We start from the raw sequence: 119,184 nt of genomic DNA, 5'->3' as shown, positions 1-119,184 counted from the left end.
ATGAGGAATTTGCTCACAGGATTATGGAGGCTGCGAAGTCCTGTGATTTGCTGATCTGCCACCTGCAAGCTGGAGACCTGGTGTAGTTCCAGCCTGAGTCCAAAGACTTGAGAACAGGAGAGGTGATGATGTAAGTCCCAGCCTGGGGGCAGAAGAAAACCAATGTCCCAACCCAAACAGGCAGAGAGATAATTTCACCTTCTTTGGCCCTTTGGTTCTACTCAGATCCTCAATAGATTGGATGACACGTGACCATGTTGGGGAGGACAATCAGGTTTGCCTAGTCTACCCGTTCAAATGTTAATCTGTTTTGCAAGCTGCCTCACAAATATACCCAGAAATAATGTTTAACAAGATATCTAGGCATTCATTCCAATGGGCAGGCAAGTTGATGCATGAAATTAACCATCACACAGATGTATTCCAACCTCAGAACTGGTCATCAATCAACACAGTGGTGTTTGATTCCAGGTGCTCAATTCCATGGGCTAAAGACCCCAATCATTTAATGGAGGAGGCGGCAAGAACTAGCTTAGTTATTGGTAGCCCAGTCAAAAGGGCTAAGTTTCTATGAAGAGCTTCCATTTTAGCAGAGGACAAGAATGCAAAACTACAAATTAGCTAAAGTGGAAATAGCTGTACAAAACTATCTAAAGTGGAGAAACAGATTGGGAATTCATTCAAGTAGTGTCAAAGAAAGGATGTGATGCAGAGAGCACACAGCTGAAGTTCAGGACTCATACTGGGTATATTTGATCAAAATTGGCAACATGAATTTAGAACTACACTAAATAAAGTCTATTTGGGTCTAGAGTACTAATAGCCTGCCTACTTTGATCTGAAGTTTCGAAGACATTTTCCATGTCTAGAACTGAATCAATCCTGATGGACTCCCCAAGTAGTCCAGGCTATTAACTGCATTGGCCAACAAGATGGAATATTTTAGCACTAATGATTTAAAATTAGTGCCCAACTATAAAAAATAACTATTAGAAAATTATAATGATTTTTCCTCTGACAGAGATTAGAACATAAGAACAATTAGGCTGGGCAGGTAGGTGGCTCATGCCTGTAATCCCAGCATGTTGGGAGGCCGAGGCAGGCGGATTACTTGAGGTCAAGAGTTCAAAGCCAGCATGGCCAACATGGTGAAACCCCATCTCTACTAAAACTACAAAAAATGAGCCAGGCATGGTGGCATACACCTGTAATCCCAGCTACTCAGGAGGCTGAGGCAGGAGAATCGGTTGAGCTTGGGAGGTAGAGGTTGCAGTGAGCCAAGATTGCACCACTGTACTCTAGCCTGGGTGACATAGTGAGACTCTGTCTCTGTCTCTCTCTCAAAAAAAAAAAAGAAGAACAATCAGTCCATGGATATTTTTGTGGAAGTTTATCTCATGTGCCTTATTGGTAGTGGATTTCTTTAATTTGCTAATAATTAAACTCTCATAAAGTATTCAGACAGTGTCTAATATACAGTTGTATTATTTAATAAAGATTTCTAACTTTAAGCATAAGAGTGAATTTGAAAAATACTTTTAAAAAATCCTTTTAGTATATTCCTGGTTTTATAGAAAAACATTTTGAAATACCAGCAGGTACAGTTCTCCACATCGTTCAGGAGACTTGGCAACATTTTCTGTATGAATATTCTTTCTCTAAGAATAAAGCCAAGAATCAGGAAACAAGGGCGTCTGTGTAGCCAAAAGAGAGAGAGAGAGATATATATATATAATCAATACACTGAACTTACATAATTAAATAAGAAGGCCCAACATATTCTCATTCAAAGTCTATTTATTTTTCTAATTTATTTTTTAATTTTTTAATTTTTAGAGACAGTGTCTCACTGTGTTGCTCAGACTGGAGTACAATGTCGTGATTATACCTCACTGAGGTCCTAAACTCCTGGGCTCTAGCAATCCTCCTCCCTTAGCCTCCTGAGTAGTTAAGACTACAGGTGCATGCCACTGTACCTGACTAATTTTTATTTTTATTTTTTTATAGAGATTGGGTCTCACTTCATTGCCTAGGCTGGTCTTAAACTCCTGGCTTCAAGTGACCCTCCAACTTCAGCCTTTCAAAATATTGGGATTGCAGGCGCGAGCCACTGCACCCAGCCAGTTTTTCTAATTTATACATATAAATTACTGCAAAATATTTCAAATGAACTAGAAGAAGATAGAAGAAAGACCATAGAAAGGATCATTGAACTGATTGATATTGAGGAATGACAAATAAATAAAATATAAAGAATAAATATGAGAACTCAAAAAACCAAATATTGGGGTCATTTGGTGATGGTGGCAACAACCGTATGTTTTCCAAAATGCCTGAAGGTCACCACAATATCCACTATATACCCTTAGTAATGTCAGAAAAGTCAGTGGTAAATTTGAGAAAGATTTTTGTAAAAATATAATTGTATTAGTCTGCTCTCACACTGCTATAAAGAACTACATAAGACTGGGTAATGTATGAAGGAAAGAGGTTTTGTTGATTCACAGTTCTGCAGGCTTAATAGGGAGCATGACTGGGAGGCCTCAGGGAACTTACGATCATGGCAGAAGGTGAAGAGGAAGCAAGCACCTTCTTCCCAAGGCGACAGGAGACAAAGAGAACAAAGAGGGATGTCCACACACTTTTAAACCATCAGATCTTGTAAGAACTCACTCACTATCGTGAGAACAGCAAGGGGAAACCACCCCCATGATCCAATGGCCTCCTACCAGGTCCCTCCCCAAACACTGGAGATTACAATTCAACATGATATTTGAGTGGGGACACAGAGCCAAACCATACCAATAATTTTAAAAAGAACTTTTATATTTTTTTAAAAGATAAACTACTCAGAAAATTTGCCAATTTAGAAAATGCTTATTTTCAGAGAATTGTGGGTGGTCAAAGTCTTACACTCTTTGGAATAATTTAAGAAACAGATAATATAACACAGGTTTATAGAACTGAAGATTGGTTCCTGATTAAGAAAGCACACTCTGGGCAATAATATGCTTTAAAAAATGTCCTTTGGAATTCAGCAAATAATGATTCGTTAGTTCAGTTGCTTAAAGCATGATATAAATGAAGCCATGCATTGTCTCAGGATTAAGTTGCATGAAAAAGTGTGCTCGATAACAATCTATACCTCTGTGTAGGCTAGCCACTCACAAATGAGTACAAGGCCAAGCTTCATTTTTCTTGTAGAACTCTTTGTAGTGGGTCAGGGCCATCGTCCTTGTATACTAATGTATTTGCTATTATTTTTTCTATTACTTCTATATAATTCGAATTTTTACTTTAACCAATCATGGTTTTGAGTAAGTATGTTTTTAAAAATGTTTTTCATACCTATTCCATTCATGAGATGGAGTTTGCCAGGATAGACAAGACATTTTTATTTGGAAAATGATGACTATATTTTAAAATAAATGGTAGTCATACCCTTAAGTATGCCTACTAAAGTTCTGAGTAGTCAACTTTATGAGGCATTTCATTAAAAACCCTCACTTTAACGTATAAGGCATTTCTTTGCTTTTTCAAAGACTGATTTGAATTTCCTTCCAGAGCTTTCAGGAGAGATCTACTATGTGGTCATTTTTGCAGTTTTATAGTTGGTTCAGCTAATCTAGTGTTGTGCTCTTTCCTTTAGCTCTTGGGTTGATAGCTTATGGCAGTGATAGTCAAGTGTATCACGCCGTGAAGTCAACTGTTTGGTAAGTGAGATATCACTTGCATTTCTCTACTTGTTCTTTTCTTTCTTTTTTTTTGCATTGAAGTTTGAATTATACAAACATTAAATATCATATGTATATTCTGTTTTGATTGTTAAACTATAGAATAGCCTAATGAGATCGTATAAGAAGTCATAAATTACTTAATAAAAGAAAAATTGTTTTAACTAATTTTAACTATGTAATCATCTCTTTGTTACAGAAATGTGATATTGTTCAAGCATAAATGAATATAAATTTGAGGGCTTGGGGATGCTTAAAATCTTTTCCCATTGAAATCAATAGAATTAGGTCAAGGAATTTACCCTAGGAGAGATTTTTCAGGAAATAATTCTTTCATAGGCAGAGGAAAACTATGCTATCAATGGTTTTTCTAGGTTTTATGCTAAATAGGCAATTTTAAAGTCTTCTGATTTAGAAAGTTTAGAATTGATAGAGAAAACTTTGATCTCTCACTAAATAATATACTCCAGAAATACTGATTTTATTAATTTCTCAGAAAGTAGTAGCATTGCTACTTTTCATGAGATTCAGGAGTAATTGGAAAATAAAATTATACATTATATTTATGGATCTTAATAATTGAAGTACTTTTTACATCCTAAATCTGGGGGTAGCAATGTCTACTAGTAGCACACCTCTGCCATACTTGTCATCATCCCTCCTAAATTGAGATTCTGGAAGAAAATTAAACTCTACTGTCTATGGCAACAATTATATGAAACGAATAAACTTCTCTCTTATGCAACTGGAATGGTATTAACTATGTATCATCTTTGGAAGAACTGAAAACACACTCACCCATGTCATATTTTTAGGGCTTAATTCTTTTGTGTAACATGAGTTGAGAAGGGGTACATATGTTCTCTCTTGCTATCCTGGTTGTTAGTTGCAGCTTTTATATTATGAAATATTAATTCATCCAATAGATATTTACTGCCATGTGTCTGGCCCTGTGCTAGGCTCTGACAATATAATGCTGGGCAAAAATGAACATGGCCTCTGCAAGAGGTTTGAACTATGCGTTTACTAAAGTGATTATTTGACTACTGACTGTATTTCCCATCAAACTATAATCTAACGGTGGGAAAGACAGTAACCTAGAGATTCATATCTACTGTAATCTGGAGATTCATATCTTATACAGAAATCAACTCAAAATTGATAAAAGACTTCAACATAAGACCTGAAACTGTAAAACTACTAGAAGAAAATGTAGAAGAAAAGCTCTAAGACATTGGCCTTGGCAATAATTTTTGGATATGAAACAGCACAGGCAACAGAAAGGAAAATAAACAAATGGGATTACATGAAACTAAAAAGCTCCTGCAGAGTAAAGGAAAAAATCAACAAAATGAAGAGACAACCTATGGAATGGGAGAATATATTTGCAAGACACATGTCTGATAAGGGATTAATATCCAAAATATAAGGAACTCAAACAATAACAAGAGAACAAATAACCCAATTAAAAATGGGGCAAAGGAAAAGCCAAAAGATAACAAGTGTTGGAGAGGGTGTGAAGAAAAGTGAACTCTTGCACACTGTTGATGGGAATGTAAATTAGTGTAGCCATTAAGAAAAACAATATGGATGTTTCTCAAAACACTAAAAACAAAACTACCATATGATCCAGCAATTCCACTGCTGGTATGTATTCAAAGGAAATACAATCAGTATGCTGAAGAGATATCTGCACTCCCATGTTCATTGCATCATTTTTCGTAATAGCCAAGATATGGAAACAACCAAAATGTCCGTCAATGGATGAATGATTAAAAAAAGTGTGCTATGTATCCATAGAGGAATACTATTCTGTCATAAGAAAGAAGGAAGTCCTGTCATTTGAAACAACATGGTTGAACCTGGAGGAAATTATAAGTGAAATAAACCAGGCACAGAAAGACAAATACTGCATAATCTCACATGCCGAAACTAAAAAAGTTGAACTCACAGAAGTAGAGAGTAGAATGGTGGTTACTATGGAATAGAAATTGGGTTGGGGATTTATTGGCCAAAGGATACAAGATTTCAGTCAGATGGAATAAATTCAAAAGCCGTGTTGTATAACATGGTAACTGTAATTAATAACAATGTCTTGTATTCTTGAAAATTGCTAAACGAGTAGATTTTAGAATTTTGACCATGAAAATGATAAATATCTGTGGGTAATACATATGTTAACTAGATTGATTTAGCCATTCTACAATGTGTATGTATTTCAAAGCATCATATTTTACATGATAAATATGTATAATTTTTCCCTGTCAATTAAAATCTATCAATAAATATGAAAAAATAAACCTTGAGAGGAAGTGCTCTGAAAAAAAGAACACCTTCTATAAGAGCTGTCACAAAGGATCTTGGCCCTGGCTGGGACTGTTGGCCAAAATGGTGACAAAGGATGTACAGGCCAGTGGACTGAAAAATATGGGGCTCCGGGCATCTTGTTGACAAGAGTTTTCAACTCTTCTCATTGAGCAGCTTTCAGTCACTGTTGATTTTATCAACTAACCACAGCATTAGGTCCCATCCACACCACACAGCTTGTACTGAACAAGCTTAAAATACATTTGTGAAACGATCATACTAATTGTGCCTTTCATCTCATATACACTAACTCTTTGTTTAAGCTTAAGTGTAAGTAAGCTTTTTGCTGAGAGAGACAATATTCTCTTTGAATTCCCCATAGCACCTAACAAGGCATTGTATAAATACTTCATAATTGTTCATTAAATTTAATATTTTATAATATTTATTTTATCCCCCTCAGCATTTTTTGTTAAGTTTAGATATAGATTTATAGCCTTCCTTCTTTGATGCTAAAACTGAGAACAGAGTTTTAAACATTTAGACTTGGAATGATTGGATTCAAATTTAGAAAAAGAAGGCATAACAGTTTGGGAGGCTGAGGCAGGTGGATCACCTGAGGTCAGGAGTTCAAGACCAGCGTGACCAACATGGTGAAACCCCATCTCTACTAAAAATACAAAAAAATTATCTGGGCATGGTCGTGGGCACCTGTAATCCCAGATACTTGGGAAGCTGAGGCAGGAGAATCACTTGAACCCGGGAGATGGAGGTTTCCTTGAGCTGAGATGACGCCATTCCATTCCAGCCTGGGTGACAGAGCAAGACTCCATGTCCAAAAAAAAAAAAGGCAGATTTTTTTTTCCACTAGGAACTTAAAAACAGATTTTTAGCATAGCCATCAGTTCTAAACTAATTCATAAAAGTAGTGTAGAGAACATACAGACCATAGAGTAAGAATTCACGGTTCAAGTCTTGGGTATGTCCATGATTTGCTTTATGACTTAGGATGAATCACTTTACTTCATTAAATTTCATTTTCTTATCTGTAAATGTGGCAACCAGACTGGGGATTTCTGAGGATTTTTCTATCTGCAAAGTCTTTTAAATGTCTACATTTCCATGCATTTACTTCAAACTAGAAATCAATAACCTATTTTCACTGTTCCTGATGTTGCCGCCACTGATCTAAGATAAATGACTTAACAGGCATTAACAGCTATAGCAAATACAAATGTTAAATAGAAATTATGTAATTATGTGAGATTTTGACGTGTAGGTTTTTTGTTTGTTTGTTTTTTTGTTTGTTTGTTTTTGAGACAGAGTCTCACTGTGTCACCCAGGCTGGAGTGCAGTGGTGCGATCTGTAATCTCGGCTCTTTGTAACCTCTACCTCCTATGTAACCTCTACCTCCTAGGTTCAAGCAATTCTCGTGCCTCAGCCTCCAGAGTAGTTGAGACTACAGGCACCCGCTACCATGCCCAGATAATTTTTGTATTTTTAGTAGAGACGGGGTTTTTCACCATGTTGGTCAGGCTGGTTTCGAACTCTTGACCTCAGATGATCCACCTGCCTTGGCCTCCCAAATTGCTGGGATTATAGGCATGAGCCACCGTGCCTGGCCTGATTTCTAGATTTGATCATCTATGGCAACTTTTTAAAAAATCATCAAAAAAAGCTTTTTATACAGTCATTCCAGTATCATTTGCTATGTTCATAGGAAAAGAAAATAAATTTAATATTAGCATAAACAAATAATTTGTGAACTAGAATTTTATTCCAATTTTGTGGGTCATAGTCAGTGTTCAATCAATGAACCAACAAAATAAATCAATAATAGATGATTAAATTTTTTTCCCTAGCTTGGTTTAGTATTATAACGAATAATTATATCATTTTCCTGGGGTAGGTATTAAGTGCAGATTTTTTTTTTTTTTTGGGACAGGGTTTTGTGCAGTGTTGTGATCATGGCCCACTGCAGCCTCCACCTTCTGGGCTCAAGTGATCCTCCTATCTCAGTCTCCCAAATAGCTGGGACCACAGATGCGTGCCATCATGCCTGACTAATTTTTAAATTTTTTTTTTTTTTTTTGTAGAGATGGGGGTCTCACTATGTTGCCCAGACTGGTTTCAAACCCCTGGTCTCAAGAGATCCACCCACCTTGGCTTCTCAAAGTATTGGGATTACAGGTGTGAGCCACCACACTCAGTCCTTAAATGTTAAGGAACACTTTGCTTGCTTATCTGTTTTTACACCTGTAAAAGCAATAATTTTCATTCCTGATTTACTTCATTCCTGTGGCTTGTAAAACCTTTTTAAATGGGCTTATTGCCTTGCTTTAAATCCATATAGAAAAATCATATATGTATGTTCCCCAAACTCAGTTGGCTCTGTAGTGAACATCCAAGTGTAGTTACTCAGAATACATGCAATGGCTAGGAAAATAGTCCTTTGTAAAGGATATGCTAGATAGATAGATAGATGGATGGATAGATAGATAGATAGATAGATAGATAGATAGATAGATAGATAGATATAAATAGATCTTGGCTAGTATTTATTGAGTACTGATGCTATGACAGGCACTGTCTTAAATACTTTTGATGTATTTCTTCATTTATTCTCAGAAAAAAACACTGTGAAGTGGTTCGATATGGATATGATGTCATAATCTTCTTTTTGAAGATAAAGAAACTAAGACTATATCATAATGTTCTTCTTGAAGATGAAGAAACGAAGACTCTGTGAGATAAAGCGATTTGTTTTTGGTGGGGGCTTGGAGGAGGAGAGGCAGAGTTGTCTCTACTGTACTAGTGCTTTGGGAGGTCATTCTTGCTTAGGAATGTCTCCACTTCCTTTCTCCTCACCCCTAGCACAGCCTGAGTTTGGAGGGAGGGTAGAAGCAGGACTATAAGTAAAAATAATAACCTTATTTACTTATCAATCATCTATCTGTGTGTGTGTGTATATGTATATATGTGTGTGTGTGTGTGTGTGTAAATAGCAGGCATATCTAACTTTTCAGTAAAATTTTATTGAGAAGAGGAATAGGTAAATGATGCTAAGGGTAAACATAGAGTCAAGAGAGAAGGTTTAGGAAAATGATAGTGTGTGAGCTAGTTATTGATATCTCTGAAGAAAAGACCATGAATACTGTAGTGCATTCTAGGAGAGCAATAGTATTATGTTATCTTATATCCTGTAGGAAAGAGCATCCTATGGAAAAGATAGAATAATGTAGTTACTTTTATGCTCAGAATAATTCACATGTTCTTAGGTGAATTCTAGGTCCCAGAGATATTTCTGCTGATTCTGTAAACCTACCGTTTTCTCTATAAGCAGTTAAAAAAATTTCTCCCTCTTAATCCCCCTCTTCTCATTTATGTCTTCTTTTTATTTGTGCAAATATTATTTGAATCATTATTTCTATCCTTTTTCTTGTTTTAGGTTCGTTTTGCCCTTCTTTTACTAGGTTCTTGCAGCAGGAGCTTAAATTACTGATTTAAGATTTTTTTCTCTGTTCTAATGCATGCTTTTGGTGTACAAAATTCCATTTTCAGCACTGTTTTGACTATGCCTTGCAAATTTGATATGTTCTATTTTCTATTTTTATTCAGTTCAATGTATTTTCAAGATTTTCCATAAGAATGACTCCTTGAGCCATGGATTATTTATAAATATGTTGTTTCATTTCTAAGTGTTTTGAGATATGCTAACAAGGATATTGGTCTTTTTAAAATTGATCTCTTGCATGATTTCATTGTGGTTGGAAAATGTACTATGTATGGTTTCAATTCTAAATTTTTTGAGGTTTGTTTTATGGCTCTGGATATAATCTATCTTGGTATATGTTCTATGAGCACTTAAATAGAATGTGTTTGCTGTTGTTGGGTGGGGTTTTCTGTAAATGTTGATTAGATCCTTTTGGTTAATGGTGTTGTTGAATTCTTTCACATTCTTGTTGTTTTTCTGTGTAGTTCCAACAATTATTGAGAAAAGAATGTTGAAATCTACAATTATAATTCTAAATTTTTCTATTTGTCCTTTCAGTTCTATCAAATTTTATTTTACATATTTTGCTGCTCTGTTTTTTGGTTCATACATTTTTGTGATTGGTGTGTCTTCACATGGATTGATCCTTTTATCGTTGTACAATGTGCCTCTCTGTCTCTGGTGATTTTCTTTGCTCTAAAGTCTATTTGATATTAATATAGCTATTCCTGTTTTCTTTTGATTAATGTTACATGATAGGTCTTTTTCTGTTCTTTCACTTTTAACTAACTTATATTATTGTATTTCAAGTGAGTTTTTATAGACAACATATGATTGGTGGTATTTTTTAATCTACTCTGTCAATATCTTTCAATTAGGTATTTAGATTATTTACATTTAGAGTAATTATTGATATTAGGATTCAAGTCTGCTATTTTAATGCCTTAATTAAAGCAGCCTTCAGGTGCTCCAGGGGTCTATTCATCACTACTCACAGATTTATAGGACTGTTATCTGTATTAAGTTCTATGTACAACTTGGAAATAGTAATTGGACAGAGGAAGAGGATAATAATGTTAAACACTTTTAGAATAAATTGTCTGTCATATTATTTATGAATTGGGTGACAACTTTGTCCCAATATATTTATGTTGTAATATTGTTAAATAATGTTTTACTTTGGACTACACAGATTTGGAAGAAATGTCTCTTAAGAAGCTAATTAAATAATTTATTGTACTCACGTTTGTTGAACATTTTCTATGTGCAAACTATTATTCCAGTCAAGGGGCGTACAATGATGAACAAGATTACTAACAAATGTAAAAATGCAAAAACTATAAAAAATTAATTTTGTTTTATATGCTTTATACTATATTGCATTTTATATTAGCTTCCTAGGGCTTCCATAACAAAGTACATGGACTGAGTGGCTTTAACAACAGAAATTTATTTTCTCACAGTTCTAGAGGATAGAAGTCTGAAGTTAAAGTGTTAGCAGGTTTGGTTTTGTTCTAAGGCTTCTCTCCTTGGCTTTTAGATAGTCTTTTCCCTGTATTTTCACATGATCTTTCCTCTGCACATATCTGTGTCCTAGTTTCCTCCTCTTTTAAGGACAACAGTCATATTGGATTATGGCTTACCCTAATAACCATATTTTAACTTACTTCTATTTACTTATCTTCAAATAAAGTTACATTCTGAGGTACTAGGAATTAGGATTTCAATATAAGAATTTGAGAAAACACAATTCAGCCCATAAAAATATTTTTATATTTTATTTATATATTTTATATTAATATAATAAAACACATTTTAATATTTTATATACTAAATACCCATCTGTAATACTTTGTATATGCTTATATGTATGTATGTGTGTGTATGTTTCTAATATATAAAGAAAAATCAACATACATTGAAATGACTGTACTAATTATTAATTTGAGAGACCTATATTAATACCTATATTATTTTTACGTGCAAACAATCAAATATTTATCAGAAAATTTGTTTTTTTAGTTTTCTAGCAGTCAGTGTCTGACCAGATGATATTCTCTGAACAGATAGTATTAACTAGATCTCCAATGCAGGTAAAGTCTTATTTTTTTGGGAAACTTAATTTTACTTAAAAAGCACTCCCAACATTGTAAAGTATTTTGTTCAAATTATGTTTGCACATTGTGTGTAAAAATTAATGTCTCAATATTTCTATGGATATTTATACCCATGAAATGTTTTGTCCATTGAAAAAAACCTAAAAAAATCTCACTATGTAAGAACTTAGAGGAAGGTACTTTTTCAATCTGATCAACTCACTATTGAGTCTAGGATAGCGCTTAAAATTTTTGGAAAAAATATTGACTAAATGATATTGTAAACCTATTAAATCAATTTCTTAGGGGTGGGTATGTGCTGTAAAATGTCCTCCTCTATACTCATTGGTATATGTTTCCATAGTTTCCTCAACGCAGCTTGCCATGGGATAAGCTGCAATGATAGTGTAATAAATAAGTGTGAGATTTTATGTGGCAAGTATTTGGGTTATATTTTTCTATTCTTTTTAACTGTGTCCTTCTACTAGATTGAACTATTTAAAAATTGCTGCTTTTGTAGATGAAAAATTGAATAATGATAAATTTATCATAATTCAATCTATAGATACACAAATATCCTTCATTTATTTTTTCACCTTTGGTTTTGTGTACAAGACAATATAAAAGTGATTCTTGTGTGCAATAATTTGTCTAAGAGAGAGCATCATATGACTTCAAACTCCCATCGAACATAAATGTCCTGGAGTAAGAGACTCATAGCCTTTGAGAGCTGGAAGAAACTATGCTAATCACCCATTCCAGTTTTCTAATTTTAAATAAGGGAAACTGTGGGACCATATTTTCACTTTAGGACATTTCAAATCTAGAGAAGATTAGCATTTAAGGTAGAAATTTCTCCTTTAGTTATTATCAGCATATTTAAAGTTGGGATTAGAGTTGGGATTAAAGTTCTTCTTTCCTGATCTCCAGAAGGAAAATTAAACCATACGGTCATTTTAATTTGCAACTCTCACTTATCTTACAGCCCAAATCTAAGATCACTACAGTGACCTATCTATCTTGACTCGAATATGTGAAATTATAGTTAATGAACAAAAATTAATTTTAAAGGTGGATGAACTAAGTGTTTATTTCTGTCATTTTAGTCTGCATTTCTAAGATTCAGATGTTCTGCCTACTTGCAAAAGGTTTCATTGAGAAAGTAGTTATCCAGCATGTGTACATGTGTGTGTATATATACATAGATTCAATACTTATGTATACACATACACAAAATACATGTACACACAATACAAAATACATATAAAATTTATGTATACACACAGGAAAATTAGACTTTGTCAACATCCAGATTTTGTTTCTTAAAGCATTCTCTAAAAACAATGTAATACAATAAATTCGGTTTTTCCAAAGTATTATTATTATGTGGAATGTTGGTTGAAAAATAGACTACCTATCATTCAACACAAATTGAGTCTTGGGTGGAAGTTAAAGTGAGGAATAAAAATCCTGCTTTGATTTTAGCAACATGCCTTAATTTTCCATATGTGTTTTGTTTATTCACCAAGTATACTCTGAAGCCATTCAGATATAATAATAATAAAGTGCTAATGATATAAAGGATTATTTAGATATTTCAGAAACTGTGAGTTGCTAGTGAGTTGTACTTAAAATATTTATTATTCATTCCTTGAAAGGATGAAACCAGGGTCTGTCTACACACTCTTTCTCATACATAGTTTATGAAGCAGAAGGAGCTGAGCAAGTTGACATGAAAGACGTAGAACATACTACTTAGAAGCCAAGATGAAACATTTTAGCTAGTTTTGTTAATTAAATAAAAAATATTTTAACTTAATTCGATGGGAAATATCTCAAAGTTTCTCTTACAGCTAATTAAGCTAAATATTAATGTGAATGTGTAAAGTGACTGATTTTTAAAGCTATCAGGAAATTACAATCTGCCAAATATTATACTGCAGCTAGAATCTAGATGATGGCAGGATATGAAAACCAAAAAACTGTCTAAAAATTTTATTAAAAATATGAGTCAGTCTCAATAGGTTTATCAAGGCATACATTTTGTTGGAGTGCCAGAAAAGACCATAATGTGTATGTGAACATTTGTCTTTGTGTTAAATTAGTTAGCTTTAGAATAAAAATGTAAAAATTATTTGCCCACCTGTGTGTGCCATAGAACCAGTCAGCAATTTGTTTGACTTTCAGGCCAATTGCGATTTAAGCATTAGGCATTGCTAATGGGAAGGAACTAAATACTCTCTAATTGTTGCTATTCTTGTTTCCAACCACAATGTTAAATCATACCACTAACAATGTATAGAAATGAAGCACTGCAGTGCTCCAATAATTAAAAATTAAGACCTAAATTCTGGCTCACCACTTTCTATAGGTAAAATAGAATAGTGCAAACATATCTATTAGTGTCTCTGTATCAACATACATCATTAGAAATAGATATCTTGTGTCCTCTTGATTTTCATAGTATGATTATCTCTTTAAAAATAAAGGACATGAACAGACACTTTTCAAAAGAAGACATACTTATGACCAACAAGCATATGAAAAAAAGTTCAATGTCACTGATCATCAGATAAATGCAATCAAAACAACAGTGAGATACCATCTCACACTAGTCAGAATGGCTATTATTAAAAAGCAAACAAGTAACAGATGCTGGTGAGGTTGTGAAGAAAAAGGAATGCTTATACACTGTTGGTGGGAGTGTGAATTAGTTCACTCATTGCGGAAAGCAGTGTAGCAATTCTTCAAAGAGCTAAAAGCAGAACTACCATTGGACCCAGCAACCCCATTACTGGGTATATACCTAGAGAAATATAAATCATTCTACCACAAAGACACATGCACGCAAATGTTTATTGCAGCACTCACAATAGCAAAGACATGGAATCAACCTAAATGCTCAGCAATGACAGATTGCATAAAGAAAATGTGGTACATATACACCATGGAATACTATGCAGCCATAAAAAGAATGGCATCATGTCTTTTGCAGGGACATAGATGGAGCTGGAGACCATTATCGTTAGCAAACTAACACAGGAAGAAAAAAACAAATATAACATGGCCTGACTTATAAGTGGAAGCTAAATGATGAGAACTCATGAACACAAAGAAGAGAACAACAGACTCTGGGGTCCACTCAAGGGTGGAGGGTGGGAGGAGGAAGAGGAGCAGATAAGATAACTATTGTGTATTGGGCTTAATACGTGGGTGATGAAATAACATGTACAACAAACCCCGTGACATGAGTTCACCCATGTAACAAACCTTCACATGTATCACTGAACCTAAAATAAAAGCACAAAAATAATAAAAAAGAAATCTCTTAAACATCTTGAAGTTTTAGCAGGTACATACACACTTTACATGAATGCTCTAATTGTGATTGAAAGATTACTCACAAAAATGAATCAGCCAAACAGACACTAATAATTAAAATTTATCTTAATTACTTTTGTTTTTCTTTTATTTAGGATTTATAGTGCTTCTATTTCCACAAAAATATTAAGCAAGCAACTCATTTTCAAGAACTTTAAAACACGAATTAAGTTATTTTTACAAATTTGGTCCTTTTAGAAAATTAACCTGAGAAGTAATGGCAAGCCCTCCTGCTATCACCCCCCTTGAGCCCACCTGTCCTACAGAGGTGTCCATGCCAGCTGACTCCACCAAGACTGACCCTCTGCCATCCTCTCCTGAGTGCTGAGTAAGAAGGTCATTCTCTACTTATTTAGTTTATGAGGTTCTGTGACTTTTATGTTGTTTGTAATAATGACATAATACTTAGCACTTATACAACTTTTCATCTTCAAAGTGTTTTCTGAACATTTACTAATTAATTTTACATTAGTAAAACATGAGCTGTGTATATGTCACTCCATAAATAATAAATAATCATATGACCCAAGTGGAGGTAGAATTTAAAACTCAGTGTGAATGAGGAAACCACAGGGCTACCTGGTTTGAGAAGGACAGTGAGCCTTAACTCAGTTTCACGTTTTTGTGAATTTGGAGACAAACAGCTGCTCTTCTCACTCCCTAGAATCCACTTCCAAAAATCATGGCAATTTTTTTTTGCTCCTGTTTGATGAAACCAATGACTCTCCAAGCTCTAACCCTTCCTTAGCAGCTAAATGTTTTTCAACTTATAATCCTCTTGCCTCCTTTCCTCCTTTTTTTTTTTTTTTTTTTTTTGAGACAGAGTCTTGCTCTGTTGCCCAGCCTGGAATGCAGTGGTGTGATCTCGGCTCACTGCAGCCTCCACCTCCTGGGTTCAAGCAACTCTCCTGCCTCAGCCTCCTGAGTAGCTGGGACTACAGGCGCATGCCATCATGACTGGCTAATTTTTTTTTGTATTTTTGGTAGAGACGGGGTGTTTTTTATTTTAAAAATATGGGTTTAACCAGTAATTTCCCAAAGTTTTGGACGGCATTCTGGTTTTTAGCAGACAATTTTGATACTGCTGTAGAGACTAGATAGGTCATGCCTTAATGTTTAGCTACCTGGAAGGGAAAGAATTTGCTAGACGTCAGAGGCAGCAGTAAAGGAAAATTCAATTATGCTAGGAGAAGAAGATTCTTGGGTAATAGTCTTTGTCAAAGAAACTCAAACTCAGTATATGATCAAGTAGAATCATTGTCCTACCTCCCTCCTTCCAAAAACATTTACAGGGGAAGATAATCAGGGAAGCCATATTTGTATTAGGATGAAAAGAACCATAATGTCAGTTCTTATATCAGTTATTAATAGGATCTTGATCAGATCATCTACATTTGAGAAGTCTACATTAATTGTATATATTTCAGCATTCCAGACACTATCCTTGGCATGTGTGCAAAATTCCAGTATATTATTCCCACTCTCTTTGTCTATGTAAATCCTGCTAATCCTTCGAGGTTAGCTCAATCCTACTTTCTCCATGTGGGCCTCTCAAAACATATTGCTTTATCATCTGAAGCTCATAAACTCATGGTATCTTGCAACAAAATGTACACAGGACTAGGAGTGTATTAGACTAGGGAACAGGTGATAAGCTTCCCTAATTATTGCCCTAGAATGATTTTTGGGGATCAAAGATCTTGCCACAGATTACCTTCTTTCTTCATTGACCAAAAAATATATATTGCACACCTGCTATGGCATTGATACTATGTTAGTTATAGAATTAGAAATAATACTCTAAGGTGATTACAATCTTATGATGAAAGCAATCAAATAAACTAGAAATTGAAACACATCAAAATAAACACTAGACAGAGCATATGTGGAGCACTATATGAACATAGAAGTGAAATCTAATCCCATTGTTCTGGGAGGGAGTGAGGAAAGAATACTCAGAACATGTCATATCTAACCCAACACCTAAAGGGATGCATAGGAATGTAATATTTAGACAGGTGAAGGTAATGAGTCAGCCTGGTAAAAATAAAGGGAGAACTGCAATTTGGGGTGACTGAAAATTACCCCAAGGTAACGAGCAAGTTGTAGAGGGTGCAGGAATTTGTGCATGTGTGTATTTGTGTGTGTGTGTGTATGTGTTTGTGTGTTTAGTGGATGGCAGTGGTGGAAGATGTTGACAGGAGGGAGGGTGACGGAAATCAGAAGTATCCAGATTCTGTAAGGCATGCTAGGCTACTTAGGGAGTTTGGACTTGATTTCAGAGCAATACAGTGCCAGCGAAGAGTATAAATATGATTAGATTGACATTTAATTAAAATAACTCTGGCTTGCTAATTGGAAAGGCGATTGGAAAATGAAAAAACTGGAGTTGAAAGGGAACAGCTAGACAATCATTCAGGTGCTAGTGCTTTTGAACTAAGATAGTGAAATGGAGATATCTGGACTTCATAGGATTTAATGATTAATTGGATATGGGGAATGAGGGAGTGGAGGAATCAAGAGCAACACTGATGAATTATTTCACGAAAATATTGTTTTGACAGAGTTATCTATGGCATCCTGGTGAATGACATAGCAAACAATAAGTTGCATGATAATGCCTTGGTCAGTGACCAGCTTGCTAAACAACTCTATCCAAGTAATGTTGATCAGTAATTGGATATGAGTCCTAGTGAAATTACTTAGTACACACTTTGTTTTGGCTTTGCTTTATTCAATATTTTAATTAAAATTTAGGAAAGATAAAAACATTTAGGTAGGAGTAACTAATATGATAATATACCAGGTTGAGACTAAAAGGAGACATAATACCTGAGATAAAATATTTGAGACACCACTATTTTGACCTATTTTGTGGGGTTTGCCTTTTATAGAAAACAAAGCAAGTGTTCAGAATAACATTTTGAAATGTTCTATGTTGTGTTTTTTTCATTTCTGGTAATTTCTTTTTTTTTTCTTTTTTTTTGGAGATAGGCTCTCACTCTGTTGCCCAGGCTGGAATGTAGTGATGCAGTCTCAGCTCACTGCAACCTGTCTCCCAGGTTCAAGTGATTCTCATGCCTCAGCCTCACAAGTAGCTGGGATTACAGGCATGTGCCACCTTGCTCAGCTAATTTTTGTAGTTTATTTTAATAGAGACCGGGTTTGCCACATTGGCCAGGCTGGTCTCAAACTCCTGGCCTCAAGTGATCCTCCCGTCTCAGCCTCCCAAAATGCTGGGATTACAGGTGTGAGCCACCGTGCCCGGCCATTTCTGGTAATTTCATTTGATCCTATTAGATCCTATTGGTATATTAGATAAGAGACCAGGTGAGAAGCTTCCCTAATTATTGTCCTAAAATGGTTTCTGGAGATCAAAGATCCTGACACAGGTTGTCTTCTTCCTTCATTGACCAAAAAATATATATTGCCACCTGCTATGGCAGTGACACGATGTTAATTATAGAATTAGAAATAATACTCTAAAGGCCAGGCACAGTGGATCATGCCTGTAATCCCAGAAATTTGGGATTTCTGCTGAGGTGGGCAGATCACTTGAGGTCAGGAGTTCGAGACCAGCCTGGCCAACATGGTGAACCCCATTTCTACTAAAAATACAAAAATTAGCTGGGCGTTGTGGTGGGTGCCTGTAATCCCAGCTATTCAGGAGGCCGAGGCAGGAGAATCACTTGAACCCGGGAGGGGGAGGTTGCAGTGAGCTGAGATCACCCCATTGCACTCCAGCCTGGGTGACAAAACGAGACTCTGACTCAAAAAAAAAAAGAAAGAAAGAAAGAAATAATACTCTAAGCTATTAATGGGAACACTTAATACCTTAATACATTACCCTTAATACATTAAAGATAAGAAGGGAACACTCTTCCCCTCACTTCGTGTTGTAGTTATAGCATTGAGTTCATTGCCATGGGGTAAGGCTTGTCATAGCAGACAATTTTAAATAGGCTTTTTAAGCCTATGGCAGAATCAATATCTTAAAAGAAAAATTTGTTTATTTTTAGTCAAAAGAGGCTGCTGTTCTAATTATCAAAAACAGCTTCTACACAGGGGTATTCAAGGCTATTGAAAATGTTCTGTTTCTTATATGCATTTCTGCTGCTTTGAAAAATTTTTCTCTTGTATACATATCAATATAATATGCTTTTCGTATATGCATTATTTCACTACGTATGAAATGTATATACTCTTTTTTTTTTTTTTTTTTTTTTTTTTTGAGACGGAGTCTCGCTCTGTCGCCCAGGCTGGAGTGCAGTGGCGCTATCTCGGCTCACTGCAAGCTCCGCCTCCCGGGTTCACACTATTCTCCTGCCTCAGCCTCCCGAGTAGCTGGGACTACAGGCGCCCGCCACTGCGCCCGGCTAATTTTTTTGTATTTTTAGTAGCGATGGGGTTTCACCGTGGTCTCGATCTCCTGACCTCGTGATCCGCCCACCTCGGCCTCCCAAAGTGCTGGGATTACAGGCGTGAGCCACCGCGCCCGGCCGAAATGTATATACTCTTATTTTAAGCTAAAACCCAACCTATACTATAGTATTGAAAAATACTTTCTTGTTCAGAGCCATTTTTCTCCTCATCTGACCAGACTAGATACATTTTCATGGACTGGAAGAGGGAGTAGAATGTCGGAAAGGAAAGCACTAGAGTGAGAAAAAGTCTATGACCTTTAACCCTTCCCATGCTTCTTCCCTAACTCAGAGTTAGTGCTGGAGAGTAGGGACAATAAAACTCAGATAAACATGAAGGGAAATGAAAGTAGAGAGGGCTTATGTCCCCCTTCACATTTGGAGCTGAAAAGTGACAAACTTGCAGAGTTCCTTGTACACCAATGGTGCTTAAGTCCTTGACTAGAGAGAGCCTCTAAGAGTATTGAGGCAGAGAGACCCCGAAATAGCCTTGTTGAGTTTGATGGTGATTGAGAGTAGTAGGGGTTAGTAGACCATGTGTTATATTCCTCTAAATGAGTTCAAGAGAAAGCTGGCAGACCAGCTGGGAGAATGTGCAGTGGTTAGCAATATGATCTCTGAGTGAGAGACACGATGAGAACTCAGACTTCTGAGAGGATAGGTATGGAGGGTTGATCACGTCTGAAGACCAGACAGCACAATGTACATCTCAGGGGATGACAGTGCGAACAGATGATGACTGAAGATCAGCCCCTCAGCCTAGTGCATTGGCAATGTATAAAGTGGGTCACTTGGAACTTAGAGAAGGATAAGGGATATGGAACTTAACTGAGAAAACCTCATACTGTCTAAGAAAACCCTGAATTGGCAAAATCTACCAAGAATAGAGTGTATATTTGCTGTCCTTAGGCAGAAAGGAGGCTTGAGAGATGTAATTTAAAAAATTACTTTCTGGGGGGCTTGAGTTTACAGCAAGAACATATGCCAGATGGAATAGAAAGTTTGATATAAGCTTAAAAAGAAGCAGCTTTTAAAGATCATATTCATTTTTTGTTTAAAAAAAGGGGCTTTTGGCTGGGCACGGTGGCTCACGCCTGTAAACCTAGCACTTTGGGAGGCCGAGGCGGGTGGATCACGAGGTCAGGAGTTTGAGACCAGCCTGGCCAAAATGGTGAAACCCCATCTCTACTAAAAATACAAAAGAATTAGCCAGGCATGGTGGCATGCGCCTGTAGTCCCAGCTACTCGAGAGGCTGAGGCACAAGAATCCTTTGAACTCGGGAGGTGGAGGTTGCAGTGAGATAATCATGCCACTGCACTCCAGCCTGGGAAACAGAGCGAGACTCTGCCTCAAAAAAAAAAAGAAAGAAAGAAAAAGAAAAGAGGCTTTCATAAAAGTTTTAGTTTTTAAGCAATGAGATGTTTAGAAGTATTAAAAAAAAATAGGAAGGTATCTCTAAGATATTCTATGGAAGAAGAATGCCATAGAAAGTTGTTTAAGGAAGTTATAATTCCCTAATATGTGTTTGAAAGTGTCTTCTCTATATACCTAACATTTGTGATGATGTATCTTAGAACATTTTCAAAAATAAAAATAAAATATATATTTTTGTTGTTCATTTCTTCTTTTCCTTCTTATTACAATTTTTATGTCCACTTTAAAAGCTACCATTAAAGTCAACCAACCAACCACTGGATTGAAATTTAGAAGGTTAAAAACCTATTTTCTATAGTATTATTATTTATTTATGTTTTTGTGAATTGACTGGTACATGTTTATTGAAAGGAAACAGAAGTGGCAAAGTCTTCTGAATTCATTACTGCTACTAAAGAACATTCACAAAGTGACAATGAGCTCTGAACAGACCAACTTTAAAGTTTTATCCAATACACTGGAAAGCATGGACAGGAAGAATACTCATCAATATCCCTTTCTTCAGATATGTTGTCAGGACAACATGAAATAATGAAAAAACTATTTTTAAATGAATATTAACTGATGTATTGACATATAATCTAAAAAAAACATTGTGATAATTATAATGAAGCAGCATGGAATGAATGTGAACATATATGAATATAAAGTGAATAAGGCAGAATGCAAATTTTTTTATGATTATAAACCAAGTAAAATTATGTATGTAGTTAGATGAGAACTGAAAGAGAATATGGAAGAGGAAAATTGCTGTGATTGATTGTTGGCAGTCATCAATTTTTTTTTTAAGTTTTAAATTCCTTTCCATTATTATAAGGTTATTTACCCAACACTATCTTTTGAAATGAAGGAGCATTTTAAAAAATGTTGGCTTATTCATTTATAATCACTTTTGAACATTTCAGGTGAAATTTAAAAATAAATCTCTTAAAAGTAAGTATAAGATACATTTGCTTTCCCATCTAACTTTCAAATAGAAAACTTTTTATAAAGAGAAAATTTGTTAGCAGTGAGGAAGCTACACAGAATAGAACATAAATATATTTCGATTTTAGAAGGCCCTTAGAAAAGAAGAAAATTTATCAGTTTTTAAGCATAAGTAAGCCATTTGAAAAGAAACATGATATGCAAAATTTTAAATTAAAATACCAATAAAGCTAATTTAAGAGTTAATTCTGGAATATATGCAATTCATAATTTGAGAAACAGTACTTTGGGTTTTGTTAACAAGTATATATGTGTATACTCATTGTTGATAGTTCATATTTTAACTATTTTTATAAAAGTTACCTAACACGTAAAAAATAGTATTAGTCCAATTCTCTAGTTATTCCTACCTGAGAGTGCTTTCCTTGATTTTTTTAAGTGAATGTGTGACATTGTTGTGTTTCTACGAATACATATAATTCCTTTAAGTTCCATAATTAAAAGTACTATTGGGGGGCGGGGCCAAGATGGCCCACTAGAAGTAGTGGGGATCGGAGGTTCTTAGCAAAAAGAACCCTAACAGTGTGCGCATCCTGCACCGGCAGCCGAGGAATCCAGGTTCTGTCATCAGAACTGACTAGGAGGCTGGCATGACCTATGGAGAGAAAGGAAGAGCATTGTGGTGTGGTGGCCCACCCGAGAGCCACACACGGGGCAGGGGAGCCCCCACCCTCCAGCCAAAGGAGGTGGTGAGTGAGTGTTCTACCTAGCCTGAGAAACTGTGTTTTTTCCATGGAACTGTGCAACCCACGGATTGGAAGATCCTACTCATAAGCCCACACCCACAGGGGCCTAGGGTCCTAACCACGGAGCCATGCAAATTCTCAACAGCCACTCAGAATCTGCTTAAGCCTGCGGAGCTCTAGAGGGGTGGCCAGCCTCTCAGCTGCTATTGCCTGCTGTCTAAGCCGTTTGAACTCCCTGGGGGAGGGGTGGTAGCCAACACTGGGATTGCTAGCTGCCTATCACACTAAGCTCCCAGGGCAAGGGAAGGGCAGTAACCATCTCTATAGCTCCAGGCTGCACTTTAACCCTGCTGGAGCCAGGGCGGCTGGACGGCTTGGTTCTAAGCGGTATCCTCCACAGCTCAAAACACTGGCTGTGGCAGACTGCAGTCTGCCTCTTCAGGCCTGACACTGACCCATCCTTCTTCACTGGGCGGGGCCTCCCTGCATGAACTCCAACAACTCCAGCCAGAGGCTCGAGCTAGACTCTGATCTCGCTGGACCAGAACCCTTAGGGGTAGGGTGGCTGCAGTCTCTGCAGACCAGCAGACTTAGTCTTTCCTCCTGCTAGTCCTGAGGAATCTGTGTAGCCCAGATGAGCGGGTTTCCACCTAGCAAATCACAACCCCTCCACCAAGGAACAAAGTGCTTCATTAAATGGGTCCTACTACCCATGCCACCCAACTGGGTGAGTCCCTCCAACAGGGGCTGTCAGACATCCTATATAGGAATGTTCTTACTGGCATCAGGTCGGTGCCCCTCAAGGTCAGAGATCCCAGGGGCAGGAGTAAGCACCCATCTTTGCTGTTTTCTAGCCCCCTTGAGTGACATCTCCAGGTGCAGGAGTGAACCAACCAGATGAATAGGGCCTGAAGTGAATCCCCAGCAAACTGCAGCAGCCTTACAGAAGAGGGAACTGACCATTGAGAGAAAAACAAACAAACAGAAAGCAACAACAACATCATCTACAGAAAAGTCCTCACAAAAACCTCATCCAAGGATCAGCAGCCTCAAAGATCAAAACCAGACAAACCCATGAAGATAAGAAAGAATCAACAAAGAAACCCTGAAAACCCAAAAGGCTAAAGTGCCTCTTCTCCTCCAAATGATTGCAATTCAAGGGCACAGAACTGGGCAGAGGATGAGATGGACGAATTGACGGAGGTAGGCTTCAGAAAGTGGGTAATAACAAACTCCACTGAGCTAAAGATGCATGTTCTAACCCAATGCAAAGAAGCTAAGAAACTTGATAAAGGATTACAGGAGCTGCTAACTGGTATAACCAGTTTAAGGAGGAACACAAATGACCTGATGGAGCTGAAAAACACAGCACAAGAGCTTCGTGAAGTATACACAAGTATCAATAGCTGAATTGACCAAGTGGAAGAAAGGATATCAAAGCTTGAAGACCATCCTGGTGAAATAGGGCAATGCAGACAAGATTAGAGGAAAAAGAATGAAAAGGAATAAACAAAACCTCCAGAAATATGGGACTATGTAAGAAGACTGAACCTACAGGCCAAGCACAGTGGCTCACGCCTGTAATCCCAGGACTTTGGGAGGCTGAGGTGGGTGGATCAAGAGGTCAGCAGTTTGAGACCAGCCTGGCCAACATGGTGAAACCCTATCTCTACTAAAAATACAAAAATCAGCTGGGCGCAGTGGCAGGGGCCTGTAATCCCAGCTACTTGGGAGGCTGAGGCAGGAGAATCACTTGCCTAGATTGTGCCACTGCACTCTAGCCTGGGCAACAGAGCAAGGCTCCATCTCAAAAAAAAAAAAAAAAAAAAAAAAAGACAGAACCTATGATTGATTGGAATACCTGAAAGTGATGGGGAGAGAATGGAACCAAGTTGGAAAACACACTTCAGGATACTATCCAGGAGAACTTCCCCAACCTAGCAAAACAGGCCAACATGCAAATTCAGGAACTACAGAGAACACCACTAAGATATTCCATAAGACAATAAACCCCAAGACACATAATCGTCAGATTCTTCAAGGTCAAAATGAAGGAAAAAATGTTAAGAGGAGCCAGAGAGAAAGGCCAGGTCACCTACAAAGGGAAGCCCATTAGACTAATAGCAGACCTCTCAGCAGAAACCCTACAAACCAGAAGAGAGTGGGGGCCAATAGTCAACATTCTTAGAGGAAAGAATTTTCAACCCAGAAATTCATATCCAGCCAAACTAAGCTTCATAAGTGCAGGAGAGACAGAATCCTTTCCAGACAAGCAAATGCTGAGAGATTTCATCACCACCAGGCCTGCCATGCAAGAGCTCCTGAAGGAAGCACTAAATAGGAAAAGGAAAAACTGATACCAGTCACTGCAATAACACACCAAAATATAAAGACTAATGGCACCATGAAGAAACTGTATCTAACAGTGTGGAAAATAACCAGTTAGCATCATGATGACAGGATCAAATTCACACATAATGATATTAAACTTAAATGTAAATGGGCTAATGCCCCAAGTAGACACAGACTGGCAAATTGGATAAACAGTCAAGACCCATCGGTGTGCTGTATACAGGAGACCCATCTCATGTGCAAAGACATACATAGGCTCAAAATAAAGGGGTGGAGGAAAGTTTATTAAGCAAATGCAAAGCAAAAAGAAGCAGGGTTTGCAATCCTAGTCACTGACAAAACAGACTTTAAATCAACAAAGATCTAAAAAGACAAAGAAGAGCATTACATAATGATAAAGGGATCAATGCAACAAGAAGAGCTAACTATCCTAAATATATATGCACCCAATACAGGAGCACCCAGATTCATAAAGCAAGTTCTTAGACACCTACAAAGAGACTTAGACTCCCACATAATAATAGTGGGAGACTTTAACACCCCACTGTGAATATTAGCCAGATCAACAAGACAGAAAATTAACAAAGATATTCAGGATTTGAACTCAGCTCTGGATCAAGTAGACCTAATAGACATCTGCAGAACTCTCCACCCCCCAAATCAACAGCATATACATTCCTCTCAGTGCCACATGGCACTTATTCTAAAATCAACCAAATATTTGGAAGGAAAACACTCCTCAGCAAATGCAGAAGAGATGAAATCATAACAGTTCTCAGACCACAGTGCAATCAAATTAGAATTCAAGATTAAGAAACACACTCAAAACCATACAACTACACGGGAATTGAACAAACTGCTCCTGAATGACTCCTGGGTAAATAATGAAATTAAGACAGAAATCAAGAAGTTCTTTGAAACCAATGAAAACAAAAAGACAATGTACCAGAATCTCTGGGACACAGCTAAGGCAGTGTTAAGAGGGAAATTTATAGCACAAATGCCCACATCAGAAAGCTAGAAAGATCTCAAATCAATGCCCTAACATCACAATTAAAAGAGCTAGAGAAGCAAGAGCAAACAAATCCAAAACTAGTAGAAGATAAGAAATATCTAAGGTCAGAGCAGAACTGAAGGAGATAGAAACATGAAAAACCCTTCAAAAAATCAATGAATCCAGGAGGTGGTTTTTTGAAAAAATTAACAAAATAAATAAATAGACTACTAGCTAAACTAATAAAGAAGAAAAGACAGAAGAATCAAATAAACCCAATAAAAAATGATAAAGGGGATATCACCACTGACCATACAGAAATACAAACTATCATCAGAGACTATCATAAACACCTCGATGTAAATCAACTAGAAAATCTAGAATAAATAGATAAATTCCTGGACACATATACCCTCCCAAGACTAAGCCAGGAAGAAGTCAAATACCTGAATAGACCAATAACATGTTCTGAAATTGAGGCAGTTATTAATAGCCTACCAACCAACCAAAAAAAAAAAAAAAAAAAAAAAGCCCAGGACCAGGCGGATTTATAGCCAAATTCTATCAGAGGTACAAAGAGGAGCTGGTACCATTCCTTCTGAAGTTCCTTCAAACAATTGGAAAGGAAGGACTCCTCCCGAACTCATTTTATGAGGGCAGCATCATGCTGATACCAAAACCTGGCAGAGACACAATAAAAAAAGAAAACATCAGGCCAATATTCCTGATGAACATCAATGTGAAAATTCTCAATAAAATACTGGTAAACTGAATCCAGCAGCACATTAAAAAGCCTATCCACCACAATCAAGTCAGCTTCATCCCTGGGATGCAAGGCTGGTTCAACATATGCAAATCAATAAACATAATCCATCACATAAACAGAACCAATGACAAAAACCACATGATTATCTCAATAGATGCAGAAAAGGCCTTTGATAAAATTCAACATCCCTTCATGTTAGAAACTCACAATAAGCTAGATATTGATGGAAAATATCGAAAAATAATAAGAGCTATTTATGACAAACCCGTAGTCAATATCATACTGAATGGGCAAAAGCTGAAAGCATTCTCTTTGAAAACCGGCACAAGACAAGGATGCCCTCTCTCACCACTCCTATTCAACGTAGTATTGGAAGCTCTGGCCAGGGCAATCAGGCAAGAGAAAGACATAAGCAGTATTCAAACAGGAAGAGAAAGTCAAATTGTCTCTGTTTCAGATGACATGATTCTATAGTTAGAAAATCCCATTGTCTCAGTCCCAAAACTCCTTAAGCTGATAAGCAACTTCAGCAAAGCCTCGGGATACAAAATCAATGTGCAAAAATCACAAGCATTACTATACACCAACAATAGGCATGCAGAGAGCCAAATCATGAGTGAACTCCCATTCACAATTGCTACAAAGAGAATAAAATACCTAGGAATACAGCTAAGAAGGGATGTGAAGGACCTCTTCAAGGAGAACTACAAACCACTCTTCAAGGAAATCAGAGAGGACACAAACAAATGAAAAAACATTCCATCCTCATATTGATTCTCAGGAAGAATCCATATTGTGAAAATAGCCCTACTGCCCAGAGTAATTTATATATTTAATGCTATTCCCATCAAACTACCATTGATATTCTTCACAAATTTGAAAAAAAAAACACTTTAAATTTCATATGGAACCAAAAAAGAGTCCGTATAGCCCAGACAGTCCTAAGCAAAAAGAGGCTGGAGGCATCATGCTACCTGACTTCAAACTATACTACAAGGCTACAGTAACCAAAACAGCATGGTACTGGTACCAAAACAGACATACAGACCAAAGAAACAGAACAGAGAACTCAGAAATAACACCACACATCTACAACCATCTGATTTTTGACAAACCTGACAAAAACAAGCCATGGGGAAAGGATTCCCTGTTTAATAAATGGTGCTGGTAAAACCGCTAGCCATAGACAGAAAACTGAAACTGGGCCCCTTCCTTACACCTAAACAAAAATTAACTCAAGATTGATTAAACACTTAAATGTAAATCCCCAAACCATAAAAACCCTAGAAGAAAACCTAGGCAATACCATTCAGGACATAGGCATGGGCAAAGACTTCATAATGAAAACACCAAAACCAATCACAACAAAAGCCAAAATTTACAAATGGGATCTAATTAAAGAGCTTCTGCACAGCAAACAAAACAAAACAGAACAAACAAACAAAAAACTATCACCAGAGTGAACAGGCAACCTACAGAATGGGAGAAAATTTTTTAAAAAATATTTTATTTTAAATTATTATAGGTATGTATTTATAGGGTACATGTGATATTTTGATACAAGTATACAATGTATAATGATCAAATCTGGGTAACTGAAATAAGAATGGGAGAAAATTTTTTGCAACCTGTCCATCTGACAAAGGTCTAATATCCAGAATCTATGAGGAACTTAACCAAATTTACAAGAAAAAAAAAACAACCTCATTAAAAAGTGGGCAAAGGATATTAACAGGCATTTCTTAAAAGAAGACATCCATGTGGCCAATAAACATGAAAAAAGCTCAACATCACTGATCGTTAGAGAAATGAAAATCAAAATCACAATGAGATACCATCTCATGCCAATCAGAATGGCAATTATTAAAAAGTCAAGAAACATAGATGCTGATGAAGGTGTGGAGAAATAGGAACACTTTTACACTGTTGGTGGCCATGTGAGTTAGTTCAACTATTATGGAAGACAGTGTGGTGATTCCTCAAGGATCTAGAACCCGAAATACCATTTGATGCAGGAATCCCATTACTGGATATATACCCAAAGTAATATAAATTATTCTACTATAAAGACACATGCACACAAGGTTATTGCAGCACTATTTACAATAGCAAAGACATGGAACCAACCCAAATGCCCATCAATGATAGACTGCATAAAGAAGATGTGGTACATATACACCATGGAATACTATGCAGCCGTAAAAAGGAATGAGATCATGTTTTCTACAGGGACATGGATGAAGCTGGAAGCCATCATCCTCAGGAAACTAACACAGGAACAGAAAACCAAACACTTTATGTTAGCCACCGTGCCTGGCCAGACTTCTTTTGCTTAATTTTATGATTTTCATTTTTGTTGTAGGGTGATATTCTATTGTATGACTATAACAAAATCTATCCATTCTACTGATGATGGATATTTGGTTGTTTCCACTGTTTGGCTATGATTAATAATGCTTCTTTGAATATTCCTGCACATGTACATACATTTATATCGTATTTACTTTAGCATGGAATTCCTAGGTCATAAGATATGTATATGATATCCTTTTTTAGATAGTACCATTCTGCAATTTTATTAAAGCAATTTACACTCCCCCATTCTTGCCAGTTCTTCATATTGGCAACTTTTAATTTTTACCCATTCTGATACATGTGTAGTGGTGATATATTACAATGGCTTTAATTTTCATCTCTCTTATTTCCAATAATGTTGAGCCTTTTTTTTTTACATTTATTGGCCACTTCTTTTTTTCTGATGTGCCTGATCCAACTCTTTGCTCATTTTCTATTATGTTATTGGTCTTTCAAAAATTTATTTGTAGTCGTTTTTCATGCATTCTAGATACAACATATTTTTTAATTTATATATATTGTATAGAAATTAAAAATATGCTATTCTGGCATATCGACTATTTTTAGTTAAAGCCATTTGAAAACAGCAGGTACAAGATCACTCTGACCTTTGTGCTGTTTCTTAAAAGCAGATTACATTCCCATGTGAAAGATGTACTCCCTCAACCAAAAGGAAAGAACCATTTTATAATCAAGGATGGCATGCTGAGGCTGAGAACATTCTGCACAGATCTTAAAATATCTTGTACTGTAATCTCAGCTCTTTGGTAGGCTGAAGCAGGCTGATCACTTGAGGACAGGAGTTTAAGACCAGCCTGGCCAACATGGCGAAATCCCGTCTTTACTAAAAATACAAGAATTAACCAGGCATAATGGTGGGCACCTGTGATCCCAGCTACTTGGGAGGCTGAGGCAGGAGAATTGCTTGAATCCGGGAGGCGGAGGTTGCAGTGAGCTGAGATTGCGCCACCGCATTCTAGCCTGGGGTATGGAGTGAGATTCTGTCTATAATAAAACAAAACAACAAAATAAAATATCTTCTAGCCTTCTCTTATAATTTACTTTTTTTAAAAAAAAAAAAACCTTAGTGCTCTTCAATTCAGTATGTGTTCAACTCTTTTTTTGGCCGGGGGAGGGGAGGGGACGGAGTCTCGCTTTATCGCCCAGGCTGGAGTGCAGCGGCGCGATCTCTGCTCACTGCAAACTCCGTCTCCCGGGTTCACGCCATTCTCCTGCCTCAGCCTCCTGAGTAGCTGGGACTACAGGCGCCCGCCACCGCACCCGGCTAATTTTTGTATTTTTAGTAGAGACGGGGTTTCACCGTGTTAGCCAAGATGGTCTCGATCTCCTGACCTCGTGATCCGCCCGCCTCGGCCTTCCAAAGTGCTGGGATTACAGGTGTGAGCCACCGCGCCTGGCCGTGTTCAACTCTTAACTGTATTTTGGGGTCTTCATTTTCTTATGAAGGCTCCTGTGCCATGTAGAACTTCTATTAACTTTGTATGATTTTCTCTTCTTGATCTGTCTTATGTCAACTTAATTCTCAGGTCTAGCTGAAAAAAAACCTAAGACGGTAAAAGTAAAATTTTCCCACCCCTACAATTGCAAATATCTTTTCTCACTGTGTTATTTCGCCTTTTAATCTTACAATAGTGTCTTTTGAATAACAAAAAGTTTCTAATTAAGAAAAATTTAGCATTATTTCCTTTAAGTCCCTTTTATTTGTGATACTAAAATCTGTTTTTAAATCATCTTTAAAACTTCTTTCTTTACCTTGAAGTCATCAAGATATCATCTTATATTATTTTCCAAAAGCTGTATTTCCCATTCTCTCTTCTCGTCATTCCAACATGACTTTTTCCTTTACTTCCCTGAAACTGTTCTTGTAAATGCCACAAAATTTATATTTCCTATCTCAATCCCTCCTCTGAGCTACGGATATATATTCGCAACTTTTTACCTGTTCTCATAGCTTGTACATTTCAAATGTATCAGATTCAGAAAGAAACTCTTGATTCTCTACTCTTCAAACTTGGTTCTCCTCCCAGATTTTTCTCAGTTATTTTGTATCTCAGGACCAAAACTTAAGTCAACTTTGATTTCTCTCTTTTCTTCAGCACCTAAATCTAATCAATCAGAAATTATTTTTTCCTATAGATATTTCCTAAATTTCAATATTTTCTACCCTCGTTACTGCTAGCTCCTTAACCAAAGTCAAGCTCACCCTTTTCCTAGATGACTGCAATGGTCTATTGATTAGTTTCACTTTTACTCTTGTCCTCTGGTAGTTCTCTGTAGAGTAGCCAGATTCATCTTTAGAAAATGGAAAATTGATCATATGATTTCCCTCCATACTCATGTCCTCACATTTAGAGTAAAACAGAAACTTATCTGTGTGGCCCACATGTCTATTTCTTCAGCCTCACCTAATACCAGTCTCCCCTTCATTAATTTTGTTCCAGCCACACTGGCTTCTTACTGTTTTCCAAACCCACCAACTTTGTAGTTACCTCAGGAACTTTATACTTGCTTTTTCTTTTGCCTGTCTTGTTCTTTCCCGGAATTCAGTTTGACTGGCCTAGGATAGTATCTGGCACATGGCAAGTGAGCAAAAACTATTGATAAATAAATAAATGGATGGTTAAAAAATGAATGAATGGATAGATGAATAAACTTTGCAGAAAAATCTCTTTCTGAACATGTCAACCATCTTAAAAACAATCTTAATTGATTCAGGTGGTAAAAGTATAGTTTTATTGTATAGATAATATTGAGCAGTGGTAAAGTCTTGACTTGTCGTGCACCCATCACCTGAATTGTGAACATTGTAACCAACAGGTACTTTTTCAATTCTCACCCACCTCTCCCTTTTGAATCCCAGTGTCTATTATTTATTCCTCACTATATGTCCATGTGTACCCATTGTTTAGCTCTCACTTGTAAGCAAGAACGTGTCAACAGAATTTTTTTTTTTTTTGCATTTCTTGGAATGTCTTCCCATTGTTTTTTTTTTATTTTATTTTATTTTACTTTAAGTTTTAGGGTACATATGCACATTGTGCATGTTAGTTACATATGTATGCATGTGCCATGCTGGTGCACTGCACCCACTAACTCATCATCTAGCATTACGTATATCTCCCAGTGCTATCCCTTCCCCCTCCCCCAACCCCACAATAGTCCCCAGAGTGTGATGTTCCCCTTCCTGTGTCCATGTGATCTCATTGTTCAATTCCCACCTATGAGTGAGAATATGCGGTGTTTGGTTTTTTGTTCTTGCGATAGTTTACTGAGAATGATGATTTCCAATTTCATCCATGTCCCTACAAAGGACATGAACTCATCATTTTTGATGGCTGCATAGTATTCCATGGTGTATATGTGCCACAGATTTTTATTGCACTAGTAATTTCAGTATAACTTGTATGGTTGGAGGTAGGTTAAATGTAATGGCATTCGTGGAAAATGCCCTGTTTGTTTTCTGAATCATCTCATCAATTTCATTTGGTTGCCTTTTTCTCCAAAATGGATTGTTACTTAATTCACATTGTGATTGGTTTGATTTCTTTAGGTGACTTGTTTCATAGTTGAGTACCAGATTAAACAAACTAACAAATCGATATCCAAACTCTGAAATTCCTCTTTCTCTCAGAGATCTTATGATCCTCAGAACTGCTTATTATGCGTAGCATCTTAGACTGTGTAGCAGCCTTGGGAATAATCTGATTTTAAGCCCAACTCATTACAGAAATTTTTCAAAACATTTCCGCAAAATATCACCACAGGTGATTATCCAGCTTCTGCTTAAAAATCTCCCATGATTTAAAAAACGCTCCCATGGAAAGGAATCTCTTTCTTCAAATGACAACTGCTTCCTTTATAAATAACCCACCAAGCCTGATGCTGTGGTGCATGCCTGTAGTCCCAGCTACTTGGGAGACTGAGGCAGGAGGATCACCTGAGCCCTAGAATTTGAGGCTGTAGTGTGCTATAACTGCACCTGTGAATAGCCACTGTACTCCAGCCTGGGTAATATAGTGAGATCCTGTATCTAAATTAAAAAAAAAAGACTTGCAATGAAACACCAGAAATAGAGAAGGAGATAACCTGTTTCCCCTATAGAAGATTAATAAAACTGACTGTTTTGAAATGAAAAGGACTAGGTTTGATATCTGGATTATGTAGACATGTAATAAATATAAAGAGAAAAATCTATTTTTGGTCTCATTGAACCATTTCATATTTAGCAAGTTGGAAAGAAAAGGAAGTGAGTTGTGTAAACTAGAGCCTGTGAAGGATTTAGATTCATAATCTGAGAAGTTCTTAGTCTCCTTTTCCCTAACCACAGGAAAATTATCATGGTTTGTGGCAAATTGCTGCTCTGAAAGACTGTTTTGATTTTATTATAAATTAAATATATTTTTATTAGTCTTCTATGACCTTCCCATTCTTTTGTTATCTTGTCAGAAATGTTGTACTCTGTCATTTCATCCTTTTTGTTATATTGCATAATGTGTTTGTCAACATCACTATTCTCTGCATGTCTTAAGGGCAAGTATTATGTCTTATTTATCTTCGTTTCATTGGTTAGCACAGAACCTCAAACATAGCAGGACTCAATACATTTATTAAAGGAACAGTTTACACTCTGTAATTAAGATGTTCAATTAGTGCAATAAGTAGTAAACTGTTTGCTCTAAACTTTCTTGGATAATTCTCTTTTCATTAGTTCTGTTCACTATTTTAAACTCGGGAGGATTCAGTTTTAGTGCCAAATATTCACTTTGTTTGACACATTTTTTAATTGATTAGTATGTGTGCTTTTAAAAATCAATTAGTATGTATGCTGAACAGGATTTTCCTTGTTCAATCTTTCTACAACTGAATTAGGGTGCTAGAAAGTTTCTTCCAGAGCTCCCAGAATGATTTTTTAAGGACTGAAAGCATTTATAAATCGCCACTCCTCCATAACTACTCAAAATTACTTTCATGAAGCCATACATAGGTGTCAGGAAAAGTGAATTTATCAGTACATAAAAAAAGAAGCTCTTAAAATAAATGCTCCCCTAGTTTTCAATATCTTTTCACAAATATGCATATTTTGCTAAATAATTTTTTGTTTTCAATAAATAATTGAATCTGCTCTATTTTCTGCTAAATAATTATCTTCTTTTATATAGCTTTCAATACATAAGAATAAACACAAATATATCTGCTATTATATGAGGGTAGCTGCACACACAAACACACAAACACACTCAAGCACAAAGTCTCCCTCCCCTTGAGGCTTACCCTAAATTACCAGTTCAATGTTGTCTTCACAGGGTGCAACTGAGGAGTGTCAAGCTGGATGCTTGCCTCAATTATAGCACTTGATTAAAAGGCAGCAGAAAGTGCCAAGCCTTTAGTAGAGTATATGAGGCGGTTCTTTCATTGCAGAACCGATTAAATAAATGGTTTTGAATTGTCCCTCAAAAGTCATAACTTCCATAAATAATTAGGCAGAGAAATTATTTTAAAAAGAATTTATTTGAAATAAAGTATAGCAAAGATTTGTTTGTACAATTCGCCAAGAGTTGGTTGCATTTTCAACTCCCTTTCCCTAAAAGTAGATGGCTTTAATGTAGGTATTTTCACAATTTTACATCAGGAAATACAAGGAGTTTTCAGCAAATGTAGGGAGCAGTCCTGATGCCCAGATGCAGGGAGTTAGCTTGTAGAAGGAGGAAGCTCTGACGCATAGATGATCTTGCATAGGCAAACTTTAGCTGTACTAGGAGCTCATAAAAACTCAGGAATATTAGTGATTCAGACTACATAGATTTTCATGCCATTACATTTTAGTGGATTTAATTTACATTATATTCTTTGGTGGGGGAGGCATGTGTATAAGAAGGGGAGAGAGAGAGAAAGAGAAAATGAGAGAGGAAGAGTGACAAAGTTTTTTCTGTCTTCAAGATCATTCTATTGATATTAAGCTATTTAAACTTTTCCTTTGCAAACCAACTCTTCCCCCTCTTTAAACTTTCAATTCATTACTTAGATTTAGCGTTTGAAGACACTTTTACGCTCAAAAATGTAACTGCCAGTGATAGGAAGTCTGTAGTGGGACATTCTTCCCGATGATTAAATTTTTCATTCGTAAAATTATTATTATTTTGTTGTTAAAAAGTACTATGTAGTTGTAAAGCACCTGACAAGTTTGTGTAGGTATATTTCTTAGCTTCTCTATAAAATAGATATAGTCTCTCCTTTATGTAGATGAGGGATATTTTTCATGGGTCATCATGAAAAATATCTATAATTCTTTGGGTCTCAGTTGAGGAGTGAACAATTTTAGCTTTTGCCTTAAATAGCTGAAAATTATCCACTATTTCCTATGGAAGCATGTTCTTACAGAATAATTAAGGTTAGGTTATACATATAGTACAACAGTTTCACATTTTTAATTTTAGGACTCATACTAACTATAAGATATTGAGTAACCAAAAATTTTAAATACATATTATTTCTCTTGCCTCATACTGTTCTTTTTGTCTTGAATATTATTCTATCACTTTTTCCTTTGCATGTTTCCACACTTTGCTTACTTCTCATCCTCAGTGAAACCCAGAGAAGACCCCTCTGACCCATCAGACCTGTGCAGGTTCCTCTACTATACATGCTCAAGGTTCCTGTTCTTCTCACTACGGGCATTTAGCACAACTGTAATGAAATTGTTAACTTTGTAATTAGTTTAGTGTGTTTCTTCTGTTACACAGCCACAGTACTATGCCACATTCATATAGTTCTCTGGAGAAAATAGAAAACCTTTAATAATAAAGAAAGGTTAAACAGTGTTTGTTAAACCATATTTATGTAACAAGATGTTAAATTAGGACATTTCTAGTTTCTTTTTCAGTTGAAATGTAAAGCTTTGGAATTTAAGACAGGCACACCTGCATACAGACTTTGCAACAGGGATGCACTTGTTGCACTAGATCCCAGTTTGTTGCCTAATCCAGTCAAGGTAGGCTGTCACTCGAGTATACACTCCTGGCTTATCCGGCAGGCCACACTGATCTCCCCAGCTTACTATCCCCACAATAAACCAAAGCCGCCGTGAGTCTTCTTGTACTAGTGGGCCACCAGAGTCACCCTGTAAAAAAAAACGGAATGACTGATTACTTAAGTGCAAAGACAAACCCAAAATATTAAGGAGTTTATTTCTATGGCAGTCGAGGAAGGAGTCACATTCATTATGCAAATAAAGTCAGCCTATTTCCTTTTGAAATATTATACCAAGTCGTGGAAAAATTACTGAAATCCTCAAAGTACCCAAGTCATTCCTTCAGCAAGTCTGAGAAGATGACAAATACATTTTTCAGATTTCCCTCAGTCACCGAGTGGTTGCCTCCTAATCATCCAGGCTTTCTCTCCTTCAGGAAAACTTCTCTGATCAACCTTTTTCCTTCACACTGTCACTCTTTCCAGCTTTGGGCTCAATTGTTCTTCATTGTGTCTTTATATCTTGTGTGTGTCTCTGTCACAGCTTCACTATTTTATAAAAGCATATTTGTGCATTTGTGTACCTAGTTACACTTAATCCCACTGGTCAGTTTTTTGTTTGTTTGTTTGTTTTGTTCTGTTTTGTTTTGATGTAGCAGCTGCATGTCTCTGAAACACTCACTTGCATTTATGATATTTATTCAATGTCTGTTTTCCCAGATATACTATAAGGTCCAACAGGAAAGAGAACATACCTATTTTGTTCACTGCTGAAACCTAAGCTTCTAGCCCTTAGGAGATATTTGTTGAATGAATGAGTTTCTAGAAGTCTCACTTATCTTCCTAACCTTAGCACCCTGCATGGTGTCTGATGCATAGTATATCATCAAAAAGTCTTCTTTTGGTGAAGAAATTTATATAGTCATAAGCAAAACACTCCTAATGACATACTTACCACCCAGTCATAATAATGAACCAACCAACCAATAAATATTTGTGCACATAATAACCTAGTTGGGGAGACAGATGGAGTATGTCTTACGTTCTGCACGATGGATTGTCTGTGGGTTCTGAAACTAGATAGTCTGGGTTTAAGTCCTCCACTTACCAGCTATGTGACCTTTGGTAAGCTGGTGAATAGCTCTCTGTACCTCCGTTTCCTCATATAATGTTTGTATGAGTTTAAAACTCAAAGCACTTTGAGTACAGCTTAGCATATAGTATAGTCCGTACTAATAAAAGTCAGCTATTATTACCAAGTGTGCTTCTAAATTAGTCAGCTATTCATTTGGCTGCTCTTAGTAGCTTGCTCGTCCATACCTGTTTAATTACTGGTCTAGATGGGGAGAAGGGTCAGTGTGTGAAGTGCCAATATGCATGGCAAATACTTCATGAAGCTGGTCGTCACCTGCTTCTTTTAGATGACATATGCATGCTTCAGTTAACCAGTTCTCCGTTCTTTATATTATTGTTTTTGTAGTGTTTTTTTTTCTATAGTGAGAAATTATTTTGCACGATGTCTGACCAAATGTGGGCAAGCAAATGTTAAAGCAAGAGGGACTTGTAATTTTTCCATATCTAGCCAGCTTCACTGCTTGACTACAGACATTTGAATTTGTGTCCTCTCTTATAGACCATAGACTTGCTGAATGCAGGGATAGTATTGTTGTGCTAACACAATGTCTAGTGCATAGAAAGTAATTAATATAATTCCTTTGAATTAATGATTGTAAAAATGAACAAAAGAATGGATAAAACAAATAGGATCCTGTAAGCTCTTATGTAAAGTGCTGTGTGTTTTTTTTTTTTTTGAAGTGTGAACTATGCATTATAGTATTTCAGTTAAAAATCAGTGAGGCCTAGAGTGGAATATACATGGAAGGTATCATGGTGAGGTACGGCTTGAACTGGGCTTGAAGGAAGAGAATAATTTGTATGCACTGAAGGACAGAAGGTAAGGGACGTTATAAATGGGAAAATAATGAATAACACCCTTTTAAAACTCATGTTTATTTTTAAGTCTTAATTAATGCTCTTAGTAGGTCTGGAATTGTCAGTGTTGAGGTGTGTTGCTTATTTGATTGATGGATTCTTTGGAAAGCTGTCATGAAACTTGAGAATTTGTTGTTTCAGGGCCAGTAGTAAAAGAGAAACAGGAAGGAGAGCAAGAAGGGTTTCCTAGCACAGAGACATCTCCACCAAAAGGAGATAAAGGACTGGGTAATTAACAGTATCTTGACAATTGAAAAACAAATCTCCACCTACACACAACTTGCAGTTGATAAAAATGTTTCATTTTGGGAAAAGTGCTCATGGATTGGGGGCTTTCCATAAAATGTGAGAACTACTTTTTATCCACTTTTTAAACACCATAAGCACTAAATATGAAAGTGACCTTTTGATGCGAAGAATAATTCTTATCCTTCTGTATACAATTCACCCATGAAAACAGCAACAAATTACTCAAGTAAACAGATAGATTTTTTAAAACTCCAGACTAAAAGAATATTTAATTTCTGACACCAGCTGTTCCTGTTACTATGTGGAGTTGGATTTCAGATATGTGAACAAAACCTATTAAAACATATAACCGCATCAATTATGTTTAGATAATTTAATTTAAAACTTTAGAATTCAAATTTGATTTTAATCACTTTACAGTGAGAATTTGATATTTGTTGTTTGTTTTTGTGCATTTGGTTAAAAATTATGGGCTAGATCCAAATATAATAGTTATTTCTTTTCTTTTTCATTTGTACCGTTTCATTATTGTAGGAGCTTTTGTGACTCAAATTACTAGAATTTTGTATAAATTTTCTATCTTCAAGGAGTCCATGAATTATTACATATCTCTTAAAATTCATTTATTATATATTGATTAATTTTTATAATATAGTGATTAATTTTTTATTTAATCCTTCATAGCAGTTAAAAGGTTGAGGTTAAAGTTATTAACACCAGTGACCATGGTCTACATTAACAATAGGGGAATAGATGAGATTTCTTTGTTGTTTAACATGTGCCTGATATATTTAGTCTTCATTTAATTTTTCTTAGTACCCAAAAAGTTAGGTGCTATTATGATTATCCCCAGCTTTTAGTTAAAGAGACTTGGTAATAGAGGTTAAGGAATTCAAATCGAGGTCTTTCTGATTCTTGCGCTTTGGATGGTTAACTACTCTGTAATTTGGCCTCTCAGAGTTAATGCTTTCATGACAGATAAACTTCATTCATAAAAAAATTTATTTCTAAAATCTAGATTATAAATTTTAGAGGAACAGGGCTGTGTATTGTAACTGTTACACTTATGTCTATCACATTATCACATACTAGGAAGTGCTTATACACTTCTTGGATGATGACATGGATGAGATTGTCTTGAGCTTACCTGACATGCGTCCACTCCACCTTGAGGTACTCCAGCACACAGCATTCCAGACAAGATGGCTCCATTATAACTATATGGTGCATTACATACATCATTACTTATTATTCTGACCTGTCCTTGCCTTAGCTCTGGAACTGTGTGGCCTGTTTGGTATAAAAGCAGGAAATAAATGGACTTCAAGATGTGTACATTATTGACCCTATAATAAATTTGAGAAGAAATAAATGTACTCCAAACATTATTTCATATTTAACAATGAAGGCTTCTAAAGATTTACTTTGGAGTTTCTTCGCAGCAAAAATTCCCCAAGTAGATGAGGATAACCCCTTTCACAGATCAGTTTTTTTTTTCTTTTTTTCTTTAGCTTTGTGACACAGTGCCCCTTAAAACTTTGAGAAAACAAATATCTTAAAATTGACTAAAAGCTTTTAAATTATCCACTGACAGATTTTGGATTGGAAGATTACATATTGAATAACCTTTAACCTAGCAGCAAAAGAGAAACCAGTCTAGTTTCAAGGCTAAAGAACTAGTCTATTTTATATTGATATACTCTCAGAATGACACCAATAGTTTTTCATGACTGGTGCAAATGTTATCTACTACACCAATTTACTTTGGGCCATAAGAACACAATAGAATGTGTTCTAGGACTATTAAGGCTTTGTATTATTCCTTGGAGAGACAATCTAAAACATGGGTAAAAGCCCAGGGAAATTGTCAATGCTACCCTTCCACTCCTTCGCTGATACTCTTACTGATTCTAGTAGCTCTTGTGCATTGTCCTCATTTTAGTTTCCATTTTATTCATTCAATAAACAAATATGACCAATGTTTATATACACATCGAGTTTTTGCCATATCCCAGAATACTTTAAAGGGCAGTTAATACCTTAAGGATTATTAAGCCCTCATACAATGTCTAATCTAAATCCTCCCATTGCTTTGGGAGGCCAACAAGGCAGGAGGATGGCTTGAGGGCAGGAATTCCAGACCAGCCTGGGCAACAGAGCAAGAACCTGTCTGTAGAAAAAAAAAAAAAAAGCTGGGTATGGTGGTACACACTTATTTATAATCCTAGCTACTTGGGAGGCTGAAGCAAGAGGATTTCTTAAGACCAGAGTTTGAGGCTGCAGTAAGCCATGATTGCACCACTGCACTCCAGTCTGAGAAACAGTCTTTGTCTCTAAAAAACAAGCAAACAAACAAACAAACAAAATCTTTTTTATTGTTTATAGGGAAGCTATTTGAATCTTATAGAATCTCTGGATTATTACAGAACTCATGTGTCTTCATAACTTTCTTTTACATTTTCCTATTACTATATTTGATAATTCCCATAGTTTCTGGAGCATTGCTTTGCTTTGCTAAGGAGACTCAGGGGTAGCCAGAGCTTGGGCTGAGCAGAATATAGAATGGTTCTGTCTGTAGAAGAATAGAAACACCTATTCCAGATGTTTCCTAATATAAAAAATTACCTAGTAGCAAATATAAGACATTTCTATTGTTAATTTTTTTTTCCGAGACACTTACCAGCATATTCTTGAGCACCCCATCCTGTTACATAAGCAGTAGAGCCAGGTGGAATATTCTGGGTAGCAGCTGGGAGACACACACTATGGATATCTTTGGTAAAGGTGACACTGTTCTCAAGTCTCACAAGTGCAATGTCATTTTCATGAGTTGCAGATTTATAATTGTTATGAATTAAAATATTTCTTACTCTCATTCTTAGTTTAGGAAATGTTGTGGAAATACCAGACGTGGCAATCCAGTCACGAGGATTAGAGTTGCTAAAACATTATGAAAACATGCTATATGAGTAGGGAATTTGTGAACATTTCAGATATATAAATTCATCTTAGCCATCCTGTACCACTATCTAGAAACTATTGGATCCACATCTCTTTGCTATATTTTCCTGCATTATAAGCTGGCAAGTGAGTTTAATTCTTCACTGGCCGAATACATGGTCACTTGTCTAAAGAAATGGAGAAGATTTTAGAAAACATATCGTAGGGTGATCTTGGTGTTTTTCTATTCCAATGAAGTTATTCTGATACTTTAATGATAAGTAGCATAACACAAATATCTTTGATTTCTCTTTTGTCCATACCTCCCTTCCCATTTAAGCAACTAAGAAACCTGAAATAATAAACATTTTAGATTTAACTAATTTTTTTCAATCCATGTCTTTTCCTTTAGCCAGGAGCTCCATTTAAACAGTAGTGATGATAAGGGGCATTCTTATCTTGTTAATGGATAATTTTTCTGCACTAAGTCTGATAATGGTTGAAGATTTTGGTATATGTGTGTGTGTGTGTGTGTGTGCATATATATACATATGTATGTATGGGGTCTTCAAAAGTTCATGGAAAATGTATATTATAAACAAACTATGCATGGATTTCAAAAATTTTTGCATGCAGATAAACTCATACTAACTTGTTATACTGAACAAGATCTAGTTTGAGGCACTAAGAGGAATAAGACATGAATTTGAAAAGAGCTCTTATCAAAGCAACATGAATGCTGCTAAAATTGAAGCAAAAACATCAAATTTATGGTGAAACTGGAAGAATGGTGAAATTATTTATGCCTTACAAAAAGTTTATGGGGACAGCATCTCCCCCAATCATCAGTTTACTAATGGATAATTTGTTTCAAGAAAGAAAGAGATGTTGTTGAGGGTGAAGCCTGCAGCAACAGATCATCCACATCAATTTGCTAGGAAAAATTTCATCTTGTTCATGTCTCAAAGAGGACCAACAATTAACTGTGAGAAACAATAGACAACACCATAGACATCTCAACTGGTTCAGCTTATACAATTCTGACTGAAAAACTAAAGTTGAGCAAACTTTCTACTTGATGGATGCCAAAACTGTTTCGCCCAGATCAGCTGCACCCAAGGTCAGAGCTTCCAATAGAAATTTTAAACATGTCAGATCAAGATTCTGAAGTATTTCTTTGAAGAATTATAACAGAAGATGAAATATGGCTTTACTAATACAATCTTGAAGACAAAGCACCATCAAAGCAATGGCTATAAAGAGGTAGAAGTGGTCCAGTCAAAGCAAAACCAGACTAGTCAAGAACAAAAGTCATGACAACAGATATTTGGGATGCTGAAGGCATTTTGCTTGTTGACCTTCTGAAGGGTCAGTGAAAAATAACATCTTCTTCTTATGAGAGTAAGAAAGTTAGCCAAAGCTTTAGTGGAAAAAGTGTCCAGGAAAGCTCCACCAGAGTTCTTCTCCATCACAACCATGCTCATGCTCATTCCTCTCATCAAATAAGGGTAGTTTTATGAAAGTTTCAGCAAATCACTAGGCATCCACCTTTCAGTCCTGATTTGACTTCCTCTGACTTATTTTTGTTTCCTAATCTTAAAGCAATCTTTAAAAGGCACCCATTTTTCGTCAATAAGTACTGTAAAAAAGTAATGTAAAAAAGACTGCATTGACATAGTTAAATTCTCAGGACCCTCAGTTCTTTAGGGATGGATGATATGGCTGGTATTATTGCTTACAAAAGTGTCTTGAACTTGAAGGAGCTTATGTTGAGAAATAAAGTTTATAATTTTTTATTTTATCTTTTAATTTTATTTTCCATAAACTTATCGAACTCCCCTCATATATAGGTATATGTATGTGTGTACAAGTATATGTGCACCTATATACATAGGGGGAGACAGAGAGAGAACAGTAGCGTAAAAAAAAAAAAGGACATTACCTTTATGACCTAGGAATGGGGACTTTTTGGCTAAACAACAAAAGCACAAACTAAAAGGTAAAAATAGAATGAATTCTATTAAATCAAAATTAGATATACCATAGACAAGTTTACCAGATGGATGAGGAACCATGGGAAAATATTGGTAATGTTTAATATCTAAAATTTTTGTAGAATATATTTTAAAAGTCTGTAAACCAGTAATAAATAAGCAGAAAAACCATTGTAAAATAGGCAAAGAATATTAGTGGCAGTTCATGGTAGGGGAGATCAAAACAGCTCTTAGATATATGAAAAGATACTGAAACTAGTAATCTGAGAAATTAAAATTATAAAAATGAGCATCTTGTGTACATTTAAAAGATTGATAAAACTTAAACAAAAGAATAATACTAAATGTTGATGTGGAGGGAAATGGGGCCTCTTCTGCAATACTGGTAAAGATTTAAGTGGCTGGAAAGTATTCTGGTATATTTAGCAGCCTGCATGTGTGCTTCTGAAATTCCTGAAGGTTTACAGAAAGATAAGTACAAATATTTTGTGTGTACTCTTTGTGGCAATGGGAAGGTAGGTCATGCAACCTAATTGGATGAAGGAAATATGGTGGCTGCATACCATGGGGTGCTATGCAGCAGTGCATCAGATGAAAATTCCAAGGATTGAGTGAAAACAGTAAGAAACAATATTAGACTTTTACACAATGCTACTTATTTAAATTAAAGACATATACATACAAAAAAAACACTATAGGTTTTGTAGGTGCGTGCATGTACCTTTAAGACATGTATATTTCGAATATATTAGTATGAGGCATATGGGTGGAAGGAGGGCAGTGAAAGTGAAATCCAGGGATGACAGGAGGGAAAAAAAATTAAAATGAGAGAAATGCCTTGTACAGACTGATGAAAATAAGGATCTGTGATGTGGAGGGCTGATTAACTTAACACTGTTCCTAAGGGTTGAGTAAAAACAAAATGTTACCGATAATACCAATTTAGGAGTTTTATGGAGATTAGATAGTGGAGTTAATACAGAAAATAAAAATTCTATGACCGGAAATACTTTTATAAGACACAGTAGTTTGTGTAAGAGTGAACCTGAGTTAAAAATTTTGAAGAAAAAATATTAGAAAACAAACAAACCTATGTTGTTTTTATATTCAACTTCTTTTGCTCGGAGTCTTTACAGTGAAGGTTCTGAAGAGACTCTTTTTTCTTTCCTTCCTTTTCTCTCTTCCCTCCCTCTCTTCCTTCCACTTGTTTATTTTCTTCCTTTCCTTCTTTCCAGCAAGTGAATTAGAGCATCATTTTGGAACCAGTAACATTTATATTTAAATCTTGGCTATGCCACATATGAAAAGTGTTATTTATGACAAGTTAATTAATAGCTCTGGGGTTTATTTACATATAAAATGTGATTGGTGATACCTTCTCACACAATTGTTAAGTATTAATGAGACAAATGTATTATGTCAACTATAGTGTTTGGCACAAAGTGAACTTTCATGAAGGTAGCTATTATTTTCATTAATTATAGTTCAACAAGCCATTGTTAAGTGTCTACTTTGTATAAGGAATAGTATGAGTCTCCAGGAATAAAAATATAAGTAATTATGGTCTCTTTCCTTGAGGAACTCTACACTAGTGAAGGAAACTGACAAGAGGTAAGTCAAATATCACAAATCATGAGGACAACTGTTAAAGGCAGATAAAAAAATTTCTGTGGAACTCAATGGAGAGGAAAGAGAGTATCAGGGAAAGCTACATAGAAGAGGTGATAATTTAATAATCCTTTTTGATAAGACCTCATCACTTCTATGTACTTTGATGTAAGGCTGGTCATGCCCCAAACAAATCCTCACTGATGGTTCTCAGTGACAATCAGGTCTTTAGGGAGGGGTCCAATACAAGGTTCACAGAGTCTGTTAGCTTTAGTGGATCAATCATGGTAATGAATAGAAGGATGTGGGGTGGCAAAATTCAAAGTTCCATGGATTCCTTTGGTAATCATTGTTGATATTTATAACTGTGGCTTTCATTATAGTGATATCATTTACTTGGTTTTTGGTGATTGGGCCTGAATAGGGCTTAGAATCCAGGGAGGTTTCTATTCCGTTCTTGGTTATGCTAAGTGCCTGATAAGTCCAGGTATTTTAATTCCTGGTTGCCACACTCAGGAGTATGATTGAAATCAATGCGTGCCATTTCTGCTTTTTGGCCTTTCAAGTGGCAATGAAAATTGAAATGTTTTTGTGAATTTTGTCTCTTGGGTTATTTGGGATATAGCAATAAATTTGCCAATCTACATCAGAAAACTGATAATTCTGGAAGTATCTTTTAAAATTTCAAATTTGTTCACTGCATATAAAAATATTAAGTCATAAAATTACCATAAGTAAAATTTGAAATAATTTGGGATTTCCTAAAACTTTAGTTCAGTAACTACCCTAGTCTTTTAAATCTTTATTTCTTCTAAATTTAACAAATACGTTTGTAACAGTCACTGTACCATGAAGTAGTGCCTATAAATCTGAAAAAGACTACTTAGAAATTATCAAAAATTTCATAAAATTCAAATAGAGATGTGGTAAATATATTAACATTTCAAGGATAAGCAGATTGATCAGATACTCATAGGTAGGGAAATGTAGGAAGAGTCCAGGGGAAGAGAACAATGCTGTTTATCTGAAGCTCAAGGTACATGCTTTGAGAAATAAGACTGGATTGATCTGCCCATGGAAGGCTTTGTGTGTGTGATAAGGAGGTCCAGTTTAGAGTAAGAGTCTGAGAAGAAAATTGATATGGTCAGGGGCACACGAGTTCAAATCTCCATTATTTTTCTGGGTGAACTTTTTGAGTTAAGTTCCCAACAACTGTTGTGGTCTATGATGCCCCAGTAACAAGGCAGGTTTGAAACAGATTTTAGTTATGCTGAAATCTAAAATCCTTCTTTTATGAGCAATGTGAACTTTTCTTTTTACCAATAAGGTAAGTTTATGCAACCTACTCGCCACTGGTAGCATATCACCCTAGTGTTGGCAATAGTTTAGTCACCTCAATTAAGAATTCTTGTAAGTTGCCTACATTAATTTTATTTATGCTACTCATTGTAATTGATCATTATTTTTGTGCATTCTGATTCCAACATTCGAGTGTAAGCTCTTTGAAGGCAGAGGCAATACTTTGTTTATACTAGTAGCTTCTACAATATATAACACTGTGCTCATACTAGATACTCAATAATCTTTATGAATGAATAAATTAATGGCATGGGGCAGTCTCTAGGTTAGCCATCAGCTCCCATGATATAATGTGCAAATCTTCCACAACAATTCGTTTTGCTAACATTTAACATACGTTTACATTAGTGTACTCAATGCTACCAGTAACACTAAGTCACAGATAACAGTGTTGTCCCTTAATTTGGAAAAAAAAAAAAAGCTTATGGAGATTTAGTAAATTTCTTAAGCTTTTATAGCTAGGATTTAAAAAACATTCTCAAATATAAATCTTTGTTCTTTACTGTGCTAATATATTATTACCTGAAACAGAGAAATAGCACTAAATTAGTATGCTAAAGGAGAAAAATCCTTTTCCTTTCATGAATAGGAAGAAAATTCTTACCGATTTTTTTGCATTGAATTATTTCTGGCTCAATTCAATCCTAGGGTAGAGGGTGCAGTCTTCATGACCTGTCTATTCTAATTGTTCCCAGATGGGTAGGTAGTGGTGGCCTCACCTTCTGAAGCAGTGAGCTGCTGTCAGGATCCACATGTTATTGATCAGGCTGCCTCCACAGTGGTGGGCATTACTGAGCCGCAGACTGACTTGCCACGGCCAGCTTCCCTCCTCAGCCTCAGTGCCTCCAAGGATTCTCTGCTCAGACAATGTTATTAGGTCTGGACCGGCCCCACATTCTAATGAGAAAAGGGCATTAATGTGCTGGGAAGATCATGATTCCTTTACATTTGGAAGAAGCTGAAGAGTCTTTCCATAATTTATGACTTTTATGTCTCATACATTCTTCCTCAGGACATGCTGGATTTTCCAAAAAGCATGATCGATATATTTTTACAATGCATTTGTGACTACTGTTGCTTATAGATAGCATTTTGGAGAACATTTCTGAATTTAGTTGGCATATAGGCTTCAAATTTTGAGCAGCTTCAGAGTTCCCTGGAATTCCTCATGAGTTGAGGTTAAGATAGGTCATTATTGGATGTGCCAGCTCAGGCCACAGACTCCTGGGAAATTTCCTTTTTCTCAATAGTCTTGCTATGCTCAGTGTGGTTTGTGGGCCTGCAGCATGGGCATCCCCTGGAAACTTATTAGAAGTGCTGATTCTCGGAACCACATCATGGGACAAATCTAAAGCTACATTTTGATGTGAGGTTCATGCACACATTGAAGTTGGAGGAAAACTGGTCTCATCCAAAAGACTCCTTAGTGACTGCAGTTCACCTTGTAGAATCCAGTCCACCTCCAAGACTGATGCTGTATTACCAAACATGCCCTCATAAAGGAGTCGCTATACCACAGAATATTCTTGAGGGTGACAGAGGGTTTCTAGTATCTAAATAAGGTTTATTTAAATGTTTTCAAAGAGCTCGTGAATAGTCTACTGGCCAGAGCTGAAACGGGCTGGGGTAGGCTGATCACCCAATTCCTCTCAACTCGCATTCCCATAATTTTCTTCTTTTGTGTGGTCTATTACTAAGAAATTAACGGTAAATCACACAACTATTGCTGGGCTGGCTTTTAAGTAGTGCCCTGGTTTAATAGCACAACCACCTAAAGGCTTTTTTTTTCCTAGCAAATTTCCTGGATAAAGGAGGACCAGGCTTCCATTAAGAGATACATGTGTTCCTTTGTGGCATCTCCCAAACAAATGCCCTAGTAAATTGCTTATCACAGTTTCATTAACAATAAGCATGAATTAAATACGTAGTGAAGCTGAAAAACACCCATAGGACTACCATCACTTTTTAAAATCACTGAAGTACCTAAGATAGGCCAGCTACCAGGTACATTGAACTAATTTTTAACTGCATTTTTTTGGTCAGAGAAGTAAGTTGCTGTTTTCTAGGGATTGCATTTCTGCTATCCTAGCCTGAGAGTACATATGATGATGTTGAAGAGTAGTGACTTTTCCTTCAGGTTATAGACCCAAAGCTGAGAAGACTTCTGATAATTCTTTTTTATTATACTTTGTGATTAACCTGAATTCACAACAAAGCAAGCTACTCTGGTGGTTAGGAGAAGCTACATGAATGGTGTCATCAAACATAATTTGTAAGTCTACAGAAATGCCACCTTAGAACCAGGGCAGTAAAAGGTTCTCAAAGCTGCCAAAGAAATTTTCATGAGGGCAATTTTGAGTGCAGAGTGGTAGTCCTCCACTACAACTTCTTCCTTTTTCTAAAAGGAAAGGGGAAACCTAAAGTCCACTCCATGGGACACTTGGGATCAGCACTGTCTTGTTTCAACACCACCTGAGCAAACTAAGAACAAAGACATCAACTTAATAGATACTGCCTTGGCCAAAAGTACACAAAAGACTTGCACTTTTACTCTTTATGATTTGGCAAATTATAGTTACAAAATAATATTAAAACTTACCATTAATAAGCCAATTTGCTGCAGCCTGGTCAGTAAGTGCTAGTATTAAAAAATGAGAATAAGATAAATACAATAAAGGCTGTATATCATTTCACCATAATTTCTTAAAGTACGGTACTCAGACAACAAGAAGCAGAATTACTTGTTGGGGTTGGGGTGGGGGGGTCCTCTAAAATGCAGATTCCTAGGCTTCCTTTCAGACCTGCTGAAACGATCTCTAACTCATGGGCCCTACAAATCTCTTTGTTTACAACCTTTTCCCAATTTGTTGTTATGCATACTAAAGTTTGTACTTTAATTTCTCATTAAATACTTAATAGATATCTCTTTTTTCAAGTTACTCAGTTTAAATGGGAAAACAGAAACATAAGCAAGTCATTGAGATGCAATGTGATAAATACTATAGGGGAAGTTAATTTATCATGTACTCAAATATATGTATATTACTCGATACCATTCTATAATAAGTGCTGCAGATTTAACTGTGAGCAAAATATAGAGGACCTGCCCTCACATAATTTACAGGTAGAAATTAGTCAAGCAATCATTCAAATAAATGTGAGTGCAAAGTAGAGAAAAGAAAAAAGAGAGTAAGTAATTAAATTATATGGAGGAGATAATATTTGAGCTAGAAGAAATAGCATCTGCACTGTATTTTGAAGATCTGAAAGGAATTTTTCAGGCACACAAGAGGACAAAAGAGATTCCAGATGGAAGGTATAGTGGGCACAAATGCTTGGAGGTGTAAGATGTTTGTGGAGCAATAAAGTAAGGAGAGCTAGTGCATGTGTTGTGTTTAGGGAAATGGAGGGTGAGCCTGGAAAGGAAAATATGTCAGTATCAGAGGGTAAAGGTCTGTCTATTTCAATTTAAGAACGGCATACAAGACAGTTTTCTCTGCATGTCCAACAGCCATCTCAAACTCAGTGGGACCCAACTTTATCCAAAATTTGCTACTTATTATATCCTTTTAGTAAAATGACACCACTTCCAAAATCCGAAATTTTCTCAGACTCCTCCTTTCACATCTTATAATCTCCAGGTTCTACACATCTGTCCTCTATCTTTTGAATTATTCCATCCTCCTCACTCCTTTTGGTACTACTTTAATTCAGGTTTCATCATTTGACATCAGTACAGTTACAATAATTTTCTAACTGAATTCCACCACTTTTGCTCCTTTTCAGTTTATGCACCTCTACCTTACCAGACTGATCTTTTTAAAAAAATGTTATGTTAGATCATATCCTTCCTTGATTGAAATTTTTAATTCAGAAACCCATCATTCTTATTTCCTGCAAGATAAATTAAAACTTTTCAAGACAGGTTTCCATGCTCTCTCAAACCGACTTATACAAAGTTATTTCCCACTAAAAGTTTCACAAGGTTTGGGTATCACATTTGTTTTGCAAACTTCAGTGGAGCCAAATCATACTTCTGGAGACAGAAAATTTTAAAAAGCTGGCCATTCTTAATTTTTTGAACAAACAGACTTAGTTTGAATCCTGACTGCCTCATATACTGACTGTGTCAGCCTAGGCAATTTATCTTTTCTAAGGGGGACAATAAAACTATCTATGGGATATGGTTGTTGTAAGGATTAATCAAGAAAAAAATTCATATAAGGCATTAAAGCCATGCCTAAAAAACAGTAAGTTCTCATTAAATAAGTGTTTTGATGACGATGGTGTGAATGATGAACACTGATCAATCATTCCAGCAGGTCCCTTTCTTCATTATTCTGTCAAAGCATCGCGTTCAGTACAGACTATTTGCCTTTTCATGCTTTCCTTCTCTGGGAACTTTCTTTTTCTCATCTCAAAATATGTAAATCCTACCCATATTTCAAAGTCAAAGTCCATTCTCCTTCATGAAACTTTTGCTAGATATCCCAAGCACGCTGGTCTCTTTCTTCCCCGGATTCCTGCGGTGGTCATTGCCTGGGCCTCACACTGGGCCCTTCATCATATTCTATCTTGATTGTCAACACTCTTGTGTTGGAATATCTTTCCCTTCAACTAGATTATGGGCTCTGGAGGTGGAAACCGCTATTCTGTTACCATTGTATCACCATATTGTCTAGTATAATGATAAATAAATAAACACTCGGGAAGTGCGTTCGGGAGCATTCCTTAATGTGTGGAAGCAGAGGTAATATTCAACTACCTAACAAACTGCAGTGCGTGAGCATCGGCCAGTCATAAAAGATGCAATCAGGCCATGGAGTTGGAGCAGTGTCTTAGAGTGCTTTGCTTTGCTAAGCATAACTCTTTAGCTGCAGGGGCAGTGGATTTGAAACATCTCGGAAGACAACTTTGTGGGCCTGATGCAGTAATTGTTTACCAACAAACAGGAAAGCATTTCAATATTTAACAGTTAGTACATCTGTAACTGGTACCTACCAGTCTAGTGTGGGAATCATCAAAATCCTTTTAATCTTGAGCTCATTGAGAAGAAATAATGGCTTATTAAACTAGCAGAATGTAACCAACTTGGAGGAATGTCCTTAAATTCTATGCATATATTATTTCTTTTCTTTCAGTCATGCAAGAATTATTTATTGAATATGTGTTGTATGATGGAGACTGGGTGGTAGGAGGGTAGTAGGATGAAGAAGATTGACTGGTTCTTTCTTTTAGGATGATTACAGTGTAGGATGAAGCCAAACAATACAAAAATTACACAAATAACTTCGTAATTTCAATTGTGATAAATGTTACAAAGAAAAATGAAGAAGCCTCTGAGGTGGATCATTAATTAAATAGTTCTCTGACCTTGAGCATCTATGTACCCCTCCTATGGCATATCCACAAATGACATCTGACATCATTTGTGGATCACTCATAAGGAATGTTGCAGGGATAATTAATGAGAATTTTTAGCAAATAAAATTTACTATATAAATGCCAAACGATTCTTTAAGTCTTAGAATGCTTTACGTTAGGGAGCTATATGGTATATTTAGCTTTTTAATGGATTGTTTTCACAGTTTAGTTTCAAAGAAACAAAAGTCAGCCTCTCAATTAAAATGTGAATTTGAATTGGTAAACTTGAGGGATATATTGAAATAAAATTGCTTATGAAAAATTATACTTACATGTTATCTCAGTTGAAGGGTTTATTTCCAGGGTTCCAGAGTTATTCAGCATTTGTTGTAAAACAGACTCAATTCTGCTTTTCATTGATGCTCCATTGTTATTTCTAGTGAATCGAAATTTCATGACAACATCCGCTCTCACACCACTACCATCTTGCCTGTAAATCATAAAGATATTTTAAAAAACAAATAATATGACAATTTTTCACCATCCTGTTTATATTCTTCTTGATTAAACCCTTTTAAAGAATTCATTTGTGTAATTTAACTTTAGACAGATCTCTGTAACACTGTTTGCATACGTAATACTATATCACGATGCTATCTCACTTATTTGATTTCAGTGCACAGAACACTGTACTCACGTAGGATAGCTGATTTTGAAGTTATAATGCCCGAGTTTTACTGTGTAACTTTGGATAAGTTATGTAAGTTTCTTAACTATATCTAAGTTTCTTCACATGTAAAATGGGTTATGAAGATTAGATGAATCACTATATTCAAAACTTCAAAGAAGAGTCAATAGCACACAGTAAGTGTACTATAAATATTAGCTATTCTTAGACTTCACCAATGTTATTAAAAATAATCTCCTAAACAAATTCATAAAGTGGTAGGGTTGTAAATTTGTGTGAGTTAGAGACTCAACTTAATTTTTTGATACCTAGACCATTCATCTGCCTACAAAAGCAAATTTTAACTTTTGTCGTATATTAAGATTTCATCACTCATTTTAATTAATAATAAAAATTCCTCACAATAAACCTTGGTGACTTGATTAAATATTCGGATTATCTAAAACCTCAGTAATTTCTATTTTCCTCTATGAAAGTTACCTCATAAACCAGTTCCTCCACCTGACATTGGCTATCTTCTTTTCTGAAAAAGTACATTAAAGATATTTGGCTTTGAGGCTCTCATATTCTCTCTTGGCTTCCTCCTCTCACCTCAATGACCAGCTCTAACTTAATATTCATTCCAGATATTAATTTAATATTTATTTTTAAAAATGTTAGATAAACAACTTCTTGTGCTAGGCACTATTCTAAGCTTCAGAAATTAGCTGGGACTAAGATTCACAGTTGCCATATGGGTCTTGCAGTTTAGATGTAGAAACAGGCACTGAACAAATAATTACAACTTCCATGTCTAGCAACATGGAAGCCTAAATAATTTTAGAAAACACTTTCTGTATAAAACAAATAGAAATGATAGATAATATATAATAAATTCCATTTCAAATGCAAGACTGGGCTCATAGAAAAGTAAGGAAAATCCTGGAAGACCAAAAACAAAGAAGAATGTGAATAGTATGTGGTAAGACTAGAATATTCCACAGGCTTATGTTTAGCATTTACATAGAGACTGGAGATGGGACCTTGGGCTAGTGCAAAATAGGAAGTTGAACTTGAGGTTTTAGAAAAAGGCCAGGAGTCTCAAAGAACTAAACACCCAATAACAGCATGAACTAGAATGAAAAAAATGCTCGTCAAGTCATAAAAAAAATAAATTTATCTGTTTCCGAGATGCAGCTTTAAATTAAGAAAAAAGAAAAAGAAGTATCACCTGAAAATTCATAAGCATGGGCCTGGCTGCATGATGTCTGAATCTTCATTAATACTACCTGAATACTCCCAGAACCTTTTTTTTTTTTAATTTTATTATTATTATACTTTAAGTTTTAGGGTACATGCGCACAACGTGCAGGTTTGTTACATATGTATACATGTGCCATGTTGGTGTGCTGCACCCATTAACTCGTCATTTAGCATTAGGTGTATCTCCTAATGCTATCCCTCCCCCCTCCCCCGACAACAAATTAACAACAACAAAGTCCATGTGCTGCTGATTCCTCTAGAATGTCTGACAGATGTAACTGCTCTGGAGGTAGATATGTTAAGTCTAGGTTGTACAGGGTCCCAAGTGAGATTAAATTTAAGCATACAATTTCAGTGGTAAACAATACATCATGAGGTGTGTATTAGTTTTTTCTCACGGAGCTATAAAGAACTGCCCGAGACTGGGTAATTTATAAAGAAAAGAGGTCCGCATGGCTGGGGAGGCCTCAGGAAATTTACAATCATGGCAGAAGGGGAAGCAAACACATCTTTCTTACATGGTGGCAGGAAAAAGAACAGAGCAAAGGGGGGAAAAGTCCCTATAATCTAATCACCTCCCACAAGGTCCCTCCCACAACATGTGGGTATTATGGGAACCAGAGTTCAAGATGAGATTTTGGTGGGGGCACAGCCAAACCATACCAAGGTGGAATCAAAGTAACAAAAAGATTATCCTCAAAAACTTCACATAATAGAATCAACAGACAGGTGACTGTATTTGAAATGACAAATGATGTAAAAGAGGGAATCATAAAAATGAGATTAAGTAGAAAACATTATTTTTAAAAGATCACCTAGTATCTGATAGCACAACAGAATGACTATGGTCAATAATAATTTAATTGTACATTTAAAAATAACTAAAAGAATATAATTGGATTGTTTGTAACACAAAGGATAAATGCTTGAGGGGATGGATACCCCATTTTACACAATGTGATTATTATGCATTGTTTGCTTGTATCAAAATGTCTCATGTACCCCAAAAATACATACAACTACTAGGTACCCCCAAAAATTAAAATAAGAAATGTGTTTAAAAGACCAGGCAGATTCTCAAAAGAAACAAATAGAACTTGCAGATAGGAAAACATACTCATTGAAATTGAAAACGCAATAAATGGGTTACACAGAATACAAGTCAAAGCTGAAGAGATATTAGTTATCTAAAAGAGATGAAGAAATTACACAGACTCTACATACATAGATAAAAGATAAAATAGAGGTTGAGAGACATGATAAAGTTCCATGTAAAGCAGTGCTAAAAAAGAGCCCAGAAAAAAATAAAGAAGCAGTCATACTGGAAGAGATCATGAGAATTATCCATGTGATAGTACCAAGTAGATGGCTGCATATATTCATGTCTGGAGGCAAAAGAGGACTGGCCTAGAGATACAACTTTGAGAGCACTCAGCATATGGGTGGCAGTGAAGGCCAATGAAAGGAGAGAGTGTGACCTGAGAAGATGAGAGGCCTAGAGCACAGCCTGATGTTCAGCAACATTTAAGGAATATACAAATAAGTAAGACCTAGTAAAGGAAACTAAGAAGGAATAGCTAGGGAGGTAAGGGGAAAATCAGGGTATACAAGGCCATGCAAACCAAGGGATAGTCCTATTTCAAGGAGTGACAGGCCAACAGGACCAAATACTGTTGAGAGGTCCAAGAATAGGACTGGTGTGGTTTCTTTGGATTTTGTTATTTGGATGTCATTGTTGAATCGGCAAGAGCAGTTGATATTTTGTGGTGGTATTGAAGCCAGGTTGCAGAGGATTGAGTGATAAGTGGGAAGTGAACAAAAGGAGAGAAAAGGCAGAAGGCTCATGTAGTCCTACAGGTTTTCAGGGCTTACTCACTTTTGAACATTAGTGGCTGATACAGATACTGACAGGAAAGTACTAAGTGAATGTGCACTGAATTGACCAAAAGGTGTTTTGGAAAATACCCTTCTCATGGACTCTTCTTATCCCTTTAACTCCTCATCAAAACTTACCTGACCAGACATCTGTGCTCTAGATACTTACTAGGTGACTCTCCAGAGAACAAGAATTAATTTTCTTGTGATGCTACTATTTGAGAAAGAATTAGTATAATTCCTCTTCTACCAAAGAACTATTGCATATTATTTAAAGACTAGAGCAATGTGGTCATTTGAGACATTTGCGGGAGAGTCAGTAAAGGTGACTATTTCAGTTGGAAAGGTCGGTTTTATCACATCATATTTAACTAAGGCAGGAATGGCAAATAACTAGCATGCATGCTGCTACTCCTCCTATTATTAATTCATGATAGACATGCCTTGGATTTGGCCGTAATACCCTTTTATTATAGCACATCAGGCAGATAAAACCAAAAAGCCACTTTTGATGTTGGTCATAGTGTCTTGATCTTGGATGGATACACCCAAACCACAGCATTGTACAACTGCAGGAGGGACTGTTTACATAGGCTGCACTGTGAATGATATCCACTGGAGTTTTACAATAGGATGGCCTTGTTACTGTACCTTCACCCCAACTCTCTCTCCACCCCTTCTTCCTCTTCCCAATAAGAATAGATGTAATATGGTTATTTACATTAGTAGCTAATAGATCATATGTTTGGCTTTTTTGGCATTGGTTTTTAAGCTGACTAAAATACTATTTTCATAATATTACAACGACTTATCTGAACATGTCATTTACTATTCATTCTGTGACAAAAAGTCAAGTATGCCACATTATATCTATACTTAAATATTTTTTCTACAGTTCCACTCACCTCAGTTTGACAACATGAGCTCTGATGAACTGATTTCTTAAATTTGATTCTTTGAATGTTTTAGTAATCTGTAGAAAGAAAGAGAGGGGGAAACTCTCTGTAAATACAGTTCTTCTTCTCCTTCCTCTCAACCTTGCAACATGAGACATGTTAATGAGGAATAGAAAACTGAATTTTCACTTTAGTTCAACCTAATTCCATTGCAAAACACATGGGATTGATTTGGGCAGGTTCTATAACCTTTTGATGCAGTACCTATTCCTTTATCTGTTATACAGAGATGATGCTGGACAGGCTGGGTTTTTGCTAGAAGTCATTCTAAACACATCAGATGTTTTACTCAATGAGAGGTTATGTTATATGGCTTGGTGGCTTTTACTAAGGGCTTGGGGCAGGAATCATGCCAGCATGAGGGAAGTCCACTGACACAACTCAAAATGTGTGATCCCAACAATTGCTTTTAATGGATGAAACCTGATTAAACCAGACTAAAATGAGTAGCAATGGAAAACTTGAAGAGAAGGGGAGAAGGAAGCAAAGGGCAGTCTTTTTTTTTTTTCTTGGTCATTTCTAATTCATACCTAAGCATCAGAGACTATTTTTTTTAGCATTAGTTGGTAATTTCTTTTTTATTTTTTAGAAATTGAGTCTCACTATGTTGCCCAGGCTGGCCTCTAACTGTTGTGCTTAAGAATCCTGCAGCCTCACAGGAAAGGTAGTGAGGAAGAGGGGAAAAGAGGTGATGGTTAATGGGTAGAAAAATATAGCTAGATGAAATGAATAAGATCTCGTATTTAATAGCACAACAGGGTGCCTATTCCAAGAATGGAGGTGGAATGTTCCTAACACAAAGAAAGATAAATGCTTGAGGTGATGGATATCCCAATTACCCCGATGTGATTATTAAACATTATGTGTCTGTATCAGAACATGACTTGTACTCCATGGGTATGTACACCTATTATGTGCCCATAATAATTAAAAATAAAATAACATAAAAAAGGATACTCCAACCTCAGTCTCCTGAGTATCTGGGACTATAAGTGTGTACCACTGTGCCTGGCTCAGTTAATAATTTATGGCCGGGCGCAGTGGCTCACGCCTGTAATCCCAGCACTTTGGGAGGCTGAGGCGGGTGGACCATGAGGTCAGGAGATCGAGACCATCCTGGCTAACACGGTGAAACTCCGTCTCTACTAAAAATACAAAAAATTAGCTAGGTGTGGTGGCAAGCGCCTGTTGTCCCAGCTATTTGGGAGGCTGAGGCAGGAGAATCACTTGAACCGGGGAGGCGGAGGTTGCAGTGAGCCGAGATCATGCCACTGTACTCCAGCCTGGGCTACAGAACGAGACTCCGTCTCAATAATAAAAATAACAATAATTATTAATTTCTTGACTGAATCATAACTATCTCCTTGAATCACTACTTAGTCCCAGCAAGGATGTTTCTCCTGAGGCATAACATTTAGATTCATAGTCAACTGGAAGTGCTGTGGCTGATACAGTTCTCCTGAGATGCAGGGTCAGATGTATTGTGGTTTCATTAAAAAGAATGGATTATGCTGGCTTATATTGTGAGGTGGCACCTAGGTGGATGTGGATATGAAAAGGTGAAGATAAGAAAATTAAGTAGCATGCTGGATATTACATTAAGCCAGGATTTGGAGCAGATTCTTCTCAAAAATGGTAAAATGTATGCAATCTCGATTATACCACAGTATATCTTACTTTTTCAATATTCACTCCTATAGGATGATTGATGTCAGACCAACATGATTCTTAACCAAATGATAATTTTCTGTTTTGTTTCCAGAGAACCTTTGAACAATTTTAAGAACAATGAGACTGTTGGTCTTATCAAAGTACTTTATGTTTCTTTTTTAAAAATTCAAGAAATACTAGTAAGTATTAAGAAGAAAGCAAAAAGTCAGGCCAGGCACGGTGGCTCACACCTGTAATCCCAGCACTTTGGGAGGCTGAGGCAAGTGGATCACTTGAGGTCAGGAGTTCGAGACCAGTCTGGCCAACATGGTGAAACCCTGTCTCTCCTAAAAATACAAAAAAAAAAATTAGCCAGTTGTGGTGGCAGGCACCTGTAATCCCAACTACTCAAGAGGCTGGGGCAGGAGAATCACTTGAACCTGCAGGGCAGAGGTCGCAGTGAGTCAAGGTCGCGCCAGTACACTCCAGCCTGGACAACAGAGCAAGACTCTGTTTAAAAAAAAGGAAAAAGAAAAAGAAGGCAAAAAGTCATTCTAAATTTTATGATCTAGAATTAACCATTGCTGTAATTCAATAAAGTAACTTCTAGTAATCTACTTAGAAGCATGAGCTTTATGTTTATTAATATGGAATGTTAAGGGAGATATTTTAATAAAAATATTTAACTTTAATTTTACTTGACTTTAATCGAAGTAGAAAAAACTGTCACAAAGCTGAAGGAATTGTTGAAATTTGATAAGTGGTTCTTGTAATTATATTTTAATTCATGATTTGGCATTGCACTGGCACCGGCTAGACTGGACTAAAATGTTAAGTATCCACCTTAACATTTCTGTTATGTGGACAACATTAAGAGGCAATTTAGTAAGGACTAAGATAATAAGCAACATGAAGAAAGCAAGTTGATTAATTGGTTGATATGCAAATACAAGAATAAAAGAAGAGGCCTATGAATAAGATTTCATATTTCACAGAGTGGGTGAAAATGTTACTACCGACTCTCATTAGAACTTAACAAATGCTTGCTAAGAAAATCAGTAAGGAGATGCTTGAAGAGTATTCTAATGAGACAGTGATAAGGGCAGTAGATGGAAAATACAGAGACAGGTTAGTTTAGCTTGCATCACAAAGTTTAATGAACTGTATAAACTTTCTTCCTCTCAGTTTCTCCATCTGTAAAAGGAAAGTAGTTAACGTGTATTAAAATGATTCATCTGTATGCAGTTGACTACTGCAAATCATAGAGACGATGTATCTACTTTTCATAAGTTTTACATTCAATCGTTTAGCCTTTTCCCTCCCTCTACAATTATTACCCTGTTCAAATGAGTTTACTTTTATACACATTTTATTTTGTAACCTGTACTGCTGACAGTTTCATTACATTGGACAAAAACTGAGTAAACACTGAAAAAATGAGAACTATTTAATATTTCCCTTCTGATTGAGGTGACAATATTATTTTTTAAATCTAGAAGGTCTAGAATCCTTAATATCCATAATATTCATAATCAATAGACTGAAGCAAGTTATGGCGTGTGTAAGAAAATTCTAACAAAGTGAACATCACTAAATCTGTTAGTAGAACAGGTCACATAAAGGTTGAAACACTGCACACAGGATATCTATAATTGTCACATATTTTTCATGGCTGCAATAGAAAGGTCTTATTAGTTGCCTGTGAATATATCAGATTAATCACCTTCTTTAGTGCATTATTACTTGATAGTTATAGCTTTGTTCATATTATTAGAATAGAAGTAATAGAAGTAATGCTTTTGTCATTTTAATCACTCTTCCATTACAACTTTCTCTTTTGTTTAACCAGAAGATCTGGAAAGCTCAGCTGTCAAGGAGGAGATAAAATATGTGGCAATATGATCTATCTATTACTATAATGGTCTCCAGACATTTCTGATTATGTGCTCCTATGGGTGAAACATTTTATGCATGAGTAGCCAAAACATGTATATTTACTTATAAATTATATACATGTAATAATACTACATTACTAACAATATCCATTATAATATATTTATGAAATTAGAAATTAAAAAGGCTGAGTTATAAAATAAACACAGGGTTTTTTTGTAATGATATTTTTAGTATTGTAATATAAGTGGATAGAATTTATAATTTTTGAACATTGTCATAAAATGGTTCAAAGGTCTGATTCTAAGTTTAATTTCAATACTTGGCTTTAAGCATTGAAAAAGTTTCCACATAATTACCTGGCCCCATGTGCATGAAGTTTACCATTGGCAGAATTCATTAAATCATGACACTAAGTTGTCAGTCTCACTCATCATGCAAATTTTTGTTAAAATTCAGCAAGTGAATTTCCATTTTCCATGATGTCAATTGGTTATTCTTGCAAACCAATTGAAAGGTGTTGTGTTTTATATATTTTTAAAGAAATGTGTACAAAATCTATTAAACATTATAGTTAATCTTTTCTCCCAAATTTTTATGTGTGCATGTCAGAGAACTTTTACAGATAACATACTTTATATGATTTTCAGTAAAACAAAACAAAAGGAAACTCAATCACCTAATGATGGACACATTGCTAAACATATTTTCATAGTCTTCTCTCTATAGCATGAATTTTATCTAAAAAGTGATTTTTTTTTTTTTTTTGAGACAGAGTCTCACTCTGTTGCCCAGGCTGGAGTGCAATGGGTGATCTTGGCTCACTGCAACCTCTGCCTCCCAGGTTCAAGTGATTCTCCTGCCTCTGCCTCTTGAGTGGCTGGGACTACAAGCATCCGCCATCATCCCTGGCTAATTTTTGTATTTTTGTAGAGATGGGGTTTCGCCATGTTGGGCAGGCTGGTCTTGAACTCCTGACCTCAGATGATCCGCCCACCTTGGCCTCCCAAAGTGCTGGGATTACAGGCCTGAGCCACTGCATCCGGCCTTAAAAAGTGATTTTCTGATACATACACCTTGAAGGAAAAGGTTGTGTGTGTGTATGTGTCTAATATGTATTAAATATCTTCTAAGAAGTGTACCACTGACTGGCATTGCTTTACCTGTTAATATGGCTTTAATAGATAAGGAAATATGTCAGTTCTGTCATTATCTTACTGTTCATTACTGTGATTACATATTAGGGTTATTACAAAGTGCAAGTTTTAAAATTTGTTTTTGTTTTGCAGGATTCCTCTCAGTTTCCTTGTTGCTTTTGGGAGGCTTAGTTTTCTTTTAGAACTAGATAATATAATCTTTCAATCTAGTTGTAAACTGCTCATCACTGAAATCTGCTGAGAGCAGGTAAAGGTGTGCTGAAGCCTGGCCAGTCCCACTGTGTTACTGTCTACCCTTCCCTCAGATCTCAGAATGTCTTCACACATTTCATGTTCCCCTAAGGCATAAGACCAAACAAGGATGCTAGTGTCAATCCTGTTTAATGATTTAACTATTTGTTAGAAAGTAACAAAGCTAAGTTTCTTTTTTTGTTTTCTGTGTCTTAAGAAAAGTAATTTAGAGAAAAAATACATGTAAAATGACCTTTGAGTATTTTATTTCAGCACTCCAGTGAATTGTTGGTCCTCCCTGGGATGCATATCCTCATTTTGGAGATGACTGTGAACTCCACCGTGACTGTAATCATGTCTTTATTTTGTGTTTCTTAGACACTTGCATCATTTATTCACTCAGTCAACAAATATTTGAACACCAAGTATGTGCCAAATTCTATTCTAGGCTTTCAGTAACAATCAATTCTTGTTAAATGGATGTGCCTGAAAGGAATTTTACCCAAAATCCCTGAAGGTATAAGTTATGTGATAAGATTAATTTTAAATTAATATTGCTTTCTTTCTCCTCCCATGTTCTAGTTTGTTTATGGAAATGCCATTCAATATATTTTGGGAAAAATGTGTTTGTTGTTTGCAGACATTTGTTGCAATGTCACTCCTGATGGCAAAGGAGAGATTTAATGACTCAATTTATCCCAGGTATTAATCCTGATTGAAGTCTTTTGTTTTATTTGGAGAAACCCATTTAAGTAGAATGCATTCATAGTTTTGATACATGTACTTTGCAAACAGGTACTTTCATTATTTCTAAATGACCTCATTAATTTACTTATTCAACAATTGTTTTTGAGCATCTTTTGTGTGCCACCACCTCCCGCCCCCCCTTCTGTCAGGTATTGGAATACAATGATGGATAGAAAACAGTAATCTGGCCATCATGAAGCTTATGTCTAATGGATGGAAATAGACCTAATCAAATAATCATTCATAATTAAGTAAAATTATAACTGTGAAAAGTGCAGCAATACAGTAGAGGGACCTGAGCCCATTAATGATATTAGAGACATTTCTTAGAGGAAATGCTTATTGAGCTGAGATTTTCAGGAAGAATCAGACTTAGCTGATTGAAGTGGAAGGAAAAAGGCTCCTCAGCAGAATGAATGGCACATGCACAGTCCTGAGGTGGGAGGAAACAGGTTGTACTTAAGGAATGAAAGAAAGCCAGTGCAACTGTACCATGGAGAGCAAGTAGGCTAGGGTGACAGGAAATTCCCGATCATGCCGGTCTTCGAACTTGAAGCATTTGGTTTTATCATAAACAATGGGAAACCATGGAAGTGTTTTAAACAAGAGGATAATATAGTGGGATTTGCAATTTGAGAACAATCTGTCTTGCTACATATAGATAATCAGTTTTGGAGAAAAAATAATGCAAATGAACAGATTAGTTTTGTTGCTATTTTGGTACCCTAGGGTAGAGGCGATGGCTTGGATAGTCATGCAGCAATGCATATGGAGAGAGGTGAATGGATTTGAAGGAAATACAGGGGATTAAGAATACAGTGGCTGCTGATGGATAGGATATTTGGAATGATAGTAGAATTTTAAGGGTGAATTCTAGGTTTTTGATTTGGATAACTGAGTAAATGGTATTGCTATTGATAGCGATAGGTATTGTTAGTGGAAAGCTAGGATGGTGTGGGGACATCATGAGTTTGATTTTGAGAGATAATATATTTCAGTTGTTTTGAAACAGCCATGTAAGGCTATCAAGCTGGTAACTAGAGTGCAAAAGAATGTCTAGGCTGGAAATATGGTGAATCATTGGCGTATAAATACAGGTTGAAGTAATGGGCATGTATGTATGGGATCATCTAGACAGAATGATAGTGTCAGAGGAGAGGTGGACGTAAGTAAAGCTTTGAGGTGTTTCAACATTTAATGGCAGTGTAGAGGAGGGGGAGCCTGTAAAGAACACAGAGAAGTAATGACCAGTGAGGCAGGCTGGGAAAATGAGGTGAATGAGTGCCATGAGTATATCACATTAAAATAACAAAATCAGAGATTTTTTGTGTAAGAATGTACTATACAAATTATCTAGTCCAACTATTTTATTTTACTCATGAATAAACTGAGGACCAGAAATGACAAGTGAATTGCTAAATAAAATAAAAAATTCTGAGACTATTTCACTGCTCATTCAGTGTTAACACTTTGTCTATGGGATAGAGATAACAATAATGCTCATATTATCATGAGAAATGGTATGATCCTTAGATTTTGAGTCAAGAGACCCTGGTTTGAATTCTCATTATACCACTTTCCAGCTCAATGGCCTTTGATGCGTTTCTTAATCTCACAATCTTTACTTACCAGTCTATACAAATGATTTATAATTTTTATGGCATTGTATTAGAGTACTATTCATGTATCATTTTAAATGTTCAAAGTGTTTTTACAAAGGGATACATATGTAAGATTAACTAGGGAACTCATGCATCAGAAGAATTTCATGGAAATCTTGAAATACTAAATATATTGTCAAGCCACAGTACTCTAAATATCCTACTGCTGCAAGCAAAGATTACTTACAGAAAGAGATTAGAGTACAGAAAAAAAGACAAAGAAGGATCTAGTGTATGATAAAGGTGACATGACAAATACATCAACTGCACTATTTAACACACTTAGTGTTTAATAGTGTGTTAAATAGGTGTTTTAACTAGAAAGCATCATCTACAAACCAGAAGGTGGCCCCTCAGACACCAGATCTGCTGGTGCATTAATCTTTGACTTCTCCTGTGAGAAATAAATTTTTGTCGTGCATATGCCACCCAGTCTATGGTATTTTGTTGCAGCAGCTCAAACAGATGAAAACAGCAACTGACAATAAACTTTGTGTGGGAAAAAAAGGGTCCCGAGTTAGGAAGAGATAAAACTGCTGGGGGTGGGTGGGGGGAAGGAAGTCCCAGGGATGCTAAGGCTCCTGCAGAGGGAGGAAACACCCTGTCAAAAGCTGACACCCCAGGGAAGCGCAGCAGCAAGGGCTCGGTGCCAGCTCTGGTGGGGTGACAGCCCCAAAAGAGAAGGAGGGTTTCTGTAGTAAAGGAGTGCACTTGGACAGGCAGAGCCCCAGGTCTGCATGGTCAGGATATGCCTCCAACGGGAGCTGTGCAGTGTCAGTGTGTGTGTGCACTTGCGTGTGTGCCTTCATTTGTCTTTAAATCCCAGTCAATCTATATTTAAATTCCTTTCTCCACAATGCCTGACATTTTTAGCATTCAGCCTTAAATAGCCCAAATCCCAAAGTTTCACCATTTTCTAGTACTTTACAACTTATAGATGACTGCACACACACTCATTTCATTATTTACAGCTCAGTAGATCTCACTGGACCCATGTGGCAGGTGAGGAAAAAGCCTGTGAGCCTTCAAGTGACTTGCCTGGAAGTGGAGGAAATCAAACCAGGCCTTTGACTACCTGCCCAGGGCTATTTCTGCTGCCCCAGAGCAAACCTTTGTACACAGACTGAGAACTTTGGAAATGTACCGAAGCGGGAGCTGGTGCTGTCCTGACATTGACTCACTTCCCTACTACTGTATGTGTCTGGGAGGATGCACTGGTTTTAATGGAGATCTATTGCAGCCATTCCGTTCCCTCTGCACATTCACTTAGATGGTGGGTCCAGAGTTACGGATTCAAGAGAAGTGGCATCAATAAATCTGCATTACTTAAACCAACAAGTGGTTCAGAAAATACACTCCCAAACAACTGGGGATCCAGATCTCTAGGCATAATAAATTTCACTCATCTCCCAATTTTGGACTGCACTCGTGTGTAAAGGCAGGCAATGGCTGAGAGACAGCTCTGCAGACAGATGCTAGAACAAAAAATATCAAAAGATTTTAACTCCCTGGAGCCACTGGTGCTTTGCTGTCCTCCACTGAGGGAGGCGCACCTCCTAGCCTCACCTGGACTATAAATCTGAAGCAGTGTGTCTGGGGAGCATGGCTGAGGAGCAGTTCGTTAGGGATTGTTCATCTTGTATCTTTATTGCTGGCTCCAGCTTAGATCTTCCTCTGAGGTGGTCTGGGCATCCATTCCTTTCCCCACTGAATCACTCTGCTGAGATGTCCACAGTGAACTTTTGTCTCCCTGAACAACCTGCTTTCATTTCGGTTTCCTCTTCTAGCCAATGGCACCATTATCTACCGAAGTTAGACATTTCTGTGTTAGTGTTAACCTGTCACTTCTCATCCTGTCTTCTAATCCATTGCCAAGTTCTGTGGATCCTACCTTAAGCCCATCCTTTCCTCTCTATTCCTTGGCAGCACTTCTGGCACCTGGTGTATCTCTGGTTTGGCCCTTGTAGGGGCTGCTCTGCTGCACTCCCACCCACCTTGGGACTGAGGTTACACCATCAAGGAGGTGGGGCAACTCACACCTAATGGTGAAGGATGGATGCTAAGGGCCCACCTCTACCCCCCGGCTCTGACTCCCTTCAGTCTTCTGTGCCAACAGCACTGTAGTTTGACTATGCCTCTGCCCAATGCTGCTTCCTTCTCTTCCTGAAGGTGTTGGTTGAGAGCACCCCAGAGACACTCCCTGCGTGCAAGTCTCAGAGTCTGCTTCCCTGGGAAACTAACCTGTGATACTTGGTGCCTGGATAGCCCTAGGAAGCAAACTCTAAAACGTAGTTAGAGTTGGAAACCCTCCTGCCGGTTTCCATAGAGGACCCTGTCATTGGTGGGAGATGAGCGCTGAAAGCTTTGAGTGGGGCTCCGAGAAGCAAAGGGACCAGGCTGCACTGGCAGGCTTGTTAAAACACAGATTTCTAGGCCCCAATGTCAGAATTTTTGATTTAGTATGTCTTGGTGAGCCCAAGAATTTGCATTTCTAACAAGTTTCTAGGTTATGCTAGAGACCATACTTCAAAAACCACTGAGCTAATCTTCAGTGAGAACCATCACAGCTGGAGGACTGAATCATAAGCGTATTTAACACATTTTTTTCTCTAGAAGCAAGCATCATTGAAACCAAGTTATGAGAAGACTGCAGGATGAGCATAGGATAAAGCAAGTGAAGTTAGATATATCATTTAAATGTTTAATGAGATCAGAATGAACGGTTGAATCAGAATGATTTGGGAAGAGACTCTTGGACAGGAACCAGATGTAGGGTTAACACTGGGGGAAATAAGTTCATTATGTCAGAAGTGGGAGACTCCTATTCCTTCAATAAACATTTATTAAGCATCAACCCGACCAAATGTTGTGGATATACAAAAATGGAATGGATATGGAGCTGTCCTCATGGAACTTAGTCTAACATGGCAAATTAAACAAGTCTACAAATATTTATAATATAAAATACATACAGGTATGTGGTATGAGATCAACACAGATACGATTTTGTGGTGAGGTGATGTGGAAAGAGGATTAATTATATCCAGTCATGGAGAGCAGAGGTAGTTTCTTATAAAAGATGGCTTTTCAGGTTGGCTATAAGAATAAGTAGGGCACACGATGGCTGAAATATGAGCCAAAGCATAGACATGAGAAGGTGCTTAGCTAACAAGTTTGAATTTTATTTTGTAGGCAAAAAGTCTTGAGCTGGAGGTAACATGAAGGAAACAGGCTGTGAGAGATTTGTGTTCAGAAGTGTGTAAATTAGATTAGAAGGAAAAGAGCCTGCACACAGCGAGAACAGTTAGAAGCTCATTGCAGTGGTTCAGAAAAGCACCAAGGGATTAAAAGCCTGGATTAAGGAATATTCCAGAAAATGTAGAAATGCTGATAAAATTTTATCTTGAGCTCACCAAAGCAACCCTGCCAGGTGACTCAGTTACATGCTAAAATTGTAGAACCATTGAATTACTTTATATTCTTAGGACTTTTTTTTGAAAAGGTAAGGGTAAGCGCGTGACACTGAGGCTGGTCAAAGCTAAAGGGCAGCCCCTGGTTTGTGGTGACACATGAATGTTAAGGGTTCACTTGTGAGGTTTCCTGGCAGGTAGCCAGAGGCTCTCTTCAAGTTAGAGCTCAAACTTGCTTTGCATATTTCTGTTCAAATTTCTGTGTCTATCATTGAACCAAAGTGTAATGTTGTCCAAACTATGTTACTGCTGATATGGTAAACCTGTTTTTTAACACCTCCTGATTTGTGTCTTTAGTTGGATAAGGAAGAGGGAAGAAGGTAAAATGAAAAGAATTTAAAAAGATAATGTCAATGCTTAATTAAACAAATAAAAAACTTTTAGTATTTGAATTCATAAACAAATAAAATGCATATTTACTCGTGGCCTTTCTAACACTTTTTACTCATGACAAAGATGTGAATAAGAACCAGTATATGAGTAAACTAACTGGATAAAAGCAGAGAGAAACACGTTTCACCATTCAAGGAAGGAAAATATGTAGAGCACTTAGCAACTGAAAATATATTACAAAACATTAGGTTTATTATCATATTCATTTTATAATGGAATAAAGAGCAAAGACAAATATTAACTTACCAGAGATTCAATTCTTCCACTCAGAGTCCTGTATTCCTGTGTAGCTGGTGAATTTAACTGACTATTATATTCAACATTTAGGAGTTGACAACTGCTCCTATAAAAGTAAGATTTTTGATCTGAAAAAGAAATAAAAGGGAAGGTCAGTCTTACTTTACTAAGTTATTGAACCTTTAATTTATTCAGGATTATGGGAGGTTATATTATAGAATTTCAAAAATTTGCTTTCCTTGAAAGAAAGAAAAAGTTCTATGCTTAAGTGTAATTATGATAAAATTATTATCTTTTCAATTTTTAAAAAGATTGGCAAAGCCAGAGTGGTGTAGATGTTTAAAAATCAGAGTGGTATTATTATTTGAGAAATTAAAAATTGTCAGAAATAGTATAATTTTTATTCTTGCTATATTTTAAGGGAGATTTGTGGTGTATTCATTCAGGAAAATTAATGTATGTTTGTAATATACTATTATTTATTTATCATTAAGGAAGAACCCAAAGTAATTATGAAATTTTAAAAATTATTTCAAATAATATTCTTTATTGAGGAGTTAGTAATTCACCATTAGTTTTTCTGGAGTAAGCTAGAAAGTAAGTCATCTGACAAGATATCTAATCTAGTAATCCAATGTAAATTATTTTCATCAAAAGGCACCTTGCAAAATAAAAAACTTGACAGACCAATAACAAGTAATAAGATTGAATCAGTAGTAAAATATCTCCTAATAAATAAATGTCCAGGACCGATGGCTTTATTGCTATTCTACCAAACCTTAAAAGAAGAACTAACATCAATTCTCCTCAAACTATTCAAAAACATCAAACAGGAGGGAGTTCTCCCCAACTCATTCTATGAAGCCAGTATTATTCTGATAGAAAACCAGACAAGGACACAATAAAAAAAAATACTACAGGCCGGGTGCAGTGGCTCATGCCTGTAATCCCAGCATTTTGGGAAGCCAAGGTGGGTGGATCACGAGGTCAGGAGTTCGAGACCAACCTTGCCAACATGGTGAAACCCTGTCTCTACTAAATATACAAAAATTAGCCAGGTGTGGTGGCAGGCGCCTGTAATCCCAGCTACTTGGGAGGCTGAGGCAGGAGAATTGCTTGAACCCGGGAGGTGGAGGTTAAAGTGAGCCAAGATCATACCACTGTGTTCCAGCCTGGGTGACAGAGCAAGACTGTCTCAAAAAAAAAAAAAAAATAGGCCAATGTTACTGATGAACACAGAGGCAAAAATCCTCAACAAAATACTGTCAAACTGAATCCAACAGCATATCAAAAAGATAATATACCACAATCAACTGGGATTTATCCCAGAGATGCAAGAATGATTCAACATATGCAAATCAATAAATTTAATACATCACATGAACAGAATGAAGACAAAAACCATATGATCATCTCAATAGATGTTCAATAGATTCAATATCCCATCATAACAAGAACTCTCAACAAACTAGGCTTAGAAGGGACATACCTCAACAACATAAAGGCTGACCAACCCACAGCTAACATTTTACCAAATGGGGAAAAGCTGAAAGCCTTTCCTCTAAGAACTGGAACAAGACAAGGATGTCCACTTTCATCAATCTTATTCAACATAGTACTGGAAGTCCTAACCGAGCAACCACGTTAGAGAAATAAATAAAAATGCATTCAAATTGGAAAAGAAGTTACATATTCGAATTGTCCCTTTTGCAGATTACATAATTTTATACCCAAGAAAACCTAAAGACTCCACCAAAAAACTCTTAGATCTGATATATAATTTCAATAAAGTTGCAGGATACAAACTCAACATACAAAAGTCTATATAGCATTTCTATACACCAACAATGAAATAGCTGAGAAAAAAATCAAGAAGGTAATTCCATCTTCTACAAGTACAACTACAAAACACTGATGAAAGAAATGGAAGAGGGCACAAACAAATGGAAAGACATCCCTTGCTTGAAAGAACTGATACCATTTAAATACTATACTCTTCAAAGCAATCTATAGATTCAATGCAATCCCTATCAAAATACCAACATCACTTTTCACAGAAATAGAAAAAGCCATCCTAAAATTTGTATGAAACAAAGAGCCCAAATAGTCAAATCACACCTGAGCCGAAAGAACAAATTTGGAGACATCACACTACCTGACATCAAACTATACTCCAAGGCTATAGTAGCCAAAACAGAATGGTATTGGTATAAAAACAGACACATAGACCAATGAAATAGAATAGAGAGCTCAGAAAGAAATTCACCTACAGCCAACTGAATTTCAACAAAAGTGTTAAGAACAAACAATGGGGAAAGCACACTCTTTTCAATAAATAGTACTAGGAAAATTGGATATCCATTTGCAGAAGAATGAAACTGGACCCTTATCTCTCACTATATACACAAATCAACCCGAGATGTATTAAAGACTTAAATGTAAGACTTAAAACTATGGGAACTATTAAAAGAAAACATAGGGGAAACACTTCATGTCTTTAGTCTAGGGAAATAATTTATCACTATGACCTGAAAAGTACAGACAACAAAACCAAAAATAGACAAATGGGAATTAATTAAACTAAAAAGCTTCTGCACAGCAAAGGAAACAACCAACAGAATGGAAAGACAACCTATTGAATGGGAAAAAACATTTGCCAACTGTTCATCTGACAAGAGACTAATATCCAGAATATACAAGGACTCAAACAACTCAACACTGAAAAAAAAATAAAAATTCCATTAAGGAGTGGGCAAAGAACATGAGCGAACATTTCTCAAAATAAGACATACAAATCATCAACAGGTACATGAAAAAATGCTCAACATTACTAATCATCAGAGAAACGCAAATCAAACTCACAATGAGATACCATCTTACCTCAGTTAAGATTTCTATTACCAAAAAGACAGAAAATAACAGATGCTGGTGAGAGTGCAGAGAGAAGAGAATTCTTATACACTGTTGGTGGAAATGTAAACTAGTGCAGCCATTATGGAAAACGGTATTGAGATTTCTCATAAAACTAAAATGGAACTACTATATGATCCAGCAATCCCACTACTGGATATTTATCCAAAGGAAAAGAAATCACCATGTCAAAGAGATATTTGTACTTGGGTGTTTATCGCAGCACTGTTCACAATAGCCAAGATGTGGAATCAACCTATGTGTCCATCAACAAATGAACGGATAAAGAAAATATGGTATATATATATATATATATATATATATATATATATATATATACACACACACACACACACACACACACAATGGAATACTATTTGGCCATAAAAAGAATGAAATCTTGTCATCTGCAGCAACATGGATGGAATTGGAGGTCATTGTGTTAAATGAAATAAGCCAAGCACAGAAAGACAAAATTAGCCAGGCATGGTGGCTCATGCCTGTAATCCCAGTACTTGGGGAGGCAGAGCTGGGAAGATCACTTGAAGCCAGGAATTTGAGACCGGCCTGGGCAACAAAGTGAGACCCCATCTCTACTACTAAAAAAAGAGTAAAGAAGAAAGACAAGTATGTTCTAACTCATATGTGGGAGCTTAAAAAGTTGATCTCATCAATGTAGAGAGTAGAATGACAGATACTAGAGACTGGGAAGGATGGAGGGGTGTGAGGGGGATTGAAGAGAGGTTGGCTAACAGGTATAAACATATAGTTAGATAAATGGTATAAGTTTCATTGTTTAATAGCAGAGCAGAGTGAAGTTAACAACAATGTATTATGTATTTCGAAGTAGCTAGAAAAGAGGACTTGAGTTGTTCTAATACATAGAAATGATAAATACTCAAAGGGCTGTATACCTCAAATACCCTGGCTTGATCATTACACATTGTATACATGTAACAAAATATCACATGTATTCCAGAAATATGTAAGATATTATGTTTCATTAAAACAACAAAAACAACAACAATAACAACAGGGGTCTTCCAGAGGACCTATTCAGCTGTGTGAAGGAGATAAAAGTCTCTGAAACATATCTGTACACAACTCAGAAATACTATGAAGATGTACATAACCTAATGGAATCTGTCTAGAATAAACATGTCTACTTTCTTTTGATCGTTCATATGCATTACTTACGCAGACAAATACCTTGGTAAGGGGCAAGAGTTGGAGATCCTGGGGGAAGGGTGGTTGTTTGTAGTGGAAGATCAAGTCATTTGGGGGCCATAAGTGATCACTGGAACACAGTTTGCAGATGACTTACCAAGGGGCCTACTCTTTACGCATGACAATGCCGTGTCATTAAGAGTGAAAATTCATTAATTTAACCTGAAACTCCATGTCTCTTTTTTCTACCTCTGTAGTTCACCTTAGGGGTAGGTGACTCCAGGTGATTTGATAGCAAAATGCAGTCAAAAGCAAAAATTTAGCCATAACCTTTACATTTGATTGGCTGAAATGATTGTGTATCATTATTGGTATTTCTAATGTTGGTAATTTTATTGCACCATTGGAAGTATTTCAATCTTTGCATAGTTAAGCATTTTTGCCTGTTTACAATTGGACATACTATAAGTTATATTCTTTCTCTTTTTCTCTTAACACTCACACATACCCATGTACACACCTGCACACCCATACACATGATTTAAGTGATTTAATAGAATTATATTTGAAATAAAAATAACCTCAAAGTGTATTTTAAGTGAAAAAATTCTAATATATGATATTATTTAGTAAAATTTGACACATTTTACATATCTATGTTAAAGCATCTGAAAGAGCCTTCACAGAGATTTTTAAGGAAAGTTGTTTATGAATGAGCATGATATGTGTATTCTTTACATTATTTTTTCTTGTCCACATTGTCTATTTTTAGTGATATAATAATAAAAAATTAAACAAAACAAAAGAGACAAATAACTAAAGAACATAATGTTTTAAAAAGTTTGACTTTACCCCTTTTAACATCTCAACTGAAAATTTATCTCCTGACCATCCTAACTGTTAGGCTTGTAAGACACTGTTTTCAGAAGACAGAAGCATTATTTGTTAATAAGAATGGACAAATACTTAGGTACATCCAAATTTTAGGTGTTGAAACTTAAGGTTCTTTGAAATATTTCACTGTTATGATTTTATCAGTTTATCAATGAAGGAAATCATAGTATTAATGAAAAACAAAATGAGTAAATTTTAGCATCAGAAAATTATTGAGAGGTTTTTTTTCCTTTGGATAGAATAATTCTTTTTTGAGTAACAATGTTTGGTATACTCAAAAGGTATGTTTGGGGCACTAAAAATGGCCAAAATAGGAAAGAGAAAAAATACTGATTTAGTAAAAATACAGATATGCATCTATATTTGGGGAAGAATTATAAGTAAGATATATAATCACATTATATTAAGAAATAAAAGCCATAGTAAAAGAAAGAATGCCAGACTTTAAATCTGAAATTGTATGTAGCTATTAAACCTGAAGAGTAATAATGTTCTGGTACTTACCAAAAGCTAAAAAGTAAACAAGTAGAGCTATGGTGACTGCCAGGATCACTACCCCTGCGACGACAATGAAACATACTACATATGGATTCAGAAATCTTGAAGTCGAAGTTACACGTGCTGGCCTTACAAGAGAGAGAGATCAAAGAAAGTCATTCATTTCACTGATTTCATCCATCATTTTAGTGCTCATGATTGTCTTCTGTCTTTCCCGGTCTCTTATCTGGGACATGGCTCTAGCCATAGAAACATATTCCTAGATATGAAACTGAACTTAACAAGGCTGTCCGTAGTGGTTTTGCTTTCAAGTTTTTTTTTTTTTCAGCACAAAATGAATGAAATTCAAGTAGTCTGATGGAAGAAGAGGGAAATCTGACTTATGGTTTGGAGTTGCTTTCCTTTCTGCCAATTGATAAAGTTTTTGAGAATAACAACAAATCATTGTCTGTTCTACTGCAATGTCTTCCAAAATTCTATGCTGGACATTACTGTAGTAATCAACCTTGCTTGGGCACCATCCCCAAGGCTGTACTGAAGAGAGATCATTTGGGTGGGAAGAAGTGTGGAGGAAGATAAAGAAGCAGGGGTGGGGTGGTGAGGGGGTCAGGACGGTAGCATTTCTCATTGCAAGATTCCCCATATTATTAAAAATCGGCAGAGGCATAGAGCTAGGATCGGGGAGAATAGCAAGTAACTGAAATGAAACAGAACTGCTCCAATAGCCAATGATGTATTTGATTTATCATATTTTCCCCATGAATTTATACTAATACATAGTCACACACACTGACACTGGGAAAGTCACCAGGGGAGCTGGATGTGAATTCCAGTTTTACCCTTTGTTTGCTTGGAGGTCATATTGTCATTTATCTGAGATTTTCTTTATCTGAAAAATAGGAATAATAATACCTACCTCAAAAGGCTGTTTTGAAGATTAAGTGGGTCATGTTACGTGTTATAAAGTATATATTTCTAGTTCAATAGGTTATCCACTTGGCTGTGAACACCTTGAAGGTAAAGATAATATTCATGCCTACGTTTAACATAGGCAAAGTGTTTAACACTTTGCAGAATGCTTGGGTTATATAGGTGTTTTGTAAATATTTATGATATTTATAAATATTTATCGCCTGTGTTAATTCTTGACATGTTTCAGATTTAAAAGCCTCAATAGAGCTGAGAAGCAATTATATGTAGGCATATTCTAATTTTCATATTTTTGTATTTTGTTTTGCCAACATTCTGGTATAAGTGAGAAGGGTATGTTCTGAGGGTCAGTGCTGTGGGATACATTTCACTGCAATGTTGCCTGGTATTGTTTGGGCTCTACTCAACTCACAAGCCTGTAATAGGGCACTTCTTGATATTTTGTATTGTGCCACCTGCACATTGTATGCTGTGGCACTGGAACTAGTAACATTTCAGAAGACTGTTGGAAGCAGACATAGACTTGCCAATTTTCCATTTTGTTGAATAAACACAGGACACTTTATAAAAATTGACCATGCTCAAGTATCATCACTTTTAAAAAGAGCATTTAAGTATATAACATAGGAAGAAAATAACCTCAGAAAAATTTATTAAATGCTATAACTTTATGATGTCTTTTTGCTGTATTTGTCTTATTTGTTCATTTTGCTACACTAGTGAAAACTGGCTTTCCCTGACATGGGTTGAGAGTCCAGTGTTCAACAACCACTACTGTAGTAATTTTCTAGTTGAAGAAAACTGTCACTTTGACATTTGCTAACTATTTGAGTTTCAGCTTACCCATTTGTTACCTCATGGGGTTATTGTGCCTGTTACATGCAATCACAAATGCATAGTGTCTGGTATTTGTGATTTCAGTAATTAATAGTGGCTGCTGAGTAGTGAAAGAGTTAAAAATAGACAGAGTTGGAGGCAAATGTAACTCCAAAGGCTAAAGAAATCTCAAATTGTTCCTTTCTGCAACAATTAGGGATTGATTTTGTTTCCAGAGATGAGCTGATATGTCAGGATCTGTAAGCGTGGAGTCAGAAGAACTGTAAAGAAGGATTAAGTTGGAGGCTAAAATCTCCAAAAAAAGAAATCAAAAGGCTAGAGTCAATATGTGCTTTAACTTGGATGAGCCTCCCACGGGAATAACATTACAACCAATTTTGCTTTCAGTTCACGAAAAACGTCTTGAGCTCAATAACTGAAAAGCACCATGAGACATATGACTCAACAAACAAAGGGTGTGGAGCCCAAATTACCTTACGCTCACAAGCCATAACTAATTACATAAGAATGAATTGTTCCATCCTATAGAAACAACTGAGGAAATAGCATGTTTCAACTTTCAATAGCATGTTCAACTTCTAGTTGAACCTCTGAATGTTGCTAACACAAACTAAATTGTGTATAATATTTACTCTAAATATGTTTGTAAACACTGAATTTTCATTCATAATGCAATGGAAATCTGTGAAAGAAAATATATTGCTTTTAAAGCAGGGTCTTGGTCAGTTAGATTTTTAGTACTTGCATTTAAACAGCAAAGCAAATATTCTATTGTGACCCATTTACCCAGTTTCCCTCTCACTCTTTCTCTTTTTTATTGACTTGAAAAAATTGCATGAGGGTGGAAAATTTATCTTTTTATACTTTTATTGTGAAAGCCTATCTGCCAGGCATTGTACATGTACGTTGTCAATCTTCATGATCTTTTCATAGCCTTGTAAATTCTGTATTACGATTGCATTTTAAGTATAGGAAAGGTGAGGCTCAGAGAGTGAATAACTTATGTTTATTCAGGAGTGACAGAGCTGGAAACAGAAACCAGGTAAGTTTGAATAAAGACACATGAACTTCCGCTCACATACACTTTGTCCCTAAGTACATTGCTTCACACTACAGAGAATGGAAAAGCTTTGGGTTTCATGTCTCTCCTGACCTCACTTGGGGGAAGCAAAGGGAATCAATAGCTATTAATAATATATTCCTTAAGATATATCTTCAGCCCAGACCTCTCTCTTTGAACTGCACATCATCATTTCCAATTACTAATTGAACGTGTTATGGGTGCTTTACAACCACCTTAAATAGAAAAGTTCAAAACCACAATAGCGAAGACTTGGAACCAACCCAAATGTCCAACAATGATAGACTGGCTTAAGAAAATGTGGCACATATACACCATGGAATACTATGCAGCCATAAAAATCGATGAGTTCATGTCCTTTGTAGGGACATAGATGAAGCTGGAAACCATCATTCTCAGCAAACTATCGCAAGGACAAAAAACCAAACACCGCATGTTCTCGCTCATAGGTGGGAATTGAACAATGAGAACACCTGGACACAGGGAGGGGAACATCACACACCGGGGACTGTTGTGGGGTGGGGGAGGGGGGAGGGATAGCATTAGGAGATATACCTAATGTAAATGACGAGTTAATGGGTGCAGCACACCAACATGGCACATGCATACATATGTAACAAAGCTGCACGTTACCCTAGAACTTAAAGTATAATAAAAATATATATATATAAAATAATAATAAAAAATAAAAATAAAAAAAGGAAGTCACAGCAAACTTAGGTCTGAGTACAACTCGTAACTCTTATGCTCAAACCCTGACCTTGGGCAACTACACTGTGTCTTTAATTAATACGTGTAAAAACTGATCAGAATGGAGCTCAGAACCTGATATACATGCAATAGCTGTTGGTTATTATTATTGCCAGTCATAGTGTTGGCAATTATGTCTCAATTTCCTTTTCTAACAAATAGAAAACCAAAACTGGTCTTGCTCAAAAAAAAAAAAAACAAAAAAAAGAAAAGTTCAAAACCGAACGTGGTATTTTTTCTCCCATTGGACTATAGTGTTTGAGGATATGCCCAGGGTTGTATTAAAGAATTTTTCTGCAAGACATTTTTTCCAATTAAAACATGATCATTTCTTATTTATTTAAAATTTCCTTTGTTCTGATATCAGTCATGTCTTTCAAATGAAGGAAATGAGATATGAAAGATTTCTTTAATTGATTTTAAACTTCTAAGCACAGTGTTTAATTCCTACATCATAAAACACTTCTAAGGGGATGTGAAAAGGGAACTAGACTAGAGCTAGGAGATGTGGATTCAAGTACACTTTCTGTCAAATATCAGCTATGTGATCTCACATTAATCGTAACTATTTTAAGCTTCAGATTTCAAAAAAAATTTAAATGATAAAGACAATACCTTCCTCATAATTTGATTTTTTAAAATGAAATAAAATGGTGTATATACCAATGATTTGTAAACTGGAATTTAAGGTATTATTATAGAGGCAACTGAAGTATAACAGCAGGATCCCCATAACTGAAGATTTTTCTGCCAGTAACTGTTGTATGAGCTTGGATGAGTCCTTTTAACATTGTGGAATCTTAGTCCCTCTGCGACATGTTGGTGATAACAACAGTTATTGTACAGTATATGTTGTGAGAATTAGAGCAGATGACATGCATGCTGTATAAACTATAAAGGGCTAAATAACCATAAAAAACTTTAGAGAAAAATAAATTTTTAATTAATTAGTTTAATTTATTTATTACTATTTTTATTTAAACTTACACTATCAAGAGAAAAAAGCGCATTTCTTTAAAGTATTCAGTATTACCTGTTTACCGATTTACCTATTTCACTTTTTCTCCACACTTTTTATTTTGCTTTATATCATTCTTATCACACAGGTAACTTTATAGTAAAGAAGAGGAATGTGTTGACACCTATCTCCATTGAGGTACTTTTGGAGTAGAAGAGTCAATACTGGTTTTCTATTCTTCTGTAGTAATTAATTTCTTAACTCTCTAGACTGGCTCTGCAAGAAATGCTCAAAGGAATTCTAAACATGGGAATGAAAGATCGATACTCTCCTATCATAAAAATACATGAAAGTATAAAACTCACTTGTCTTATAAAACAAAGAAATGAGAAAGAGAAAGAAACAAAATGGCAATATGACAGAACTCCACCAAACCATGGGGCTTATAAAACAATTACAGAAATGACAGAGAAAGAAATAAAATGGCTGCATGACAGAACTCCACCAACTATATGCTGCTTACAAAAAACTTAACTTACTGATAAAGGCACTTATAGACTAAAGGCAGAGGTATAGAAAAATATATTCCACACAGATGAAAACCAAAAGAGAATAGAAGTAGCTATGTTTATATCAGATAAAACAAGGTTTAAATCAACAGTAGTAAAAAAAGACAAAGAAAGTTATTACATGATAACAGAATCGACTCAACAAGAAGACATAACAATCCTAAATGTATACATATCCAACACTAGAGCACCCATATTCATAAAACAAATATTACCACACTTAAGAGATAGACAGGAATACAATAATGATGGAGAACTTCAACACCCCCATTGACAGTACTAGACAGATCATCGAGACAGAAAATCAACAAAGAAACACTGGACTTAAATTGGACTTAGACCAAATGGACCTAATAGACATTTACAGAAAATTCTGCCCAACTATCACAGAATATACATTTTTATCAGTACATGGAACATTCTCCAAGATAGATCATATATTAGGCCACAAAACAAGTCTGAAGAAACTTTAAAAAATCAAAATCATATTTGGTATCTTCTCAAATTACAATGGTCTACAACTAGAAATCAATACCAGGAGGAACTCTTAAAACTATATAAAAACATGAAAAAAAAACCCAACATGCTCCTGAATGATCTTTGGGTCAATAACAAAATAAAGAGGGGATTTAAAAAAATTTTGAAATGAATGAAAATGGAGACAAAACATACCAAACCCTCTAAAATATAGCAAAAACAGTGCTAAGAGGGAATTTTATATCATTAAATCCCAATGATGTACCTTAAGGAACTAGAAAAACAAGAACAAACCAAACTCTAAACTAGCAGAAGAAAATAAATAACAATGATCAGAGCAGAACTAAATAAAATTTAGACCAAAAAATTACAAAGGATCAATGAAAGAAAAAGTTGGTTACTTGAAAAGATAAAGAAAATTGATAGACCGCTACCTAGACTAGCCAGAAAAAAAGTGCAGATTCAAATAAACAAAATCAGAAATGAAAAAGGAAACTACAATGATATAGAAATACAAGAACCATTAGACACTACTATGAACAACTCTATGCTCACAAACTAGAAAACCTAGAGGAAATCAATAAATTCCTGGAAACATGTAACCAGGTAGAAATCTACCAGGTTTAATTTACAGATTAAACCAGGCAAAAATAGAAATCCCAAACAGACCAATAATGAGTAGTACAATTGAATAAGAAAAAAAAATCTTTCAACAACAAAAATCCCAGGACCAGATGCATTCACAGCCAAACTCTACAAGATGTATAAAGAAAAACTGATGCCAATCCTAATGAAATTGTTCCAAAATATTGAGGAGGAGGGAATCTTTCCGAACTCATTCTATGACTCCAGTATTACCCTGATACCAGAATGAGACAAGGGCACACTCACAAGAAGGGAAAACTGTAGGTCAATATCCTTGATGAACACTACATAAAAATCCTCAACAAAATACTAGAAAACTGAATCCAACAGCACATCAAAATGGTAATATGCCATGGTCAACTGGGTTTTATTCCAGGGATGCAAGTATGATTCAACATACACAAATTGATAAATGTGATTCACCACATAAACAGAATTAAAAACAAAACCATATGATCATCTCAATAGATACAGAAAAGGTATTTGATAAAATTTAGCATCCTTCCATGATAAAAACCCTTACAAACTAGGCATAAAGGGAGCATACCTCAAAACAATAAAAGCTATATATGATAAACCCACAGCTAACATCATACTGTACAGGGAAAAGTTGAAAGCATTCCACCGAAGAATTGGAACAAGGCAAGGATGCCCACTTTCATCACGTCTATTAAACACATTATGTGAAGTCGTAAAGAGCTATCAGGCAAGAGAAAATATAAGACATCCAACTTGGAAAAGAGGAAGTCAAATTATCTCTACTGACAATATGATCTTATACCTAGAAAATCCTAAGACTCCTCCAAAAGACTCCTAGATTTGATAAATGACTTCAGGAATGTCTCAGGATACAAAATCAATGTACAAAAATCAGTAGCATTTTTATACATCAATAATGACCAAGCTGAGAACCAAATCAAGAATTCAATCCTATTTATAATAGATTAAAAAATAAAATATATCGGAATATATTTAACCAAGGAAGTAAAAGATCTCTACAAGGAAAATTAAAAAACACTGATAAAAGAAATGGAGATGATACAAACAAATGGAAAACCATCCCATGCTCATGCATTGGAAGAATCAATGTCATTAAAATGACTATACTTCTCAAAGCAATCTACAAATTCAATTAAATCCCTATCACAGTACCAATGTCATTTTTCACAGAATTAGAAAAAAATCCTAAAATTCATATAAAACCAAAAAAAGAGCCAAATAGCCAAAGCAATTCTAAGCAAAAAGAGCAAAGCTGGAGGTATCATATGACATGACTTCAAATTATACTACAAAGCTATCGTAACCAAAACAGCATCATACTGGTATAAAAATAAACACATAGATCAATGAAACAATAGAGAACCCAGAAATAAAGCCACTTACCTACAGCCAGCAGACCTTTGACAAAGTCGACAAAAACATACACTGGGGAAAGGACACCCCATTTAATAAATGGTGGTGGTAAAATTGGACTGCTGTATATCCAAGAATAAAATTGGACCTCTATCTCTCACCATATGTAAAAATTAAGTCAAGATGGATTAAAGACTTAAATTTATGATCTGAAACTATTAAAATGCTAGAAGAAGATGTAGGGAAAACTTTTGGACATTAACCTAGGCAAAGAATTTATGACGAAGTCCTCAAAAGCAAATGCAACAAAATAAAAATAGACAAATGATACTTACTTAAACTAAAAAGCTTCTGCACAGCAAAAGAAATAATCAGCAGAGTGAACAGACAACCTGAAAATGGGAGAAAATATTTGCAAGCTATGCATCTTACAAAAGACTAATGTCTAGAATCTATAAGGAACTCAAATAACAACAGCAAAATAACACAATAACCCCCTTAAAGAGTGGACTAAGGACATGAATAGACATTTCTCAAGAGACATACAAATAGCCACAAACAAATGAAAAAATGCTCAATATCACTAATCAGAGAAGTGCAAATTAAAACCACGATGAGATAAACTGTTACACCAGTTGGAATGGTTATTAGAAAGTCAAGGTATAACATGTTGGTGAGGATGCAGAGAAAAGGGAACACTTACACACTTTTGGTGGAAAAGTAAATTAGTAAAACCTCTATGAAAAACAATGTGGAGACTTCTCAAATAATTAAAAATAGAACTACCCTTTGATCCAGCAATCCAACTATTGGGTATCTACCCAAAGGAAAAGAAATTATATCAAAAATTACCTGTACTCATATGTTTATTGCAGCACTGTTTATAATAGCAAAGATGTGTATTAAACCTAAGTGTCTATCAACAGATCACTAGATAGAGAAATATATATATATATATATATGAATACTACTCAACCATAAAAGGAATAAAATCATGTCTTTTACAGCAATATGGATGGAACTGGAGGCTATTGTCTTAGGTGAAACAACTCAGAAACAAAAAGTCAAATATTGCATGTTCTCACTTATACATGGGAGCTAAATAATGTGCACGCATGGACAGAGACAGTAGAATAATGGGGACATGAAAGAGTGGGAGGGGAAAGAAGGATGAGAAATTACTTAATGTGTACAGTGTATCCTATTCAGGTGATGGCTACACTAAAAGCCCAGACTTCATAACAGTGCAATACCTCCATGTAACAAAACTGCACTACTACCCCTTAAAACTATTATAAAAATTCCTTCACTCGGAGGAGGGAGGAGGAAATGCCACCAATCTTCATAGAACATGTGACATGTGAGCTATGCCTTGAAAGACGGGTAGGCCCTCTGGGTAAATGAAGAAACGGGAACAGAAGAGGTAGAAGTGCAAAGTATGTTTGGCGAAAAGTAGTTGGCCCAGTGTGGTGGTTATAGGAAAGCAGATGGAAAATAATACAGAAAAATAAGTCTGGTCAAGATTATAGAAGACTTTGTGAGTAATGGGTTTGGACTCTTTCTTGGCTTTAGGGTATCAATGAGCTTTTTGAAATGAGGAGTTAAAGAAAGCAGCAGTGTTTTAGAAAGGTTAATCTGGTGGCCCAGTTGGGCTGCAAGAGGCGGGAGTTATGAGGCAGGAGGTCTCATTGTGCAGACAAATTTATTAGTCCAGTAATGGGATATGAAGTGCTAAGGGCCATGTAGGGGCTATGTGTGTGGAAAAGAAAGGGTTGAGGAAAATATTGAAGATGAAAAATTAGAACCATTCCCTGGTAGAGAATTCAGTGCCAAGGGCAAGAGTGGAAGTCCAAGATGAAACTTTGAAGATTGAGCTTGCGTGACTGGGGATTTAGTTATACTCGTCACATGACTAGACAATTTGAGTTGTTTTGAGATGTTCTAATAATAATTTTCACTTCAGTAACTGTTAGTATTTTTGTGTTAATTCCCAGCAGTCAGCTGTTAAGATGGGTCTTGGCTGAGCAAAGGTCTTGGGACTGGAAGTGTTCTTTTTGAAGTCATTATCTTAGAGGTAGTATTTGAAGCTCTGAAAAAGAGTATTGGAAACCACTCATTTCACTGCCTTTGGATTAAAAAATACAGGCCTACAATATAAATCTCTAGGCATATATGTAGACACACATGAATTTGATATAATAAAGAATTTCCCATTACTATAGCCTTAGGTATCTAGTAATAAGAAGAAACAATTGGCAATTATGATTACCCATATGCTATATAATTTATAATAATGTATGTAACTTATAATATATATGCAATATTACAAGTATATAATTTAGGCAGCTATCAATTAATATTTATAATCATATGATCATACCATTACCATAAGTGAAATAATCTTACATGTGAGACTAAAAACACAGACAGTGATTTATGACCGAGGGAAAATGAAACTTTACTGTGGCTTACAAATAGAAAAGAAGGAAATATGAAATTTGGTCTGTACTTCATTTACTAGCATATGCTAATTCTTCAAGAGTTACTAATAATGAATGAAAACAACATAAATAATTACTCATGCTGGCTGCTTGGGTGTGTGGTTATTTAATAAGTTGGTAGAAGGACCACACCTATTACATTAAGCCATCAATCAGTAGCTGGTTATTTTAGGTACTTACGACATGGTATAATGAGACCAAGGTCAAAGGTTTAATTTTATATAGATCTTCCCCATTAGTTCACAGATATAGGCTCAGCCCTTATTCTTATTTGCTATTTTGCAAATTTGTGCTCCTTTTTTTAGCAAACACCCTCCCCTGCCAAAAATGGAAGGAAGTCTCTAATTAAAAAAGATGGTTTTGGCACAAGCTACCCTACCTGTGGTGCTACACTGATCACCCACTAAGGACTTCATGCTGAGTTTCATACGCTTTTCTTGTGTGTGGCAATATCGTTTTTGCATATTTTAAGATTTTCTAGAATATTTAAAATAAAATTTTCATAGTGAACATGTTTATTAGACATCCAGGATAACCATGGGTATTTACCTTGTAATATTTTGACTCTTAATTTCTTGGTACCACATCAAGACACTACTTCCAGGAATTTCTAATGTGGTTCCATATCTCCTTAAGTCTCTGACTTTATGTCTAACTTCACTCTACCTCCGTATCCTGTTCCAGACATCCTGGCCTCTCTGCCGCTCCTCAAGCACAATAGGCCCTCTCTACCTCTGGGACTTTGTGCTTGCCCTTCCCTCTGCCTGGAATACTCTTACCTCAGGTTTTCACAGGGCTTGCTCCCTGGCCTCTTGTATGTCTTTGCTCAATTGATGTCTTCTCAGTGAGACCTTGCTGACTACTCTATTAAAAATTGCACCTCCGGCCGGGCGCGGTGGCCCACGCCTGTAATCCCAGCACTTGGGGAGGCTGAGGCGGGCGGATCACGAGGTCAGGAGATCGAGACCATCCTGGCTAACATGGTGAAACCCCGTCTCTACTAAAAATACAAAAAATTAGCCGGGCGTGGTGGTGGGCGCCTGTAGTCCCAGCTACTCAGGAGGCTGAAGCAGGAGACTGGCGTGAACCCGGGAGGCGGAGCTTGCAGTGAGCCGAGATGGCGCCACTGCACTCCAGCATGGGTAATAGAGCGAGACTCTGTCTCAAAAAAAAAAAAAAAAAAAATTGCACCTCCTCTCTCTGCTTTATTATTATTTGCTTTATTATTTTGCAGTACACTTATAACTTTCTAATATACCCCACAATTTACTTATTTTGTTTGTTATCTGTCTCCCTCCACCAGTTAAGAAGCTCCATAAAGGTGAGGATTTTTATGTTCCTTCCTTCCTATCAACTCATTAATAATGCCTTTATTTTAAAAGATGGTTTAACTCATTACTCTGGCTTCTAGTATATTTAATACATTCAAGAACTGTTCCTAGGAAGGCATTGGCTAGGAGCAGGAATTGATTCTGGTATTGAAAAGTCTATAAAGGAAGGTGATGAATACCAAAGCCAAGAGTCTTTATTCATTAGTCAAGCTAATTTGTAGCCTTTTCAGGGAAAGAATTTCTTGACTGCAGAAGACTTATTTAAAGAAACTCAAAGTGTTTCCCTTTCGAGTCAGAGCTGTAATACAGCTCTGCACTCATAATTTGCAAGGCAAGAATTTTCAGTTGCTGTTTCTGATCCTCATATGCTATATATCTTATTTTAAACTGAAGGAGATGGTATATCTGTATTGTCACTCTCATACCTCATCTTCCTCAAGCAATGGTATAGCTAGGAGGATGGTATAGACTGCTGAGTAGGGTTTCAAGAATGCTGCTGACACAAGTCGGTAGTTTGCCATGTTTTCCTTCATTTAGCATATATATCCCCATATTTAATAATAGGGTCAGCCTTGCATGATTATTAATAGATGTCTGAAGACTACTTGCCATTTCTGTGAAGAATCAGTTGAAGACTTAAAGACATATTCTGATTACTGCTGTCTTACACTTAATATACACTTACTTTGCTAAGGAAAGTAATCTTTTCTGGCATTTTACATCTGCCCAAAGTGTGGATTCTTGCTTCCATAATTCAGATTATGAGGCCTTTTGTGTCTGCAAATGAGCATGGTGGTAACATGGTAGGGGTGGCACCATCTACAAAGGTGAGTCTGCCTAAATGATTTGAAAACAACAGAACAAATGGAAATATTTTTTCTGGAACTTTATGATGCTAAGAGTTTAAGTAAATTTCTCTAGGAATCACCAGATTTGCAAAGTGGTGGGAGCAATACTTTGTTGACTCTACTGGTGTTTAAGAACATGTATTGAGTGTCGGTAAACTGTTTCCAAGAATCATAAGAGAGCCCTGACAGGTTAGTTATGTTCTTACTGATTAATGTTAGTTAGGGATAGCCCAACATGTACTGTAGAGGGCACTGCTGTTCAATGTTAATATTTTTTTCTGAGTTCTACAAAGTGTAGTCATTCATAGAGCCATGAAGCCCATACTAGTTTCAAAACAAGAAACAACTACTTACAGACTTGCTTGCTTCCTTGCCTATTTCCCCCCAAAATGGCCAAAATAAAATTTTTCCCTGTCTGGATTTAGTTTCCAAATAGGTAGGTTTTCTCCTTCCTTTCTTTCATTCTTTATTTTCATTTTCTTTCCTTTTTCCCCCTTTATTTTTAACTAAAAATGTTTTCTAACCTTTATAGGCACAAAATAATTTTTCTGGCTACCGTAAATTATAAAAAAAAACTCATGACAGTTTAAATGTGTGATATTTTATTGTAAAAATGCTCTTTGGGAAATGAGTACTTGAATATCATGTATATTTGAATATCTTTTGGGATGAGGAAAATATTTTGAAATTGGATTTTGGTGATGGTTGCACATCTCTGTACATATACTAGCGATCATTGAATTGTGCACCTTAAACGCGTGAAGTTTCTGTTTTATAATTTTATTTCAATAAAGTGGTTAAAATTAAATTTATCTTTTAATGATTGTTAACTTAGTGGAATAACAAAATTACCAAGTTTCCTGTGCGTAATTGACAATGAGGGTGGACTTAAACTTCCAGAACAGAAAAAAGCCCATTCAGTTCAGGTTTCAATGCTATTTCCTAGGTAGCAATTGTTAATGAGATATTGGAATACAGGAGTGTGTTAGTATTGATGGCAAGCAATTTGTTACACATAATGGTTAAAACACATCAGAGTTTTGAAATGATTTACTTCTTATACAATTTAAACTGCTTAATTCTAGGATAATATTTCTCCTACTCACTTGCATTTTTGTTTTGTTTTGTTTTCTGGGTGGAATTACAAGTAGTGCATTGGGAATTGCTTTAAACCTGGTTGGACTCATGGAGATGTGTCACATATTTTCATCAACTGTCATGTGTCAGAGTGGATAAAGGACTGAAAAAGCCTAGAGAAAAGTTCATGTTTAACCTCAAGATGCCAAATGACAAAAAGCCAATTGCTCTTTGCACATTTCCAATTTTATTTCTTCTTTTCCTTCTGTAGCCCGAACTGATGAAACAGCAGTGTTTCCCAAACTTACCAAAACACAGAAACATTTATTTCTGAAATACTCAGCATTTTGAGGAGCACAGTATTCCCAGAACTCAGGAATGTGCTGCTCTGTGAGTTCTAACTTGCCAAGGCTTTCAGTGTTTCTGCAGGAGAGGAATGGGGAAATCTATTGCACACTCAGGTTAGAGACATGTTTATTCATATTTAAATACACAAGGAAATGTCTTGCTGTACCCATCTCTTCCATTCTGGGAATCTGGGAAACTAAGCCTGTAACTTGTAGCTTGTAGAATGAATGACGGAGTAGAATAAATAAGAAAGGAATATATCATTAAATGCACAGGTTAAATAAATAAAAATCTATTAAAAAGAGCCTAAAGAAAGAAAGATGACATTTCAGCACATATTGGGTGAAATAAGTTGTTTAGTCCAGCACTTCTTAATTTTTAGTGGATATGTGAATTGCCTATTAAAATGCAAATTTTAAATTAGTGAATCTGGGTTGGACCTGAGTCTGCATTTCCAACAAGCTCCCAGGTGATGTCAATGCTATTGGTCCAAAGACTATGTTTTGTGTAGCAAGGGTTCTAGATACAATTAAATTAGAAAAGATCAGAGAAAAGTGGAGTGATTGTACTGAAGGCATAACAGATCCTTCTCTGTTTCCTAAAGCCCAAGTAAATAGGCAATCCTCTTTGCTATAGGATTATTATGAAATGTTCAAAGCCTTAACTTATTGCTTCATCAAAATATACTGACCCTATTGTAGAACTACAGTCATGAAACATATAACAACATCTTTGTCAATCACAGATCACATGTATGACAGTGGTCCCATATGACTGTTATACACATTTTTAATGTACCTTTTTTCTGTTTAGATATGTGTAGATACACAAATATTTACTATTGTGTTACAATTGCCTACAGTATTCAGTACAGTAACGTGCTATACAGGTCTGTAGCCAAGGAGTAATATGCTGCATGGTCTAGGTGTGTAGTAGGTTATATCATCTAGGTGCATGTAAGTATACTCTATGATGTCTGCATAAGGACAAAATCGCCTAACGATGCATTTCTCAGAATGTTTCCCTGTCAAGTAACGCATGACTGGTGGATCCATGTTTACTTTCTATAGGACATAAATCAGTGAAGGATTTAGAAGTTCCTATACACAGCTCAGTGTGATCTGATTTGTAATGCGCAATAGAAAGTGTCAAGATATTCTCCACTCATCGTTATCTCTACAAAATGTGTCCCAAAGTGGTGAGAAATTTGGTACATTACACTCTAATGGCAGTGTTTTTTGCTCCAAATGTGTGCATCCTCCAATGTTTGATTTTACCTTTATAGATAGACCTAAACCATAACATTGGTTACAGTGTTAAAAATGTTGGGGATGGGAGTGAGGAGGTGAGAAGGGAGGCACTGTGAATGATGGAGTAGAATAAATAAGAAAGAAATATATCATTAAATGCACAGGTTAAATAAATAAAAATCTATTAATAAAGAGCCTAAAGAAAGGAAGATGACATTTCAACACATATTGGGTGAAATAATTCAGAGGAGATGATAGAGTAGGGAATCCAGAAATTTACTGAAATTATTTTCTCACAGCAACTAGTTGAGGGTCATTTAGTAGAGAGGAGTGGATACTGGAATCAGAGCCTCATTTGTATTCATCATGGTTCATTCTATTTAACTATATCTACTAAATCATAATTGTTCTCATAGAAAAAAAGGTGACTTTTAGTGAATCATGGACCAAACCCAAGATTAGTTCTTTGAAATGTGCTTGAGTAATATTTAGTTGCATCAATATATTTTTAAAAACAACATCTTGCATTCAATCCCTTCTGAATTTAATCCTACTGGCTTCTTGCCTAGATTGTCTTCAGAAACACAGGAAAGAATCAAGCTTCTCAGTTTTATTTTCCCAGGAGGATTTTGTGTTATAATGAAATGAACGGAGTTCCAAGGTCTATGGAATGAATACTTTTGATACCTATACAATGTGTTCCTCAGAGCTTATGAAAAATGCTGCACATATATTCTCTTATCCAGGGAGGCAGTATGCATACTGGCAGGGTGAAAGGGGAAAGCTGTTGTAAGCAGAAAAAGCTGCTTGACAGGAGGCAAATCCCTTCTTTGGATTTCAGTTTTCTTCCTTGTCATTGAATGAAGAATCAGCAAGTTTCTTCATCACCTTCACACCGTTCTCTCCATCCTCCCTTCTTAACAAGAAGGTTCCTTCTTCCTTCCCATGGATAGATCCTCCCATGACTCCTGCACACTCTCAATCTTTGCAAACACTTTATTCCCCTGGAAGGTCTGTCTGCTCATATATTTATTACCTGTCTCCCCATCCGCAACCCGTCCCTACAAATAAACTGTTCCGTGAGAGAGACAGCACAGCTGAGAGCACAGACCCTGAGACTGGACTAATTGGGTTCAAATCCCATTTCTGCCATTTATTTGCTGTGTGAACCTGGGAAGTCACCTAACTCCTCAATTTCCTTGTTTGCAAAATGGAAGTGACAGTAGTACCCACCTCCTTGTTATGAGTCCAGTGAATTAAAAACTTGTTAACACAACTCAAATAATGTCTGGCATTTGGCCCTATGTCAGTGGTTGGTAAATCAAATAAATGAAAGCAAGCACTGACTGATTTGTTTTCTGCTGTATCTCCCAAAGTATTTAATGATCTGTTCATTAAGTGAATCTGTACAGTAAAAGGATAGGTTAGATGATGGAAGGTAGGCTCTGTCTACCTTGTGAATCTTGCCATGGAATCTAATACTGGCACAAAGAGTCACATAAAAAAGAGATTTCTTTCTGTCTCCTGAACAAATGTACTTGTTTACTCTCTTTCTTCTCTTTTTATATAAAGATTATTATGAAACACTAGTCCTGTCCAGGGGCCTGTGTTTTTAATTACTACACAGGCAATGCAGAAAGGTAATATATTACAATAGTAATAACCATGAGTTTTATAATCAGACAGACCCATGTGATCACTGGGAAGTAACAAAACCTCTCTGAACCTTAGTTTCCTCATTCATAAAATGGAGATAGTCACATGCCTCAGAGGGTTGTGAAGATTAAATGAGATACTGTTTATAAAGTACTTAGATTCTGTTGTATGTTCAATAAATTGTAAATTTGGTAGTCTTTCTATATGTAGAACCTAACTTTGGCTAAAAATAATATATATTTTTAACATACAATAGAATATATACATTTTATTTTTATTTTAAAATATTTAATTGACAAATACAATTTTACATATTCAAGGTGTACGACATGATATATTTTTATAATAACATTTTATAAGATTGACAGCATTTTGTGGAATCACAGCATGTTAGCAATGGAAGAGAATTTCAAAAATATCCACTCTGACTTTGCTATTATGCAGATAAATAAAGTGATCTGCAGTGAGATTAAGTGGTACCACAGAGGGGCCAGCATTTAGACCTCTTGACTTTTTTGTCTGTGCTTTTTTTCTGAAGCCTTATTGTTTTTTGCAACCCAAGACGTGGTAGGTGCTCTATAGATACAGTGCTTATTGAATGAATGTTGGAAAAACTAATAGCTATTGAATACTTATTGCAATATTCTGCCAAGCACTTAGGACATTTTTTTAATTGCCAAATAATTGTCCTTCCCTTGAAGTACTCATGTCTTACTGAAGAAGGATATTACATAGCCCCCTTAGCAGCATTTCCCACCCTTGAATATCCCTTTTTATTGAAACACTCTTTTTCTTTTGATTTCCATAATTCCATACTGTTTTTCTTTCTGACCCCATCTGTTCTCTAAATATCTTTTGGGTGTGGGTAGGTGACGGAGGAAACAAGACTGGCTGCTGAGGTGTGGTAACTTGAAACGGGCGATAGGTATGAGGATTCATTCTATTGTGCTCTGTACTTCGTTATATCTTTAAAATATTCTATAATTAAAAAAATTTTTTTTTAAATCTTTTGCTAATTGCATCTCCTGTAGTCAACCTAAGTGTCTGGTGTTGCTCCATGCTCTGTCCTGGGTGTTCTCCTTTCTCTAGTTGATCTCATTCAGTCAGTTTCAATTACCATCTAAGCCAATGGTTCTCAAATTTTTGTGTGCGTAAGAATTACTTGAAGACTTGGAAAAGTGCAAATTCCTGTACTGAATCCAGTACCCACCCAGACTATTTCAGTAGGTCTGGTCTTGCATCTTAGAGTTCTGCATTTTATACAAGTAGCCTGGGGAATTCAGAGAGAGATAAACCAAAAATTAAGCCTGAGAAACATTGATCTGTACATGATTTTCAGACTACAATATCCAGCTGCATCTTTCACATATCTCTATTCAGTGCTTAGAATTCAGCATTTGCAAAGCTGAATTGATCATCTTCTTTCTGATTCTCACAACCTTCCTTTGCCCCATCAAATAGGCCCTTTTCTGGCATTTTCTTTCTCAGTAAATGATGCCAAAATTCACCAAGTTACTCATGTGAAAAACCTGAAAATTATACTTGACACCTCTCTCATCCCTCACATCCAGTTCAATGTCAAATCTGGTTCTTTCGACTTCTTAGACATATCTCAAGTTGTATTGCAAGTCCCACCACTTTATCCAAGTCACGTTTATCCTTTTTCTGAAATATTGAACTAGCCTCCAACTAGTCTCCCTTCATCAAAAGATATCTCCTTTCTCCACAGAGATTGTTCTCTATATGAAGCTAGAATCATCTTTTAAAAACCATCGTGGCACATGTATACCTATGTAACAAACCTGCACATTCTTCACATGTACCCCAGAACTTAAAGTATAATAAAAAATGAAAACTGGGTAATTTATAAAGAAAAAAATTCTAATGTAGTAACATCTCTGCCCTGCTATGTCTTTAACAATTTTGTGTTTGAGGATATAATCCCAGATTCTTAATATAGTCTTCAAAAACCAGCATGATCTGTTTCTTGCCTGCCTTTAAGTTTCTGCTTAAACAATGCTTCCTCAGAGAAGTCTTCCATGAGCTTCTAGACTGGTTTAGTTTTCACTATTATAATACTTATTTCAGTGTCATCGTATTAAACAAATCATAATGAAATTACATATTTCCATGTTAATCACTGGAACAGTTGTCTTTTGGATGGGAAGGTTTTTAGTTTTCAGTAAAGACTACATTTTGCTCTACTGAGATTTCCACAGAGTAAATGTTTTCAGTGATGGTTGTTTCCATTTATCTTGATTACGCAAAGTCCTTAAACTTTTCTTCATAGCACCACCACAACTATAATTAGATAGGTATTTGTCTAATGTATTTTAGTGTCTGTCTTCCCAGCAAGCACCATGAGAAAAAGGTCTGGGCCTTTTTGTTCCAGTGCTATATATCTAGCACCTAACAGCTCTTCACTCAAATTAGACACTCAACGAATGAATGAATGAATAAAGTATAATATAAGGAGTAATTGGCCAGGCACAGTGGCTCACACCTGTAATCCCAGCACTTTGGGAGGCCGAGGTGGGCAGATCATGAGGTCAGGAGTTTGAGACCAGCCTGACCAACATGGTGAAACCCCGTCTCTACTAAAAATACAAAAATTGGCTGGGCGTGGTGGCATGTGCCTGTAATTCCAGCTACACTCAGGAGGCTAAGGCAGGAGAATCACTTGAACCCAGGAGGCAGAGGTCGCAGTGAGCCGAGATTGCACCACTGCACTCCAGCCTTGGGGAGAGAGGGAAATTCTGTCTCAAAAAACATATATGGAGTAATTATATATATCATAAAAGATGTATAAGTATAAATAAAGCGCTAGGATATTTAGGATTCAAAATGGTTTATTTTGCCATATGATATTAAAAGTTGCTTTGAAGTAAGAGCATTTTGTGTTTTCCAGTGAATGATAGTGGACTTAAGGGACATTAGGGACATTCCCTAATGTCCTAGGGAATCATTAGCTTATGTAATATTGAAAACCATGAGACTGGTGGAATCACACAGAATGTAAGAAGAAGAAAAACATTTAAGGCTGGGCGCGGTGGCTCACGCCTGTAATCCCAACACTTTGGGAGGCCGAGGCGGGCGGATCACGAGGTCAGGAGATCGACACCATCCTGGCTAACACAGTGAAAACCCATCTCTACTAAAAATACAAAAAATTAGCCGGGCGCAGTGGTGAGCGCCTGTAGACCCAGCTACTCGGGAGGCTGAAGCAGGAGAATGGCACGAACCCGGGAGGCAGAGCTTGCAGATAAGGCCACTGCACTCCAGCCTGGGCGACAGAGCGAGACTCCATCTCAAAAAAAAAAAAAAAAAAAAAAGAAAAGAAAAGCACTTAAACTCTGGGGACAGGAAAATTAGTAGAATCTAGTAACAGAAACTGAGAAAGTTTGACCCATGGGATAAGCAAAAAACCAGGAAAGAATGGTGTTTTGGAAGCTTTGTGAAGATCACGTTTCAAGAAAAGAATGGTCTCTGGTGGAGTGATTATGTAAACTCACTGAGATCTGACCACTGGATTTTGCAATTTGGAGCAAGACAAGAGCTATTTCAGAGCTGTGAAGATCAGAAACTATTTGCACTGGGAAAAGGGAGGATAGATTAAAGATAAAAATGCATACACCATGTGACTCAGAAAATCTATTTCTAGGAACATATCCAAGAGAAACTCTTGCACGTTTGTACCATTGGACCTGTGTAAGACTATTCAGTGCTACATTATCTGTAATGGCAATATACTAGAAAAGTGGATATTTAAGTTATGGGACAGACTTACAATGAAATATTATATAGCTATGAACATGAATAAGCTACGCACACTTTATTGTATATAACATATATAATATTGATCTCATTTATATGACTTTCAAAGGCAGGTAGAATTAAACCATAAGTTTTTTAGGAATATATCCTTGAATGGTGAAACCATGAAGAAAATGAAAGAAATTAAGATACCATGCCACGTAACAGTTACATTGTGAAAGGTGGGGAAAGGTCAGTTCGTAGACAGGAGGTGCCCATGGGGTCTTCTAAGATGCTGGTGATGCTATTTTTATTAATAGATGTCTCGTACCAAGAGGTTCACTTTTTAAAATTAGACTTTAAATGTGATGTGTTTAATAATAAATTAAAAAGCAAAAGGAGAGAATGGAGGAAGAAAATAAAAATAGAGGCAATATGTTTAGACAGATCTTTAGAATAGTTTTGCTTTTAAGAGCAGGAGATGAGAAATGACACAATAGCTGGACAGGAGATATGGGTCAAGGGAGGGATTTTTTTTTAATTGGGGATAGTATGGCGTGTCTTTATGCTGACAAATATTCAGTAGAGAAGGAAACATTACATCTTAATTTATTCTTGCACTATTAAATTCAGGTAGATATCCTGGCTGAGAAGTAAACTTGTCAGAACAAAAACTTGTCTAGTTTAGGAAAAATATACTCGGTGGCTTTTATTTATTTGTAATTTTTAATCTTTTTTTTTGAGACAGGTTTTTGCTCTGTCACCCCAGCTGGAGTGCAGTGGCATGATCATAGCTCACTGCAACACTGAACTTCTGGATCCAAGTGATCCTCCTACCTCGGCCTTCAGGGAATACAGGGATTACTTGTACCACCATGCCCATCAATGACTTATTGCTCCACTGTCTTGAGCCCTGAGCGCATATATTATTTTATTAATCATTGATACGCTTGTTCAAACCTCTGGCAAATGGATATTGTAAATATTCCATAGAATCTGCTTTTTCTTTCTGCTGAATGGCTCATCAGTATAAACTTTTCCAAAGTCCATTTTTATTTACAACTATCTTAGGCAGTTATCCAATTAATGACTTTAGATTTGGGATGGTGCTTTTGTTTTACATGTCATGAGCATATACTAAAGCTAGAGAAGGAATACTCCCCAAAACTGTGAAATCATGCCAAGTCTTCTTTGCTCAAAAGAATGGGATCCTTCAAATGGGAGCAATACCTTTTAAGAAATTGGATTGGATAACTTTAGGTTCCCTTACAACAGTAAATATTGAATCCCTTCCTTATGACTTATTTTAGGGGTGCCAGTCATAGCAATTTGGGAGTTGCAGTAGTGTGTTAAGTAAGCAATGAATTACTGAGAAAATAGATTGGGAGTGCCTTCTGGAAGACAAGTTGGCAGTGGCATGGGATAATTTGCTAGAAAATATATAATCCCAGATGACTGACTGCAGCTGATCTTCCTGTATGCAGGCCCGTCCCACACCATCATTAGAAAAACATTTGGGCCAAATGCAGCAGCTGTTTTAGCATGTGGCCCAAGATTTTATAGGCAACAACTTGTACTTGAAATGCACTATTTTGGGCTTCATGACTGTAAATACAAATTGGTGTCCACCTGCCTAATTTCTATGAAGAAATATGTTCTTTGCCTAATGATTTACAATTTTAAGCATGTTTTTCTGAGTTCCTATAGCAGTTCAAAAACCAGGATTGAAACAACAGGCAGAATTTGGAATGCGTTTTTGACAGCGATGGCTCTTCCCCCCGCCGACTTTTGTCTCAGGTTCTTTTGGACTGTTGGGAGGCAGGGCATCTGATTGTCTTTGGCATGTCTGCAGTCAGTTAATCATGTCTTGAGCACAGACAAAAGGGAAGAAAATGGAAACAAGATTTGTTTGGTAGGAGGAGTCCTGCTAAGACTTGTCTGTTCCTGAGCTGAGATATGCTCATTTACCTTAAATCTTTCCATAAACTACATTCCAAATTCCAGTTTATAAATCTTTATCCTATTTCCCAAACCTCATCTCACACGTTTTATGTAATCTGGTGGGCACAGATATTCCCTTGGTGAACCTGAGAAAATCTAGAGTGACCAAGGATCTGAAATGAGTAACACAGCTGTTCAGGTTCCTGGGCTGTACGGTAGGATTTCCCTCTTCAGAGAAGGGAAGAAGGTAGATAAAGAAAGGAGCATTTCATCTTGCAGCAGCATGGAAGAGAGCTGGGAGTTTAATTTTTATGAAAAAGCAATCAAACCATCCAAGGCAGCCAATTTTCAACCAAAAGTATTTCAGAATTACCTGAAGATTTATCTAAAATTATGCCAAAACTACCTACAATTACCTAAAAAAAGTATATTGTACAATTTAATTTTCCTTCTGTTATATGATATGAATACCTAGCTGCTATTTATTAGTAGTAGATACAGGCTATTAAAGAGATAAAATATTCCGAAAAGTGTGATCCTTAGAAACCAAGATTCCACAGAAGAGTTATTTGTAATTGGCAAGGTTGGCTCTGATTGAGTGTCAAATTTCCGGTACAATGATGGATCAACTTAGAAATTTGATTGATTCAAAGCCTTCTGAAATTATACAACTCTTTAAGGATTTGCATTATTTACATGTCTTCTTTTATTATTTTCCATTGAATGATGTTTTGATATACACTTGGCTGTTTATAAGGGCAATATTTTAAAATCAGAGCAATTTCTTTAAAATTAAAATATTTCAGCAAAATACATTTTAAAATGCACTATATTACCCAAATAATATTACACTTATAGATGGTTTAAGAACAATAAAAAATATAATTCATAAACTCACTGCTTTAGTATAACAAACCTGATTAATGTTCTATGTTCTTTATTAGACTTTCTCCCATGTATAACTTTACAAAGTAGTAGTTGATGAGTAAATACAATTTTGTGATTTGTTTTTTTCACATAAAATAAGAACAAACTCAGTATGTAAATTACTTCATAGGTTTTTAAGCTACTTTAATACATTTCTTGTATCTATTACATGAATATGAAATAATTTTATTTCTTCTATCATTGGAAGCTTAGACAGCTATCTACTTTTCACTCATATATATATATTCAAGTGCATATAATTGTATATATATTTTTATTATTTAAAATGGTTTGACTTTTGATTGAATTTTCTAATGTTCAGGAGATTTAAAATAAATTCATCTGCACTTATTATAGCCAACACATTGTTCATGCTTTTGTTGATCTTTTCAGCATGACTTATCAGTATCATGTTTTCCTGTAGTCATAGAAAAATAATATGCATAATATATACACTTAAGTGCACACATAAACATACCAAGTTACATAATTATTTCATTGTTTTGAGATTTTAACATGTGACTTGATTATCTCACAACTTTTTGCTTTCTTTATGTGAAAGTATATGAAAATACTTATTCATTAACTAAAAAGAAAACCAGAGAGATATTATTTTCTCTTAAATGTTAGCAAGAACTTTCTTGAAAATAATTCCACAACTATATAAAAAGTAGAAAAATACTGTCTTTACTTTCTAAAAGTGTACTTTAGGATTTATGGCATATTTATTTAATAGCTAGCAATAAAACTGTAATGGAAGTCAAAACACAGAATTCTCAAAAAGTTCCAAACAACACAAGAATTGTTTACTGATTGCAATTTTAAAATCCACACACCGCTTTTTGAAATGTTACACATGAGAAACAAAACCACTTCCTTATTTAAAGATACGTTGTCATAACGCTAAGCTGTATTTTTGTGGTTGTTTTATAAAAAATTCAGTTAAGCAACTATGTACCTTATGGAAATAATATCAAGCATATTATCTAAACAATATCTAAGAGTTTCAATGAAGTTTTCAGAGAAGTAACTAGAAGATTGCTAGACACAGTCAAAATTTGCTAAGCTTCTTTATATTTTTCCCATACTGTAAGATATAGTAAAACTTTTAAAGCTACAAAGACAAAAACAGGACTTACCTATACATTTTAATCCTTAATGAAGAGGTTCTTTTTTCTGCCTACTCAACTGCTTTGAGATTCCCACTCAAATGAATGACTCTCATGTATTACGTGTGATCTATAGTTGAGGACAAAGGAGGAAATCTCATGTTAATTAAAATCTAACTTGTTAAACAAGTTTGAGGGGATCAACAAACCAATAGTATGACTTGTGGAAGATAATTGGAAATAGACAGGGAATTTCACAAATTAGTAAGAAATTTATTTATTCTGGTAAATTGAGATTAAACACAATTACAATTGACAGGTATTTTGTGAAAGCCTGTGACTACTTCACAACTGTAGAGTCACTTTTAGTTCAAGAGGATTTGACACTTATTTTGCTCATGTTATCATATTGTCATACACCTCATTCCTCAACACAGCCAGCCAAGAACCATCAGAACATACTTTCCGTACATTAATGGGCACTACCTCTGAATTCCCTCATCTATATGATTAAATGCGGTTTTTCTCATAATATATGAAACAGAGCATAATTGAGTAGATGCACAAAGTAAGACAAGCAAACAGAATAGTTGGAACTAAAATCCACTTTGTTTTTTTCCAAATATGATCATTTGAAAAAGGTATTCTAACACACTACTACTAGAAGAGGAGCAGACAGAAGAAGACAGTATGAGTGTGTAGGGTATTAGGGTAAGGATGGAGAGCTCAAGAAAGCAGGCAAGACTAGCAGGGAGGGGAAAAAGGGCATTCCTGTCTAACATTGCAAAGAAGCAGGATACAAATTTGGAAGGTTATACTGGGGTTACTTTGTGAGAACTAATGAATGCTAAAGAATTGGAACTTGTAATAGAATTATTACAATATTATTATTAGTACAATATGAATTCTAGTCTTAGCTTTTTCACCAACTAATTGTGTAGCTTAAGGGAAAAAATTTACTTATTTCTCCATAAGTCACATCTATCTACTAAGAAAAGTGGAAGCTGAATCAGGAGGTCTTAGAGGACTCTTTCAATTATAAAATTCTATGACTTCATCTTGTAAAGCACTGACAACTAATGGTTAAATTTACTCCAATACTGCAACTTCAGATGTGTTCAGTTACTTGACTTTTTCTATATAATGTGCAAATCAAACAACAGAGACAGGAATAAGTGGTTACTCTACCTTTCCCAAATATATTTTTTACATACAGTATCTCATGCCTGACATTCTGCCATTGTTTTTTTAGCAATAAATAAATAACTATAATAAGATTTAAAAGTTTAAAAAATAAAGTTACCTAAACAAACCATTTTTAAATTTTACATGTTAACTTCAAGTACCTTTAAATATAGTTATATCATGGTATATAATTTTGTATTATGCTTTTTATACTTAATATTATTTCACAAATATATCGCTATTACTAATTTTTATTTTTAGTAGCTATATATTTATAACTTTGTATTTTTATATAATTTAAAACACAAATATGGTACCAAGATTCATTAATTATTAGCAGTTTTAATGGTTGCATTTTAAAAGGTAAATCACATTACATTGAATGGACTTATCATAAAGCACCAAAGTTATCTTCTAATGTGAAGTATTTAGACATTTTCTATTTTTTTATTGTAGATGATTCTTTGAATGACCACCTTCACAAACATAGTTTTTCTTCGTCATCCTACAGGTGAATTTTTCTTCAGAATAAACTGAAGAGGCTTATTGAGCCAAGTGATTTAAATATTTTAATGGCTCATAAAATTATACTTTTGTTTTAATAATTTTTACTAGGATTTAAAGTGTTATTTTCTGTTTTTTTGCTTACAGAAATTTTCTGTAATTATGCATGCTCTTTCTTGTATGTCTTTATTTCCTGGAATACTCAGCAGCAAAGGCCTTTTTACCACGTAGGTACTTACTCATCATATGTTGTTTAGATCTCTCATAATTAACGTATTAGTGCAGATCCCAGTGCCCTATTACTATTCACAACAGAACTTGGGGATGAGTCGGGGGAAAGGCATGGGGAAAATTGAATTCAGTCTGAAAGTGACTTCCTGCATGATGAGCTCAACACAGAAAGGGAGGTGGGGCAGGAAATTATGGTTTGTGAGGCAAAGGAATTGTTCATAACAGGGACCAGATTAAAGATGTTGACTCTTCATCTTTAGATCCTCAGGGAGTGGCAGGATAGGCCTTGACCTATTCTCTTTTTAAGAGATTGCATGAATGAGAAATGTAGAATCACGTTATACAAAAAATATAAGAGTCCTCTGCCTTCTGGTTACAGGCTGATTTTATTCTTCTGGTTGAACAGTCACAAAACCAAGGCAGCTAGACTGAGAACGAATGACAGGAACAGTTTTCAGGGACATAGCAGAGATCATTTATATTTCTGGAAGATGAACTATGCAGTGTAAGAACTATTAAGATTGGTTCTTTTGCCTGCTGATGGGGAGAGAGTGTGGTTAAGAGACCCATGAAATCTTAAACTCTGGACATATTTCCCTGCAAATGTGTATTAACACACTTCGTTTAGAAGGAAGTATGAATCATTCAATGTAACCGTCATAACAATATTAATAGAAAAAAACAACCAAAAAGCAGATGACCTAAGAAGGTGTGGGCCAGTGGTGTTTTTCTGAATTTGAAGTTTGTTTAGTCATCAAGTCCACGAAAGCACAGTCATATGGCTATGGTAGACCATATATTCGTCATGACCTCCCTCACAGAGTTACTGTAAAAATAGAAAAAAAAAAGATAATGGAGGTGCTCACCATATGAAAGCTATAAATGTTGTTTAAATACAAGTATTTATATGTGTTATAAATGTAAATTTTAAAATTGGGTAATAATTGGATTTTGCAAGTGTGGCTAAATATAATTTTGTGGCTTATGACATGCAGGTAGTTGGAGGCAAAGGTACAAGTACATTCTACCATTTTTCAAAGTCATTTGTCTATTCAGAAAGCATGATGTAGTAGAAACAGTATTCTCCTTGGAGTTAGAATACACTTTAAATAAAATCTTGACTCTTCTCTTTACTACCCAGCAAGGTCAGGAAAAGTTATTTATCTCTGTAAGCCTGAGAGTTTTTTTAACATGTAAAAATTGAGTTAAAATACCATTCTCATAGAGTTGCAAAAACTACATTTAGTCAAATCAAATCAAATGAACTAATAAATGTAAAGCACTTGTCATGTTCAGTAGTTCGTAGAGTACTTGTTCCCAAGGCAGTGTGTGTGTGTGTGTGTGTGTGTGTGTGTGTGTGTGTGTGTGTGTGTGTAGGGGTCATAATCTCTAGGGAGTGGAGAGCTCATACAATTTGAAACTGGTCCTGGATGTTTCCAAAATACTGCCCCCCCGCTTAGATTGGCATGTTCTTTTGCTTCTACAAATCGGTCTTATTCCTAAAGCATTCATACAAACATGGTTTGAGAAATCCAACACTCATTACAACCTGTGATGGCTTTCATGTTGACAGTTATTTTCTTATGTTTTCTACAAGTAATTTTTTTTTACCTGCACTTAACCATAGGAGGCCAAAGGAACATCTTGACTAGAGGCATTCTTTAATCTTGTTAAAGGAAGAAGTGTGTATCCTTTACCCCTCTCCTAAGTTCTCTGCATCAGTCCCCTTTGAGCTGCAAAGAGTTGTTTTCTTATATGATGAGTAATTTTCACTTTCCTGCATGCATTCACAAATTTTACTCTTGTAATTTTTCTCCACAATGAGAAAAGCAATCAGAGCACATAAATAAAATACATTTAGTATGCAACATCATACATTATTTCACCTACTGGAGGGTCTGGCTGATAAACTCTGTTATTAAAGAGATACTACTATGTATTAAAATAGATACTACATAGTATCTATTTTAAGAATTATTACATTATAAATTTATGACTATCGGTCTTAGCTGGCCCTTCAATACTGCCTAGCAATACAGCTAGGTTTCCCTGGTCAATGTCAAGCATAGGGTTTATTAAAGCCATTTCAAATCTTTCTACTCTTCCCCAATATGAATTTTCCATTCCTTATTCACTGCACTTGCTTTCAACAGATGACTTACCTTTCTACTATTGGAAAAACAAAAGAAAAGCCTTCAGATGGACACTCCCTCCACTTCCTGCTATCATGTCTACATATCTGTACCCATCTGCCCATATTCTTCCTGTTTTAGCAGAAGAGGTTTTCTCATCCCTCGGGAGGCTAATCTTTTCATTGTGCTCTGTATTCATGTCTTCTTCTTTCCTTTTTCTAAACCTGTTTCTCCAGTATTCCCTATTTCCACAAGTCCACTCCCATTCACCCAGTTTTGAATCCCAGAAACCTAACAAACTAAGGTGTCATCCTTGACTCTATCTCTTTTCTTGGTGCCCTATATACATAAATATTTATTGAACCAATTTCTTTCCCTCTCATCCCCACTGCCACCACATGACTCCAGGCCACTGTAATCATTAGCTTGATTACTGTCACAGCCTTCTGATTAGCCCTTCTGCCTCTAGTCCTTTTCCCACTCTGGTTTACTCAGCTGCAAGAATGATGATTACAAATTGAATTATGTTACTATTCTTTTAAAAACTCTTCAATAGCTTCCCGTACACTTAAGATAGAATCTGTTCTCCTTAACATGGGTGGCAACGCTCTGTAGTATCTGGCGCTTGCCCACCTTTCATGCTTATTCCCACCATACCTCTGATACTCTACACTCTATCCATTGAATTTCTTTTAGTTACTTTAATATGCTATCTCTCTATCTCTTCCAGTTCTGTTCCTTTAGCTTGGACTATCTTTTCCTACCTCTTTCAATAATTTTTTTTCTTAGTTCCGAAATCAGAATTATCACTGAGGTCTACTTGTAGGCTTTTTCTCTTTGGGTAGGTTGGTTCCTCTGCAGTGTGATCCAACATCAGTTTACTTCTCCTTTTATACTCATTACAACACTCAGTATACTTTTTTATTTTATTTTATTTTGAGACAGGGTCTCACTCCATTGCCTATGCAGGAGTGCATTGGCATGATTGGGTCTCACTGTAGCCTTGAACTCCTGGGCTCAAGCAATCTTCCCGCCTTGGCCTCCCTAGTAGCTGGGACTACAGGTGTGCACAACCATGCTCAGCTAATATTTTAATTTTTGGTAGAGATGGGGTCTTGCTGGATTGCCTAAGTTGGTCTTAAACTTTTGACCTCAAGCAATCCTCCTGCCTTGGCCTCCCGAAGTGCTGGGATTATAGAAGTGAGCCACTGTGCCTGGCCTCAGCACACTTTTTTGAAATTTGTCTACACAGTAGACAATACAGTCCACAAAAGAAAGGATTGCTATGTTCTCAGAGCCTGTCATCCCTACGTGGCAGGGGGTTAATCATTCATTTAATAATTTAAATAATTTATATAAATTACTCAAATAATTTATTTGAATAATTTTTGAATTATTCAGTGAGTAAATAAAACGTCACTGCTTTCTGCATACTGCAACTGTGTTTCAGCTGTTACAAAATTCACTCTTATAGCAGACATGGAGATATCCTTCAGATCCTTCTTCAAGATAAAGCTTGGTGCTTAACTGCAAAGAGTATGAGTATCTGTCTTTTAACTGTAGATTTGTTTATTATTTTGGTATGGTGAGGCTAACCAATCAGGAGAAGATTGTCACTGAAAAGATAGTTTGTTACTCACAGTTCCCAAGAGGAGGGTGCACACCATGCCACACAGTGAAGCACCAGGGTCACTCAGAAGGAAAGGGGTGAAAAAGGTACTATAAGGAAGAGCCTTTATCATTGTTTCTGTGGTAAGGAACAGGTGGGACAAGGTAAGCAGGCTTAGGATTGACTAGTTTGAATAATTTCAGGGGCTCTCAGGTGTAGGGGCTGTCATTAGTTGCATGATACCTGGCCCTGGAGTAATTAGGGCAAGGCCCTAATAGTGGCTTGGAGTATAAGGGCTCCATAAGGCAGGTGGGAAGGGTTGGTTTGCATGTGACAGGCTAGTCCTAAGCAGTCATTTACTATCTTTAGGAATTAGTTAGCCCTGGGTGGGGCAGTCCCTCCAGGGTCAATAAGGCTGCAGATGTGAAAGCATCAGAAAAAAAAGGACATGCTTAGTACAACCTGACAGTCTAACTGATAGGTTTGTAAGGGCCTTCCTCAGCTTTCAAGCCAAGAACATGTTCTTTTCCCAGTGGCCCCCAAGCCAATGATTGAGCAAGGTGATGATACAAGAGTCTAGCTATTTCCACTCAATATGGATTTCTCTACCAATATTTATTTCAGAGTTCCCTGTTGGCCTGGGAGAAATTTTGTCAGATTGTCACTGCTGTCTGACAGCTACCCCTGCCCAGTCCTGCTTCTTTCCTTCTTCTTTAACAGGTGTTACTTTTCAATAAACTTTTGTACTTTAACTTTGTGTAAGTATTTGCTGTGCTGAAACCCAGCTTGTAATAGCTGATACCAAGACAGCTCCAGGAAAACAGGTATCAAGATGAGATTTAGGGACTGGATTATTCACTACCCAACTGGAAATGAGGTAGGTGGCAAGCTGGCAACCTCTAACAAGAGGTGGTAGTCTGTTGAAATTTTCATTAGTAGTGAGGTAGGCCAGCATGCTAGTAGAGGTGAATGCACAAGCCAGTGTGATGATTCACATATTGAAAGGTATGGGGACTGGGGTGATAAACATAACGAGATGAAATTGCATGGTTGCTACTTGGTTGCTTTTATGCCCAACGGGTAGATAAGGAAAAGTTGAGGACAATGAACATAATTGAAAAAGCTGAGTATGTGATCCAGAGACTCCTTTTGGTAGATTATTAAGAAGCCCTAACCTTATTAGTGGGTGAGCAGGAAAAGATGAATACCAAGCACAGAGTTTGATAGAGTGGCTGAATTTCAATGATGGTTAAATGCTCAGTTGAAATAGATCTGCTCTTCCGAAGTCAAGGCTCTAATTAAGAAAACCTGGGACCTGATGCATGGGATGTGGACATCTAGCTAGATGTCCTTGAAGGTTTTGACTCTGCAGACTTCTTCTGAACCCATGGCCTTGCAGAAGTGGCCCCACTTTCTTCAGTGAGAGCTGGCACTGTGAAGAGATACTGGGGAGGCCTTTTCCCCACAAGGCAATAGCTCACAAATTAGGAGCTGTGTGCCTCTCCTCTCCTGGTCACCGGGCCTATCAAAGTTAAGCTGGTTATTATCATTACCAGCTGGGAACGTGTCAGGCCTGAAGAGGGCGGAAAGAATCTACATCCCAAAGGTGCTGCATAAAGTAGCCAGCAGGCAGCAGCAGAGACTGTAGGAGTGCCCTCTGTGGGAATGGATCTTGAGGGTGCTTGGTCAAGGGGATTGGAACGTAAGACTGGATAAGGAAAGTTTTGTTAATTTGGGAGTAGTCTCTCAGTATACAGGATTTAACACCTGACACGGTGCCCAGGGAATGGTGTAAACTTGCTGTTGGAGTGGTTCTTAGGAGTCTGGAAAAAGTGATGGCCCATGCTGAGCAAGGTTGAAATGCTAGGATTGTTATGGGAGGCAGTAGGGGAAGGGATTAAAGGATTCAGAGAAATGGACATGGTGTAATGTATAATATTATGTGATGCCAGAAGACCCATTAGAAAATTATATTCCCTGGGAAAGTTCAGATAATAAATGAAGACCATTAGGAATATGCTGGTGAGAGGGGCACTAGTAGGGGATCAATTTGTCTCATTTTGCCTGGGACAATCCAGGCTTTGAAATGGAAAGTATAGCATCCTGGAAACTGGCAATCCTAGGCAAACTGGCAAAGTCACCTTAGAGCAGTATCATTAAGTGCTGGCAGGATAGGCACACAAATGATATGGCCATGGTGGGCAAGATGGAGGTCCTGCCTAGGCCCAACAGTAAGGACTCCCACTTACCAACAACAATGTAACAAATGCCTCCTCAGAATGCCAACCTGTCATCAACATAAACACTACACCTACTGGATAGCTCTGTTACTCAAGGGGGCCAACTGGACAGTCAGTGGCAAGTTAGCTATATGGAATGCCTTCTATCCTGGAAGGACCAGCCATTTCTTCTCACAGGAATAGAAATCTATTCCAGATACGGGTTTGTCTTGCCTGCCTAGAGGGCCTTAGCCAACAGCACTAACTGGGTTGTTGGAAACATTCTAACTGTGTAGATACCTTACAATTGAAGGGAGCCTCTCTTGTCTCCCAGATATTTTTTTTAAATAACTAATTTTTTTTTTTTTTTTTTTTTTGAGATGGAGTATTGCTCTGTCGCCCAGGCTGGAGTGCAGTGGCGCGATCTCCGCTCACTGCAAACTCCGCCTCCTGGGTTCACTCCAGTCTCCCGTCTCAGCATCCCGAGTAGCTGGGGCTACAGGCGCCTGCCACCACGCCCGGCTAATTTTCTGTATTTTTTAGTAGAGACGGGGTTTCACCATGTTAGCCCGGATGGTCTGGATCTCCTGACCTTGTGATCCGCCCGCCTCGGCCTCCCAAAGTGCTGGGATTACAGGCGTGAGCCACCGCGCCCGGCCTTTCATTGTGATTGTTGTTAAGTCATTAAAAATATATTGTCCTGCTCATTTGGAAGTGAAATAAATAAATAATTTTCACTTTTTTAACATGTAGAGACAAATTCCAAAGAAGTCACAGGTTTTTTGTTTGTTTTGCTTTGTTTTCTGCTATGAAATATGTTCTTTTCAGGTTATGACTAAGTATAATTTGAGTGTGACATAGAGTTGATTTTTTTCCAGTGTCATAACATTTGTACCTATCTTTTCATCTTAAAGGAATTCTTGAGCAGTAATAAGACTGTATAATATAGTGGAAGGAAATCAATTATAACCTTTGAAAAGTCAGAGACATTGTCTTATTGTGTATTGATGTAGCTATATGGTAATATTTTAAAGTAGTTATTTTGGAAAAAAATATCTATAACTGTGCAGTGTTGTAGTTTAAGGGCCTTAGAAACCATGGTATGAATTCTTACAGTGAGTTCCCCTTTTAGGAACCTAATAGGAGCACAAACCAGGCCTCTAGCAAAGATGCTGCTTCGCTGGAGAGGAAGAACAAGAAGTGTGGAAGATAAAATTACATTAAGTTTTGACATAAAAACTGTTTTGTTGCCTTTTGTTTTTAGATGCTTTAAAGGAAACATTTGTCTGTTTAAAATAGAGTGATTAGACTATAACAAATAATAATAGTAAATGATAAGTAGTAAAAAGTCTCCCACCAAGGGAGGGAAGTACCTGGAAATATTTACTAACGTTTCAGTTGCTCTGAGGATGAGTGTGTATTGGGGGAATAAAATACTGGGGGAATAAAATATAGATGATTAGGAAGTTCTCAAGAAAATATAAAAAATAAATGGTAGAAAGAAATGTAATAGAAATATAATGTTGATTTTGCCAATATACATGAATTGTTTCAACAGAAATAGTAAGAGACTATAATTCTTCCAATGGTTTTTAAAAGAAGATGCAGTTAGCAGATACCTATGCATTAGCAGATACATAACTAAAACAAAAAAAAAGTTAAGGGTAAGAGGAAGAACAAAAACAGCAGATTACTACACAGACACAGTATAGGTAGAAGTCCAGAGCAACAACATTAATACAGATAAGAAATACAATTTGTATTGATAAAAAGTACACAAAAATGCAACATTTTAAAAATGAGAAAAACAATAACACACAAGATAAGAAATGCTAACATTATGTGAAACTATGATAAAAATAGTGAATCTTAAGAAAATTTTATGAAACATGAAAATTATTGAAATTCATTAAAGAAGTAGGAAACTTGAAGTGAAAAATAACCATGGAAGAATGGAAAACATTATACACAATTTTTTTTTCTAAAATTATCTGGACTCATAATGTTTCCAGAAATAGTTATTTCCTATTGTGTCCGGAATTGGTGGGTTCTTGGTCTCACTGAATTCAAGAACGAAGCTGCGGACCCTCGCGGTGAGTGTTACAGTTCTTAAAGGCGGCGTGTCCAGAGTTTGTTCCTTCTGATGTTCACATGTGTTCGGAGTTTCTTCTTTCTGGTGGGTTCGTGGTCTTGCTGACTCAGGAGTGAAGCTGCAGACCTTCACGGTAAGTGTTACAGCTCATAAAGAAAGTGTGAACCCAAAAAGTGAGCGGCAGAAAGATTTATTGCAAAGGGCAAAACAAAACACCTCCCACACTGTGGGAGGTGACCAGAACGGATTGCCGCTGCTGGTTGGGGCAGACTGCTTTTATTCTCTTATCTGGCCCCACCCACATCCTGCTGATTGGTCCATTTTACAGAGAGCTGATTGGTCTGTTTTACAGAGAGCTGATTGGTCTGTTTTACAGAGAGCTGATTGGTCCGTTTTGACACAGTGCTGATTGGTGCATTTACAATCCTGGAGCTAGACACAAAAATTCTCCAAGTCCCCACTAGATTAGCTAGATACAGAGTGCTGATTGGTGTATTTACAAACCTTGAGCTAGATACAGAGTGCCGATTGGTGTATTCACAATCCCTTAGCTAGACACAAAGGTTCTCCAAGTTCCCACCAGATTAGCTAGATACAGAGTGCTGATTGGTGCATTTACAAACCATGGGCTAGACACAGGGTGCTGATTGGTGCATATACAATCCTCCAGCTAGATATAAAAGTTCTCCAAGTCCCCACTAGACTCAGGAGCCCAGCTGGCTTCACCCGGTGGATCCCCCATTGGGGTTGCAGGTGGAACTGCCTGCCAGTCCCCTGCTGTGTGCCCGCACTCTGGCGGTCAATGGGACCAGGCGCTGTGGAGCAGGGGATGGCACTCATGGGGAGGCTGGGGCCGTGCAGGAGCCCACGGTGGCGGGGGTGGGGGGTGAGGCTCAGGCATGGCAGGCTGCAGGTCCTGAACCCTGCCCCGCAAGGAGGCAGCTAAGGCCTGGCGAGAAATCGAGCGCAGCGCCAGTGGGCTGGCACTGCTGGGGGACCCTGCACACCCTCTGCAGCTGCTGGCCCAGGTGCTAAGCCCCTCACTGCCAGCGGCAGCAGGGCCGGCCGGCCACTCCAAGTGCAGGCCCACCAAGCCCACGCCCACCCGGAACTCTAGCTGACCGGCAAGCGCAGAGCGCAGCCCTGGTTCCCGCCTGTGCCTCTCCCTCTACATCTCCCTGCAGGCTGAGCGAGCCGGTTCTGGCCTCTGCCATCCCAGGAAGGGGCTCCTACAGTGCAGCGGCGGGCTGAAGGGCTCCTCAAGTGCGGCCAGAGTGGGCGCCGAGGCCGAGGAGGCACCAAGAGCGAGCGAGGGCTGAGAGGGCTGCCAGCGCGCTGTTGCCTTTCACTATATTAACCATTTTTAAGAATAGAACACGCTGAAATCTTTTCAGTTGATTTCATAATGTTCACATTATCTTGATTAATAAAAATCTTGTTAGAACACTCATAAATAGACTAATGTGGCTCTGAGGAATTATTAACTGCATTTAAGTATATACAATTATTTAAATATGTACAGTTAATAATTGTATTTAATTATATACGGTTATTAATTTCTCAGAATTAATTATTTTCTCTAGATCAGGGTATGTAGGGTTGCTTAAGTGGACTGCAAGTCGAACACTGCAATTCAAAGTATTTGTCCTTATGATCACGTTAGGGTTTCTATTTGGAAATGCTGCCTTTGTTTTGCTTTACTAGAAGGACATAACATGTCCTTCTAGATCTTTAGTCATGTAAACCTTTCGTTGAACTTGGATTTTTCCTGATTTGGCTGTGGGGATCCTCAAGGGAAATTGTATTAAGTATGTTAAGGCAAACTATTTCAATAGCACCTTTCAAAGTTGGTGAAAATTTGCTTAGCTCTGTTTTTAAGGATTCATGCTATTACATTGGACCCACTCAGATAACTTAGAATTATCTTAACTACCTGTTAATACTTAATAGCCTTATTTACATCCGCAGAGTTCCTTTTGTCAGGTAGCATAACACGTTCATAGGCTTGACACTGGTGAAACTAGATTATCAGGAATTGGTAAGGGAAACTTTTCTCTGGGATATCTAACTTGAGAATTTGAGTCATTTCGCTCCCAGGCTCCAACTAATACAGATGATGCCTCAAAGGTAGCTGGAGAATTGCTATGGATAATAGTGTCTAACAGAATGCCAGAACCTCCTGCAATGGCCCTGGAGGGCCCAGAATTCAGAGGTGGTTTACTTCATGAGGACAGTAAGTCAGGGAGCTGTTCAACCTATGACTTTTTCTGTGCTATGATGCTACCATAGTTTAAACCATGCAAAATATTCAGTAAGTTATGCAAAGATTTTCAAAATACTACATAATATCATCTAATGTGCCCAAACCAATAATGCTTATGTCAAGGCTAAGGACAGATGAGGGTAATCTGAGAAATCACTCTCTTTTTCTGACTGCGGAAGCCTACTTGTTATCTTTGATTTTTCCTACTAACATTGGTATGACATTAGCAAGGAGGTCTCCAACATCCTCATGAAGCTATTAGATACTGCAGTGACCCTCTCTCTGCATCATCACCATCAGTTTCCACAGAATTTTAAGCTACATGATATTCAGTTATTAAATTATTTAAGAAAAATACTTTTGGTTCCTATTCTCTCCTTATACCTATTGAACAAGAATTTCAATTTGATTATTACAAAAATTTCTGATTTTATGTTTTCTTTAACAATAAAATTCAGCCACAGAATTCTTCAGCTATAGAAGAGTTAATTCCCTTATTCTAACTCCCTGCATGCCTTCATCCAGAACTCTATATTCTCCTTTTATACTCCTCTATATTCCACCACATCTCCAAGGGCCTTTAAGGATCTGGTAGCTTTTTTAAAAAGATAGATTTTGGCTGGTCGCGGTGACTCACACCTGTAATCCCAGCACTTTGGGAGGCTGAGGTGGGCGGATCATGAGGTCAAGAGATCAAGACCATCCTACCCAATCTGATGAAACCCTGTCTCTACTAAAAATACCAAAATTAGCCAGGTGTGGTGGTGCACGCCTGTATTTCCAGCTACTCACGACGCTGAGACAGGAGAATCGCTTGAACCTGGGAGGCAGAGGTTGCAGGGAGGCAGAGGTTGCAGGGAGGCAGAGGTTGCAGTGAGCCGAGATTGTGCCACTGCACTCTAGGCTGGCGACAGTGAGACTCCGTCTCAAAATAATAATAATAATAATAATAATAATAAATAGATTTTATTTTTCAGAGAAATTTTATGTATGTAGAAAAATTAAATGGAAAGTACAGAGAGTTTCCATATATCTTCTTACCACATCACATGCACAGCCTCCCCTACTATCAACGTTCTGAACCAGAGTGGTACATTTGTTCTAATCGGTAAAGCTATATTGGTATCATTATCAACCAAAGTCTATAGTTTACATTAGGGTTCACTCTTGGTGGTGTACATTCTATGGGTTTTAACATGTGTACAATAACATGTATCCACCATTATATTATGGTACAGAGTAGTTTCACTTCTCTAAAAATCCCTGTGTTCCATCTATTTATCCTGCCCCGCCCAGCAACCCCTGACAACCACTGATTCTTTTAAAATTGTCTTCTTTCACTTAGTAGTATGCATTCAAGGTTTCCATTGTATTGCCACAGTTTTTTTTTTTAATCCATTATCCTACTAAAGGACACCTTGATTACAACTGGTGATAATTATAATGGCTATAAACAACTATGTGCAGGTTTTTGTATGAACATAAACTTTCAACTTATTTAAGTAAATACCAAAGAGAGTGATTGCTGGATCATACATAAGAGTATGTAGGCCAGGCACGCTGGCTCACACCTGTAATCCCAGCACTTTGAGAGGCCGAGGCGGGTGGATCACAAGGTCAGGAGTTCGAGACCAGTCTGACCAACATGGTGAAACCCTGTCTCTACTAAAAATACAAAAATTAGCTGGGCATGGTGATGAGTGCCTGTAATCCCAGCTACTTGGGAGGCTGAGGCTTGAACCTGGGAGGTGGAGGTTGCAGTGAGCCGAGACTGCGCCATTGCACTCCAGCCTGGGCAACAGAGTGATACTCCATCTCAAAAAAATATATATATATATATGTTTAGTTTTGTAAGAAACTGCCAAACTTTCTTCCAAAGTGGCTATGCTGTTACACATCCCCTTGATAGCTTTTTTTAAGCACTTGGGAAATCTATAGCCCAATACAGGAATGCCACCAGCATAGTCTCTGGGATACCAAGATCAGGTGCAAATAGCATGTCAATAGCGTGTAACCTTAGGGAAGACTGCTGTGTAGAGTATATTCTTTGAGGGTTCCTCTGGCCTTTGCCAGGGTCTAGAGGGCTGCTGAATCGGTCCCTCCTAAGTGCTGGCAACTATTAATATTTCTCTTGTAACTTGGAGCTTCAGTTTACACTCTATCCACATCTATTCATTCTTTCACAGTTCTCGCCTATGCCCAGTTCACTAAGAGCTCACTCTGAGTTATATCTACCTATCCCAGAAACATTAACCAGAGGCAGAAAATCCAAGTGTGAGTTAGGTTCTCAGCTAACTACTGTTTCTGCCTACTTGGAAGCAGAAGGGAGAAGTCACTGCAGTTTAACTCACTTCCTAGCTCAGAAATGTAGCAGACACATTTGGGTCTTTTCATGAATAAACCTAAGATAGTATCTTTAACTTTTCCATCCTTATTTTTTCCAATAATATTGTTACTTTATTATGCCTGATTTTACCATTTGTTGGTCTAATAATTAGCCTTTAAATACCCACATTCTTTTGAAACTAGTCTCTAAGTGGGTTTGGATCCAGATTCCCTTCCCTACCAGTTACAATCTTCAGATTAAAAATGTGTAAAATGGCTTTTGATTTGGCTTCTCTCTAAAACTTGACCTCAGAAATTTTAACATTAGCTCAAAATACTAAGTTAATACTAGCTCAAAATACTAATACTACATTAGTTCACATATAAGTGGTTTTTCCGTTACCGAGTCTTTCTCTAAGTTTGGATGTTTCAGGCACCTCCTTATACGGAGAGTGTTGATACTCTCACTCGCTGTTTTCCAGTCCTTTGTTAGCTCACGAGCCCCAGATCACTTCCATTGGCATATTTTTTGGATTGACATTTAGTATTTTTCCGCTTTATTTTATTTAGTGACTTCTGGTGTAGGAGGAGTCTCTTGAGTTTAGAAAATATCAAAACAGTTTAAAAAGTTAGTTTACCAATTAAATCCTGATTACAAATGGAAATAAAAGAATAATGTGTTATACAGATAAGCAAAATCTATGAGCAAAATATCATTTTTAAAATCAATTTTAAAATACCTATTTCTATTAGCTTTTAAAAATAGATATCATGTGTTATTTTTAGTTTTATCTCTGTTGTCTCCCATTAGACAAATTCAACAAGGAAGGGCCTCAATCAGAGGAATATAATCATGGATATCGATCATGGTCATTTGGAAGTACTCAGATTTGTGAAATCCATATGAGACACAGGAAGAAAGAACACTGGTAAATCAACTAAAACCAAAAAAGGGAAAGTGAAGTGTTGCAAGGCTGAGGTTTGCTTTTGGCCTTGTTTCCAAGTATACCTATGGATTTGGAGTATGCTCATGTTAGGGTTTTTTTGGGGAAAAGTTCATCAGTTAGAATTCCATGTATGAGTACCACAATTTTTTTTTTTTTTTTTTTTTGAGATAGAGTCTCGCTCTTGTTGCCCAGGCTGGAGTGCAGAGGCACAGTCTTCGCTCACTGCAACCTGTGCTTCCTGGAGTCAAGTGATTCTCCTGCCTCAACCTCCCAAGTAGCTGGGATTATAGGCGCCCATCACCACGCCTGGCTAATTTTTGTATTTTTAGTAGAAACGGGGTTTCACCATGTTGGCCAGGCTGGTCTCGTACTCCTAACATCAGGTGATCCACCCGCCTCAGCCTCCCAAAGTGCTGGGATTACAGGCGTGAGCCACCATGTCTGGCCGAGTACCACATTTTCTTTATCCATTTATCTGTTGATGGACCCTTAGATTGCTTCCAAATTTTGGCTGTCGTGAACCATGCTACAACAAACATGGGAGTGCAGATATCTCTTTGATATACTCATTTCCTGTTTTTTGGAAGGAGGGCATATACCTAGCAGTGGGATTGCTGGATTATATGGTACCTCTATTTTTAGTTATTTGAGGAACCTTCAAACTGATCTCCATAGTGGTTGTACTAATTTACATTCCCACAGTGTACAAGGGTTCCCTTTTCTCCACATCCTTGCCAGCATTTGTTATTGCCTGTCTTTTGGATATAAGCCATTTTAACTGGGATGAGATGATATCTCATTGTAGTTTTGATTTGCATTTCTCTAATGACCAATGACATTGAGCACCTTTTCGTATGCCTGCTTGCCCCTTGTATGTCTTCTTTGAGAAATGTCTATTCAGATCTTTTGTTCATTTTTAAATCAGATTATTAGATTTTTCCTGTAGAGTGGTTTGAACTCCTTATGTATTCTAGTTATTAATCCCTTATCAGATGGGCAGTTTGCAGATATTTTCTTCCATTCTGTGGGTCGTCTTTTCTCTTTTTTGATTGTTTCCTTTGCTGTGCAGAAGGTTTTCAACTTGATGTGATCCCATTTGTCCATTTTTTGCTTTGGTTGCCTGTGCTTGTGGGGTATTATCGCTCAAGAATTTTTTTGTCACCGGGTGCGGTGGCTCATGCCTGTAATCCTAGAACTTTGAGAGGCTGAGGCAGGTGGATCACTTGAGGTAAGGATTTCGAGACCACCCTTACCAAAATGGTGAAACCCCATCTCTACTAAAAACACAAAAATTAGCCAGGCATGGTGGCGTGCACCTGTAGTCCCAGCTACTGGGGAGGCTGAGACAGGAGAATTGCTTTAACCCAGGAGGCGGAGGTTGCAGTGAGCTGAGATCATGCGATTGCACTCCAGCCTGGGCGACAGAGAAAGACTCTGTTCCCCCGCCCCCCCAAAAAAAAAGAAAAAAAAAAAAACTTTTTGTCCAAACCAATGTACTGGAGAGTTTCCACAAAGTTTTCTTATAGTAGTTTCATAGCTTAGAGTCTCAAATTTAAGTCTTTAATCTATTCTGATTTGATTTTTGTATATGATGAGAGATGGGGTATAGTTTCATTCTTCTGCATATGGATATCCATCCTAGCATCATTTATTGAAGAGACTGTCTTTTCCCCACTGTTTGTTCTTGGTACCTTTGTCAAAAATGAGTTTACTTTAGGTGTGTGGATTTGTTTCTGGATTCTCTATTCTGTTCCATTGTTCTATGTGTCTGTTTCTATGCCAGTACTATGCTGTTTTGGTTACAATAGCTCTGTGGTATAATTTCAAGTCAAGTAATGTGATTTCTCCAGTTTTGTTCTTATTGCTTAGGGTAGCTTTGACTATTCCAGGTCTTTTGGGATTCCATATAAATTTTAGTATTGTTTTTTCTATTTTTGTGAAGAATATCATTGGTCTTCTGATAGGGATTGCATTGAATCTACAGATTGCTTTGGATAGTATGGGCATTTTAACAATATTGATCCTTCCAATCTATGAACATGGAATATCTTTCCATATTTGGTGACTTCTTCAATTTCTTTTATTAGTGTTTTACAGATTTCATCATAGAGACCTTTCACTTCTTCAGTTGAGTTAATTCCTAGGTATTTAATTTTATTTGTGGCTACTGTAAATGGAATTATGTTTTTAATTTCTTTTTCAGATTGTTTGCTGTTGGCATATAGAAATGCTACTAATGTTTTTGTGTTGATTTTTGTATCTTGCAACTTAACTGAATTTGTTTATCAGTTCTAATGGTTTTTTTGGTGGAGTCTTTAGGTTTTTCCAACTATAAGATTATATCATCTGCAAACAAGGATAATTCGACTTCTTCCTTTCTAATTTGAATGCCCTTTATTTCCTTCTCTTATCTCATTGCTCCAGCCAGGACTTCCAGTAATATTTCGAATAACAGTGGTGAAAATGGGCATCCTTGTCATGTTCCTGATCTTAGAAAAGAGACTTTCAGTTTTTCCCCATTCAGTATGATACTAGCTATGGGTCTGTCATATATGGATTTTATTATGTTGAGGTATGTTCTTTCTATACCCAGATTTTAGATGATTTTTATTATGAAGGGATGTTGAATTTTATCAAATGCTTCTTCAGCATCAATTGAAATGATCATATGGCTTTTATCCTTCATTCTGTTGATATAATGGATCACATTAATTGATTGCATATGTTAACCCATCATTGCATCCTAGAAATAAATCCCATTTGATTATGATGAATGATCTTTTTAATATATTGTTTAATTTGGTTTGCTAGTATTTTTGCAGGATATTTGCATCAATATTCATCAGAGATATTGGCCTGTAGTTTCCTTTTTTTGGCTAGTCTTTGTCTGGTTTTGGTATGAAGGTAATTCTGCCCTTGTAGAATGAATTTGGAAGTATTTCCTTCTCCTCTGTTGTTTGTAATATTTTGAGTAGTATTGGTATTAGTTTTTCTTTAAGTGTTTGGTAGAATTCAGTAGTGAAGCCATCGGGTCCCAGGCTTTTATTTACTGGGAGATATTTTATTATAGCTTCAATCTCATTACTTGTTATTTGTCTATTAAGGTTTTAGATTTCTTCATGGTTCAATCTTGGTAGGTGGTATGTGTCTAGGAATTTGTTCATTTCTTCTAGGTTTTCCAACTTATTGACATATGGTTGCTTATAGTAGCTGCTAATGATCCTTTGAATTTCTGTGATATCAGCTGTAATGTCTCCTTTTTCATCTTTGACTTTATTTATTTGAATTGTCTGTCTTTTTTTCTTAGTCCAGCTAATGGTTTATCAATTTTGTTTATCTTTTCAAAAAACTAACTTTTTGTTTCATTGATTTTTTGTATTTTTTTCATTTAAATTTCATTTTTTTCTGCTCTGATCTTTATTATTTATTTCCATCTACTAATTTTGGGTTTGGTTTGCTCTTGCTTTCCTAGTTCTTTAAGATGCATCATTGGTTGTTTATGTGAAGTTGTTTTTTTTTGATGTAGACACTTATAGCTATAAAATTCTCTCTTAGTACTGCTTTTGCTATATTTTATAGGTTTTAGTGTGTTGTGTTTCCATTATCATTTGTTTCAAGAATTTTTTTAATTTCCTTTTTAATTTTTAATTTCTTTAATGACTCACTGGTCATTCAGGAGTACATTATTTACTTTACATGTATTTGTATAGTATGTATTTGTATAGTTTCCCAAATTCCTCTTGTTATTGCATTTTAGTTCTATTCTATGGTGGTCAGACAAGACGCTGGATACTATTTCAATTTAAAAAAATGTTTTAAATGTTTTATTTTAAGCTGATAACAATTTAACACTGTTTTCATAAACAAACAAACTAGCCAATACAAAACTAACAAAGACTTTATGCCTTAATTTAGTTCCCCTGCTTTTTAACTTTTTATTGTTTCTATTTATATCTTATTGCACTGTCTTTGTCTTGAATAGTTATTGCAGTTATTGTTTTTGATTGGTTCATCATTTAGTCTTTCTACTTAAGATAAGAGTAGTTTACACACCACATTTACTGTGTTATAATATTCTGTGTTTTTCTATGTATTTCCTATTATCAGTGAGTTTTGTACCTTCTTGTCTCGAATTTTATTAACATCCTTTTCTTTCTGATTGAAGTACTCCCTGTAGCAATTCTTGTAGGACAGGTCTGGTGTTGATGAAATCTCTCAGCTTTTGATTGTCTGAGAAAGTCTTCATTTCTCCTTCATGTATGAAATACATATTCGCTGGATATACTCTTCTGGGGTAAATATTTTTTCCTTCAGCACTTTAAATATGTCATGCTACTCTTTCCTGACTGGTAAGGTTTCCAATGAAAAGTCTGCTGCCAGATGTATTGGAGCTCCAATGTATGTCATTTGTTTTTTTTCTCTTGTTGCTTTTAGGATCCTTTCTTTATCTTTGACCTTTGGGAATTTGATTAGCAAATGCCTTGAGGTGGTCTTCTTTGGGTTAAATTGGCTTGATGTTCTGTCACCTTCTTGTCCTTGGATATGGATATCTTTGTCTAGGTTTGTAAAGTTCTCCATTACTATCCCTTGAATTAAACTCTTCTGCCTCTATCTCTTTCTCTGTTTCCTCTTTAAGGCCAAAAACTCTTAATTTGCTCTTTTTAGGCCATTTTCTAAATCTTGTAGGTGTGCTTCTTTTTTTTTTTTTTAATTCTTTCTTCTTTTGTTTCATCTGATTGAATTTTCAAATACCCTATCTTCAGGCTCACTAATTTTTTCTCCTGTTTAGTTACTTCTGCTATTAAAAAACTCTGATGCATTCTTCAGTATGCCAGTTGCATTTTTCAGCTCCAGAATTTCTGCTTAGTTCTTTCTAATTATTTCAATCTCTTTGTTAAATTTACCTGATTGCATTCTGTATTCCTTCTCTGTCTTGTCTTGAATTTCTCTGAGGTTCTTCAACGTGGCTATTTTGAATTATCTGTTTTAAAGTTCACATATCCTTCTTTGTCCAGGATTGGTCCCTGGTGCCTTATTTTGTTCATTTGATGAGGTCACATTTTTCCTGGATGTTGTTAATGCTTGTAGATGTTCTTCAGTGTCCGAGCTTTGAAGAGTTAGGTATTTATTATAGTTTTCTCAATCTGGGCTTATTTGTACCCATCCTTCTTGGGAAGGCTTTCCAGATATTTAATAGGACTTGAGTGTTGTGATCCAAGCTCTATCTGCTTTAAGGGGGCACCCAAGGCCCAGTAACACTTTGGTTCTTGCAGATTCATAGAGTACTGCCTTGATGGTCTTGGAAAAGAGCTGAAAGAATTCTCTGGATTACCAGGCAGAGACTCTTGTTCTCTTTCCTTACTTTCTCCAAAGTGAATGAAGTCTCTCTCTGTGTTCTAAGACACCTGAAACTGGGGATGGTGTAACACAAGCATCTCTATGACCAACACTACTAGAACTGTGCTGGGTCAGACCCAAAGCCAGCACAGCTCTGAGTCTCACCCAAGGCCTGCTGTAACCACTCCCTGGCTATGACCTATGTTCATTCAAGGCCCTGGGACTCTACTATCAGCAAGTGGCAAAGCCAGCCAGGCCTGTATCCTTCCCTTCAGGGTGAGTTCCCCCACCCCTGGGCATGTCCAGGGTGCCTTCTGGGAGCCAGGGACTAGAGTCAAAAACTTTAGAAGTCTACCTGACTTTCTATTGTACTGTGCCTGAGCTGGCACTCAAACCAAGAGATGCAGTCCTTCCCTTTTCCAAAGGCAGAGGAGACTCACCCCATGGCCATCACTGTCACAGGCCCATGGGAGTACTGCCAGACTACTATTGATGTTCCCCTAAGGCCCAAGGGCTCTTTCGTCAGCATGTGGTGAATTCTGCCTGGCCTGAGATTCACCCTTTAGGGTGAATAGGCTCCCTTCTGGCCCAGGGAAGGTCCAGAAATGCCATCCAAGGGTCAAGTCCTAGTTGGAGACCCCAAGGGCCCACTTGGTACTCTATGCCCCTGTGGCCAAGCTAGTACCGAAAGTGCAGGACAAAGTCCCCTTTGCTTTTCCCTCTGCTGTTCTTAAAGGAAAGGAGTCTTGTAGCCACCACAGCTGGGAATATGCTGAGTCTCATCTGAGCCCAGCCCATCTTAGAGTCTTACACAAACCCTTCGACACAT

General features: G+C 36.5%; 1 protein-coding gene across 1 annotated transcript; it reads right to left on the bottom strand.

The window, feature by feature from the left end:
- Window positions 1-34,518: 34,518 nt before the first annotated feature.
- On the bottom strand, window positions 34,519-97,641 carry TMPRSS11D (transmembrane serine protease 11D). Its single transcript, XM_004038737.5, has 10 exons — window positions 97,542-97,641; window positions 73,177-73,298; window positions 67,711-67,829; window positions 56,212-56,279; window positions 51,834-51,991; window positions 48,737-48,775; window positions 46,857-47,034; window positions 40,917-41,176; window positions 39,384-39,526; window positions 34,519-36,146 (listed from the first exon to the last, which is right to left on the bottom strand). Exons 1-10 carry the CDS (start codon window positions 97,547-97,549, stop codon window positions 35,985-35,987), a joined length of 1,257 nt encoding a protein of 418 aa, XP_004038785.3. The 5' UTR covers window positions 97,550-97,641; the 3' UTR covers window positions 34,519-35,984.
- Window positions 97,642-119,184: the final 21,543 nt, after the last annotated feature.

Source organism: Gorilla gorilla, chromosome 3, assembly GCF_029281585.2.
Source record: "Gorilla gorilla gorilla isolate KB3781 chromosome 3, NHGRI_mGorGor1-v2.1_pri, whole genome shotgun sequence".
In the NCBI taxonomy this organism is placed as follows: Eukaryota; Metazoa; Chordata; class Mammalia; order Primates; family Hominidae; genus Gorilla; species Gorilla gorilla.
This window is presented reverse-complemented; position numbering and strand designations above follow the sequence as displayed.

Excerpts from the sequence above, each read along its gene's own strand:
- TMPRSS11D (XM_004038737.5), bottom strand. Across the intron at positions 56,280-67,710 it reads GTGGAAGAATTGAATCTCTG|ATTACTAAAACATTCAAAGA; the intron begins GTAAGTTAATAT and ends TTCTTTCTACAG. Across the intron at positions 39,527-40,916 it reads GGGTGCTCAAGAATATGCTG|GCCACACAGTTCCAGAGCTA; the intron begins GTAAGTGTCTCG and ends TATACCAAACAG.